The 144179-nt window shown below is 40.3% G+C and overlaps 5 protein-coding genes across 11 annotated transcripts; 2 read left to right on the forward strand and 3 right to left on the reverse strand.

Moving 5' to 3' along the window:
- Positions 1-1589: 1589 nt before the first annotated feature.
- Positions 1590-52782, forward strand: lef1 (lymphoid enhancer-binding factor 1). 6 transcript variants are annotated; one of them, XM_006787095.3, is made up of 11 exons: positions 1593-2915; positions 4868-4934; positions 6137-6264; positions 34015-34147; positions 37050-37140; positions 38286-38405; positions 39173-39335; positions 40203-40310; positions 42147-42189; positions 42777-42818; positions 51112-52782. In XM_006787095.3, exons 1-10 carry the CDS (start codon positions 2718-2720, stop codon positions 42809-42811), a joined length of 1086 nt encoding a protein of 361 aa, XP_006787158.1. In that variant the 5' UTR covers positions 1593-2717; the 3' UTR covers positions 42812-42818; positions 51112-52782. The 6 variants fall into 6 exon arrangements, with proteins under 6 accessions (XP_006787156.1, XP_035762264.1, XP_006787155.1 ...); XM_035906372.2 differs by having other exon boundaries at positions 42150-42189; XM_006787094.3 differs by having other exon boundaries at positions 1596-2915; positions 42141-42189.
- Positions 52783-59324: 6542 nt separating this feature from the next.
- Positions 59325-69694, reverse strand: hadh (hydroxyacyl-CoA dehydrogenase). 2 transcript variants are annotated; one of them, XM_006787097.3, is made up of 8 exons: positions 69523-69690; positions 67343-67471; positions 67088-67245; positions 65535-65661; positions 65038-65127; positions 59934-60006; positions 59718-59834; positions 59325-59617 (listed from the first exon to the last, which is right to left on the reverse strand). In XM_006787097.3, exons 1-8 carry the CDS (start codon positions 69637-69639, stop codon positions 59499-59501), a joined length of 930 nt encoding a protein of 309 aa, XP_006787160.2. In that variant the 5' UTR covers positions 69640-69690; the 3' UTR covers positions 59325-59498. The 2 variants fall into 2 exon arrangements, with proteins under 2 accessions (XP_006787160.2, XP_006787159.2); XM_006787096.3 differs by having other exon boundaries at positions 59718-60006; positions 69523-69694.
- Positions 69695-71024: 1330 nt separating this feature from the next.
- Positions 71025-75969, reverse strand: cyp2u1 (cytochrome P450, family 2, subfamily U, polypeptide 1). Its single transcript, XM_006787098.2, has 5 exons — positions 75484-75969; positions 74150-74800; positions 72765-72926; positions 72443-72610; positions 71025-72361 (listed from the first exon to the last, which is right to left on the reverse strand). Exons 1-5 carry the CDS (start codon positions 75878-75880, stop codon positions 72126-72128), a joined length of 1614 nt encoding a protein of 537 aa, XP_006787161.2. The 5' UTR covers positions 75881-75969; the 3' UTR covers positions 71025-72125.
- Positions 75970-76675: 706 nt separating this feature from the next.
- sgms2a (sphingomyelin synthase 2a) lies at positions 76676-89329 on the reverse strand. Its single transcript, XM_006787100.2, has 6 exons — positions 89087-89329; positions 82972-83475; positions 82208-82325; positions 79869-80022; positions 78698-78864; positions 76676-77390 (listed from the first exon to the last, which is right to left on the reverse strand). Exons 2-6 carry the CDS (start codon positions 83418-83420, stop codon positions 77205-77207), a joined length of 1074 nt encoding a protein of 357 aa, XP_006787163.1. The 5' UTR covers positions 83421-83475; positions 89087-89329; the 3' UTR covers positions 76676-77204.
- Positions 89330-89689: 360 nt separating this feature from the next.
- Positions 89690-118093, forward strand: papss1 (3'-phosphoadenosine 5'-phosphosulfate synthase 1). The gene is made up of 12 exons (XM_006787099.3): positions 89690-89974; positions 100630-100744; positions 100844-101079; positions 101280-101418; positions 101849-101967; positions 102473-102586; positions 102709-102820; positions 104684-104889; positions 108690-108825; positions 109247-109515; positions 112707-112936; positions 117081-118093. The coding sequence occupies exons 1-12, from the start codon at positions 89915-89917 to the stop codon at positions 117217-117219; spliced, it is 1875 nt and encodes a 624-aa protein (XP_006787162.1). The 5' UTR covers positions 89690-89914; the 3' UTR covers positions 117220-118093.
- Positions 118094-144179: the final 26086 nt, after the last annotated feature.

The following is a 144179-nucleotide window of genomic DNA, read 5'->3' on the forward strand; positions in this document are numbered from 1 at the left end:
TTCTTTTTTTCTACCTTGTAGGCTATCACAGTTTTTGGCTGGAAACAAGAAAAAATACTGTTAAAGGGTCTTTTAAATGAAAGCTTTGCTTGTTCTTGTCTGCCTGTGTGAAATCTTTCTAATTAACTCTCTTTTTCACTGCTGTGTTTTTGTGCGCGTGTTAGTGTGCGTCTGCTGCGATCGTGCGTAGCCGACTTGTGCGTGAATGTGTGTGCGTACGCGCGGCGCGCGTGCGGCGACAGCAGCAGCAGCGCGCTTTCCGCTATACTCTGGAATGCAGCCAGTCTCGGCTCTTTTGAATCCACACTCGGCTTCCAAAACCCAAAAGCCTTTGATCTTTTTTTCCCCCTCGCTGTCTCCTTACCCGGAAGAGAACCCCTTCGCTCTCTCTCTCTCTCTCACTCTCAGCTGGGTTGAACGCACACGTGGAAATGTTGGCCCGACTCCACACTCAGACCAAATTTAGTCATACAAAGGCAAGGGAGAGCAGGAGGGGGAGGAGGGGAGGGGGTGGAAGAGGGAGGAAGGGAGAGAGGGAGGGAGGTGGCGGTGGAAGCGTGGTGTGGGGGGGAGTCGGGGATGAAAGAGCCAGCCGCCGCAAGATCAAAGGCAGCCGCGGCTCCGCCCCGCTAACCCCACCTCCGCGCTTTATAAAGATCTGCCTCCCCATCCCAACTTTGATTCTCACGCAATCTCTTAGTGCTCAGACAGATGCAGAAACTCAGCCACTTCCACTGCCTGTTTTGTTTACTTTCTTTTTTCTGAAAACAACAAAGCAACAATTGTATTTTCTCATTAAATACATCGGCATTAAAGTACTCTTTTTTTCTTATAAATATTTATCCGCTCGTCTGCGGCTTGATATTCACGGGTTTTTTCAGTGGTAAAAGTAGCAAACAGACAATGGCTGGTCTTTAAACTGTTTTCTATATTTTTGTTAATTTCATTGCGCATGTGCTAATAATGAATTAATATGAAAAAGGGACATTAAATATAGGCAGGTAACCTGTGAGTACAATATGACATTTTCTTTTAATCTGTCCATTTTGGGGGGCGACGACACTTTCTGAATACGTTCTTATTTGTTTGATGTAAGTAGAAAACACGGAAAGCACCATGTAGCCACAAATATGCCCACGATATACCGCAAGGTAGTTTAAAGGGAGCTGAATAAATAACAGGCCTATGTCCCCTTATAGACATACACCTGATACACACATACACACACACACACATATAGTGTGTATATGTGTATATATATATATGTGTGTGTGTGTGTGTGTGTGTGTGAGAGAGAGATATTTTTTCCAACACTTGGAGCATACGTTGTGTTTTTCTTCCTCTAAACTTCCCTCAGCTTATAATTTTTTTTTGTTTCTGTTTCCAAAACAGGCCATTGCCACTTCTTGCAGAATGATTAAATCACATCTCCAGCACCAACAAAACGGGCTTAAGCTTGTCCAATATTTTCCCCTCTATATTTCAATTATCATTTTTTATTTCTCCTCATTATTTTAACCCATCACATCCACAGCAAGTTCCAGCCTCTCCGCTCATTCTCCTTTTCCTCCCCTCCTGTCTGCCCATTTGTTGTGAGCTGTGTATAAATCTCTCTCTCAGGAGGAGTGTCAATCGGTGCGGTGTCAATCAGAGCCTCGGCTTCCCTTTCATCTCTCTTTCCTCCCAGTGACTGAAGAGAGAGAAAAAGGAGGAGGAGGGAGCACGGCTACATTACCAACACACACATACACACACTGGTTACATTACGCTGTGGAAGCGGTGCAGGAGCAGTGGGAAGTCGGGTCCACGGCGTTTTTCCACTCTTGCCTTCTTTTTTTGATTGTTTTCTGTGATTTTCTTCTTCTTTTTGTTTTTGCTTTTATCCCTCCTCCTCCGAGCAGCTTCGAGGATGTATTTTTAAGCATCACGGCGTCTCGCTGCGTTGCTTGTCGCCCAAGTATTTGCTTGTTTTAAAAACCCCCAACAACAACTGCGTTTTCTTCCATTTACACATCCATCACTTAATTTCTTTTCCCTTTTCCTCGTCTTACTTTCCCCCTCCCTCCAACCTCTCCACACGCACACTGAAGGACGCTCGCAGCTCCGTCCCCGGGACCACCGAGGAAATATCTTCTCTCACTTTTCTAAATGTACTTTTTCACGTTGAGTCGTTTTTACAGGAACGCGGCGGTCGTCGCGTGCTGACTTCAAACAGAAAAAAAAGAAAGAAAGCGAGAGGGGAGAAAAAAGATGGTGATGAGATTTTAACTCGTGGTTTGTTCCCCCTTTTTATGTTTTCCTCATGACATTGAGGCGTGCACTGGACTTCTCATTCCGACCGCTTTGCATCTCACTTTTTTTAGTGTGTGAGTTTCAAGCTTAGTTAAACTCTCGCGACGGAAAAAGAACAGAAAAGAGGGGGGAAAAAACAACAACAAAAGGACGCCGGCAGCAGCCTCGCGCCTCCTGTTGCTTCAGTAAAAACACACCGGCAGTGTGCTCGCACGCCGCTTCCTCTCCGGGTGACTCTCCGGTGTGACACAGGGGAGGAGGTGGAGGGGGGGAAGGCAACGGTTCCCACTCCGTTTCGGTGGGAGTTTTTTTTTATTTTTCCTTTTTCATCTTTCCCACTCTCTATTTCTGTGTAGTTTCGGGACAGTGGTGGCACGCGTTGTTGTCTTCGGTTTTCTCGGGGAAGCGAAACACTTTGTGAAAAAATGCCCCAGTTATCAGGCGGCGGAGACCCGGAGCTTTGCGCCACAGATGAAATGATCCCGTTCAAAGACGAGGGGGACCCGCAGAAGGAGCAGATCTTCGCCGAGCTGAGCCATTCGGAAGAGGAAGGGGACCTGGCAGACATCAAGTCATCTCTGGTCAACGAGTCGGAAAGCAGCCCCAACAGCAACAGCCACGACGTGAGTAACTGCTGTGGGTTCACTGATGTGGTGGTGGGCATCCTCTGAGAGCTCCCCAGCAGAGAGAGAAGGTTAATAAAAATACAACTAAAAAGCCCGCAGGAGCCTTTAAAACAAAAGTTGATCCCCTCTAATTAATAATCTAGTTTTTTACTCAGCTTTGGTTTACCTGAATGTCTTGTGAGCAAAAACGCCTCCTCCCCCTTTGCTTAGTTTTATAGACAAATCATTATTCGAGCTTTATTATTTATTGTCATTATTAATTCACAATTTCCATTTTATTTTCCTTTTAATTGAAAATGTAACTTGAGCTGTGCCACTGATATGGCTCTGATTCCTTAAACTAGAAAAAAACAAAGATGTCACAGGCAAACACTCAGCAGTCTATTAACTGTAATCAATGCAGGCCTAAATTGTAATGTTCTGTTACAGTTATATTTTTCTTTAAATAAATGAAATTGCAGATAGAACTAAATGCAAAAGATCTTGTATGAGATGTGAGAACTAGGGCCTTGCGAAGCTGCCTGTGACAAGCAGGGCTCGGTGGCTGTGCTGGCAGTGGTACACCCACAGCAGCTTAAACACCAGCACATGAATCCATTTATCACACATGGCTTAAAACCTGTTTGCCAGCAATATTGTGAACTTCCTTAACATTCACAATTTTTTAAATTCTGCCTGGATGAAAGGATGCGGTCTTTTATTTCGTTTTCAAGATGTGATCTTCACACACTCCGGCTCATTCTGCTCATTAATTTTATTGCCCCTTTTAAAACTGTGCCTATAAATTATTCTTTTCAGTTTTTAAGGTTGGAATTGGAGGGGGGGGCTGAGTTGTATAATAAACATTTTTCTGCATTTGCTTTGTTCCATTTGATTAAACTGAAAGGATGCTGAGAGGCCAGATGGGTGCATGAGAAGAATGTGTGGATGTGCTGAATTTGTGGTGAATGTTAAATGGATTGAAAATCTCAGTGGAAAAATTATTCTAGATTAATTTTTAATGATGAAAAATTATTGCAGTCGTGCTTTATATATCACACTTGCAAGATGGCATTTTTTTTCTAGGCAGGGGAGAAGTGACAGAGCGTGAACCATCAGTGATTTCTTCTTTTCCCCTGCATCCATCAAGCCTACCTTAGGATGCAGGCTGTAGCATCCCCATCATTTAAGTTGGCTGTTTTGCTATTAACCGTGGTGTTAATCCATTTTCTTTCTTTCTTTTCTGATTTAAAAAAAAAAAAAATTCTACATGGCTACATCCTGAACGAAACTGTACGCATTCCCCGCCGAATGTCCTAGGGACACACGAGACAGAGGCTGAATGTTAATTAGGAATCCAGTGAAGTTCCCTCGCTCAGCTTGAAGCCATCCTGAGGGGTCTGAACTCTAAAAAAGAGGTCCCCTTCCCAATTCGGATTCGAAAAGAGAAAGGAAATGGGTGTTCAAAGTGCAGAGGATTTTTTTCTTTTTTTTTTCATAAGCAGAAAATAGTCGGCACTGTTTCCCTTTTTTTTTTTTTTTATGGAGCGATTTTATTTCCCTTTGCACACAGCTATTTCATTTATGACACAAACACACTATTTGAATTGAGAAGGAGGCTCAGACTGGAAGATGAAAATGAGAGTGGACCTATGGTACTGAAAACAAGCTAATTTGTAAGCTCCTTAAAGACATGAAGCTTAATTAAGTGGTTCTTCTGAAGCTTTGATGCAGGCTGCTCCATCACTCTTCTATAGATAGTGGTGTGTGTGTGTGTCTGTCTGTAAGCTTTCTCTCCTTTGGTGACAGGCAAAGGGACGATGTTTGTCCCAGCAATGTTTGTGGCTGTCTGACCACATCAGCATGTGTGTAACTGTGTTTGAATGCCTTTCTAATTGATTCTTCCTCTCCCCCCCCCCCCCTCCCTCCCTCTCTCTGTATTTTAATTTTATTTATTTCTTTTTTTACAGGCAGCTAGACAGTCCCAAATACCACAAGATTCATATCATGAAAAACACAGAGACCATCCGGAAGATGGTAAGAGACACAATCTGGAGCTTGTTAAATCAGCATGTGTTATAGGACAATCAGCACTACATTTATTTGCAATAAAAGTCCATTTTTTTTCTTTTTCCTTTTTAAATGTGGTTTGCTTTTGCTTTAGAAGATAAGGTGGAAGTAGTGGCCCCTCGTTTTCACCACGCGGAAGTGATGAAACTGTTGGTACTTCTCTTATCAGAGCCCCTGTTCCTGCTCATCCTAAGTCTAGTCAGGGCATGCTGTACCTTCATAAACACAGCTACCTGTTACCTCCCTGGTAGATGAGGGTACCTGCACAAATGGACATAAAAGAAGAAGGAGCAAAAATATGCACTTATGCACATATGGCAGCAGCCTCAAGTTGAGCACAACCCAAAAGCAAAACTTTTGTCTGGCTGTTTCGTGTCGTGTTTCCTCAAATATTCCTGTCGTATCCCTCAGCTCTCCGGTTGCATTGTCGCATGCAACATGTTGCGTCCTCTTGGGGCTTGTTGCTCTCTGGCTATTGTAGTCTGACCCCGCTGCTGCAGGTCATTATTAGGGCTTTGAAGAGGAGTATGCCTCCTCTTTGTTCCCCTTTCACTCCTGAATGGGATCCCCTTCAAATCAAACACTGGCTTTCTTCACAACAAGATCTATGTTGCCGTCACATTGTATACCAGAAACAGCCCCAGCCCCTCCAGGCCTTATTACGCCGCGCACATTCGAGTGGCGAGCGATGCTGTATTGAAGCCTCTTGTGCAAAGCTTTCCCCCCCCCCCCCCCCCCCCCATCTCAGGTCAAAGGCATAGAGGAACAGTTGGGGCGTCTCCTGTTTTGACACAGTCTGTATGTTCTTCTAATTGGTGCTAATTGGCACAGAGGGGCTCCATTGTTCCGCTGCATAATATGACCCGCCTCTGTGAGGCGGAAAGAAAAGGCACAAACAAAAGGCCGTGGCAAAATAGGGCAGGGGTTAAATCAATCGACAGCGATATCATTACTACATCAAAACAGCCAAGCCAACTTTGTGCTCGGCTTTGTTGTTGCTGCTTATCGAGTTTGTTGATTAAAATCAGCCATTTCGAAGATATGACTGTAATTAAAGCTATTGAATCTTTGGCTAATTAATCTTTTACTGGTGTTTGTGCTCTCTGTGCAAAAACACAGCGACCGACACGCGTTTACTTTGTTTGTTTTTTAAAAAATGTTTTTATTAGGAAAGCATCAAGACATGTACAGTAAAGGCCATCCGTACCCGGGCTACCCAGGTTACATCATGATGAGCAACATGAACACTGATTCCTACATGAACAATGGCTCCCTCTCGCCGCCCATGCCCAGAACGGTCAGTACCAGCTTTTTTTCCTCTACACAAGTCAGTATTGCAGTTTAACTTGTATTATTTCATGATGTGAAATGCAAACTTAAGCTTGACGCGTGTTAGTCAGCATATCATTTGCCTGTGAGACAAAGACGAAATTTTCTAATTTTACGTCGTAAGAATATAAAAAATTATGTAGTTATGAGAAAAGTAAATAATTGACAGTCCTGAGTGATGAAATGAATACAAACGCAGGGCATTTTTAGAGAGAAATTCGTTTATTTTGGATGAGTTAAAGCTTTTTTTATTTAGTTTTTTTAATACTGTTAAATGATAGTAGATGTTAGTAATAGTTTGGAACTTCTGTTTAATTAATTAGTGCTAGTGGGAAGGAAGGCAAAAACAAAAATTATGGGTAACTTTAAAACACCAGCAGAGATTTAACTGCCAACTTTGCACCTGCTCAGATTTAGTCCAGGCTCGGGACAAAATTTCTCCTGACAAAAGAAACTAAAAAGCAAAACTGATCCTAAATTAAGTTACAGTAATGTCACATATCCTGCTAATGTCCTGTAAATGAGTGTGGTCAGACTGAAGGAGCTATTGCTTTACCTACCCGCAGACTGTCAAAAGGTTACCAAGAGGCAGCAGGACATGCTGGTATTTTGTTGTTGCTGTAGTTGGTTTGTTTTTTTTTTTTACTTATGACATTTTCACAGTGATCCCAGAAATAAATTAAATGTATGTATGTATCAGACGCTTGTAGATGAGTGCAAGACTTAATCAAAAGTGTCACCTTAGAACAAGATTAGAGTTTTCAGGACCTTTTTTTCTTTTTTTTAGTATTTACCATTTATGATGTATCAGCTAAAAATAACCTCATTGATGTTTTTGTAGCTGTGACTGCTGGTTTCTGTTTTTAACCACTGCAAATTGAGAACTTCATATTGTCGATTAAGTGAAATCTGTGGTTTTTGAGTTTTCGCTTTCAACACCAATAGCTAGCATTTGGCATTTGTGTGTGTGTTTTAAATTTAGGAGATGTATCAACACAACTAAAAAGATATTTACTGCTCTTTGTGAGATAAATAAAAAGTCCTTTGCCAATGTGGGACGCTTTTTGTGGTGTCTCTCATGGAGCGTTGAAAGATTTATTACAGAGATTTCCATCTTTAAGCTTTTGGGTAAAATTGACTCAGAGTTGGATATCAGCAGGTAAATCATTTTACAGAGTGATCTAATTGGTGGCTTTAAAATAAAATTCAAACCATTTAGTTGCGAGAAAATAATTCCTGCTAAAAAATTCAGCTCAGCCCAGAATACTTCCAAGAGTCGATTAAGAGGATTTAAGGAAAAAAATCAGATTTCTCGGCTTTCTCGTTAGAGGCATAAACCTTATTTCATCATCAGGATAACACCACAAAAATATTCTCTTTCAGTGTTTGTGATGTTTGATATTTGTCTCGCCGTTGTGTTGTGCTGATATCTGGCCCCTTGACAGCTATACGTGACCACTGAAAACCAAACGCCAGCCATACTTTGCGAACGGTCTCTGTGAGATGTACACTATTTCTGATCTTGTTAAAATATGAAGTGATGCATGCCTACATGACTCAAGTAAACCCTCTAATTAGCCCAGCAGAACTGAGGGAGCCAACATCACGTCTCTGGGGCTACCCTGCAGAAGAGCTTATAGTACCGTGTTAGGGGTGGCGTGTGTTGCAGATATCGCCCCTGTGACGGTATTAATTTCAGGCCAGCTGCAGGTCTCTGACTGGCGGCTTCCTGTGTCTGTCCCGTTTGCAAATTTCTCCTCAAGACAGACATAAAACACAGGGCGCACGAGCAGCTGTCCGGTCTGGCCCTGCTCTCCTCACGTCTCTGCAGCCAGCTTCAGTCTTGTCTACGGTGTGGCGTCTCTATACGGGAAACGCTCGGTTGTTGTGCTTTTGCAGTGCGTGCGAGTCGGTTTCATCAGGGTAAAGTTGTGAAATGTGAGCTCTGTGTTGTTGTAAGAATTGGTTTTTGGAAGCAGATGTGATTGTCGGGGGCAGATGCCACATGCTGTGTGTAAAGGATCTTCATTCACACGCAACTCTATCATAGAATGATGTTAAAATTGCAATGCTTCCTGGCTGCCAAAGTTGCAGAAGGTGAAAGTATATGACATTGTGGATCGGGGGGGATTTTTTCAGTTTACAAGCAGGATAGAGCACAAGCGGAGTATGTTACCTTCCAAATTCTATTTTTTGGCTTGTTTTCTGGTAGATTTTAGCTATTATTTTACTGTATAGCACAAAGCTAAAAGAAAAACTCATAGAAGTCTGTATGGAGACCAGCTGACTGTGTGAGAGGAAATTACCCCTCACTGCAGATGAATTAGGCCAGGCAGTTAGGCAGTATACTTGCTGCCAAAACTTCTAAAGCCACGCTTTCATTTCATTTACCATGGCTGCTTTTTTTTTTTTTTTTTTTTCCAATTTTCCTCCTTCCCTGTCTTCAATAAAACGGTAGTCATTTTATATACGTTTCTCTCACTTATCCAATAAAAAGAGCCAAGGCTTGGTGGAGGGATCACGGAACATGAGTCCTCTGGCTTTCTCACTGATGTCAGCTTGCTGCCTCTGCTGCTGGCCACCGCAGCCACAGTATCTGCAGGCCTGGGATCGGTTTTCACTGAGATCAAAGGCACATTCTCTCTTTCATTCTCTTCCATCCCCAGCCCCATCACCGCCCCCAATCCCAGTAGTTTAGATTGATTTCCATTGACCATGACATTCCTGCACATGCCGTCCAGTCACGACGGAGCTGTTGGGAGTTGCTGATTGTCAGCAGATTTTAGGACTTCCAGCTTGATAAGCTGACTCCGGCACAAGAGCTTAGAATTTGATGTGTGATGATGCCAGTTCCCCATACGTGTGGGTTTAAAACAAAGCTAGCCAACTTAAGGAGTCATTTATTTGTTAAGTGAACTTGCAGCTTTTGAAGATTTACAGTTTACAGTTCAATACGTAAAAGTGTAAGGACTGTAATCTACACCTTGGTGATCATAAAGCAACAGAAACTTGAGTTTCTGGTAAATACTAGTGGGAACTGCTGTCTAATTTGAAGTGTGTATTTTAAAGCGATTATCACATTTGTCCATATTGGACTGTTGCTCATTACCTTGGCTGTGATTATAGGCATACAGAAAACCAGGTTAGTAGGGTGGTGGCAAGCTTTTTTGTCGACAAATTTGGCTGATTTACAGCTTTTCATTTTGAAGCTCAGTGCACTTTTTGATATGAACAAGTGGACATGTTTTAAAGGAATATACTGCATGTGAGGTCTTTTTCAAAGAGGCTCATCATTCTAACGCTTGACTTGTGACATGTCGCAAGTCTAGAGGATACAATCTTATCAGTTTCTGCTGACCCAAGGATGACGTAGATGGGAGTAAATCACACAGTAGGCTTGTTTTATACCCCTGATCTGAATGTATTTAATTTTTTAATTTACAGTACAACTGTTTAACTTGTAGCACAATATTTTTTTGTATCCTTTTGCCTTGGGATAACCAGCTCACTAGTTACCCAATGTCTCCACTCTGAGAAGCCCTGACTTAAGGAGACAGAAGCTCACACACATTTTTATTTGCTGTTGCCCACATCAGGATTCTTTATTTTTCTCCCGTGAACAGCCTTCCTGAGCACTTACAGAATCATCTGATAAGGCGAAAAGTGTTTTTCTGCCTGGAATAATTTGTATTTGTGCTATTTTAAACCTTTGCTGTGTAAAAACTAGAAGGACTGTCAAGAGCAGTTTTGGTCAGAATGATCATAATATAAAGTCTGATCTTCAAAGCAGCACGGATGTCATCGCGCCAGGTTTGATGTGTGAAAGACGACGCACTTGGCGCTTGCTTATCATTGAATCTGTTCTTCTTTAGTCTCACAAACCAAAGCTGAGATTTAGAAATGACAGCTTCTAAAAAAAGATCGCAGTGCATGTGATGGGCAGCGCATATTTTTAAATGACCTGAAATCATTTCTCAAAGCATGCTGCTGTTGTCACATAAACGCCCTCCCATTTGCAAAAACTCCCGTTCTACACGCTCTTTTTTTTTTTTTTTTTAAAGTTTAAACAAATCCCTAGAACCAGTGAGCCCACGGCATTCTGCCATATTCCCTTTTTAATAAACGTATTAATGCGTGCTTGACAAGATAAAAACGCTGCTGCATGCTCTTAGTTTTAACATGTTGATAGTGCAGACGTAGAGTACCAGGTTTTTCCACCTTTTAGTTTGAAGATGTGTTTGCAATCTCCAACTGTGAGAGCAGTCTCATGAGTCTTGGGCATCAGTTTGAAGAGAGAACTGGATAGAATCACTGGGTTTTGTTGCTGCGGTTGAGGGGAGGGGAGGGGAGGAGGGGGGGTTTAGAGATCTCCCTCTCTATTGCCGTTCACTTCTTTTTCCCTTTGGACCCTCAACTGCAAGATCCTCGTGGCGAGAAAAGAGGGGGCGAAGGGAGTGCAGCGCTGCACTTTCCTTTGATGTAGTGGGAACGTGACGGATCTGCTAGCCAGTGTCTCGCAGCGTGGAATCACTAACCCAGGCTTACCTAACGGGATTTGGTAGGACCGCTCTGGTATCCCTCAGTGCCATGTGTGTCCTAAGCTCATGCCCTCAGCACTACCGTGGAAGATCCCTGTTAAAGAGAACACTACATTTACCAGCAGCCTTCCATGTCCACAAATAATGTTCTAGTTGGCAGCTTATGGCACCTTGAGTAGTTTTCTTTAAGTCTCACAACAGACTGGTCATGCTTTGTGAAATTTACTAGAGCTCAATGTAGCATTTTTGCCTTTTAAGCAGCTGACCTCCATATGATTATCTCACTGTCAGCTCATCTAATTTTCAGTACACTGGCTTTAGTGTGATGCTGTGCATGGTTGCATATTTAGTGGGAAAGTATAGAAAACACAACAACTGTCAGAAGACAGATTTTTAGCACCAATCTGGCAGCGTATGCATCAGAGCCACGCTGACATTGATGTCACATCTGCTGTGCAGATCCATCACGCAGTGAAATATGTGTGAACACATCAAGAACCACAGCAGGGACCTCACACAGAAAAAGCGCTTTTTCCCCCGTAGTGTCATAGTGTTTTTATAAACTGTGCCATTTAATTGCCAAGGTTTCTTCCTGTTCTCAGCTCGTATGGCGATGGTGGTTGACACATTCGTTCCATATGCACGGCGCTAATGATGCCATGTGGTTGCAATCACCTTATCTGTGTTTTCATCTCGTTAAATGAAGCGCAGCAGCGCAATCGTCTGTTGGACCAAGAGATATGGCCTTCTTTTTTTCAAGATGAAAACCAAAAAGAAGACAATCAAGGTTGAAGTTTCTGGATGATTTATATTTCTTGGTAACGCAGCAGCCTGCTGGTTGATTTGTTAAGTCTCCTGGTTCTGTTTGTTTAAATTCTCAAATAAAGCTGTGGGTTGCTTTTTTTTTAAGGACTTGTATGACAATCAAAATAAACATGTTTTATGCTGCCTGACTAGCACGCAGGAGGCAGGGTATAGGATCACCACTACACAGTGTTTACCTGCACTACTCTCACACTGGCACAATCAATCGCACAATCACACACATCACACAGACTTAGTGCTGACGGGTTACGAAAGCGTACAATGACCCATGTGGCTGTGCTGGGCATTTGCCTTCTCACATTAACCCCCATTTGTTAATGTCTTGAAAGGATCAGCACTGCACTGCATCTGTTTAATTTGAAAAAAAAAAAAAAAGAGTGGGCTGAGCGATCAGTAGATATAATAGCAAACTTGTGACTTTGTTCTGTTTCCATTTGGAAAAAGCCCACCAATGACAAAGGTGAAATTGTTAACTCTTCAGAACCCTGAAAAGGCGTCTGTGTCAAGAGAGGCAATCTGGGAGCGTCAAGGTCGTGAGCGTCACATGCAGGCACGCTCTTGACACACCCTGTTTATGTTTATTTTGGGCACGTGTTCTTGCTCAAAGCAAAGCACTCATAGATAATGACACTTGCTTCGCTCCCGTTCGTCCCGCTGAATCGGATGAAGCTTAACCTATCAGGCAGTTCCGTCTGGAGCCAACCAGCCAGGCTTCCATAGCCCGACTGCAGCTCAAGCCCTCAGCACCTGCTCAGAGGGCTTCACTCTTCACTAGCAGTCTGCCTCTGATCTCCTGGGGTCAATGGAGGGCCTCGCCAAGGTTGTCCCTCATGCCCAGTTCTGTTTGAATGGTCTGGGTGTGGATTTCCTGTAAGGGTGGATCAGAAATGTAGACTAGAGGGCAGTGTGTGTGCGTGTGTGCAAGAGTTTGTTTTTTTTTCTTCTTCTTTTTCTCGTCAAGTTGTTTTGCAACTGTTGTCACTTTTGGTTATGACTGCATAGTTAAAAGGGGTTAGTGGGAGAAGTCTCTGGGAACGGTTTTTGGAACTCAGTGTCGGCCTGAATGAGCTCGAAATGAAATAACATTTCCGAATCAGTCACCAAAACCAACTTTAGAGCTGCTTGTGTGTTACATAAAAAAGTGCGATTTATAAAACCCTACGGCACAAGTTGAGTCTTTAAAGCACTGATTGAAGCTTGGCAGAAGTTCCTTTAAAAAAAACTGATCACAGTACCTCACTGTTGCCTGATATAGCCATAAAAAATGAGTTAAAAAACACACACACATGAATAGCTTTATTGACTTCATCCCGACAGCTTGTAGGGTCCAGTTGGTGTAGGCGAACAGTGTTCCAACTAGTAAACTGCAGGAAGGGGAACAATAGGATCACAGGAGTGAAACATGGCTACAAATCCTGCCGGCTGCGTCCAGACTTCAGAGAAGCTCAAACAGCCCTCACTTTGTCCAGCTAAGAAACAGAGCTATGATCAATAGCTGCTCTGTTGTATGAAGTTGGTCAGTCCCGGGCGTGCTCTCGCCCTCCTCTCCCCTCCCTTTTTTTTTTTTTTTTTTTTTTTTGCTGTTTCATATTTTTCAGAAGCTCATTATTTCTTTCTGCTGTGGGTGTGAGTGCTAAAGAGGCTCACACATGCAATGTGTATCTGACAGCGCTGAAATATTAATGGTCCCCAGTGTAGGAGGTTGGTATAGGGCCGACATAGTTACAGTACAAAGGGTGCCTTCTTGCCACCAGGCTTTATTAGCCGAGCTATTAAATGAATAGATGGATATAGCTTGCGCTCTTTTTCTTCGTGCCTCCTTTTGTGTTTTCCGAGCTAGACATCAAACCACTTTCATTTCGTCTTAACTGTTTCTGACGCACACTAAAGTGCTGTCAGACGACACAGACGCGCACACACACACACGTGAACTATTGAGTTTTCTGTGGGAGGACAAAGAGGAGGGCTTTGCTATCAGTTCATTTTGTGTGGTCTTGGTCATAAAAAACACCCTGCTCTTTGACTGTGAAAGGGAGGAGGGGGGAAAAAAAGAGCCTGTCTTTAATTTTTGGGAAACCCATAAAAGTTTGTCGCTCCTTTCATATCAGCAGTGGAATTGAAAACAAATGCTACAGTCTCCCCCCATCTCCTTTGAACTAGCCAATTATGGAGTTGTGAAAATAAAAATCAGTCTGTAGATCTCTTTACCCCCCTTTCTTTCCTCTTTGTCCCCCCCCCCCTCTCTTGTTCAGGTTCTTTTTTTTTTTTCTTTCCCTCTCTCCTCCCCCCCCCTTGTTTTTGAAGAAACCGAGGGGGGATCACTGATGTCAAAGTCAAAACCAAGAGCATTAAGAAAACTGGCGAAATGCAATACAGCTGCAATCCAACATGACGCTAGAAAATAGGGCTGAGGAGCAGAAAGCCTCTCTCCCGTATTCCCAGGGCGCGCAACTGCTCCCGGCCTTGGCTTTGATCTCTTCAAAGCCTCCTGCCTCCTACTAGATGGAGAGTCTTGGCTGCCGCTCGTGAGCACTGGAGAGAGGCAGGCAGGCAGGCAGGGAGGTGGTGGTGGTGGGGGGTGTTTGGCTGGGAATGGGGGATGTGGGGGGGTGGGGGGGGGTTGTCTTTTCCTTTCCAGGGCTGAAATCAATCACGGTGCCGAGGCAATTATGTGTAATTCAACCCCAGCCAGATTAGTGACTCTTGTTACCTGAGCGACCAGAGCTCTGTAATCTGTGAGACACACCGGCCTCACCGGCAAAGGAGTAGCCAGGAACAGGCGAGGGCACTTGAGGGGAGAGAGGAGGGGACCGAGTAGGGGGGGTGGGTGCTGAAAATCAGGCTGCCATGCTGCTGCCCAGCAGAGCAGAAAATCAGAGCACAATGGAGTGATTACACTTGCAGATGTAGCTGTATTTATGACGACGTAGACAGAGGGGAACGGAGAGAATGAGAAGCGCTGATTGCCATGGAGCTCGCTAGTTAGTGTGCTAACGAGCCAGGTCCCTTTTTGTGTTAAAACATGTGCGTGATGTCACCTCTGCTATGCTTCGGAGTCCTCCCCCGCCCTACACCACCCCCCGCTTCAGTGCCATATCTCTATCCCTCATGCCCTCCACAGTGAGCTCCGCCGAAATGCAAGCTCGGCCAAGGCTCCTGCCCCAGGCGCCCAATTTACTATGGCTGGAGAAAAACTCAGTGGCCCCAAGTCACAGAGGAAAACAGCGAAGCAATGAATGCTGTTCTTTTCCTGCTGCTGCAGTTCGTCTGATCTCTGCAACAGTTTCAGTGTCTTAACACAGCGGTGTAACAATTTACGCCCTTCTGCTTTTTCATTTGGCTCAACGAGGAGATTTCTACCAATTATGTTTGCTCCTAGTTTAGTCAAATCTAGGGCGGGCTCCGAGTTTCAACCTTGCGACTAGTACTGCCTAACCTGCATTAAGATGTTATGTATTCCTATTTCCCTTAATAATCTGTGAGGTTTTAGAAACCATTAATTAGATGGTTAGACATTAAAATTGCAGATTCACTTTTTTTGGAGGCGGGGGCGGTTAATTGGAAATATATGATTGCCCTTGCTTTGAATCCTCCTTTGCACTCAGTCTGTAAGCGCTGATGTCACAGGGATGAGAACAAGGCTTTGTTTTTTTTCCCCAGCAGTCACTTGATGCAGGATGATGAAACCCACAAAGATATCTAGCAAGAATGTGTTTGTTCATCTGATGAGCTCGCCTTGTGCTCCATGTTTCTTTTGATCATCGGACAGCTCGGCAGTGATGGAAAGCTCTTATTTTCCTCATGGGATGCGCGCATTAAATAAATTACATGTACAGTTACACAATGTAGTTGATCAGGACCCTAATGGCTGAGATCGTTTCAACCAGGCCGGCTGACGGGGAAGTGGTACTGACTCTAAAAATATAAAAGGTCACGCTGAGTGGATTATGTGGCAAGAACGGAGCCACCGTCCAGCTCGGCAGGAGCCCTTAAATCCACTATCAGCCATAACCCTCAGCTCAGGGGCCAGGTGACGCTTTTCATGTCCTCCAATGGACAGACATCACAGAGGCATCCTCCACTTTGAGCTGCCCGTCATCAAACAATGCATCAAAACATCAAATCAATCCACCCCCACTGTACCCCTGTCTCAAGATGAAAGATGGGGATGTGGGATTTGGGGGGGGGGGGTACACAAGCACACCCCACCCCTGCACGTCAATTCTGCACCTCCACTCCTTTCGTAAGCCGTGGCACTTCCACGCAGAGGCAACAGTGCAGTGGAAAAGTGGCATTTGACTTTTATTTGGGTTAGTTTAACAGCAGTTATCCAAATTTGTCCTTGTATTGCTTTGTTTGTTAACAGTGAGTGAGAACAGCTTATTTAAATTGCATCAATTCACTTTTACCTGTGTTTGAAACCTTTTAGCACTTGCTACACTTTGGTTAGTTTCATTCATTTATTTACTTGTCAGTCTAAAACAAATAGTTAATTCTAGTGATTTTTGCAAAGCAAAATACTCTTCTTTAAACCCATTATAGTGCAAAAGTTGTCTGTTAAGTAAATGAAAACATGAAGTCACTCTTGCTAGTCATTCATATTTTATAGTTTGTTGATCAAATAAAAACAAAGTTGCAGCTTATTCTAATGAGACGAATGAGATTATATTAAGCATGTGAGAAGCCCAGTATTAATAAATCCAGCTAAGAGCTGAATTACAACCTTGTTGTGCTCATTATATGACTAATCATCCAGATTTGAGGCATCAGGTGCACGAGCATGCTCTATGTCGCTGTAACCATATGCCCTGAGCCTAAGAAGTCCCTTTTGTGCCCCAGAAATTCCCCATTACCATTTCTTTAGGCATATCAAGGGATAAGCAGACGTTGTCCATTGCCATGTTGTACATGGTCATTGTTTTGTTTGTATTAAAGCCCACTAAAGCCTGCCACAAAGCTAATTGATGGGGTGGAGTTTTCTTGTGACCGTTCAGATCCTTGGAGAGGTTCTTTAAGTGTTCCCGGCTTCTGTGGGGATGGAGAAAAGCCATTTGTTCGGAGGGGATCAGATCTGAATAGCTTTGTGCTTGCCATTCAGATCTTAGCAGGGGCGTGTGCACCCAGCTAGGAGGAAAAAAAACCCTAAAATGTGTGGTTTTGATTAATGACTAATTCCACCCTGAAAGGCAGTTTTTGGTAGTCTTTACCAGTTAATCCCTTAAAACGTGGAATCACACCCAAACAGTGGGCTGCTGGTATTGTTGCACGACCCATAATGCGAATGAGAGGAAAGGTTTGCAATGGGATCCACAGCCGTGAATGCTCCCCCTAGCTCTACGGCACGAACCCTTATACCCTGTTCTACAAGAGTCGCACAGGTTGTGACATAATGAAAAACAGGATGGGAAATAGATGGATCGCGCACGTCTTCAAGAGCAAAGGTGCACTAAGGTGAAAACGGTAGTGATGATGATGTGGTGGCGGGGTCAGAAGTTCAAATTGATGCCTGATCACAGGTGTCGTGGCACCTGAGGCAAAAAGGGTTTCTTGTGGTCTGCTCTTTAAAGATTACATAACCACACTGAACCCTCTTACTCGAAACTGAATCCATACCTCTTTTTTCCTATTAATTTTCCTTCTTTGTTCCATTAAGTCATCAGTGTTACTCACTAAGCCATCAATATTTTTATTCTTTCTTTTCTTACGCACCATGTGGGTGGGTGTGCATCAGTCTGAGTGAAATACAGAAGGAAAACTAGGTCAGTACTCTGTTCAGCTCAGGCAGAAGCGGCTCACATTCAAATCGCCTCCCCATCCACATTTTTCCTGGTGTGTGTGCCACTGAAAACCTTCCCAGCAAAAACACAGCAGCGCCTCTACGCCCGGCCACCGCCTGACTTCGCCCATCTCTCTTTGGCTAGTTCGCAAGGCTAATGTTAACCTCCTCCTGTCTGCAGTGTGAAATCCTGCATCGCCGCTCCTTTCTGTGCTCTTCTCTGCTAGCTGGGGCTTAGCGAGAAGAGCACTGTCTCTCGCGCCCGTCTCCACAAGTAGAGACACACAAAGACCCCCACCAGACTCTATTTTCCCCCCTCAACGCTGAGCTCCCAAATCCAAACTGACAGCCATTCATGCCCAGAATACCTGGGCGAAAGCTGAGGGGGGGAAACACTATCTAGGTGTAGCAGGCAAATCCGCTCTTGTTCAACGGATCTATGAAGCCTCCTGCATAAGGCAACTCATCAGCACTTTTCCTCCCATTCTGCACCTCGTTTTCTCTCCTCCCTTTCTCGCCTACTGTCGTATTGTACGGAGGTTTTAGCCCACTAGCCGCACAGAGTTAGCTTGTGCTGCGATTTTATTTGTGTACATGTCTTGGGGCCTTCGAGTGTTGTTGTTGAATGTGGATGTTGGCACCAACGCGTTGCCTGGCATGAATGTAGCTACTCAGCAGACCAGAGCCGGTTTCTAATGATAAATCATGCAGGGTGTTAATGCAGCAGTGGGGTTTCTATAAATAGTTGCAGAGGGAGGGATGCTGATTGATTCAGAGGGGTGTGGGGGGAGGACTCCAAACATTTTTGTTGTATTCAAACACAGGGCTCCAAGATCTTCGTTCACCATGTGTGGTTTTTAAGTGCACAGCTGATCAGGTAGATGCATCATCAACACTTTTTTTTCCACATTCATTACACAAATCCATTGCTATACTAGCTGATTGGATTTTAAGGTAGCGAATCTCTAGAGTTTCGAAGCTAGTGATGGTTTTAGAAAAGCTGCCATGTTCTTTGTGAGGGGATAGATGCCTAGTGTGTGCTCGAGTGTGTGTGCGGTCTGTCTTTTTGTGTATGTGTTTGCAAGTGCGCTTGCAGGCCTGCTGACAGTGGCACTTCAGCAGAATGTTTGCCCTTTCCTTAGTCCTTTGATGTGACCAGGTCCCGCTGTGATAATGAGCCCTGTGCCCCGCCGCAAGGTGAACATCCTGCAGTTCGCCCGGGGCTCTGCCAGAGCAGCAGCCCAACCCCCCACCACCACCACCACACCGCACCACCACCACACACACAGAGGCACAGAAGAATGGAGAAGCCGATCTCTGCTCAGCTTCCACACAGTGCATCATATGAACACACTGACAGCATTGGCTTGACACAGGAGCATCTTATGTAAAAATTCAAATGACTACTTAAATTATCTATAGGATGAATGTGGTGACTTATATATAGTTTTTCCTCTGTATCAGTAAATGTATTGAAAAAGCTACAGCCTGCTACTACTATCTAGAGATGCAATGATTGCAAATTTCTCAGCGAATACAGATTTATTTTTTAAGTGACGCCTTGCGTACTAGCTTTCTTTCTAAGAACTATAATTAACAGCATAGCCAAACAAAAATCTACTTTTCTTCTTTATAGTCAAATAAATGATTAAACTTTACTCAAAGCTGCAGTAAATTGCAGGATCTTTTCTCATTTAAACAACTAAAAATAAGGTGCTCTGTTGCAGAAAGGAGTTACAGATAAAGAAAATGTGTTGCTGTATGCTCACCTTTACCTATCATATTTTACCTTAAACAAAAGCAAGTGCAAGAGATTTGTATAACAAAAGAAATGTTACTGAAATTGTTTTCCAGGATCACCAAACAGGATAGTTGATATTCTGTGTGAGTTTAGTGTTTAGGTTTGTTGTTACATTTGTTTTTGTTTCTTTTTTCTTTTCTTTTTTTTTTACTTTATACTGTCTGCAGTTTTTTTTCTCCTTTATTTGCTTTGATCTGTTGCTCATACCGAGGCTCTGAGCTCTGGATAGCTTTAGCTTTAGCCGCTTTCCCTCTGTTAGCTTCTTGAAAATGTCTGTCTTAAGTGAGTGAGGGTGAGTTAAATGTTTAGGTTTGCTGTTACATACGTTTTCACGGTCCTTTTCACTCACACTGGAAAAACTCTCAAATGACCATATCCACTCGCTTACGACATGTGACTGCACATGGCACGTGCCTGTGAGTGAGCTGTGCCGATACCACTGTGTTTGTGTTCTGCATACATGGTGAGAGCCGGTTCGTAATCAGACATATATGACATTGGCTGATTGTGGTCCCTGGACAGTCGATGTCTGCTGCTAACAATGGTCTATATAAGCTGTTCCTCTGCGCTTCATTTTTCCATTGTTGTCCAATATTTGTTAAAAACACAAACCAGTTGGTAATCAAGCGAATATGGACGTTATACTTTATCGAGTACACCCAATGCTATCTTGTTGCATTAAATGGGTTCCAAGAGGTAGAGGTGCAACTGAGGCCTTCATAGTTCAAATTTGTTCCCAGTAGGAATTCGGGCCGATAATCTTAAACAGAGTTGCCATCTTTACCTCTCATCTCAAGCATGACATGTCTCAGTGTGCTTTTTTTATTCTTCTTTCACCACAGCAATTTGACCAGATCAGATCTACACACACCTGATGTATCGCTTTCAACATGACAGAAGTCACAGTAGTGGGTAGTGGCTTTGTGCCTTTGTGAGCTTCTTTAAATAAAAGATTGCTCTACACAGCATAAATAAGAGAACACTTTCGTCATTTGCCTGCCATTGTTGTAGCAATACAGCTCTGACCTCATCGACTACAAGCTGCGTGATGTACTTACCCAAGGCTTGATACCTATTCTGGAATATCTTGCATCGCAGTCACGTCTGAATGAACCTGTGAAGATCATGATTGATTATTGATTGATTGATGTCATGTCTAAAAAGGTTTTAGCACATTGTATTGCATTTTTTCTCTGAACAACAACAAGCAAAGAGTCTCATTCTTTATTTATCTGATAAAACCCTATAAAATAAAACCCTGATTTTGCTTCAGTTACAGGAATGAATTTGGACTACAGGTACCGTCACACTTATTTAGTAAAACATAGTTTCACAACATGGAATAGATTACATGGCCCTATTCAAACCCTCTTCACCTCCTGTGTGCACCTTTTTAGAGCCAGAGCTCTTTAAAAACAGACTCCCTGTCGTCACATCACTTCCCTCCTTCTACTTTTTGTGGCTTAACGTGTAAGGAGGAAAATGGGACCTGGATCATTCCTAATGTTCTGTTCCTTTTCCACTCTGTTTTTTTTTTTTTCTTTTTAAATAGTACCGCGACATATAGAAATTAAGAGTTGAACACTTTAAAAAGCGGATAAAGTCTTTTCATGTGAGGCAGGCACATTTCACACAAATTATCATCTTTGCTCGTTGAGAATGTCAGCACGAGAGCCAGCCGCGATTGGTTTGCTCGGAGCGCACGCTCTTCATGCCAGCTGAGGGATGATGGGTAATCCATCTCGTCCTATTCTGACGCGGTGAGGAAAGAGACACTTGGCTGTTAACAGCTCTTTTGTGTTCACGTGCAGCGTTTATGTATTTAAGTTATTAAACGTGTGGTTTACACAACCTTCATGTAGCTTGAAATATTTTAAAGCACGTCATGTGTGTGTGTGCGCGTGTGCGTGTGTAGGTGGGGTTACTTAAAGTGTTTGACATCAGCTATAGCTGTCATGTCTGTGGGTGCAGTGTCGGTATTTAGAGGGCAGCATGACAAGTTTCCTTGCCTGATACATTTACGCTGAAGCTTGGCCACTAAAGCCATGAAATTGAACATATGGAGCGTGGCTATTTTTGCACTAAACTCCACTCAGCTGCAAGTTTGGGTTGCTCTATATATACCACCTCTTTATTTTTAGTAACTGGCTACTGCCTTCAGTCTCACTGCATGTCTTCAACTACAGGCACCCTCAGGAGCGCTAAGAGAGAATACCTGAATTTTTTGATTGGAATAATGAGGAGAGGGCAAGGAGACATTTGGGAGGGCATCGCAGATGTATACTTCTCTCTGGGGTATGCTTTTCTTATTATTCGTAGCCTCCTCTGCTGCTGTCCCTGTGGTTAGCTTCGCTTGTTCGTCTCATTACCCTCGGCACGTGGCGCTCCTTCACTTGCCGCCGGCCCGGCTTTCTTCTCCATTAATTGGGTTTCGTTACATTAAGCCCCCTGGCCAAGGGGCCATCCTGCCAATAAAACATCCCATTTTTAGCACTCCTCTCAAAGCTGGTGGGGTTCAACCTGCTCTGCGAATGGTAATTGGTTATTTACTTAAGCTTCCTCAGGTTGGTCTCCGCTGATTTTTTTCCTTTTTTTGGTACAAGGGGGAGGTACAGTGCCTTTTCATTCCCATGCTGTAAAGCTACTACAGGAGAATGTTTGCTCACTTTTGTTGGGTAAAGGTTGCACAGCTTGCGCACAAACACACCTGAGAGTGAACACCTGGTTATGAGGGCGACTCTGTAGGATTTCAGTAGTGGACACACCCTCGCTTCATACTCCCAACTACTGACATTTACAGAGCCTTTGTGTCTGTAATCTCGTCTTCTTCTTTGAGCCCATTATCAATGGAAACAGTAGCTAAAGATGTACTTAAACAGTCAAAGGAGGGTGTGGAGGACCTGTGATTCACTTATGCTGAGAATCATATGTTCTTCTTTTAAAAACTTTAAGTGAAGATTTTCCTGCAAATCTTTGTTGATGGGTCTTATAATTACAGGCCAGTCCCATGTTGCATTTTCTCTTTGTTACATTCACATCCTCGGCCCTCACCTGCAAACCCTTTCCCTCCAGAGTGCAGAAAATCCTGCGAGGTGAGGTTGGGTTTTGTGGTGAGGAGGGCTTCTCAGCGAATAGACTTAGCAGCATGAGACTCCATAGCCGCCGTTTGAGCTGACATCTCCCCAGCTGTTTGTGAAACACCTCACACGGTTTCTACACACTTGATTGTAGCTGCGGGCGCAGAGAGTCCTCATTGTGTGGATGCTTTAAGGCATCCACACTATTGTTTTCCTGTTTCTCTTTATTCTTTATACTTTATTATTATTGTGTGGATGCTTTAAGGCATCCACACTATTGAGATCCTGTTTCTCTTTATTCTTTATTATTATTATTATTATTATTATTCTAGTTGCCACTTTTTTTCCCGTTTTTTGGCACTTAACTACTTCCACAATTTTCAGCCGATTTTCACCATTCAAATTTTAAACTATTCTGCTATTTCTGCTAATGATCGCTATGACTTTTGCTATTTTTTGCTATTATACTTTTTAAAATATTAAGCTTTTTTCCTTTAATTTGTCCCATTGAAATGAATGGAAAACTTCCAAAATTCTGCCAAAACTTGCTTCTTTTTGAAACTTAACTACTTCCTCATACTTTCACCTAGAACAACCATTCAAACTTTAAAATGTTCACAATTTATTGCGCTATTCATGTATGATTCAACTTTTTCATATCTGTTACCATTTTCATCTTATCCCTCTTCAAGTTTATAGTTTCATCTTTGTGATTTTTCACAAAATACATGGGTTGTTATGGTTGCTATGCTGTTGGTTCTAAGTGAGCCACTTTAAGTTTCGCAGTCTTCTCTTCATGTCCGAACAACTTCTTGCTACTTGCTCAATTTTCACTCAACTTCCACAAATTATACATCAAAACGTAGGTATTTTTGCTGGCTTTCAGAAAATGTCACTATCATTGTTGTGGGATTTATAGAATTTTGGCAAATCTCCTCAGACCAACAGAAAGTCTCAAAACTCTCCATAGAAAGTCAATGGAGAGTTTGTTCAAAATCACCGCTTGATTTCTGTAATGAGAGGCATATTCGAATCGTCATATCTCCTTAACGGAGCGAAGTTAAGACATGAGGCTTGTCCCGATATATCTTCAGACACTCCTGACGCTCACAATTCAAGAATTATTTTCTCACCTATTACCATTTGGCCATGAATTACGTTTGTTTGAGGGTAGGAAATTCGTGCTTCTCTCAGATTTCTTCAGCTTTCAAACTCTGGAAATGAACCACTTTTTTCTCTTGTCATATCTTTTTAATGGATTTCCACAAAGATCTGAAAATTTCCATGACTGTTCACTAAAGCCTGCTGTCTCTTACAGTGAAAGAATTTCATCGATACTCCAAATAGATTTAGAGTTACAAAGCGTTGTTTGAGGGCAAGTCAAGGCAGTTTTTGGTTCACCTCTACTCAGTTATGGTGCATTACAAGTCAAATATCTTTAATAATTCATATTTTAATGATCAATTGTCAACACTTGAAGATTCCCCCATCTCTTGTGAACAAAACGGTGTAAGAATGACCGTTCTAGCCCCTACGGTTAGGAAATTATGGCCATTTGTTTGGAGGGTAGTCCTCACTATGAGAAATAGACTGCAAAAATCCTGTCTCTGTGCTGCCTGTGTAAAACCGGGTGCACCTGTTTTGGCGGGAAAAAGTACACAGCCTCTCTGATTGGTGGATTCAAATTCAGCAGCTCCCAGGCTGCATGAATGACCTACAAAGTTGCTTCTCTCTCCCTCTGTGTGTGTGTGTGTGTATTTCTGCTTTTTATATTATTTCTGCTTAATATAGTACTTCTGCTGAATCATAGTATTTCTGCTTTTTATAATATTTCTGCTAAATTATAGTATTTCTGCTTAATATAGTATTTCTGCTAAATTATAGTATTTCTGCGAAATTATAGTATTTCTGCTTTTTATAGTATTTGTGCTTAATATAGTATGTCTGCTTAATATAGGATTTCTGCTAAATTATAGTATTTCTGCTTAATATAGTATTTCTGCTTAATTATAGTATTTCTGCTTTTTATAGTATTTCTGCTTAATATAGTATTTCTGCTTAATTATAGTATTTCTGCTAAATTATAGTATTTCTGCTAAATTATAGTATTTGTGCTTAATATAGTATTTCTGCTAAATTATAGTATTTCTGCTTTTTATACTATTTCTGCTTATTATAGTATTTCTGCTAAATCATAGTATTTCTGCTAAATTATAGTATTTCTGCTAAATTATAGTATTTCTGCTTTTTATAGTATTTCTGCTTAATATAGTATTTCTGCTAAATTATAGTATTTCTGCTTTTTATAGGATTTGTGCTTAATATAGTATTTGTGCTTAATATACTATTTCTGCTTTTTATAGTATTTCTGCTAAATTATAGTATTTCTACTTTTTATAGTATTTCTGCTTAATATAGTATTTCTGCTAAATTATAGTATTTCTGCTTTTTATAGTATTTCTGCTAAAACATAGTATTTCTACTAAATGTAGTATTTATGCTTAATCATACTATTTCTACATATTACTGCCAGGTCCCCAGGCAGCCAATCCTCTGTGAGGACTGACTCATTCTAATTTACAAATCAGAGCCTGCATGGCTTCCCAGCCAGCCAATCATATCTGAGGTCTTCCGTTTCTTCTCTCGTCATATCTCAGCCACGGTTGTACAAAGAGCAATGAAAATCGCAGTCAAAGTACACCAAAGTCCGCTGATTCAACCAGTACAAGATTTATGCTTCTAGTCCACCTAGTTTTTGAGTTAAACGACGTTTTGTAACTCAAAAAACTGCGTTTTTTGCCTCTCACCGCGATCTAATTCTGACTGCTCATCACCCTGTTTTCCAGGCGCCCGCTCTCTTTCCCAGTGGCGCAGTTGGTAGTGACATGGGTCTTCAAGCCAAAGATCGTTGGTTCGATTCCACCTTGGTCAACATGTTTTTTTCCCCTACAAATTAATACACTATCACAGACCAGTAATTCATATTCATCATTTATTACAATTCTGCAAACTTTTATCATTTTACCAGCTTTTCTAATATGGACCTCAGATTCTTGTTAACACTCCATGGCACAAATGCTGTTCCCTTTAGTCTCTGTGTATGTGTGTGTGTATCAATATTTCTCCCATTTTAAAGTATTACTCCTCCATAATTGTATTTCTGTTAAATCAAAGTACTTTTACTACATCTTAGTACTTCTGCTCAATCATAGTATTTCTGCTAAATTATAGTATTTCTGCTAAATTATAGTATTTCTGCTTTTTTATAGTATTTCTGCTTTTTATAGTATTTGAGCTTAATATAGTATTTCTGCTTTTAATAGGATTTGTGCTTAATATAGTATTTCTGCTTTTTATAGGATTTGTGCTTAATATAGTATTTCTGCTTTTGATATGATTTGTGCTTCATATAGTATTTCTGCTTTTTATAATATTTCTGTTTTTTATAATATTTCTGCTTTTTATAGTATTTCTGCTTTTTTATAATATTTCTGCTTTTTATAGTATTTCTCCTTTTTATAGTATTTGTGCTTAATATAGTATTTGTGCTTAATATAGTACTTCTGCTAAGTTATAATATTTCTGCTTTTTATGGTATTTGTGCTAAAACATAGTATTTCTATATATTACTGCCAGGTCCCCAGGTAGCCAATCCTCTGTGAGGACTGAGACATTCAAATTTACAAATCAGAGCCTGCACGACTTCCCAGCCAGCCAATCATATCTGAGGGCTCAGGCATTCAAATTTCCATAATGGGGCCTGCACGGCTTCCCAGCCAGCCAATCATATCTGAGGTCTGCCGTTTCTTCTCTCGTCATATCTCAGCGACGGTTGTACAAAGAGCAATGAAAATCGCAGTCAAAGTACACCAAAGTCCACTGATTCACCCAGTATAAGAATTATGCTTCTAGTCCAACTAGTTTTTGAGTTACACGACGTTTTGTAACTCCAAATGACGGCGTTTTTCGACTCGCACCGCAATCTTATTCTGACTGCTCATCACCCTGTTTTCCAGGCTCCCATGCTCTTTCCCAGTAGTGCAGTTGGTAATGACATGGTTCTGGAACCCAAAAGTCGTGGGTTCAATCCCACCTTGGTCAACATGTTTTTTTCCCTACAAATTAATACACTATCACAGGCCAGTAATTCATATTCATCATTTATTACAATTCTGCAAACTTTTATCATTTTACCAGCTTTTCTAATATGGACCTCACATTCTTGTTAACACTCCATGGCACAAATACTGTTCCCTTTAGGCTCTGTGTATGTGCGTGTGTATATCAATATTTCTCCCATTTTAAAGTATTACTACTCCATAATTGTATTTCTGTTGAATCAAAGTACTTTTACTACATCTTAGTACTTCTGCTCAATCATAGTATTTCTACTAAATCATAGTATTTTTGCAAAATCATGTTTTTTGTGCCAAATCATAACATTTGTGTTATGTTATAGTATTACTACTAAGTGGAGGAATTCCTATCATGTTATAGTATATGTGCAGATTACAGTATTTCTGCTAAATCATACTATTTCTACTATATTATATTTTTCTTTCTAAATATAGCATTTCTGCTATATAATTGTTTTTCTGCTATGTTATAATATTTGTGCTAAACCAGAGTATTTGTGCTGAAACATAGTATTTCTGCCAAATGATAGTATTTCTGTCAAATTATAGTATTTGTGCTAAAACATAGTATTAATTTAAAATTACAATATTCATAGTTCATCACAGTGTCTCTGGTAAATCACAGTATTTCTGCTATGTTGTACTATTTTTCTAAATCATAGTATTTCTGTAATGTTTAAGTATTTTTGGCTAAATATATTCTTTCTCTTATCTTATACTATTTCTCCTAAATTCTTGTATATTTGAGAAGTTATCATGTTTCTGGTAAGTTACAATATTTCTGCCAAGTTCTGCTATGCTATTGTATTTCTGCCAAGTATTATGTTTCCTCTAAGATATTGCAGTTCTGCTAAGTTATTACTTTTTAGCAAAGTTCCTTTGCTTCTGCAAAGTTTTTACAATTTCTGCAACTTTTCAGCTTTTTCAGCTAGTTTTTGCAGACAGCTTCAGCTTTAAAGCATCCACACTGCATTTTCGCAGGAAATGCAAATTTTTCTAGTTATTATTATTATTATTATTATTCTAGTTGCCACTTTTTGTACTTTTTTTGGCACTTAACTACTTCCACAATTTTCAGCCGATTTTCACCGTTCAAATTTTAAACTATTCTGCTATTTCTGCTAATTCCAGCTATGACTTTTGCTATTTTTTGCTATTATACTTTTTAAAATATTAAGCTTTTTTCCTTTAATTTGTCCCATTGAAATGAATGGAAAACTTCCAAAATTCTGCTAAAACTTGCTTGTTTTTGAAACTTAACTACTTCCTCATACTTTCACCTAGAACAACCATTCAAACTTTAAAATGTTCACAAATTATTGGGCTATTCATGTATGATTCAGCTTTTTCATATCTGTTACCATTTTCATCTTATCCCTCTTCAAGTTTTGAGTTTCATCTTTGTGATTTTTCACAAAATACATGGGTTGTTATGGTTGCTATGCAGTTGGTTCTAAGTGAGCTGCTGTACCTTTGGCAATTTTCTCTTCATGTCCGAACAACTTCTTGCTACTTGCTCAATTTTCTCTCAACTTCCACAAATTATACATCAAAATGTAGGTATTTTTGCTGGCTTTCAGAAAATGTCACTATCATTGTTGTGGAATTTATAGAATTTTGGCAAATCTCCTCAGACCAACACAAACTCTGAAAACTCTCTATAGAAAGTCAATGGAGAGTTTGTTCAAATTCACCGCTTGATTTCTGTAATGAGAGGCATATTCGAATTGCCATATCTCCTTAACGAAGCGAAGTCGAGACATGAGGCTTGTGCCAATATATCTTCAGACACTCCTGATGCTCACAATTCAAGAATTTTTTTCTCACCTATTACCATTTGGCCACGAATTACGTTTGTTTGAGGGTAGGAAATTCGTCCCTCGCTCAGATTTCTTCAGCTTTCAAACTCTGGAAATGAGCCACTTTTTCTCTCGTCATATCTTTTTTTTGGATTTCCACAAAGACCTGAAAATTGCCATGGTTGTTCACCAAAGCCTGCTGTCTCTTACGGTGAAAGAATGATATCGATGCTCCAAACAGATTTAGAGTTAGAAAGTATTGTTTGAGGGCAAGTCAAGGCAGTTTTCGCTTCGCCTCTACTCAGTTATGGTGCATTAGAAGTCAAATATCTTTAATAATTCATATTTTAATGATAAATTGTGAACACTTGAAGATTCCCCCATCTCTTCTGAACAAAACGGTGTAAGAATGATCGTTCTAGCCCCTACGGTTAGGAAATTATAGCCATTTGTTTGGAGGGTAGTCGTCACAATGAGAAATAGACTGCAAAAATCCTGTCTCTCTGCTGCGTGTGTAAAAACGGCTGCACCTGTTTTGGCGGGAAAATGAACACAGCCTCTCTGATTGGTGGATTCAAATCCAGCAGCTCCCAGGCTGCTTGACTGATCTACAAAGTTGCTTCTCTCTCTTTCTGTGTGTGTTATAGTATTTCTAAATTATAGTATTTCTGCTTTTTATAGTATTTCTGCTTTTTATAGTATTACTGCTTTTTGTACTATTTCTGCTTAATATAGTATTTCTGCTAAATCATAGCATTTCTGCTTTTTATAATATTTCTGCTTTTTATAGTATTTGTGCTAAATTATAGTATTTCTGCTTTTTATACTATTACTGCTTTTTGTACTATTTCTGCTTAATATAGTATTTCTGCTAAATTATAGTATTTCTGCTTTTTATAGTATTTCTGCTAAATTGTAGTATTTCTGCTTTTTATAGTATTTCTGCTAAATTATAGTATTTCTGCTTTTTATACTATTTGTGCTAAAACATAATATTTCTACTAAATGTAGTATTTATGCTTAATCATACTATTTCTATATATTACTGCCAGGTCCCCAGGCGGCCAATCCTCTGTGAGGACTGAGACATTTAGCCCTGAAATTTACATATCAGGGCCTGCATGGCTTCCCAGCCAGCCAATCATATCTGAGTTCTGCCGTTTCTTCTCTCGTCATATCTCCGCGACGGTTGTACAAAGAGCAATGAAAATCGCAGTCAAAGTACACCAAAGTACGCTGATTCACCCAGTACAAGAATTATGCTTCTAGTCCACCTATTTTTGAGTTACACGACGTTTTGTAACTCCAAAAATCGGCATTTTTCGCCTCTCACCGCGATCTAATTCTGACTGCTCATGACCCTGTTTTCCAAGTACCCGGTCTCTTTCCCAGTGGCGCAGTTGGTAGTGACATGGGTCTACAAGCCAAAGGGCGTAGGTTCGATTCCACCTAGGTCAACATGTTTTTTCCCTACAAATTAATACACTATCACAGACCAGTAATTCATATTCATCATTTATTACAATTCTGCAAACTTTTATGATTTTACCAGCTTTTCTAATATGGCCCTCACATTCTTGTTAACACTCAATGGCACAAATACTGTTCCCTTTAGGCTCTGTGTATGTGTGTGTGTGTATCAATATTTCTCCCATTTTAAAGTATTACTCCTCCATAATTGTATTTCTGTTAAATCAAAGTACTTTTACTACATCTTAGTACTTCTGCTCAATCATAGTATTTCTGCTAAATCATAGTATTTTTGCCAAATCCTGGTTTTTGTGCCAAATCATAACATTTGTGTTATGTTATAGTATTACTACTAAGTGGAGGAATTTCTGTCATGTTACAGTATATGTGCTGATTACAGTATTTCTGCTAAATCATAGTATTTCTACTATATTATATTTTTCTTTCTAAATATAGCATTTCTGCTATATAATTGTATTTCTGCTATGTTATAATATTTGTGTTAAACCAGAGTATTTGTGCTGAAACATAGTATTTCTGCCAAATGATAATATTTCTGTCAAATTATAGTATTTGTGCTAAAACATACTATTAATTCAAAATTACAATATTCATAGTTCATCACAGTGTCTCTGGTAAATCACAGTATTTCTGCTATGTTGTACTATTTTTCTAAATCATAGTGTTTCTGTAATGTTTAAGTATTTTTGGCTAAATATATTCTTTCTGTTATCTTATACTATTTCTCCTAAATTCTTGTATATTTGAGAAGTTATCATGTTTCTGCTAAGTTACAATATTTCTGCCAAGTTCTGCTACGCTATTGTATTTCTGCCAAGTATTATGTTTCCTCTAAGTTATTACTTTTTAGCAAAGTTCCTTTGCTTCTGCAAATTTTTTACAATTTCTGCAACTTTTCAGCTTTTTCAGCTAGTTTTTGCAGACAGCTTCAGCTTTAAAGCATCCACACTGCATTTTCGCAGGAAATGCAAATTTTTCTAGTTGCATATAAATTACAGAAGTGGGAAGTGATTATTATAAAATTCCCGCTTTCCCTTTTTTCCACTCCACTCTGCAGAAGTGGTATAATTGAGTGGAGTACAAAAGCTGTGCTGTGAGGGGAGAGAGATGCTTTAAAAAGGCAATGCAGGGATGGCTGTTCCGTACACCACGTAGACACATGTATAAACGTGCAAATTCTTGTTTTACCGACCGTGACACGATGTTGGTGGAATATGACAGAATACAAGATCACAGACGTCGGCGTGTCGTCAGAAAAATCAAGGCAGGAGGGTGGGGGACAAAAAAACAACCCCAACAAAAACAAAAAAGTGAAACGTCCCATTTTTCTTCCCCACCCCCAATTTCAGACGGCACGCCAAGTCACTGGCTCCCCTTGCTGAAACACACTGGAGTGTCTCCTCCATGGAGGGCTTCCTGCCAGCTCCAGTTCCGCACAATGAATTTCTCTTAAAACCACATCTGAAGGGTTTTTTTTTTTTTTTTTTTTAAAGGGCCGGCCAAGCCTGGATATGAAATTCCAAATGGAACGTTTTTCTTTTCAATCCTCGCCGCCTCTCTTCTTTCACTCTGCCTGAAAAATATGAATAGAAAGATCTTAAGCCTATTATTTCTCCTGTACAATAAAAGGGACCTCCAATATGGATGCCCTCCATTGCAACAGTGTCGCTACTGCTGCAGCCAGTAGGGCTTCATGAAGGGTATGAGAAGGAATCAGATTAGGACATGGCATGACCCTCATGGCTGTTGTCAGGAATTGGGTGTCTCCAGCTCCTTTTTTCAGGAAATTATTAATGGTGTCAGTTTTTAATGTTTTTTTTTTTTTTTTTTTTTTTTTTAATTATGGTGGTAAAATGTTGCCCCAGCAATACCTCTTTGCATGTAATCAAATAAAAAACCATCTAAACCAGGATTTGGCTTGACCCTGATACGGTTTGCACAATCAAATTTTATGTATATCTAGAGTATAATGAAGCTGTTGAAAGCCTGACGGACAATTTATTTCCTTTCCTTTTCGAAAGTAAATTACAGTTAGGCCATGCAATTTGCGTAAAGTGTGCACCCTAAACGGGCATAAATTTGCTATTGGTCACATAGGCCTGCAGGTTTTTCCCTGGTGGATCTTTTTTTTTCCCCCACAATGGAAGCAGTTTATTAAGAAGTTGAGAAAAATGGGATTTGACAGCTGTAACTGGGAAGAGCACAAAAGAGGGCTTCTCCACTGTGGCAGTAAAACTCAAGCTTTCTTAGGTGCTAAGAAGTTAGTCGCCCTGCTTTAAAATATTGTTTCAAATGGGTTTTTTTTTTTTATTGTAGTTCTATGTGTACACACAAACATGAGAACTTTTTTTTTTGTTTCCAGCTGGCTTTTCTTTCGATATTGGGGAGCATAGCAGGTTTTAACGATAGCATTCCAGGTTCTTATCTCATTCCCACACCGTAACAAATGGGAGTGGAGAGGCGTAAAATAATATGTGTGAGAATGCTGTCATTTAGCCCCTGGTGGAGGCATGTCTCAGCCACTGTAGGCCTAGTTAGTCCCCTCTTTTTAGGCTTAGCAGCCTTGCTAATAGGCCTAACCTTCTTAAGGATGAGGCTGGACACTAACCTTTGACTCTTTGTTGACCAGGGAATGCAACACACCTGGGCTGGTGTGAGAAAATTACACCTCTACATCCTTGGCTTAGTTTTCAGGCAGGGCTTCTTTTGTGTGAGAACAAACTTTACCACATGTGCAGTGTAACCTGTGCTTTATGGTGCCGTAACAGCCCCATCTCCAAACCGGGAACTGAATTGGCCTGAGGAGATGAGATTCCCGGCATGATTTGGGACCCTGATGAGAATGATGGTTCATGCAGCTGGACACGTGCACACACATACCACACGTACTGCTCTTTGAGGACATTCCCAGAAGGTGGTGAGATCGAGGGAGGACGGAGGGGGTTCTTAAGTTGAAGCTGGTGCCAGTCTGCGAGAGGTTCAGAAAAACTCAGACATTCCAGCCACCCCTGTGTCCGAGGAGTTTTTCTGTGTGTGTGTAAGTGGGTGAGGCGGGGCACCAGTCACCACTTAGCACTGCAGGAATGTCACCTTGGCACACATGTCACTAGACAACAAAGCGAGGGCTAATAAAGAACAGTCCATTTATTATTATCATCCTGTCATAATTCGATTCTTATCCTAAATTTAGATGGGTATCTTTAACAATGCTGCTAATCCTGTGACTGTTTCTGGGAATAAAATCGATTAGAGTTTCCTAAAAACTCGGGAGAGCTCATTGGGAGCCGCTCGGTGTAAGTGGCGTCTCACCCATCGGTGCACCGCCGTCTCTCCCGATTAGCCATATATCCTGTGGAGGTGATATTTTGACTTCAGCTCAGCTCTGGGCTCAGACTGTAAATAGTAGATTTAGCATGGCTAAGCATTACCATGTGTTCAGTGCAGCTGAAGCATGTAAGCACTGTTGGCTGGGGGTTGGGGGTTTTTCGGGCCTGTCGATCTATTTTAGTTTTCCAGAGGAAGCTCTCTCTCTTTCTCTTGCTCTCCGTCTTTCTGACTCAGCCTGGGATGAGGGGTCTGTGGCCAGGCCACTGTTGACGTGATTACCCCTGCATTAAGTACCGCTGCAGACATCTGTCTCACTCACGCTCTCTCCCCATAGCCAGAACCCCCACCCGCACCCCACCCACCTTTCTCCTCCTCCTCCATCCCTCATCTCTTCTTCCCCCGGCTCTTGGTCTGTAATGAACTCCCCTTATTCACCAGCTAATGACTGCCTTTGATCTCCCGCCTAAGACCTCTGCTCTGACTCTACCCTGCAAGTCTCTCTTTTCTCTCCCTTCCCTTTGCTCTATCGCTTGCTCGCTTCTATTCGCTCCACCTCTGTTTGCATCTTTCTCCCCTTTTCTGTCTCAGACATGCTCGCGCACCTCTTTTGACTTGTTTCTTTTTCTTTTTTTTTCTCCTTCGGGGGATGTGGGGATTTTCAAACCTGCTGACCTAGGCTAAACAAAGTTTTGAGCTGCTGTGCCCAGCCTAGTAATGAGAGAAGACATTCAAGAAATGTTTTTTAAAAATATATGTTTATAGTAACTTCTTGACCATACAATGAAAGTCAAGAAGGCACTGTGCTGCTGCAGAGCAGACCACCTGTACTCTATGAATCATGTGTGAGGGATCAGGGCCCCTTTTTCAGATGGAATAACACAAAAGGCATCGGCTTTTCACAGCATTTAAAAAATAAAAAAGTAAATCTTCTTGCATTTTTCTCCACAGTCCAACAAAGTCCCCGTGGTGCAGCCGTCTCATGCAGTCCACCCGCTCACCCCCCTGATCACGTACAGTGACGAACACTTCGCTCCAGTGTCCCATTCTGGCCATCACCCCCAGGATGCCAACAACAAACAAGGTAAGACACCAAAGAAATGCCACAGCAGTATCTGCTGTTCTTATCCCACATTTGAAATCCTTTTATCACACTGTGTGGAACTAAAACGGGTTATTTCTTTATATATATCTATGTAAAAGTGAACACAAAAAACGGGGTTTGCTGTGGCACTGAACACTTTGTTGTCAGCAAGCTTTTACTGACTGAAAGAGTGAAAACTGTAGAAGGATACAATAAAGAAAGTCGTCACAGACACATTATAGGTCACCAGTACTTCTTAATGCAATAAAATGTGACATTGAAATGGATTTTTGCACCGTATTCGCTTCCAGATGATCACATGGCAGCTTGATATGGAGGCATCGATGAACCCTGACTGCATTTAGTTTTTGTTTGTTTTTTTTTTTGCATAAATGTCTGGATAGACGGGAATCAGGAGAGAGAGGGGGGGAAAAGTGTCGCAGTACAGTCATCCTTCCTATCATCTCAAAGTGTGAGCTCATTTGAAGCAGCCTGTGGGATGGCACGCTGAGCTCTGCTGCCCTCTCCCTCTGCACTCTTTTCCTCTCAGTTATAACATCAAGCTGCAGCTCTGACAGCTGCGGAGGAGCTCCTGAGCCGTTTGGGAGCGAGCTCCTCAGCCCTGCACAGCTGGAGACTTTGGCAGCTTCTCGCTAATTCAAGGAAGAAAGGAAACAAAAAAAGACGTGGCCCATCCGCAGTTTTGTCCCGCACCTTGTCTCTTTTCTCTGCTTTCTTCTCCTGCGGCTGGCAGTTGAAAAAAAAGAGGAGGAGGGATCAGACAAGATGTGGGCGATGATGATGATGACGATGATGATGTTGAGGCTCGGAGGTTCTGAGGGACCAGCTATAAATAACAATGTGGAAATGAGCACAGGAGTACACAGAGTAGCAGAGATGAAGGGAGCGGGGACATTTAACGAAACAGTGCTCCACATATGTCAGAAAAATCACATGTCTGACATGTTTTGTCGAGGCAGGAGAGGATAAACAGGTAGCAGAAGGAAATAACGAAGGCACGGAAGATTTAACAGTTGTGTTGTCACGTTGTACAGTCTGAGGAAAAACGCTTCACACCCGTTTCACTGTTCACGTTGGGTCTCTGACAATCAAGAGCTGAAAAGAGCCCTGGAGGTCCTTCTTCTCCTCCTTTTTTTTTTTCCGTACTATTTGATCTTTTTGCACCCGCAGCCCAACAGAAATCCATGTCCAAGCGATCCGGTTGCAGAATTAGCAGCAAATGATTTCCCTAGGCATATTCATGTGTGTGGATATCAGAAGAGCTAAGCCAAAATGCTTAAAACGAAATCTCTCTTATTCTCTTTTTTTCTTCCTCTCTCTCTCTCTCTCTCTGTCTCTCTCTCTCTCTCTCTGTCTCTCTCGCTCTCTCTCTCTGTCTCTCTCTCTCTCACACATATCGACCATTTGCCGCTCTGCACTCCTTAGTGGGCTCAGACTTTGATCTGCTCGTTAATTATGAAAAACAATCATGGATTTTCTCATTATGAGCCCTAATATGCACAAGGCCTGCAATGAGGGATGGAAGGTCGAGCGGAGGGGAGGGTAGTGGGAGGTGTTTCTGGGGTGGGGGTGGGGGGGGGGGGGGGTAAAGACATATAACATGAATTTGATTAGTGAATACTTTTTTAATCCTCTTTTTTGTTTGTTTGTTTTGTTTTTTATGGTGACAGTCACATCGGTGTCACATGTTCAGAGTGGAAACGGGAGCGTGAAGCTTTGTCGGGATGTCAACGGGAACTGAAAAGGGGGGAGTGAGTAATTAGGCACCTTAGGGGTGTGAGTGACAAGGTTAACACGCCGGGGCGCTCTCTTCTTCCCCTGCTGCTTCAGCCATCGCCTGCTTCTCTTCTGCCCTCAGGAGAGCCCTAAAGGAGTGTTAGGTGGTGGATTAGTAGGCAGGGGAGTAGCGCTATCCGTGCTATGAATCCAGCGTTGCTACACTGGCTTTGGAGATATAAGCCTCCCACTCGGCCAGCCTCTCTGAGGAGGGAGGCCCCCTTCAGACCCCAGCCTGGAGAGAGAGAGAAGGAGGAAGAGAAAAGATAGAGGCAGGGAGAAAAGGCTGGCTCCAGCAGGGATTAGAAGATGGTGTTAATCTGGAGGCATTTGCCCTCTTTTCTTTGTGTGTGTGTGCGTGAGCACACATGTAGGCACATTCCAGTTGCCTGTGTATAAACAGTATTTGCTGATATCTTCAGACTTTTATTGTTACTTGCACAACTGTGAAATAAGAAGGGGGAAAAAATGTGTGTTAAGACAAAAAAACATGAGACCTTACAGATGTTAAACGTTCGTCGCCCCGTAGCCCATTTCTCACTAAGTCTTCTCACAGAAAGATACCCCTTGACCTTGAAGCCCAGCAAGAGCAGGCGAGCTGGAGATAGAGGAGCTTAGTCCTGGAGATCCACAGACAGCTAGTTGGTGTCAATCCTGTGTCTACAGGGAGAGCCACAGCCTCTGTCATAAAGATGAAGCCTCAATTATCCAGCTTAAAGATGCTGAAACACACTGGAAGGAGTCGAGCTTAAGCGGGGAAAATATTATCCCCCCCTTTTCACGGGTTGATAATGTGAGGTCAAGAAGCCATGCTGATGCCCCGGTGTGCGCCCTGTTCCGAAACTGACAGTTCATGACTTTAACCAGAATGTATGACTGAGGAATATGCAAACCCGATGATAATCCTAACTTTAGGTTCCTTGAAAAATATCCCTTACGGACATATTTTAGCGATTTTATATATATAATCGCTAAAATATGTCCGTAAGGGATATTTTTATTTATTTTTGCTAACCTGCTGCTTGCGCTGTTTCCTCCTTATCTGCATTCTGCCTATCTAATAGTTGTGTGTTGTTTTTTTTTTCTTTCTCTTTTGTTTGTCCAGGAATGCCCAGGCATCACCCCGGACCAGACATGCCCAACTTCTACTCCTTGTCTCCTGGAGGAGTGGGGCAGCTCACATCACAGCTGGGATGGTGAGTCACAGGCAGATTAAAGCAAAAGCCTGCACGACTGATTCATGCAAAAAGGGACCAGAAACTATGCAGCGTTTTTACATCTTATGGACAGTGACACTGTACCAGCTTTGTGTACTGAATAGAGAAGTACTGGCCTGGAACAGCAGCTTCCTCTGGGAGGTCCGCCTCCGGTGGTTTGTGCTGCGCTGCTGTGGCCACAGCCACACCACTCGACTGTGTGCCCAGCACATGTCAAACACATCGCCGCATTCGTGCCCCTGCATAGCCATATGGCTGCTTAACCATTATCAAAGCTTTCTGGAAGCGCTTCTCTCTCTTTCTTTCTTTCTGAGACTTACTTCAAGTGCTTTTCTTTAGCCCTGTTCCACTGCATCCTTGTTACTTCCTGTGCTTTTTTTTTTTTCTATCCCCCAAACATATCTCTCTCACTTTCCCCACTATCTCTTACTCTGCTGGCTTTAGGGCAAACACTGAGTGAAGACAGATGTAACGTCCACAAGCAGGACACTTGATCACACATGACCAGAAGTCTCCACCACCTTTCCTCCTCATGCCCTTGTAAATCTGACTAACCCAGTTTTGATTTAAGGAGTTAGGCTAAGGACAGGCGGCTGTTTTATTTAAAAACAAATTCCTGTTTTTCTACACCCACTGATTTTTGGTTTCCTAGGCAGAGTCTATACCTAGCAACAAGTCTGTTAGACTGAGGGAGTGGTGCATTTGCACTTTAGAACCATGTTGTTTGACACTTCACTTTAATTTTTTTATTCATTCATTAAAGAGAAGCTATAACCATGTTGTTAAAATCTAACAATATTATAAACTATTGATAGAAAAGTTAAAAAGTGAGATCTAATCACAAATTCTGAAATATGACAAGCGTAAAAACACGGTGAAAGAGACTCCGACTGCTTGTTCTTGAGGCGCAACCAATCATTGGCTATAGTCATGCAATTGTCACACACGCCATATTCAGTCATGCATATGCAGTCATGCGTATGGTGTGTGTGTGACAATTTCTAAAGTCATATAAAACAGTTCCCAGTCTTTTTTTTTCTCACTTTAATGCCATTTGGAAGATATTTTCCACTCCTCTGATCCTCTTCTTAGTCTTTAATAATCAAAATGTCCTGTTATTGCAGGTTCCCGCACCACATGGTGCCAGGTCCCCCAGGTCCTCACGCCACAGGAATCCCTCACCCGGCCATTGTCAATCCACAGGTCAAACAGGAGCCACCTCATGACGGTGACATCATGCACATGTGAGTCCTGCAAACACAAAAAATATTGCATTAAAGCTCGTACTGTCACTCCTCTATCAGCATTTTTTGACACAACAAACTTCCAGGTATTTGTGTTCTCCTCCACTCACTACAAGAGGGCGATGCTCAGCAAACCCTCTCCCAGCGCCTTGTTCTCTTTCTCTTGATGTGAGCAGATAAATGGCGAGGGCCCACGCTCTGCTGATAACAGGCCTATGCTTCATTTGGCCTCTGGGATCACAACACTCTTAGCTGACAACAGATACAGGTCCTAGATTAGTGCTAAGAATTCACATCCCCAGCGTGTGCAGTGGGAAGTGCTGTGAGAGCCCTGAAGTGGTTATCACTGATATTTCCATTATTCATGGACATCTTTCTACCAAGACTGTACTGGTATCAAAAAGGTTGTTAGAAAGTAAGTCGAGCAGTGTTTTCTTTTAGCACGAGAGCATTTGGTTTTAAGTATTCACCAGTGTGCTACGGACAAGAAAGTTTGGTTGCCATTACTGGTGAAGTAATCTCTCTGCATGAAGGGCTGCAACTGTACAACTGCACATGATTAAAGAGGCCGGGGCCCATGGCGTGGCAGCCCCTCTCACGCTGCCTCGCCATTGGTTGAGTGCAGCCAGACCCTCGCTGCTTTTGTCGCCACGGCGTCCTTCTCCCGTTGCTTTGGACTTGTATTTATTTTGCTTATTTTCTAACTTTTTTAGTGTTTTCTCTTTCTCACCTCCTCCACTTTGTTGTTGTATTCTGTTTCTCTACAGGAAGCCGCAGCACGAACAGAGAAAGGAGCAGGAGCCCAAAAGACCGCACATCAAAAAGCCGCTAAACGCCTTCATGCTCTACATGAAAGAGATGCGTGCGAACGTGGTTGCCGAGTGCACGCTGAAGGAGAGCGCCGCCATCAATCAGATCCTGGGACGAAGGGTGGGTCGCGCAGTATACCTATACGCCAATCTCTAGCTTTCTTTCTTTCTTTTTTTTCCCCCCGAGTTTATCTTTGCTGATTGAGTCGAATCGCGGTGAGATCATAGTTTATGTCATGTTCTCTGAGGAGGCTTCTCGATTAGCTGAAAAAAATGCAACGATTTCTCCCCTTTATTAGCAGTCTTTATAAACTGGTTGTGATTATTGTCCTGATGATGCTCAAGCCAATTACTTCCCCTTTCCCCCTAAAGCCCCACACCCACCTCTCTCTGTCTTTCAACAGCACAGACACAGGCTGCCTGTCTAACTGACATTTAATCAGATTGGCTTTAATAAAATATGCCTGTATAATGGCACGGTTGGAAATGACAAAATTTGTTCCTTTTGAGGATTGGGAAAAGAATGGAACCACAGAGCCATGTTAAAAGCCTTAACGAATAGGCCTGGCGGTTGAGGCAGCCAGCCACAGCAAAGCCTAGTTTGTGGTCTGCGTAGGGTAATTGCTTGCTGACATAGTTTGAATAAAAAGCACTGCTAAATTGGAAGCAGTGTTTTCATAAGAAATCAAAGTCCCCCCCCCCTTCCCTTTCTTGTCTCCACCCCCTTCTCCCCTACTTTTTTCTCTCTTTCTCTCACTCTTGCGCATGTTAATCTCTTCATCATGTCCCCCCCCCTTCTTCTTTGTGTCTTTCATCCCCCCTGCTTTTTTTTTCTTTTATACACATGTGGAAGTTGGAAAAGTTTTTTCCCCCTTCTATACCAAAACACCAGCGCACGCCTCTACGCAGAAAACATGCAAGTGCATGCCAGTAATTGACTGTATGCTATTTTTTTTCCTCCCCCTTAATCTCCTTTGTACTGAAACAGTGGCATGCTTTATCTCGAGAAGAGCAAGCTAAGTATTACGAGTTAGCCCGCAAGGAACGGCAGCTCCACATGCAGCTCTACCCAGGCTGGTCCGCTCGAGACAACTATGTGAGTATCAACAGAACAGACTGACAGAGGTGCGCGTGCGTGCGTGTGTGAATGTGTTTGTGTTGATTCATGTTTGTTTATGTCAGCGTTGCATGACTTGTTCTTAAAATGCCACACAGGAATGACACACACACACACCAACACACTAATTTGCACCAGTCCTCCTCCATGCTAATGGGGTCCATTTGTAGACCCTTTGTTTCAGCCTAATGTGTAATTCATAACACTGTGATTCACTGTTATAGTGCCATCCACACTAAAATGGATTGTAGTATCACGGACACTATTATTGCCATTGTGAGTGAAAATTGCCTGGTAATGGTTACGGCGCTCTTTGATGTTCCATATCGGCTTCGGATGTAGAAAGCAACTGTTAGACTGAGTCGAGGAGGCTGGATTATACATGCGGCGTTCAGCAGTAGCAACCTCTGCTTCCCCAGCTGCCCGTTTTTTTTGTTTGTTTTGTTTTTTGTTTGTTTGTGAATCTGGGCGGTTCAGCTGGATTTTTAGGATGAAGCCTGTGTTTATTGTTACAGCATTTATGTGTACTTACGTGCTGCTGGATGAGAGTCCAAATGTGTTATTGAGTGACGTGTGACGTGTATGAATCTTTGTGAGTGTGTGTGTGTTTGGGAGAGAGAGAGAGAGAGAGAGAGAGAGAGCGAGCACCAGCCTTTATTTAAAAGTGTGGCTCCAGCACTCACATTCACTCCACCACCAAAGTGCTTTGTGGTGTTTATCTGCCTCCCCTCGGACACCGACAGCATCCCTCCTCCTTCTGCCTCCACGGCTCCACTGCCAAAATGCCTCGCTGAGGTGGGGTGTGTGTGTGTGGGGCGGGGGATTGTTCATAGCTCTGCTCCCAGTGAAGCACAGCAGAGTTAAAGATGCGCATCATCGCTGCATTGGTGACATTTGGGCCGGATCCTGTTGAATTTCCTGTTTTCTCAGTAGTTTTGATGTTTAGAAGGGGGTTAGAGGAATGGCTTTCTATGTGGCACACGACGAAGGTAACGATAATGGGTAGTGCAAAGTAGATGGTGTATCCTTGAGGAATTAGTTATTCTGTGACCGCTGTGATCACAGTATTACAGACAGAGCATCGTGCCTGGAAACACCCAAAATAGGTAACACACTGGAGTGGAAAAATCGCGTATCATTCATAGTTTTGCCGTGCACCCCCTCCTATCTCTCCCCACCCTTTCTCTCACCCACACTCACTCAGCTTCTCTTCTTCCCTGTCTGCCGCGGCAGTAGAAGGCAGATTAGCTCATGAATAAGTGGATTAGCAGACTTTGCAGCAGGAAACCAAAGTGCTGCTCATATTTGACTAGAACGACTCTACACTGCTATCTATACCTATAGTCTCCCCCCTGGGGATTTAGCATAAGCTAAAAAATCCTTACGCACTCCCACCACCTCACTGGAAAAACGAGTGCCACTCTTCACAGCCTAATTGCAGTGAGCGTTTTTAATTGCACTTCATGTTAATGTTTGTCATTTAAAAAATATGAAGGGGGGGGGGGACTTCAAAGCTAGACACGGAGCTGTCAAAACAGCAGAACTTTCACTCGGCCGGGAATGGCCACACTTCAACAGGCCTGAAAACTATGGAAAAGCGGTCGAGAGGAGGTAGAGCACACTCAGGCTCTCCATCGGCCCGTCCCTCAGTGTCGCAGTTTGTGGTGGAGTCCAGAGTCTGGGTTGATGCTGGTTGGATGCCCAGCAGGGGATGAGTGAACATGGCAGTCAGCAGCAGGATATCAAGAGTGGTCTAGTGAGCGTGAGTGCTGGAGCCACACTTTATGCGTTCCTCTGTATATTTTTTAGGGAAAGAAGAAGAAGCGGAAGAGGGAGAAGATGCAGGAATCGGCCACAGGTAAGAGACGCTTCCAACTCCTGCCTCCTCGCTCATTTGGGAAACGCCGTTGTTTGTTGGTTTCATTGTGCAGTTGGGAATCACTTCCACCATCTTTCTGTGGGGTCATGTTTTACAGCAAATTGCCGCATTTGCAGTAATGTTCGCCCTGTGAAACAAACCACTAACCTCTCATTGACTGACAGCTAGTAGAATCAGACTAACCAAACTAACCCACTCACTATGCTCAGTCTAGCCTCAGACTTGACTTGTGTACACCCCTTCATTTATATGTCTCTATCCCTGTCTTCTCATATTACACCTACTTTGGGATTAGTCTGTCCATTCTATACGACTGCTTACGGATTTCTGGGCTTTGCATTATTTGTTTGCCTGCTGCTCTACAGTGTGTCTTTCTGCTGACCTTGTTTAGCTGCGCTTCTGAGCCTCTTCCTTAGCACTGCAACTGTAATCCACTGAGCATTACTTCTTAAGTAAAATGTCAGTACTTCCTTTTGGTCTGTACAACTGTATAGGCCAGATGGACGGTTATGATCTTTTGCCGTCCAGATACCCTCTTTTTTTAAAAAAGATGCAATTTTCTGCAGGTACAGGCCAGAGAATGAAAACGGCGTACATCTGAGAATATGGTAAGACAACCCCCCCACCTCTATGCCCTCCCTGTCTGGTCCAGTTTGATATATGTCAAGCTTTTTCTTTATCCTTCATTTTGTTCTTTAAAAAAACTGCTAAACACTGACTTGCACACTGAGTATGTGCTCACAGACTAATCCTAAAAAGGTCCACCCTAACCTTGCCATAGTCATTGTGTCAGCTGTGTTAAGGCCTGAAGAGGGATTGTGGTGTGTGTGTGTGTGTGTGTGTGTGTGTGTGTGTGTGTGTGTGTGGTTTGCTCAATGGCCTCAACACAATATACATTGAATCTTCTGCATGCAAGCGTATGTATGTACTGGTCAGTTCAGTGTCTTTGTGTTGGAGCTGGTTGGATGAGAACTCGTATGCTATTCGGGGGTAAAAGTGTCCAAATAAAGTAAAAATATTGCTTAATAAATCATGCAGCTCATGAACTCAGTGTTTTCTAAACATGGCATAAATAATACATCTGAAACTTTTTTTTTTTTTTTTGCTCTGGTGGAGGCTAAGATATCAGCTCAGCCCCATATGGGCTACATGTGTTGTCTTTCTCTGCGTCTTTGTAAAGCAGGGCAGGATCCAGCAGCTTGTCTGGCAGGAACTTAATGAGATGCTATACCTTTAATAAGATTTCATGGTATCTGGGCTTTCAGGGTGTCTATAATGCTCTCATAACAAAGGCACAATGTAGTCTCTCGCTCCTTTGCTTTTTCAACACGTTACCAATACGTAGAGAGATATCGATCCACACCAAATGTCAAGAAAGGCCTCACTGAATTGTCACCTGTCCTTTTTTCTTCTTTTTTTCTTTTTCTTAAGAGGAGGATTACTAGTCCCAGTATGTGGTAAAGGCAACTCTATTCCCCCCTCTCGATCTTCCTGACTCTCCTTGAGTCGCTCCTCTCCTTCCCTGTCTCTCCCTCCCTGAGAGTCTGGTAGCATCCTGTTATTCCGCTTCCTTTTGGCAGCAAAAAAAGCCGGGCAGATGTGACAAATCTGGTCTTACGTCAAAATCACCCCTAACCACACAAAGGTTTTCCACTTGATCGATTCCTGACCCAGTGGCTCTGCGAACCCAAAATTGGGCTTTTCTTTTCTTTCTCTGTCTCTCTCCTTTTTTGGTGACCACAGCCAGTTTTCAAAGAACAGAGAGCGCAAGCGCTAAAAAGCACTTTATCTCTGATCCAATAATTAGCAGTGCCTAGCCGCAGCGGGATGGACACCCTTGCTGATTCTCAGTGACAGCCTTAAACTAATATGCATAATACCAAGGATACTGCCACAACTCCCCAAGCCCTCAATTTATGCAGATCCCAAAGAGCAGGATTGAGGTTAGCTTGCTGTAGACGCCAAAAAGCATCTTTAAATGAACTCGTTTGTCTATTCCTTTTCATCTGTCCACGCCTCTAACCCATCTGTCTCTCCCCCGTCATGCAGAATCTGCAAAGAAATCTGTTAACGAGTTAATTTTGGGGACTCTGTTGTGAACACCTCTATTGTACGGAGGTTCAACATTTGGACGGTTGTGATGAAAAATATTGTGGTGACGTGCTGCACTGACTTTGTGCATTTTCATATTAAATGGCCTTTTTTAAAGGCCTGGCAAGCCAGGAGTTGAGCCTCAGAGCAGCATTTTATGGCGTGATGTCTGTTCCCTTTGTTATCTTTAGCATGTCAAACAGTGGGTCCACCACACAGCTGGCTCTCACCACAGTACAGCAGCTCTTAGAGAAGTCATTACTCTGACATTGTGAAATTAGAGTTTCCGCCTGTCTCTCTCGCCGCTCCTTCCCTCACACCCCTTTCTTTACACTAAGTGGAAATTACTCTTTTTGCACTTTTTTTTTAAACTCCCCTTTGCTATTTCTGCACCTCTTTATTTTGGTTCTGTCCATCTTGCTTCCTCTCGTGCTGTTAGCCTTTTGTCTGACTAAGCCCTCTGATTCACAGCCTTTGAGATAGTTATCTGGCTGAGACCCCTACATGCCCCCAAGGCTTTCTCCCGTTTCAGCCACTGCACATTTTTTTCACATGGGGGAGACACTCCTAACAAAGGTGGCTTTTTAATCTGGCTAACAAGGGCCCCCAGAGTCGCTGTAAAGCTGCATACAAGTTCACAGTTTTTGTTTGTTTGGGAGTTGCCACAAACTAGGCACGAGGTGGTATATTTTTATTTTGTAAATCAGGTGGTCCTGGATATGCATTATGAACATCTGCAGAGTGTATCAAAGGTCATTTGGAACCACACGCCCTGCTCCAGAAGCATAAAAGAAAGTGTTGTTCAAGCAGGAGCTTTGGTGGCCACTCTCGCTCATCTCCTCTTGTCTGTCTCGGTCGTGCCCCAGCTCTGCTCCCTCTGATGTCTGCAGCCAGAAGTCAGCTGTCAAAAGACTTTGATGAGCGAGGAGGGAGCGAGCGCGTTAGGGGAGAGCGAGGGCTAGAAAAGGCCCAGAAGAAAATCCCCCAGCAGACCCCGTTCTCCAGAGTTCAGAGTTTACCCAATCTCAGCCAACCGCCACTCATCCTTCAGTTTCCATTCCTCATTTTCTGCCCCCCCTCCCCTCTGTCTTTATTTGTCGCCTCTCATCTTCTCCCTCTCTCAGACCCTCATCACTCTCTACAAAATGTACAAAATCTGAGCAGCCAGCCACACACTCAGGCTGCAATTAGGCAAGATTCAGCGTCTGCCTCCATTTCCAGAGTCATTTCAATTTGGCAGCGAGCCTCTAGGCCACTGCGGCACAGCCCAGTGCCTCCACACCCAGCCTTATTAGTGACCTGGGATAATTGGGGAAGGAATCCGGATTGCGAAACTGACTGTGGGTCTCGCTCTGAGCAGCACGCGGGAGATCAGAGGATGTTTTTAAAACTGTACCAAAAAAAAAAAAAAAACTGGTGGGGGGATAGTTATGGGTAGGAGGCGGAGGAGAGATTTTAAATCAGAGTGACGCCCCAGCTAATGTTACTTTAGGTAGGAAATGGAATCGGAAATGTCTCCCCCCCTCTACCCCCCACCTCCACAAAGCATACACTGTGAAGTAAAACTACTCTCTCAGCACTTAGCATGTGAAGCCTCAGTTGAGTGTGTGGTTTTCGCTCAGAAGTAAAAAATCTTTCACACTGACATAGTTGTCTTATCCTGGCTTGGCAGCCTTATTTCACACCTTTTTCTTTTCTCTTGGGGGGTTCAGGTGGGGTGGGATAGGGGACGGAGTAGAAGGCTCCACATGGGAATAAATGAAGCTGTAGTTCTCCTGTTGTTTAGACTGGGGCCTGGAATTTGTTTTGATTGAGTCACGGGCCTATTGTGTCGTGGTTTGGCCAGCTGCGGTAACAGCATGAGGGTCCAGTCTCATGGCTTTTTTGTGATGACTTCTCTACTTCCTCTCTTCCTCTCCTCCATCATCCCCCCTCCGGGGGCTCCTCGAGGCATTGCAGCCTCTCGGAAGAGGCAAAAAATATGTGACCTCCATAAAACCCACCCCTTGTGAGATGCTTATCTGTGAGTTATCAGAATGAAAGAGCCCCAGGTAAGACGGCGCAGGCAGGCTAAGGATGGAGCGTCAAAAGGAAGTCGTGTTTATTATTAAAGGAGGCTAAACGACTATCCCAGCTCTTCTTCCACTCGTTTTCGCTGCCTCGTTTCGCACTACTCCACCTCTTCCTGCTCCACTCCTCTGTCCTGATGCTGAATATAAGTGGCGGTGGAGGCCCTTTGAAGCGAGACCACAGCAGAGGGAACAGTCATTGTGCAGGCCCTTTGAATGTGCCGCACCACCACCACCCTCCTCCCTGACATCCCCTGGTCTGCAGTGGCTCAGACTGAGCTGTGCGGGGGCACACGGCCAGACTTCACCCCCAGCAATGCCTCCTCAGATGTGGGCAACACCTCACCACTCCTCCCCACACCCTCCTGTGCTCACCCCTAGTCTCACCCACACATGCCTGAGATTTGGGCTTTTGGGTGACTCCCCCTCTTCCTATTCCCCCATTTGACCACAGCCAGACCCCACCCTTCCTCACGCTCCAATATTTTATGCAGGCATGTTTTTCGCTTCTCATATTTCTTTTTAAACTGTTAGTTTCTGATAATGCTTGTGGAACCAATACAAACCAATGTTTTCACTCCCCCCCCCCCCCCCCCCCCTTTTTTTTTTTAAATGGATATTTTCTTTCATTGCCATCTCTTCCAGGTGTTTCTTCTAATGGGCCATCTATTACTGTTTTTCCCCTTTCTTCCAACATTTTTTTTTTGGAGTTAAGGGCATCGCTGTAACACTTTTTATAGAGCTGTGGCTCCTTTGAAAAGCTGCCACCAAAGCTGGTTGTGCGATACAAGGCCAAGGTCATAGCCGAGACACTCCAGCACACCAGGCTCAAGTCTGGGCCTGAGAAACAAAGCAGCTTAGGTAATCTGCCTGCACTGCTGGCTTGTTTACAGCCTAAAATCATCCAACTGTACTTTCTTGCCTTGTCAGAGAGCAATACAAGGAAAGTCTAAAAAGGTGATTCCTGCTCAGTAGCATCAGTGGACACATCTCCCAACCACAGGGTCTTTCTTCTCATGGTAGAGTCTGCACTCTCCACTTGACTTATTTTTAGAGTAATTTAGCAATTCAGCAATGTTTTCCTCCTTAATGGTACTGAAAAGAAACCCCAGCGCTTTTGTGCTGGGATTGAGGGGAGCTGAAGGGAATAGGGGTGGGTGGGGTGACGGGATGGAGGTCAGGGGGCTATAAGGCGTGTGGGTCCCAGCTGCGGGTGCTTTGATTCGGCCCGAGAGGTGAAAGCGGCGATTGAGGCGCGAGGCCGTGCCAGTTATCTTAACCTCCCACACTTCAAAAGCCGGGCAAGGGCTCGTCCCACTCCTTCCTCCCTCCCTCCCTCACATAGAGGCAAAGGAATTGGGGGAGAGTGAGAGAGAGAGAAAGGGGGGAGACTAAACCTTCACTCACCCTCTGAACAGAGGAGCGTTTCATTTCCTGCAAAAAAGACCGGCCAACATTCCTGAGCACTAATGTGGACGGAGGCGGAGGAGGAGACGGAGGGAGGCGAGAAGAGAGGAGGGGTCAAGTTGCTCCTGAATCCAAGTGTTTGTGTCGGCTGGACCTTGTGAAACACTGGCCTGGTGCCCCCTATAACCAACCACCACCACGCAAGCACACACCCCTGCTGTTAGCACTAGCTCTTTTTGAAAGACTCACACACACACACAGACACACACACTCTTCTCGCCCGCCGCCCCTCAGGACTCTTCCCCAGGCAGGAAGGCCAGCGCTTTTCATGTCTGCGGTGGGGGGAAGGAAAAATGCTCCCCAGGAAACTGGGTGCAGGGCCGGGCGTGCGGGTCCGCTTTGAGATCCTAGGATGAAAAGAGGGAGAGCGGCGGAGGTAAATAAAAGCGACAGGAGCTCTCTCTTTTTCTCTGAGCCATGTGTTCCTTTCAGTTTCTGTCCTGTGCCGCTCGCGGGTCAGCTCTCTTTGGGAAAGGTGGCCTCTGTCCCGTTCTCTTTTATCCACATGTGGTGAAGCAGTCAGCGTGGTGACGCGTGTTTGTGTGTGCTTAAGACAGTTTTAAGTGTTAAGATGCAGCGAACAGCAGTAGCACTCGCCTGACTTCACACTTGGCTTTGCCACAAGGGAGAAGCAAACTAATACCGTTTCTCTTCCGTTTCTCTACCGTCTTCACAAAACATCCATCTTTTTAGTCGCAGGAGACATCCATCCACCTCTGTCTATGCCTCTCCACTTTGATCACTGATTCTATTTGATGCTGCTTGGGTCTAAAATAACTCTCCTTGGCTTGTCAATAACTGAAGCTAACTTTGTTATGTTAGCCCAAGCTTGGATCACGAGAGGGGAAAAGAACACTTTTGCAGCTTGACAAACAATTTTCCCTTGTCAGGGAACCGGGGCCCATTTCATGAAGGTCTTGTGAAGTGGAGTCGCGCAACATTTTTACACCCTCGTGTCGACCTCTGCCTGAACCACGCAGGTTTGGGTAATTAACAACATAGCTACATGAACTATGGAAGTCTCCTGTGCAGGATAGTGCGTCTGTGAGTCAGGTGCCTGTTGTGCGACATAGTTTACATGATAGACACAGTTCTCACATGCCTCTTAAGACTGCAGGCCCTGCGGAGGTTTATCCGAGCTCATAGGGACACAGCTGGGGTGATGAGTACATCCTGTCGCTTTTGAAATTATAAATATTGTACATGACTGGTTTTTACTAGTACTAGTAAATAACACAACACACTGGAGATGTGAGGGGGATATTATGTTTTGGCAAAGCTTTATCTCTAACACTCCAGTTAAAGATGGAATACATTTTCCCCAAAGTCACATGTTCAAGATTATTCACATTGAGAAGAAAAGACTACTGTTATTATGTGATGAAGTTCTGCTATAACTTTGATTGGACACAAATATAAATATTCAAGCTGTCATCAGCTTCACTGTCATCTGGTCGGTTGATTAATATCAGCTTTAGCAATACACGGGCACTAAATATGTATAGTCTTTAAAAGTACACAAGTGCTCTTAATAGGTTGTCCTAACAGAGGGGTATACTGAAAGGAAATTCAACACAGTCAGGCTTTCTTTGCATTAGCTAGCTTGACAAAGCCTAAATCCACAGTAAGAGGTGATGGGCTTTATGGCAGTGGTTTTCAGCTTTCTTTGTTAAGCCCAGTTCTCTGCTTCGGGCTCTATACTCGCTCACATAAAAAAGGGGGCATTCCACATGCCATGCAATGCTTTTTTTTTTTTCCACCACAAAATGATCCCTATGAGTGTCCCCTACTCAGATTGGAGATGTTATCAGATGATTATGATGATAGCACACAGAGCAACCAAAATAACCAAATTTACTCGAGTTAATGTATTTTATCACAGCTGTTCGTTTCTGGAGCTCTGCAACTTTATGCACTGGCACCAGATTAAAAACCAAATCTGAAACTAACTAACATTTATGCGGGCAAATTCCAGTAACTTTACAGCTGGGACATCATTTGGTGTTTTCTAAGTAAGTTATGGCTAAACAAATTGCACGCACAATGAAACACATTCTCTCAGCAGAGAATCTACATCATACCTAAAACATGCTGTTAATAAAAGAACCAGTAATAACGTGATGCAACTGATTTTCAGACCTGCTCATGACCAGGTAATGTGTTTAGCATAAGTTAGCTTGGTGATTTATCCAGGTTTAAAGAGAGCCACTTCTGTCTTTAGGCTCAGTGTATCTGGCTAACTTGGTAATCTTGCTTCACAGTACACTCTTTAAGCTGAGCTACTAGAGGTACTACTTTCTGAGTCTGTTAACTGTCTGTAAAGTAGAAGAAACACACTGTAGCAAAAGGACTTGCAGGGGTGGAAGCTAATTAGATGAAGCAACACATTAAAAGTTAATAATGATCCATATAATACACTAATCCTTCTTCAGTCACAGATATCTAGTAATGTATTAGGTACTGTATTCTGCATAAACCTGTGATTCCTCGCCTATTGTCAAAAACAGATTGATGTGGCACAGTAGACCGGGGTCAGTCATAGGCTACACTTGCTTATAAATGCCACTTTGAAGCTATTAGAAATATGCTGCAAGCGTGGGATCAAATAATAGTACCTGCTGGCATTTTTCTAATGTGGGATACGCTTGTCTACCACCTATAGAACCATGAATTCGCTCTTATGTTGTCCCAAGACCAGAAGCGTGGGTGTTCAGACAGACCCAGAATTTCCTTTTTCTTGTTTTCCCGTCGCCCACCTGCAATGGCAGCATAAATGTCAACCAGAAGAAACACAATTGGGCGCTCAACCTCAGCGTGAGAGAGAGAGAAAGAGAGGGAGCATGAGGGGAGGAATGAGCAAAGAAGAGCACAGCACTGCCAGCTGGGTCAAGGCAACCCCCACGTTACAGGAGATCAAAGCTAGACCAGCCCACATCCTGCCACTGACCTATAAGGCCTCTGTAGCTCAGAGGCTCCACACTGCTGCAAAGAGTTTCATTCAACCAGCTTTGACACCACGAACTGAAAGCAAATGATTGATTATGTAGATGCTGATGACAGATAATTTGTTCCCACCCCCTTGAACTAAGGGGAGCATGCTTGCATGGTGAGACACATGGGAGTCACCCTGAGTCATCTCGATTTGTCTTGTCTGGTTTTTGATGAATAGTGTGAATATAACTCATGTTTTGGCATGTGGTGTTCACAATGCAGCAGTTTTGGGGTTTTTTTCGTGTACAGATGCAGTCATTTCTTTTATTCCCTTTTCTTCTAGGAGGAAAACGCAACAGTTTCTCCACATGCAAAGCAAAGGCAGCAGCTTCAGGCCCTCTGCTAGAGATGGAGGCCTGTTAGATCCCATGAAGACCCTTAAATCTCCAAAACCGAAGCCTCCAGTTCTCAGAGAAACCCCCACAGCACCCCACAACCCCCCCTGTTGATACCCTGCCTAACCCTACCCGCTTTCCTTTGCCACCATCACATGCCACCGCCGTCACCAGAATCACTGTTTGACTCTACTTCCTCCCTAAAGGCGCCTGCTGTAGAGACACTGAACCGAACTGACCGAGACAATCATGATTATAGTAGGAGCACCCTCACGTAACCGTGCCGTCTCACTCTGAAAGCATCGAGTTAACATCTGTGTGGTTATTTTCATTTTAATATATATATTTTTTATTTTTGTTTAGTCAGTTTTCCTTTTCAATGTTGGCTTTACTGCAAATCTGTGGCACTGCACTGAAAAATAGCAGCAATTGTGATGTGTGCACAAACGCCCCCCTCCCCCACCCTGCACTGCCCGTAACAGTCAAAACACTTGCTACTAAGTTATTCTAAGTTATTTTGCCACCTCTTTTTCCCCTTTGTGTAGTTCATTAGGCTGTAATTTACTTCCCCACCCCTTGTGTTTCTCTCACTGGGTTTTTTTTTTTTTGTTGTTGTTGTTGTTGTTTTGAGACCATTTTGGGGGTTTGCCACCACCCCCCACCCCTCCATCCCTGACTGACCAAACACCTCTTTCTAGACTGCACTAAGGAAGATGGAGGGATCTCATCTTGTCCAAGAAACGCCCTCAAGATTTCTAGTTCGTTGCTGACGACCAGTTGGTGCAAAAAAAGGATCAACATTTTGGATTTGCTTTTCATTTTAGACTGAATATTATTTTTGAATGCCTTTTATTTGTATCCTGAACCCTTGTTCAGCTTCTTGGTGTATATTTCTGTGATTATTTTTCCCCTTTGTTTAATATGGTTTTTGTTTTTGTTTTTTTTTATATATATAGTGGTATATATGAAAATAAGCTTTGGACACAGGAAAGCCATTTTTCTTGTTGAAGCGTCTTGCAGAAAATTGAAACTTAAGGCTTCTTTTGATAACTATTTGTAACAAATAGTGACCTCGAGTCTTGCTCAGATGTAAAATAATGCTCAGTATGTGTACTTTTTAAACTGTCAGGATTATGTCAATTTTCTTGGTATTTTTGCAGGCAACATTAGGACAAAGGCGAGAGTGACAGCTCAGAGGCCTATATTTTATTGTTCTAAAACATGACATATGAAGCAGAAATATATATTTACCCCAGCACTTGACAGTCTGTCTTTTATTGCAATGGACCTTTTTGTCTTTTCTCTCTGGTAGCTAATAGTGTGGTCTTTAGCCATGTTGTTTATTCCATGCAAACATCTCTGTAACATCTTGATTTTAATGCTCTATTTTTAGTATTACTTGATTAATTCCTTTTTTTTCTAAAGTCTCATGTTTTAGGTCACTGTCATCTTGGTATAGCATTTTTTTTTTCTTCTTTGCTTCCCAAGTGGTCATATTTGAACCGTTTCAACATGTTTTGTTTTTTTGTTTTTTTTAAAGAAAAACAATAAAAAGGCACCATTGGCTCATTTGATCACTTGTGTGGTGGAAAGACCAGAGCTAGATGTGCCAGATGTAACATTCTGTGTGTCGTCATTGGAGCGTGCAGTTTTAGCACTCGCAGGCAGCAGTGACACTCGGTGGTGTGACACGGATAAAACATGACATCGCTTTGCTTTTGCGTTGGAGGAAACTTATTAAAAAGCTTAGGGAAGCTGACAAGCAACAATATTGGGACTAAATTTATGCAGAATTGCAGTGCTGTGTAAAAGTCTTGAACAACTCCTTAATTTCTTTGTATTGTGATATGAAAATGGGGAGAGAGGTCTAGAGACTTACTGAAAGTTGTGCAAAGAAACATGGAAATGTAGTATATAAATTAAACACAGTTTGTACAGTTCTAACAAGCTTGAAAGTCAATATGTGGCATGGCCATCTTTATACTTCAATACTGGCTGAACTGTTCCTTTTTCCTGACCTTATAATGTGGCATACCTCAGCCTTTTATTCCCATTTCCCCTAATAGCTGCTCTTCCACTGAGACCATTTCTAAAGAGGGTTCAGCAAACAGTAACTGTTTCTTAAGGAAGTGGACGTTCACCTGCTCTAGTTTTTTATTTATGTATGTATGTATTTTTTTTTTTTTTCCCACTGCCACTTCTTCTGTTCTTCCTCAAATCCTTGAAGGACACACTGCACACCATGCTGTGATATGCCAGGTTTTTGGCTAACAGCTCTCTGGCTAAGAAATCACCTTGTTAGTGCAAAAATTCAATTTCTTGTTTGTCAAACTTTGTCATCTTTGTCCTTTTTTTTTGTAGATCTGACTAAAAATAATGGTAACAAATTATGTGTTTTTCCAGCAAGCTGCTGATAACAGCATAAAAAGATGCTTTAAGTCCCTAAAAATAGTATTTTAAATTAGTAATTTGCCAACTATAACACGGACCTCTGTTGACTTAAGATGCCATTTATGGTTGAATGACTCAATAGTCAGTGTTAAGTCACTTAACAAACAAACAAAAACATTGCTTCGAAAATGATCAAGTACAAAGATTGGATCAAAAATGACTGAAAACGCAACCAATGTTCAAAGAAAAACTTTGAAAAACCTTCAGAAAGCCTGAACTATTGTTCAAGACCACTTAAAAAAAATCAAACAAACAAGCTAGAAGATTCTTGGAAGCTAAATATAAAGAAATGAGACACAAGACTTTTGAACAGTACTGTATATTAAAGTAGTAGTGCTAGCAGTGCTGCTGTGAGAATATAATCTTGGAGTATCTGAGCCTTTAAGGAAGAAAAAAAACTACAATTGAGTAACAAGTTTCCAGATGTAAAAATTGCACAGTTATCGAATTTAACAGTCTTCCGTTAAAACTCTTATGGTGATAAAATGTAATTTTAAAGCAAATTGATCCCTTTGATTAATTTGAAATGTCTTAAATCCAAAGAACCGAATTGTGACCCTGCTGTCTCATCAAGGACCATTTCAAGTGAAACAGCACCACCTTGTGTTTGTGTTGGGTTAACAAGACATGGAAAAGATTGAGAATGTGTCAAGTGTTTTATGACAGCATCTGCAAAGTATTCATTTTGTGCTCACAATTAATTTGAGTTTAAAAGGGGGGGAAACGTCCACAGGTTTATGTGAAAATAGTCTTTTATTTGTACAGCACTTTTCAAAACTTAGCTACAAGATTAAAACAAAAGATGTGAATAACAGAATACATGAATACAATAAAAATACATATGTGAATAATAAAAATAAGGGAATGACAGCAAACCCACGTAATCACTAAAAGCCTAAAAACAGTTAACTGTGTAAGATATAGCCAGTGTAGTCTGGCAGCTGAACCATAACAAAGTCACTGGCCACTTTGTTAGGTACACCTATTCAACTGCTTATTAACACAAATGTGCACATTTATAATCAGCCAATCACATGGCAGCAACCATGTAGACACACCATGTAGTTGCCCTACCGTCGCTCATACCGAGCATCAAAATACAGAAGTAAAGTGATTCGATTCTAGAGTCTCCCTGAGTGTTGCTGCTGACACTGTTAGTATAGCCATCTTTGGATGGCCATTTCCAACATGATGATAGGCCAGATCATCTCAAGCTAGTTCCTTCAACATGACAATGAAGTCACCAGATCTCAATCCAGTAGAGCACCTTTGGGTTGTGGTGGAGCAGTAATACAGCCCCCAAGTTTTGGTCGAATTTACCAACATTTACTTTGTATTCTGATAGCATAATTTGTGCCTCGATTCTTTTAAAATACACTGTAGATAACCATTTCTTGCAAAAACACTGTCATTTATTTCTCCTTTGAAAACAGTTATCACTCTGTTCCACTGTACTTACATTTATAGGTATGAATGGGAATTGCTGTATTATAAAACACTAATAAATTTCTTAGCAAAGCAATTAAATGATGAGTGAATTATTTACCAAGTGAATTATTTAAATTCACTAGAAGAACCATACCCCCCACCCCTTTTTAATTTTTTAAAAATCTAATGTTTGTTTGCATATGTGATGTTTTCCAAGTGTAAAAAAATAACAACAAACAAACAGGCAAACAAACATCCAGATACAAATTGGATAGCGTAATGTTGCAGTGGATTTAATCTAAACTATCAATATTTGCTCCTTCACTTTTTTCTTCACCTAAAGCCTGTACCATAAATGAGAATTAAGTGCTTAGCAAGGTAACTTCAGGATTAACTGGGTTTTCAGGGTTGTGAAGGTGGTTAGTGGGATAAATTTCCATGGTAACTTATGCCGCAAACCTAGCCTTAAGTTTAAGAGATCAGCACTACAAACCCACAAATCATTTCGCCATCCTGGAATATCTGTCAGATCCCCTGCACTGGCAGAAAGCTGCTTTTTAGAGAAACCCCCAAGCATCTTTCCCAAGGACTCTGCAACAAACTAAGGAGGTGGGGATCGAATCACCGACCTTCGGAATCATAAACAACCTGCTTTAAATCCTGAACCACATAAACAACAAGATTTTCGAGAGCCATAGCTGTGAGCTGGGTAACCAGCGAGGAGAATGGTATCAAATGGTTAATGGGTTTAAATTTAAAAAAGAAAGATACAAGAATTCATTTTGCTACTGTGAATGAGTTCCCTGTGATGTTATCTGCAGCACTAATATTCTCGCCTGGATTCTTTCCAATATCACACAGACTTTCCAATATAGCACTGGCAGGGTCAAAACCATTGATGGCCAACTGGGTCAAGTTCTCACATAAATGAGGTGTTATTGTAATATCCTTCAGCTTCATCCATAAAAATCTAAAACTGTGCCCACTTTATATTTATCACTCTGTAAGAGCCTCATTTCAATAACTTGTCTTCTGGATCTTACCACATGGTCCAAACTGTCAACCCATCAAACCAGATTTCATTTTGGTGAGGAAGGATAAAGAAACCAAAACTGGTGTGGGTTGTGAATGAAGTGTCTTTTCAGTGTGGAGAAAACCAAAACCCTCACCCCCCCCCTTACAAAATATCTGCATTTTCCAGGTGTTTTGAGGACATGGAGAAGATCTTCAATGATCAGACCCTATCACACCTTAAAGACCTCACAGTATCAAACTATCCAGATAGAGTGCTTCACTCTCAGACTGCAGGCTTACATTGTGGTTCCTGGAGTTTCCAAAAACAGAATGAGAGCCTTCAGTAGCTTACTCATATTACCACTACTACACATCTCTAACTTTTGTCTTTTCTCTCTTATGCTCTTCTTCATTTCCCCCTCATGCACTAAATTATACTAGATATGGATTTCTTCCTTTGACGTGACATAGTGCTAGCTCATAGGGGATTGTCTAAGTCTTAGGGCTCTTTTTCTAATATTCTAGAGTCCGTACCCTACAGTGTAAAGAGCCTTGAACTTTTTTTGAGTGTCCTTTTATGTCCTCAACATAAAGGCCATGCAAGTTGATGATTGCGGTCTGTAAAACTTTTAAGACAGTGGGGGAAAAAAAGAATCACAGAAGTGCACTTGCAAGTAGCCAAGACTAAAATGGTAACGGTCCAAAGTTACACTTTATAGTTCTTTTTATTTTTTTGCTTTGAATAGAATTTGTGCTGTTTGGAATTTCACTAGATCAGCAATTTTCAATATTTCAGACTGCAAAAATAGTGAGTTTGTATGTTCCCTAAAACCTGCATTGTGGATGATTCGAACTGCTTTTTTTTGCAGAGTAAAAAGTGAATTTAATGTTGTTTTATAGTTGTTGCCCCAGACCTCTGCACTATAGCTTAAGTCTGGTGAAACCAGTGAACAGTAGAGAATATGAAGTGGTGACGTTGCCTGTTAACTGCACCTCTGCCTTATCTGCAAACTTCTTCTTGCCGCTCTTGAGGCTGCCTTCAGTTGTTTTAATGGACTTTTTGAGGATGCTGTCACCCGCGTCAACCAGTGTGACAGAGTGGCCTGTTGATGTGGCAACCTTTAAAGAAAACGGTTCAAGGTCATTTCAAAGCCATCGCTGTTTGTTATTTTTGGAAGGAGACGTGATCAACATAAATATTAATATAACATTAACCATAAAACTTTGAAGAAAAGTGACCTTGATGATAAGTTCATGGCTCCTTTACATTAAATCTGTCTTTGTTGTTTTTACATAACCTTGTTGACAGATGGCACTGAGCAGATATACAAACGCCATGTAAGCAGATTGCTGTGTATTTTGAGCAAACATAGCATGCAAAGAACTCAACTGAAGCACCGTGTGGAGTGTTTACTTTAGGCAAAGCATAAGAACACAAGAGTAAACACTGAAAAATGATGTAGATTAAATTCTGTAGAATGCAGAGGACACACAGAAGAGGAAAAAATAGCTTCCTTTTTCTTAAAAAAGAAAGCAACAGGAACTGCAAAGACATGATAAGTTGTACACTGCCAGTTCCTTCTTGTGTACATATTTTCCAGTGTTGCTTACTGTTTAAACAACAATAGAAAGAGCCTACCTGGAAACAAAAAACCCTGCAAGTGAACCATTATCTTGGACGAAGAAATGTGGTCTGAAAAACAAATCCTGATCATGATTGGGGATCAATGAAACATTTGGTGAAATCAAATAATTAAATGAATCTATAGTACAACTCAAAGCTGTTTAGTGGTGAAAACACATGTACAACAGGAAGAAAACGCTAGTGATTGGGACTAGCTGTAAGAAGAAAGTTACTACTGAAGTGCTGTGTTCACAACTTTCTTCTTTTCTTAACACCTTTCTCACCAGAGTATGGCTTTGAACTTATCAGTGACTCACGCTCCCAGAATATTTTTTGTTGTAGGAATAGCCTATACAGTACTGTGCAAAAGTCTTGAGCAACCCAATGCTGACTTACTACTTGGTATGATCACCTCTATTCTTCGAGCAGTATTCAGGAATAGTTCTCCAGCCTGAAGCTGTCTTTCAGGCACGTTTTATGAAATTATTCAAAAATAATTTAGTTCTTTCACACAAAATGTCCCCTCTGTGAATAGTATATTTTATTCATCCAACTTCCAAAACAAAAGTAGAATTAAAAAGTCCTATGTCTTTCTTTCATCAGTGTGCATAATGAATTTCCTGTGTGCGCAGAGCAAAGTTGCACATTATCAGCATTTATTTCTAATGAGAGTTGGCTGCTGTCATAACAGCAAATGTCTGAAAGCATCTCAGATACCTGTTTCTGTTCCCAAAGTTGCTGTGAAAAACGTAAATCAGTCCATAAAAGAGAACTGAGAATCCAAAAGTATGAATTCATTTGAATTCTGCACCAGTCAGGGCAGACAGAGTCAGACTCTGCTCAAAGGTTGAGTGGCTTTATGTCCGTTACTAAAACAAACCCCAAAACCTAAAAAAAACAAAAAAACATTAAAAGCAGTGTTACTGTAATTATTATAATAATCATTCTATAATTTATTTTATTGTTCTGTGCACACAGCAATCACTAGTAATAGTGTCAAAAACTGTGAAAACAACACTTTTATGCTATCAACTTTTAAAATGATATTATGAACTTTTTAGCAAACAAAGCTTTATTTAAACCTTTTGTCTTTTGGATACATCATGAAAGTTCTGACGGAGAAACCTGAGTCAGTTGGGATCGGTAACAGCATCACGAACACCACCACACTGAGCACTGGAGCCCCTCAGGGCTGTGTGCTCAGCCCACTGCTGTTCACTTTGCTGACTCACGACTGTGTTGCACGGTTTTCTTTATTTTGCAGTTTGCAATTTTTGCACACTTGCACTTTATGTAGTCCTGTGTTGATTGTCTGTTATATGTAACACCGTGGTCTTGGAGGAACGCTGTCTCGCTTCACTGCGTACTGTACCACTCCACGTGGCTGAAATGACAATAAAGCCACTTGAGTTGACTTGAAAGTCCAGTATGAAAGTATCCATCACAGCAACTTCAAAAGTTTAGTTTGAGCGCTGCCTTGTATGGCACAACCACTTACATTTTAGTCTTTGTCTTAACAATATCATCATTCTTCTATTACCATTAAAATGTTTTCCTTTTTTAACTGATGCTCATAAATATGATACATGCACATCCAATAAGTCATCGATATCTCTCACTCTAAAAATGACAACAGACAACAAGTATTTAAAAATCTATTTATTCAGCTTTAAAATTCGCTGGACACTGAAATGAAACTGACAGGTTGACTTAGCAAACAGTTGTTCTTTAATGCACACGGCAAAGGCACTTATCTATTCCAGTGTCTGATCAGTTGTTGAGCTAGTTTCAGTGATGAATGCACACATTCACAGGAGATCACTTGTGCTTGTAGAATCCCTCTCCTGTCTTTATGCCAAGTTTGCCCTCTGCAACCAGCTTGTTCAGCAGGTCACTCGAATCAAAGAGAGGGTTCTTAGGATCCTTCGTCTTGAAGGCTAAAGACATACAGACAGACGGTCCCATCTCATCACAGGCTGTCACATGTTTAAATCAAAATCACATAAACAACTACAGCGTCTATGGATTTTTACTCACCTTCAATAACAGCCTTTACTATGTCTAGTCCTACATAATCAGCAAGTTCAAATGGCCCCATGGGATAACCAGCGCCGAGTTTCATACCAATGTCAATGTCTTCTTTGGATGCATCGCCTGAGAGGTTAGAAAAACAGAATGTCAACAAAGTTAGAGGAATCAGTGAAAAGCTTGAAGGATGCTTGAAGGAGCTGTAGAAACAGCAGGTACACACACCTCTCTCATACAACCGGATGGCCTCCATCATGCATGGAACAAGTAGACGGTTTACAATGAATCCAGAGGTATCCTGAATGAAGAGAGGTTCAACATGACAAGTTTTAGTTCCACACTAAAGACAGAAAGCAGAGTTGTTCACGTGTGTACTCTGTTAAATCATTGCCAAAACAATGTGGGACTCTGTAGTTTTCTCTGGTCCCCTCCCGAATCAGACCAGGAGTGACATGTTTAGCCGCATGTTCTCCTTAAATTGCTGGCTGTCTGAGTGGTGTCCAAGAAAAGATGTGGGCTTCATAGATAATTGGCAAAACTTCTGGAGGAAACCTGGTCTTGTTAGGAGAGACGGCATCCATCCCACTTTGGATGGAGCAGCTCTCATTTCTAGAAATATGGACAAATTTATTAAACCCCCCAAAATATGACTATCCAGAGTTGGGACCAGGAAGCAGAGTTGCAGTCTTACACGGCTCTCTGCGGCTTCTCTCCTCCTGCTAACCCCCCCCCCAAAAAAACCCATCTCCACTGAGACTGTGTCAGCTCCCAAACAGACAAAAAACAAACTAAAAGCCAGCAACAAACAACTTAAACATAAAAAAAGAAAAAAAAAAATCACAAAGAAGGAACAAGACAGTATCCACATCTGAACCAAAGAGTAAAACAGTGAAATGTGGATTATTAAATATTAGGTCTCTCTCCTCCAAGTCTCTGTTAGTACATGACTTAATAATTGATCAACAAATTGATTTACTCTGCCTTAAAGAAACCTGGTTGCAGCAGGATGATTATGTTAGTTTAAATGAATCAACACCCCCGAGTCATTCTAACTACCAGAAATCTTGAAGCACAGGCCGAGGGGGCGGTGTGGCAGCAATTTTTCACACCAGCCTATTAATTAACAAAAGACCAAGACAGACTTTTAATTCATTCGAAAGCCTGATGCTTAACATTGTCCACCCCAGCTGTAAAACTCAGAAACCAGTCTTACTTGTTATCATCTATTGTCCACCTGGGCCTTACACAGAGCTTCTCTCTGATTTCTCAGACTTTATATCTAATTTAGTTCTGAGCTCAGATAAAATAATTATTGTGGGTGATTTTAACATCCATGTAGATGCTAAAAATGACAGCCTCAACATGGCATTTAATCTGTTGTTAGACTCAATTGGTTTCTCTCAAAATGTAAAAGAACCCACCCACTACTTTAATCACACTCTAGATCTTGTTTTAACATATGGCATAGAAACTGAACATTTAACAGTGTTTCCTGAAAACCCTCTCCTGTCTGATCATTTCTTGATAACATTTACATTTACAATAATTGAGAACACAGCAGTGGAGAGTGGACTTTATCAAAGTAGATGTCTTTCTGAAAGCGCTGTAACTATGTTTAAGAATGTAATCCACACACTGTTATCATCTTCAGTGCTCATAGAGCAGAGCAGCTATCTGAACGCTAGCCCATCAGAGGTCGATTATCTTGTTAATAATTTTACCTCCTCACTACGTACGACTCTGGATACTGTAGCTCCAGTGAAAACTAAGGTCTCTAATCAGAAGTACCTGACCCTGTGGTATAATTCTCAAACACATAGCCTAAAGCAGATGACTCGTAAGCTGGAGAGGAAATGGCGTGTCACAAATTTAGAGGATCATCATTTAGCCTGGAGAAATAGTGTGTTGCTTTATAAGAAAGCCCTCAGCAAAGCCAGAACATCTTACTATTCGTCACTGAAGAAAATAAGAACAACCCCAGGTTTCTCTTCAGCACTGTAGCCAGGCTGACAAAAAGTCAGAGCTCTTTTGAGCCAACCATCCCTTTAACGTTAACTAGTGATGACTTCATGAACTTCTTCACAAATAAAATTTTAATCATTAGAGAAAAAATTACCAATAATCATCCCACAGATGTAATATTATCTACAGCTACTCTTAGTACCATTGATGTTAAGTTAGACTCTTTTTCTCCAATTGATCTTTCTGAGTTAACTTCAATAATTACTTCCTCCAAACCATAAACTGTCTTTTAGACCCCATTCCTACAAAACTGCTCAAAGAAGTCCTGCCATTAATTAATTCTTCAATCTCTAATAATCGGCTATGTACCACAGGCCTTCAAGCTGGCTGTAGTTAAACCTTTACTTAAAAAGCCATCTCTAGACCCAGCAGTCTTAGCTAATTATAGGCCAATCTCCAACCTTCCTTTCATATCAAAAATCCTTGAAAGAGTAGTTGTCAAACAAATCTCTAAAATTAGAAATATCCTGTCTGAGAGTGACGCTGAAAAACTAGTTCATGCATTTATTACTTCCAGGCTGAACTACTGCAATTCATTATTATCAGGATGTTCAAAAAACTCGCTGAAAAGCCTTCAGCTAATCCAAAATGCTGCAGCAAGAGTCCTGACAGGGACTAGAAAGAGAGAGCATATTTCTCCTGTTTTGGCTTCCCTTCATTGGCTTCCTGTTAAATCCAGAATTGAATTCAAAATCCTGCTCCTCAGAGTATTTAAAAGTAGAATGGGAGGGAGAGCCTTCAGTTTTCAGGCCCCTCTTCTGTGGAACCAGCTTCCAGTTTGGATTCGGGAGACAGACACTATCTCTACTTTTAAGATTAGGCTTAAAACTTTCCTTTTTGTTAAAGCATATAGTTAGTGCTGGACCAGGTGACCCTGAATCCTCCCTTAGTTATGCTGCAATAGACGTAGGCTGCCGGGGATTCCCATGATGCATTGAGTTTTTCCTTTCCAGTCACCTTTCTCACTCCCTATGTGTTAATAGACCTCTCTGCATTGAATCATATGTGTTATTAATCTCTGTCTCTCTTCCACAGCATGTCTTTATCCTGTTTTCCTATGGGCTCAAAATGTGGTCATAAATATTTTGTACTTTTAAATCAGTTTTGTATGTGTAATCAGAGAACAGATGGGTTTGGCTGTCGGAGGGGCGCTTTTTTTTTTTAACTGCAGGTCTTTGAAGGGAATAAATGCCCTTTTACATGCCAACCCAGCGTTTTCCTTCATCACCACGAAGGAAAACAGTCTGTGGTCGTCCGAGTTTGGTGATTTTTGTGTCACAGGGACTTCCACAGTGGAAAATGACAGTCTTCATTACAAAGCTTTCTTCGTTATGAATTAGCATAGATGCTTTTATTGAACATTTGAAGAACTAGCAAAAAAAACAAACTCTTGTAGAGGACATAAAGTCAGAGATAGAAAAGACAAGGAGCAGGTGCATCTAGCACAGGTAGAGCTGCTGCAAAAACCCACAGAGCCCAGCAGCCAGCGCAACAAATTCTGGATCCTTTGCTTTTAGTTAGCAGTTAGCATTAGCAGCACATCCTGCGTCCGATGTGAAAGGACTTGTATGCTGCGCACTGTGACTCACAGCAATGGTCCCGGGTCAGCCCCGACTTTGTGTTAAACTAATCCTAAAGTAATAATGGTATTTCTAACCACTGATATACCACAACTTTATCTTTTCAACAGCTGCTGAAAGTTAGGGGACCTAGCTGCTATCGGATATAGAGACCCTTCAAGGACCTGCAGTTCAAAAAAGCACCCCTCCGATTGTTACATTTGTGATTGACATGACATTGACCAATCAGATGAAAGGAAGAAAAATAAGGTCAAAATTTGTACTTGTAACTTGCAGGGGTTTTTTTGGTCCACACACAAATCTTTTTTTACGCACATACAAATCTTTTTTTTTTTTTTAAAACACACACACAAATTCTTTTTACACATACGAAACTGATTTACAAGTACAAAATATTTGACCACATTATGAGCCCATAGTTTTCCTTCTCTCACCCCAACCGGTCGCAGCAGATGGCCGCCCCTCCATGAGCCTGGTTCTGTCGAAGGTTTCTTCCTGTTAAAAGGGAGCCAAAGTGCTTGCTCATAGGGGGTCATATAATTGTTGGACTTTTCTCTGTATCTACTGTACAATATAAAGCGCCTTGAGGCGATTTTTGTTGTGATTCGGCGCTATATAAATAAAACTGAATTGAATTGAACTAATATGTGCAGAAAAAGGAAGACTAAAAGTCTCTATTAAGACTTTTGTGATCTGCGGCTCAGGGAGTAGAGCGGGTCATCTACCAATCGGTGGATCAATACCTGGCTCAATGCATCCTTTTATTTTTTTTTATTTATGCCCCAAGCGTGAGTGTGTGTGTGTGTGAGAATGTTGGACAAAGCACTTAGGTATAGATGAAACTATGAATGAACATGCTTGGTGTTTGGTGAATAAGACTTGTAGTAACAAAAAGAAAACCCTTTTGAGTTTTCTTGAGTAGACAAGCACCACAAAAGTCCATTTAAATACACACAAAATAAGTGTGCATGTGAAATTCAGCCTTGGATTCATGAAGCATGCACATTACTACAGTGTGCATGTTAGCAAATAGCTTGACATGATTGAATCCCTTATTGTTATTTACTGAATTTTAACCACATTTTGCTTTACAGTATTTTGGGAAACCATAAATTCTGCACCACTTCCAGCTGCTGCTGTCGGCCTCATCGTAACCACTTGCACTTGTGCGTCTGCTATGCATGCTGGATTTGGTTCAACTTGAATTTCACCGTGGTGATGAGGCTGAAGTAACAGGAAGCCAAAGCTGTGTGAGCAGGGAGGGTGGTGAGCGAAGCTTTGCTTCTGGAGTGGCGAAAACACAGTGGCACACACCACAGCTCAGGTTGTGTGGGCCAAATGTTCTCCGTCAGCAGCTGCATGAAGTTACACTAGTGCTGACAGTCTGACTGTCTTTTTTTTTTTTTTAAATGGGTGGAGTTGAAGAATTTTATGATCAAACCTTCTAGTTCTGTGGGTAATATTGGGTAAGGTTTAGTGCAGTGTAGTGAAAACAGGTTATGTTTCTTGTGTCAACACAGCAGCTGAGAACCGACCTTTAAAGCAGACCTGCAGTATCTGGTACCAAGACTTTAAGATTTAACACAGACGGCCACAGCAATCCAATACACTGAGCATGTGCAAGCCATTTGCTTACCATCTAATACAACACATCCCAGACCTTAATGTGAGCCACTGATACAAAATGAGCAACTTTATTGCTTAAGCTATAGGCAAAAACTCCTCACTTTGCAGGACACTGGTGTTTTTCCAAGCACTTTGCTGAAGTCCACGAGGGAATCCAAAGTGTCTTGGCTTGTTGCTGGAGTTCCAATCACCTGTGGAAGATGGAGACTTTAGCAGCTTTTGTTGCAATAGTGCAATTCTAATAATACAGGGTTTGCCCAAGTTATAGTAATTCTATAACTATAGTAAAGTTAAACAAAGATCACTATACTATCGTAACTACAACATAGGCTACTTATAGTAATCCTATAAATACTTGTGTGCCTGCATGCCACTATGTGCATTATGATGTACAATACACAAAAAACTCAGACAGATCCTGTTAGTAAGTCTTATTGTTCTTGCAAACAGGTTTCAGCTATATGATCCAGTTATACATGATATATATGTATAAATGTGTTATATTACTTCCTGGTATTTGAAGATGTTTATTTGTGTTGTATCTTCTTAAATAAAGAAAATGAGCATGCTAATAATTATTCTTTTCTTAAGACCCTACCTCTACCAGCTTCATCATAGCAACTGGGTTGAAGAAGTGAAGGCCACCGAATCTGTCTTGCCTGTTGGTGGAACTGGCGATGTCACAGATAGACAGCGAGGACGTGTTACTGGCAAAGATGGTGTGCCTAAAGAAAGAAATTAACACATATCACAGACATCAGTTAATAAAGCAGAAAAGTGCCTTTTTATTGCCTTTAACAAGGCCATCATCCACTTACTTAACTTACTTGATCTGTAACATGGTCACTACAAGAAAGGCAAGCAGCGTCTGGGCGTGTTGCCTGTTGGTGTCCATTATGTAAATTACTGCCATCTTGTGGCTACAGCTGGGTACTGTCTCTGGACACTGGCTTGACTACAAGCCATTGGAGTCTACAGTTTGTCATTTTTTGAGCATTTTCAAGTCCTCTTAACAAAAGTAGACCCTGGCAAGGTGGGAGACAAGTAATTTTTGACTGATTAAACAGTGTGGATAAACAATCAGCTGTCTGTGAAGTTACTCCTGCTTCTTACACTAATGGAGAATATTTTTCTCTTTTAATTTTTATACTTTATTTAAAACCTGCTAATAATATTTACAACATTTTATTTATAGCGGGGTGTATCTTTATAAGGTGGTACTGCTGCTTTTCCTAAAGCATACATCTGAATAATTCCCCCTTACTGGCCGTGGTAAGTTAATGGTAAACACTTTAATGATCACTGTCCTACAAGTCTTTCTGACTGTGCCAAAAGGTGTTCACATTCAGGCAGAGTGTGCAAGCTGATGCGGCACTCTGAGAGATAAGTCAGCATAGAAAAGACAGGCAGCACACAATCATGAAAAAGTCTGGGAACACAATCTTAAATCAGTCTGGTCCAATTTGTTTTGCTGGATCTGGGTGGGAGGTGTCATCAGGTTTGCTTGCGTAATTGCCTTTGGGACTTGAAAATAGATCCAAACTGGCTATATATTTAATTTAAAAAATAAATGCCATGAAAGTACATTTGTGCCACGAAAAGTCTTCATACGTGCATACACTACTTGTCATTTCTTTAAGATGTCTTCAGGAATAGCTCTCTGGGCTTCTTGAAGGAAACTCAAAACTCATCTTTGGAGGTTTGCTGCCTTTTGTTCTGTACTCTGTAAAGAAGATTCCCACACTGCTTCAGTAATGTTGAAGTTCTGGCTCCAGGGAGGCCAATTCATGACTGATAGTTGCTTTTTTATCTAAGTACACTTTTACCTTGTTGACAGTGTGCTGAGATTTTTGACAATATCTCCAACACCACTGGCTAAAATGCAAATCATGACCTCTCCGATCTTGAGGTCAAAGACCTTATAGTATGAATCTGAAAACCCTACGTCTCCTTGATCGTGGGTTCACAGGGTTAGTTGAACACCAGACAGAGTTCAATAAATGACAGGAAAGTCTGGCTCCTTGGAAGCAACATATAAAGAAATGAGAGGTGGCTCAAGACTTTTGCACATTATTGTATGTTAGGTGATCTAAGCCAAGAGCTAAAAGCTTTACACTTTACACAAATAAACAGAACTGAAGTAGATCTTACGATGGTGCCAACTTGTCGAGCCTACTGAAAAGATCCTGCTTGATCTTTAGATTTTCAACAATGGCCTCCACCACAAGATCCGAGCCCTGAATGGTAGATTCAGCGTCTGTCGAGGTCGACACCTTCTGCACAATTTTCTTGATGAACTCTTCACCTGCCTGAAACAAACCAAACAACATTTTTAAGAAACTGCTCAAATTTCATGGTGTAGCTGATATTGCTGCTCATTTTTTCAGTAAATTTACAGCCTCTCACTTCTGGCTTATCGGAAAACTTCTTCTTCGCCACTCGTTTAAGGCTCCCTTCAATTAATTTGATGGACTTTTTGAGGATTTCGTCAGACGTGTCCACCAGTGTCACAGAGTGGCCCGTTGATGCTGCAACCTTAAAGAAAGAAAACATTTCAAGATTGTTCCAAACGCAGCCACCTATGGGGGATCGGTTTTGGTTGAATCCGACACATTCAAACTCTTTGTGTGTTACACCTGCCAACTAGACCCAAATATAAAGTTCACTTAATGGCCACCAGGATCCTTTATATGGTAACTTTAGTGACCTTGATGTGTAACATAAAAAGGAAAAATCCTGGAAAACTAGCACCAAATTACATATACAGAATCTAAAAGAAAAGTGATCAAACAAAAACGTAACAGGGTCTTTGCATGCTCTCCACCAAGTTGCATCTGTCTAAACCAGGGGTCGGCAACATGCGGCTCTTTAGTCTTTATTTTGCGGCTCCGGGTGGTTTGGGAAAATAAATTAGAAGTATTTAGCTGAAGTGTATTTTATTTGTGTTTAGTTCTTTTTTTAACTTGTAGTTCTAAATTTGTTGACATAAGAAGAGAAAATGCTCTCAATTAGGGAGACAGTCAAATGGTTCATTTATGTTTGATGTGTGGTTTACATTTGTGTGCCTGTTAATAAAGTTAGCGCGCTCTAGGGGGCGTATGCGTTCATCAACATGGCCGAAGGCTGATGTGTGTTTATTCCTCCCTAAATATCGTCGACGAAGTTTGCCATGCACGTCAGATTTTCCTGCGCATTTTCATACCTCTGCCAACAAAATTGGAAGATTATTGTGATTTTGAAATATAAAAATAAAATTATATCTTATTATTTTCTTCATCGCTCAAAATAAGCGTCACACTCGCGGAAGCCGGTGTACCCGCCGAAACGCTGTGCATTTATCGAGACTTTCCACCTCATGTAGGCCAATTATGGATCTTCGGATCCACATTATGTCAGCAGCTCCACCGTGAACTTTGTTCAAAACAAACACGGCTCACGCCCCACAGATGACAGCTTACAGTCCTGCGTGAAGATGAATGCCCAATGTAAACGCTGTGCCCAGAGGTTCGGGACCATAAGTCTTATTGTAAACATATCGCGGCAGACCCGACGATGTTTGCATGAACATGCTTTTCAGCATCTCTTTATTGACCGCTTTTCACACACGGTTGCTGTACGCATACAGCCGGGTGTTGTGCCAAAAAGTGATTGTCTGCCAAAAAGTGATTTCCGGTATTTGCCAAAAAGTGATTGCTCGTATTTAAACTGCTATAAGTAACTTGTTGGGCTATAATATGTGAAACATATGTTAAATGCATCCCTCATGGATGGCATAAAGTCATATTGAGCCACAAACACCATTCGTGTAACAAGGTAGAAGCCGCAATCAGTTTTTGGCAGTGACTTTTATATAACCTTTATTTATGCAGTTAAAAAAATCTCATTAACATTAAAAATGTATTTTGTCAGAGTAAGCTGGCCAAGAGGACAGCAGAAATGGCAGCAAATATGACAATAGTCCTGTAAAAATATTTTAAACGAGGATAAAGGACCGGATTGGTTATAATGTAAGTACAATAACACAGAGCTGTAAAGATACTTGAAAAAACAGATAATTTTTTAATTCTATATATAACCCCTTTGTAAACGCTGTTCACCGAAGTCTATTTACCAACTTACATAAAGATATTACACATAAAAAATACACGGAAACATTGGAAATCAGTTTTTGGCAGGCAATCACTTTTTGGCACAACACCGGCTGTCGCTTTTCAGCTCACAGCCCGACAACACAACAGCAGAGAGAGCAGACTTTAAGGTGGCGAGGCGTGATTGCGGGTGCCGCTCAGGTGCGTCCGACTCCCCTGCAGCGGTGCTGCAGACCAGGCCCCGCCACACACATTAACCAGGTAAAATACATATTTAGGCAGAATTTTGCAAATATCTATTTTTTAGCAGCATAGTGCTTTTTTTCAAATTATTTTTTAAAAGTCAGGTCAAGGCTCCAAAAGCCCAAAGGCGATATAAGGCTGGCGGCTCACAACAGTTTTTGTTTGCTACATGGATCATTTTATGATTGGCCTTAACCCATTGAACCAGCAGCTTAGCTAAACACGGACCAGACTCCTCCTTTTTCGCTTACTCACTTGTGCAATCCCCGCACCCATCTGTCCACCTCCGATGATCGTTACATTTTTAATAACAACATTTCGGACAGCTGAAGACGAGAAGCCTCTGACGATCTGAGGAGCTGCGAAAGCCATGTTGACCGGTGTCCGCTCGGGTCCAAAGTGAAGGACACACTAATATCAGTGCACAGGAGCCCCCTAGCTGGACTAATGAGATCCGTCTGCACCGCCGCCATCTTGCTCCGGGGTCAGACTGTGGATTTCAGAAGTTTGATGTCAAACTTTTGTGCGTTTGCTGGTGGTTTTTTTTAAATAAAAAAAGAAATGCGAAACCTAAGCAACAGTTAATACATTTCACAAGTCTATAGAGTATCTAAGCACATTTTAGTCTTCAATTAGATTTATTAGGGTGAGTAACCCATTACAGTAAGTAACGATCATTTCTGTTAAGTGACACACACACGCACGCACACAAAACTGCCAGTCCGCCATTCATTTTTATTTATTTTTTCTATTTATTTTTTTTTGTTAATTATTTTCCAAATTAATTCGGAAATTGTGAGTTAATGACTCAAAATTTCGAATTAGGTATCCTATTCAACTAGCTAGAGACACTGTAATTCCAAGGAACTTTGTAAATCGAAATTTTGACATAAAATTTAAAACTTTTGACTTAAATTTCAACCATATTAATTCAAGATTAAAAAAAATAAAAATTAGGGGTGTTTTCTTGTTGGAAACGTGCCTCCGTTTAAAGCTGCATTATGCCATAAAATTAACTGTGTATTTTAATTAAAGTTATGTCAGAAAAAAATATTGAAAATTATATTGTGTTAATCAATAATAGCAATTGTCCCTGACTAATATGGCGACTGTGTTAACGCATCCTTCCAAAGAGATGTGCGGTAAGCGGAAGTGCTGGCGGTCACGTGATCACAGCCGGTTCCGCTTGCAATTGTGGAGTTGTACTACTGCCATCTTCTGGGTTTGATTACATTAGAAACGATCTCGGTCTGTATCATTCATTCTTAATTTCTACATGTTGTTTTATCAGTTTATGGGTTAAATTTCTCAATTTATGCAAACGAAAAACACAAAAGAAGGCACCAGCTAGCAATTTAATATGTAATGAACTCTCACATTGTGTTTTCCTGAGTCCAGAGTTTGTGGTTTTCGAACAAACAGTCCTTATACCCGACCTTTTTCAGTAGAATGTGTGTATGTGTGTGTGTTTTTCTATTTTTGTTAAGCCAGCTAACACTCACCTATGTATCATTAAATGATAAAAAAAAAAACAGCATCTAACTTATTCAACGAACCAGTGTTATAGCTACATGTAATAGACGACTTATTAAAAATACATTTTAAATTGGTTGTCTCCTAAGTTTAGGCACTGTTACTAACAATACATTTTTTTTTCCATTTCTTTAGCTGAATCTATAAAAAATGGAAAAGGTAAAAGAGTTTGACAAACATTAGAAATAGTATTTTCCATCAATAAGGTGATTCCCAAAGAGCCATTAGCTTAAAACTTGATATATTGTAGCATGGTGTGCAGTGTATTCTTTAAAAAAAATAAATAAGGAAAATGAACACGCTGAGGACAAACTGACAAACAAATAAAGCAGCAGGTCTAAAAAACATCTGATGAACAGTATCTGAAAGTCATGTTTTTAAGAAACAGCAAACAAATCCAGCTAAGACCTGACACAGGAGAGATGGATGCAGCACATCATATTTCATCCACTGTTTGCCATAGTCTCATCAGAAATGTTGTCAGTGGAAAGCTGGTTGTTGAGAAGCCATTCTTATGAAATATAAACAAAGGAAATAGGCTCGCGTATGCCAAATCACACCAGAACTGGACTGAAAATCAGTGGTAACAAATTTGAAATAATTAGTTCAAACCGTCACCGTACATCTCTTTTGTCAAAAGAGATGTACAAGTTTACAGAGAATGGAACAAAAGGCAAAAACATCCAAAGAAGAGCTCTGAATGTCGTTCAAGGAGCCTGGAGAAGACTGGTGAAGACTACTTAAAGAAATAACAAGAAAGCTGCCTAAGAGAGTTCAGACTGTGTTGAAGAATAAATGTGGTCCTGTTAATTATTGACTTTCAAGAATGCTAGAATTGTACATATTACATTATCACATATAAACAGCTGTTCCATGTACATTCTTTTTACACCTTTCATTAAATCTTTGCATCCATTTCCCTGCCAAAATATAATGAAATGGGGGGTGGCTCAAGACTTTTGCACATTGCTTTATGCTTGCTAATTTCTATGATGCAAATCAAATCATACAATAAAAGGATAAATATTAATACAGTTATTATCTTATGGCGTTTAAAATTAGAGTCATCTCGCAACACTGACCTTATTTAAATATTTTTTTAAATGAGATAAGCCATCACTTAGCACTGCAGTCTCAATATCAGTTATTTTCAAATTTCTGTTCACTCAGCAACAGCTTAAATCATCCACATAATCCAGATGGTAATGAAAAAATAAATTATCTGGGATTTCAGTCAAACAGGAGCACCCTTCTCTAATAAAAAATATGTCTATAAACTTCCTAAATATTTAGGTCTCTCCAGGAGAATAAGATCAAAATATTTTCTACTTTTTGTGAAGTCCTTCATCAGAGTTTCCTTGTTGCAGGACGTCAGTTTCACTGTTGCGAGCAGTCACGCACACAGTGAATGGGCAAGGTGCTAGTGTCAGTCCGAAGCGTCCGTGCAGGGGAGGTGGACGCTTTCCCTCTGGGAGCCTGAATTTGAAGGCCTGCAGTAAGCTGGTCACCATCAGAAACAGCTCCATCTTTGCCAGCTGTTCACCCATGCATACCCTGCGACCTGACACAAAACAGTGAAATCAAATTTATGGATCAGTGTTTATGTTTCAGTCACATGGATCATATAAGTAAGAAGGCATACCAATCCCAAATGGTATGAAGCACTCTTTCCTGAGCAGCTTTCCCTCATTGTCCAAGAAGCGTTCTGGGTTAAAACTGTCTGCATCATCCCACACAGTGGGATCTCTATGGACAGACCACAGGTTGGGCAAAATGACAGTCCCTTTAGGAATAGTGTAGCCTCTAAACTCTGAAAAAGAAAAGAAGAACACTTTGTTTAGAGCTTGGGAATTAGACAAATTTGGCAACAGGCATCTGCCAGGGTGGATCCAGGGTGCTTGAACAGTTATGTGCAGATCTGTATGAAGGTTATGTGGAGGTTAAGGGTCACAGTTACTGTTTACCTGTTGTTTGTGAGGCCATGTGAGGAATAGCCAGGGGAACTGCCACAGTCATTCTCTGCACTTCCATGATGGTGGCTTCAGTAAAAGGCAAACTTCCCTTATCAGTCAGAGACGGCACCCGATCTTTGCCCACTACGTCATCAATCTCTGCATGGACCTTGTCTTGAATCAACACAGCAGGAGAAAGGGAGGATTAAGGATGAAGTCCACATCACATCAAACCAGGAAAAAAAACGGTCTGATTCCGGAGAACTTGAACTAAAATGCAGCAGCGAATGCATATTTTTATGTGCCAATCTATGTGCACGTGCAACAATTGGAGAAGTGGTTAAATACACAAGGAGGCCAGACATGTTCATGTATTGAAACCAAGAAGCGTCCCAGACGTGGGTTCCCACAGAAGATTCCCAATTCCCCCCACATAAAAGTTTGTTTGGCAACCTAAAATTTAGTCACAATACTTACATATGTTGCCAATGTGTCAATATCTCAACAGTACACCTAAAAGATCTAAAAGGTTTTACCTCTGCAATTATGTTCCTGACAAATTGCAGTGTGTCCATACTAGGGGTGGGGGAAAAAATCGATACTGTGTAGTATCGTGATATTTTGTTTGCTAATAATGTATCGATACAGGGACAGCAGAAATCGATATTTTGTTACAAAAAAGGTTTTTGTGCTCTGACTTCAGAGCATGTTGATCCTTTTTCTGATCAAGAATCCTGACATTCCTTCACTGTCCAAATGTGTTTAACTTTTTTTTGGCAGCAATAAATATGACAGTTTACTTATTTTAATTTAAGACATGTTTTATTTTAATTAAGTTTAAAACTTTTTTATTTAATGTAAAATTATATTTTGTTTTAATTTACTTTCAAATTCTTCAGTTGCTGAATGGGCTGCATAGTTTTCATAAATTGCATAGTTCAGAATAGCTATAATTGTACCAGATGGTTGCATTCAGTTAAGTTGGACTAGACTGTAATACAAACCGTTCAGTTTGTCAACAATAAAACTGAAATGAGAGAAAGACTGAGTGTGAGACTTTGATATTAGATCAAATGAATATTGATAAAGTTTACCTTTATGTACAGAATCTGAATATCGCAAAATATTTTTAAAAAATTGCAATAATATCGTATCGTGCGTTAAGTATCGTGATAATATCGTATCGTGGGATGTATGGTGATTCCCACCTCTAGTCCATACTGTCATTTATCAAAATTTTCAACTGTTTCAAATCAGTGAAATCACACTTAAAGTGGTATTTCTGACACTAAATGTGATTTTCCCAAAACTGCCGTGGAGTCCAAATGAAATGATTTGATTTCACAAACACATGCACTTTGCAAAGGATGGACTTGACTGATTGCTGCCATTTTTACCTTGGATATCAGGGTATATGACCATATAAAGCAGAGTCCACAAAACCGAATTGGTGGTGGTGTCAGTGCCAGCAATGAAGAGGTCTCCTATGATATAAAAGAGATAATCCTCTGTGAAGCTGCTGTCCTCCTCTCTAGCATCTTGCTGGGCCAGCATCTCCATCAAGTACATGTCTGTGAGATCCCTTGGATTGTCGGCATCTAGTGTTGCACGGTGCTTTGTAATAATCCTCTTAAGAAACACGGTGATGTCTCTTTCCACCTGACGCAACTCTCTGAAAACTCCAAAAGGCAACCAGTAGAGCAGCGGGAAAACGTTGATGAGGACTGCCGGGCTGTTCATGCAGATCTCCAGTCCTCGCGCCATCAGGTCCAGCATGGTGCGGAACTCGCGATCCTCGTGATGGAAGCGCTGACCCAGGATCAGTGTGCAGATGACGTTTGACACAGCGTTGCCAATTAGTGGACTCGGGTCCACACCAGCGCCACCACACTCCTCATTCAGCCGCAGCAGCTCTGTTTTGATTGTAGCAAGGCCTTCCTTAATGCAAGGCTCCAGACTTAGCTTCCCCAGACCAAAGCTGCGGAGTGTGGTGTGGCAGAACTTGCGCTGCTTTCGCCATACTGACCCGTAAGGTGCAAAGACGATCCCTGAAGTTCAGTTATACCAGGACAAAAAAGGACAGCTTATGTCAGCGTGTATGTCATTGTTTTTTTTAGCTACTTAACTAGACTCTTAAAATTGTAGAATACCTAAAAACTTACATCTCATAAGTTATGGAGGAGACTATCAAATCTACTGTTTAGACTGACTGACTTTAGAATGTGGTAAATAGAGCCTGTTTAAGTTACAGGCTTATTAAGTTCAAATGTACATTCATGCATATTAATTGTAGATTTGCAGTAAATGCAATCTACTTCCAGTGAATCCTAAAGGTTAAAGAGAAACTTCAATTTGAAGACAACTGTTCAGCTATATTCTATCATTCTATGAATAAAGCAACTAGCACCCAACCTCACAGGGTGTAATTACTTTTTGTTAGGCATAATGTAATAACACTGAGGAGGAGACATTACAGTTGTGCTCAGAAGTTTACGTACACATATGAATGTGACAGTGAGGCTTTCCAACACTGTACCAGCTGTCAAGAAAAACAAACAAAAAACAACTTTTATTACACTAACCAAAGGCAGTGAAACCTCTCTATTCTAACGCTTATCCGATTACTAGATTTTACAAGATTTTTTAATGGGTTATTATTACACGGTTATAGCCTTATTTAACCGATAACCTACAATAACAGATGCTTTATTTAATACAAGAACTTGCTTACCTTTGCGTTTAGTCAGGATAGTGACGGTAGGGATGTCTGGCCTGTCGGAGAACACCTCCGGATGGTTTGAGAGGGCATCCCTGACCGCTTCATAGCCATTGAGCACCACGATAAGTTGACTCCCTACAAAAAGGCTGAATATGTTACCATAAACTTTAGCCAATTCTGCCAGACCGTCAGTGGGGTTTATGATCCGTTTCCTGAGGATACAAGAGGGTACGAGAAAGCTGCCGAGGTTTCCGACCACTGGCCATGGCTTCGGACCTGGCGGAATGTTTTTATATCTTAAATTCCGCTGTTTTTGATAAAGAGCAACCAGCGCCAACGCGATTATTATTAAAGCCGCAACGTTTGCGTTTAACAGCACGAAGTCGTTCAAGCCTGAGAGCGAAACCATGACGTCAGCATTCAAATAAACTCAAAACTGTTAGTTGATAATACATGTCCAGGACTGAGCACACTGACACCACGAAGCTGCTATTTATTTGTTTTACAGACAGACGCTCTTCCTGTGTTGTTGTGGCAGGCCAAGAACAACGTGGTACCGCTACTGGCTTCCTATTGGCTGACAGTGTTTCCTCCTATTTTGATTGGCGGCCAGCGGTCATTGGCCTTTAGAGCCATTAATTCTGTCTTCCAGGTTTGGCAGTGGCACAATTCTGGGTTTTATCCATTTTGAGGCTTTATTTTTATTTTATTTTACTTAAAATACAAAAAAAAACTTTTTCACTTTTTTGGCCAGTAAATCAAATGTATACAAAGAGCTGCGCTGTCAACACTTATATACAAGGCATCTAGAAAGTAGCTCCAGATAGTCTCATATTTCAGCCATATGCCATAGTGAGTTCAATTCATTTTCCACCTCAAGATTCTACACACACTACCTCATCATGAAAAGTAAAAAAAAGTAATTCTTGTAATTCAAATTTATTTAAAAAAATAACAATTTAAAAAATAAAAACACAACAAAAAGTATTCGCAGCCTTTGTCTGACAGTAAAATTTTTATTATTTCTTTTTAATTTTTCATCAATTTTTCATGTTTGCAAAAACAAGAGAGTTTTTGTTTTTAATGCGGATTTGATTTAATTTTCATGTGCCCAGAGGAAGTATTTTCTGTTAACCTGGAGTTTTTAAACAATCTCCTCTGATGAAGTGTTCAGTGAAATAAAAGCAACACTCTTATGCTTTGGGTACATTTTAATACAAAGTTACAATGATAGGACTACAGCTGGGATACACAGTCAATGCTACTTAAATTAATACAAAATTAATAATAATAGAGAAACCCCCCCCCCCCCCCAAATATATCTAGACTGATAATGGCAGCTTTGGTACACCTATAGACGTTTAACAAACTAAGGCACCTTGTGACTTGAGCACATTAATATCACAATGAGAGAAACCCTGACAAAATGTACATATACCAAATGAAATACTGCAACAAAACTGCAAGTAGGCATCATAAAACTGTCCATTTATCAAAAGAAATTGACCAGAAGCAAAATCAACTTTATCATTTACGGGAAAAAAACAACTTACAGGACTTGATCTTATAAATAAATCACAGTGACAACAAACAGAGATCGTATGATTATCTTCTTAGACATACTCGTATCTACACATTTGGTATCAATGTTTCTGCCCAGTAGGCAAGACTTTGATGAATGAATACCACCTCGGTGGATTATCGAGCAACACTGCTGCCATATCCGGGTCATATTACTCCTCTCGTGTGCTCTGTACCATGGAGTACTTCTTACAGGGATTCTTCAGGCAGGAAGGAGGCCAGGCGATGGGCCAACTGTATGAACACGGCACGGCGGTCTGGACGTTCCTCTCCAAGAAGTTAAAGAGTGGGTTCCACCAGGTGTTGGTGAGGTAGTTATTGGGTGAGCACTTCAGGGTCTGAAAAGAAGACCGAAAAAAAGTTCACATTAGAGTAATATCATTATGTCACCCAAATGTCTGTAACAGAAGATTGTCTGTCTATGGAAGCCCGTTTCCGCCACAAAAAAAAAAGATCCATAACTCGAAATTTTGAGTTACTTTCTCGAAATGTTGAGTTATTTTCTCAAAATTTCAATTTATTTTCTCAAAATTTCGACTTATTAACTCGAAATTTCAAGTTATTAACTCAAAATTTTGAGAAAAGTAACTTGAAATTTCCAGTTAGCGCTGCCAATCAGTAATCTACGTGGATGACGTCATTTGTTACCCGGAAGCTGAAGCCCTCAGGTACAAATGCTACAGCTAAGCTAGGTATTACATCCAGTCATGAATGAACAGATTGCTGAGTATTTTCAGCGTGGCTTCAAAATGATGAAATCCCTGTGTTATTAGCTGAATCACATGGCGTTACTATCAGCAAACGTACTCGCAAAAGCGCCAATTTGTTGCGATCTGGTTTTGAGTCCGTGTTACTCTGCGCCATATGCTTCCGGGTAACAAGAAAGTGACCTCATTCACGTAGATTACTGATTGGCAGAGCTTACTCGAAATTTCGAGTTATTAACTCGAAATTTCAAGAAAATAACTCGAAATTTTGAGTTATGGATACTTGTTTTTGTTTTTTTTTAGTGGCGGAAACGGGCTTCCATAGATGTCTTTAAGATTGTTGGGGGTTGAGTGTGAGTTCGAACGAGAAATATTAGAATAAACTTCGAAACAAGAAATCAGCAGATAGATTTTTTTTCCAAGTCTCTACTATTGTTGAAGAATTATAAAATAACAAGGGATTTTTTAAATGCTGCCCTTCAGAATAAAAATGTTTGATTTGTGTAACTCAGATTGCTCCATATTCACTGCAAATATATGTGTATATATATATATAAATATATATATATATTTATTTTAAATGAATGAAGGACCTGAAGGGAGAAAGCATAATGCTTAAGCCAAACAACAACAATAAATTGTGGTCAGTGTGCCAAGCATATTAATCAATTCCATCAACAGTGCTTAAAATTTGTCCATTAGAGGGTGTAATGTATCATTGTAATGGTGCAATGACATTGAATTACACCCAGATGCTTTTGACACAGTTTAAAAATACTTGAGGAATTGTAAGCATATATAATAATATAGATCATTTCCTATAAACAAAAGCAGTAATAACTAATGGCTCCCCACTGCCCCCCACAACAAAGTGGACCCAGTGCCATTAGGAAAACAGTCCTCTATGCTTGAGGAGTCCTGTGTCTTTTTGATCAAACCTGTAAATTAGCCATGGTGTGGTACCACCAGAACAGACGGGAGGTGATAAAATATGCCACAACCACATCCACACTGTAGTGCTCATGAGCCACCAAGATGCACACCACGCCCACAGCACTCAGGAGCCAGCAAACGAGATGGTACCACCAAAAGGACCGCGGCGAGTCTTCAGGGGAAGCAGGAAAGACAAGATTTCTGTCAGTATTTATTTGTAAAATGTTGTTTTTTTCAATTTAATGAAGTCTTATTAAAGATAATGTAGGAAAACATTAGAGAGCCAAGCGTGATGGATAGTATTCGGTTAAAAAGATCTCTCATATTCTGTGAATTTAAAGCAATTAACTTGGGAGAAGCTTTTGTTTTCCTCCCACCAAAGAACATTTTTGCTTCATTTTGCAAGGCTGAATTAACATCATCACACCACAAAGATACAGCATGTTGCATATTTTGCTTACAGTAGAATGAAATAAAGGTCCTTTATACCGGAATCACCATATTATCATACACATCCAGAGCCTGAAGAGAGATTACTATTCAGAATAATATACTGAGATGGATGACATGGTAGCTTTTTGTTCATTAGGAAGCAAATTGCAATGGACAAATGCCAAGATACCACTGTTTACATCTAGTATACTGTTGCACCTCCTCACTAATGTCTTTGAATGTAATGATGTTGATCTGCTCTTGCAAAGTGCTGAAAAGTATGGTTGTAGTTTTTTCTTGTGACTTTAATCTCAGAACAGCTTCTTTATTTTCCTGCTAAAATTATGACTTTATTTATTTTTCTTCCATAAGTAAAATCTTAGTAACAGTAAAAACTAAGACACATGCTATTTTGAAACATTTGACTCCCCCCCTTTTTTTTCTTTTTTGGCCATACACATTTTTATATAACCTTTAGTTACCAATACAGTACATATCCAGAAATACACGGTTTTAAAATAAAACATATACTGATTGTTTTTGTGGTCAAACTTTTTAATAAAACACTAAAGCAAGCAACAAATCAGCACTTGTCAGTTATATGTAGCCTGTTAGCTCCAGCTAAGCGAGCGCTCTATTTCATAAAAACTGAATGAGTCCAATGTAGTTCATGTATTATTCATAGAGAAATCCCATAAATTCTCCCACACACGGAAGCAAACAAGCATTACTTTGAGTACTTACACTCCTTAATGAACAAATAGGTGAGCGTGAGCATCACAGTGTGCCCACTGTAAAGAAAGTCTCCACACAGGAGATGGGAGTTTGTAATGGAAAGCCCTCCACCTGAAATCAGCCGCAGGACTCGTTGAATTTTCGCATGGGCGTCTCCGTGAAGCTGATGATGTAATGAGAGGGATAAACACGGGATCAGAGGTAATATTGAGACAGAGGAATTGTTTCCACTACAGAATAAATGTGAAATGGATTTTAAAAATAAGCTAATCTTCACATTTGAGAATCTAGAAAAAGAGAGTTATTATTAGTATTAATATATGTTCACCATTCACTATGTTAGGTACACATGTTCAATTCCTCATTAACACCCATGTATAAACTTCTAATCAAATAGAGGCAACCCAGTGCATTTAGACATGTAGACATGATTAAGACAACCTGCTGAAGTTCAAACTGAGCATCAGAATGGGGAAGAAAGGTGATTAAATGATATGGTTGATAGGACCGAATGGCATGGTCTGAGTATTTTAGAAATTGCTGACCCACTGGAACTTTTCCACACAACTATCTATAGGATTTTTTTGAAAATGCCTTGTTGATGCCAGGGCTCAGAGGAGAATGACCAGACTGCTTCTAGCTAATAGTAACTTAAATAACCGCCTTCTACAACCAAAGACTGCAAATGAGCATCTCCGAATGCGCTACAACTTCATTGGCTACTGCACTAAAGACCATTGTTCTCGTAGTGCTGTAGATCATCCTGTTCGTAACAACAGGAAACTGAGACTACGGAAGATTGGAAAAATCTTGCCTGGTCAGTAAGTCTAAATTTCTCAGACAGTTCGTTCAGAATTTGGCGTTTAAATTGATCTCTTGAACGTGATAGTGAGTTCACTACACTCAACCATGCTCCACAGTCACCAGATCTCAATCCAGCAGAGTACCTTTGGGATGTGGTGGGACACAAGATTCACAAATCTGCAGCATCTGTGTGAGGTTATCTAGTCCATGTGGATAAAAAATTGTGAAAAATGTTTCCAGTTGAATATGTGCCTTGAAGAGCTAAGCCCGTTCTAAAGGCAAAACAGGGTCCAACCTGATCCTAGCTAGCTGTACCCAACAAAGTTAACAATGAGTGTATATTTTCTGATAGATAAAATATTGGATAAATTCTCCAAAACCAACTCAAGCAAATATGTGTTGGTCTTGAACGAAATGGCTCTTAGAGCTGACTCTTTGAAGTGAACGACACGAGCCATGGGTTTTTTTTTCTTTCTCTCACCCTCTCTCTCGCACTTTTTTTCCCCACTTCACTCCGCACGCGAGCCTTGTGCTTTGCGCTGGGAAGAGGGTCGGAGGGACGGTAGTTACACTCGCAGTAGCTCGGAAACAGAGCCGGAGGGAAAGTGAGCCAGGGACAACAACGTCACATTAGAAAGGTATAGTAATCATCCACAACTATTTTCAGTTGCAGATGATAAAGGATTCAGAAAGTTTATTCATGCAGGCCCATATGACAGAGAATGTGCATCTTCTTTTTGTTTTCATATTATAATTTATATTTAATTGTGTTGTGGTTTGCAGTGTTTTGTGTTGTTTCACTTTAAATTTGTTTAAAAGGAAAAACCTGAAAATGTAAATAGTTAAAAGTTGAAATGTAAAAAGTTGGTTTTTATATTATATGATATATTTATTACATTTTATGTGGAGTGAATAAATAGAAGTATATTTACGGTGGCCCCTAGAGACAAAGCATGTACAAACTCCAAAACACGTAAAAACTCCAAAACATGTAAAAACTCCAAAACACGTAAAAACTCCAAAAAACATAAAAACTCCTAAGCACGTACAAACTCCAAAACACGTACAAAACACAACAGAAGTGCTCCAGGATGCTAGGCGTAGTGTTGAGCTTTTGTTACCTAGAGGCTACACAAGCCAGGAAGTACCAACAACCACACCTAAATAAATGTAAATTAGATTTTTCTGTTAGACCTGCTGCTCAAGTTATGCAGGATGTTTCCCTTCCTAAAGACAGCTGACAGCTTTGACCCTCAATCCACAACATTCCCAATTCTTAGGAAAAGAACAACTACTAAATTGTCTAACCTGCAAACCTTTTTGCAGTATCCAACCAAAACGACTGCCAGGAGCAGATGTTTTTGTTCAGACACTAATGCACCTCAGTATTGTTGATGTCCCAAGGCAATAAAAACCTAAAAGGACTTCTTTTTTTTTATAGCTGCTTTTCCAGAGTGGCTGTGCAAGACAACTAGTCCCAGAGCGCATCAGAGTGCACAGGCGAGAAATGACGAGTAACACTCTGATGCTTGCATGCTTCTTACCTTCGGAGCGCAGGTCATGTGCATGCCAGGTACAGGCAAGGTGGTAATATACATAGTGACACAGCGGTACAAATACAGGGTGCCAATGAGGAAGAAGAACCGTCTACACGCTATTGACCTACAAGAAGAGAGTGTAACACAGAGGTATAAATGATGGCGTCTGCCTGATACATACAGTTTTTAAGTGACTGGTATTAATTGTGAAATTGTGTAAACTTCTTTGATAAAAAATGAAAAATCTATCAAAGTATACAAAATGCTAATGACTGGAGGCAATTTAACTCCGTATGATCAGTCAACGCATCAAATATGATAGCTCCTGTTCAGCCAATTGAACTGAGGTTAAGCCGTGACGGTAAAACTTGTGATTTACTTGCACTGTCAATTTAATTATGTCTTAGTTCCCACAAGTAATTTCATGTAGAAGACTACATGATGTAAATTCATCATTTTTCAGCTGCATTAAAATGATTATAGCCTGGTACTTAGCCTGTACTCAGTTTTAAATAACAAAGACTGCTTTCTAAATGAGCAGCCATACAAGAGGAAACTCCAGTGTTGAAACGGCCGGAAAATGATTTTGATTTGATCAGAAGGCTCAGTAATCTGATGAACTTCCTGAATTCATCACACATGCAGACGTGCAGATCACTGACAAGTTTCAAGGGTTGGTTATCACATACAGTATACACAGCAATCGTGAACAAATTGAAAAGAGGAAACAAAAGAAAAAACAACATACAGGTAATGCTGTTGGTTCTTACTTGTATCTAAAGAAGAACAGCTGTATCAACCAAATGGTCAGCAGCACCATCCCATTGATCTCTGTTACTGTAAATGCCCACTTGACTCTGTCAACATAGTCAAAGAACTTATCAGGGAGGGGCGGGCTGCTTTCTTTGGGTGGAACCCTCTCGTGGACCACTGTGATTACAACTGTTGTCAGGACCAAATTAAAACCAGCATAAAAGAAAGCGATTATTGTCTTCCACCACTCCATAGGCAGACGATTGACCTTGGACTCCGGCAGGGAGATCTTGACGTAATCATTATGCCTGCCTATGCCTTTCCGAAAGCCCCTCTTTGTATCCTCTCCACCCGCTGCATGGACGGGGCAAGTTTTACCGCCGTTGGGCACCGCGGCACCCTCCATTCCTGGGTTCGTATTATCAGCGGCTGAGTCTCTCGCATCCACGAGCTCCTGTGATGCCATGGGTGCCTGCACTGTCCATGCACAGACAATGTGGCTCTGGGCTGAGGCTTTATAGCTGTGATGAGAGAAAACAAAAGGATTACACTGACAAGCGGTTAGGTTTGGAAAGCGTGTGCAACTGTCGTTTGTACAAGACAGAAAAGTACAAACAAGCAACGAGAGCTGGAAAACACTCGGGTTTATGTTTATTTTTGCTCTTCCTTATTTTAGGAGTAATTAATGAAGACATAAAGGTTTTATTGACACAAAGTCTTGGATTCCACTGCATAAAACGTCCATTTTAATCTTGAAAAGCTATTTTGGAGTTTGTGACACAAAGCCAAATGTGGTTGTATGAGTTAATGCTGCGAGTTATACTTTCCATTTATTGGACATTCACCAGAAGCACTCAGGCAGTTTTCTGTTTGGACATTCAATCATCCTCTTTTTTTTAGTACTTCCAAAGTCTTTCCATTACACTGCTGTAGTTTTTTTTTTTTCTCAGCGAGCAACTGCTATGGTCATTCCAGTCAGTGTATGGTCAAACATTATCTTGTTGTTTGCAAAACTGGAGAAGAGTTAGTGACGTGTTTGTTGTTGGGCTATTTTCACTTAATGACTGTGAGAGTACACTACAGCACTGATCATTTTCATCTTTTGACATCCAAAAGGTAACAGCTCCTTTAATGGACGTGGAGGTTATTGCAATCAGCCCTGAAATGCATCACAATAAAAGTCATCTGGGATACATACATGATGGTATGTTTACTTAGAAACCTATCAGTAGGATAAAACATGGGATAGAAATAGAGCGTGGCTGGATACAGGAGGCCTACCCAAAGTATCAGTTTACTCAGATCAATTTTTAGGAAAACATTACTGCTGGAGAGAAAGCATTAGAGCAGAATGCCCTCTGACTAACCCACACAGGATTCAGTCTGTGTTATGTAACTGATGGAGGTCTGGAGAACACAAAGTCTAACAGGCTTTAATGGTTTATAATAAAGGGTTATAGTGGGATTTAACAGTTGGAGGTTGGGGGGGGACCCTAAATTCTGGTGTTGCTGTGCAGCACAAATAAGTCACATAAAAATCTGTATTATGAGCTCCAGTAGATTTGTGATCTTCATGGACAGGCTTTGGTCAGCTCACCTGCTACAGTTGGCTGGATGCTGGTGAGCAGCATCCAGCCAACTGGATGCTGCTCTGTAAAAGCAGATGTTACCTGACCTATCACAGCTGCTTTCCAGCCCTTAGCTGGTGTAAAGCTAGCATAAATGTGGAATTTGGCAAGTCTCAGTAAAGAACATCATCTGCTTACATTCAAAGGATTAAAGTCCTGCTAGAAGTAAGCTCTATTAAAACAAAGCATCCAAATTGAAAGTTTAAACACAGTTATTCACTTACAGCTAAATTTACTGTCATTTCAGTGGTTAACTGGAACATAAAACAGCATGTCTTGAAAAAACTTTACCCTCTGGAAGTCATATTTTTCCACCATCTTTGGTTCTTAAAAAATGATCCCATATATTTCAGCTTGGAATTCTTTCAGTTCCGCCTCTTTCTCCCTCACAATATTTCGGCTGCTACCCAGGACCTAAGCTAGCAGTGTCCACAAATACAAGAGTCCAGAGTCCATCACAGTTATGCAAACTACCGAGTTTAGTCTGTGATCATTGTCCTGGATTAACATTAAATGTGTTTTTAATCATTTAATGGCATTTTTCACTTTTAAATAACCAAGTCACATTAGCGACACACGATGTATGAATTCACCGCCTGATTGAAGCCAGAATGTCAAAGACACTGACTCATCTGGCTCACGATCTGTCACACTACACATGATATTGTAATATGTGAAGTACAGAAAGGAAGTTATAAGTTTCATTGTCTTTGGCTGGTTGTACTGCACAAACTAATGACGATTAAAAGTTGCTGAGAGGTCAAGGAGACTCGATCATCGCTCCTGCGGATGGGTAAACTAAATTGAACTTTACATGTAAAGTTAATTATCCACAGTAGTACTATAATTTCCCCCAATCAGTCATTACCTCCCTTGTCCTTTCTTTCTTGCATTTATTTTCTAAGTAAAGTGAGCTCTACCTTTAGCCTTTAGCCTGTCTGGTAATATTCACTAAACACTGCACTAAAAATAACCTGCAACTTAAAATGTAGACTCTGGACAAGGTCAACACGAGAAAGCAAACATTATAAGACCATCGTAATGTTAGTGACAAGGCTTTATGTATCTTTTGGTTTGGTATAATGCAAGATGTGATTCACTGTATCATTTAGAGGCAGTGTGGTTGGAACCATCCATTCATTCTAGTTTAAAGCAGTCTCAGGTGTCAATAAACAACAATATAAACACATATTAAATGCTGTTGTTATTGTTATTTGTTTGTTTGTTATGAGAATGAAAGGACTCATAACACGTGTTTTTCTGTGTTTTTCTGTTTCCTAGATGACTGCACTATATACACTGCACACGGGTCTCAGCGGACCCGTTTTCCTGTCCCCTTCCCTCCCCAGTGTGCCAAGGACAGTATTTTCCCACTGGCCAGAGCACCAGAACACTCATGGGATGGGTGGTGATGGAAACCTGGCATCAAAAAACTATTCCACATGGTCACAAGCCATGATGGATAACTTGGCCGCCAGTACTCACCCAAGCTATTTCAAGACAAGTCACTCAGTTGCCTCAAAGGCTGTATTTTACTCCAGGGGAACCAGGCTTTCAACTCCCTTTTGGGCCCGTCATAATGATATGCTTGCCTTGCTGTCCAATCATTTCTGTCTGTGCATCATGTAGCTAGCCTTCATTAAAGGAAAGCGGCGGCCCTGCCTTGTAGGAAGGGACGAGACCAGGGAGTTAACTTTATGTTATGATGTTACTAAAACCAGCTAGGCTTCTCTGTGTTCAGAAGTAAAGCATTTCTGGAGTTTTAGCTTTACTGTTTCGGGACATAAACACAAAACACAAAAATGTGTTAAAGAAGTATCTCATATAGTTGAGATTTTGTAATAATCTGTGTGTGGTAGTAATCTATGATAAAAAAGAAATGTCCAGATAGGCTTGCAATGATGGGAAAAAAGCTAATCATTCACACAGGGGTACCTACAGCAAACTCTACATATTTTATTTGTTTTTATTTTTATACCAGTTTCCCTTATTGATGAAGCTCCCAAGGTATTTGCTGATGTATAATGGCAACAAAAACAACAATAATAACACCGCAACAATAATTAATATTAACATAAGTTACTACTGGTAGCTGGAATAGCAATAATTCATTGCTCTTTAAAAAGTAAAGATTCAATACTGGAAGTAAAAGAAATACTGCCTTCAACATCATGCCTAGATAAAAACAGATAAATAATATGAGCAAACTGTATTAATGTTTAAATGCTAGCTCCTTAAGTATTTACTCACTCTCATATCTCAAGTCTTTGCTGTTCCAGATAAATGGTCCCAAATTGTTAATTATTAATATTAATATTTATCTGATTGTAAGTACTGATGCATTAATTGGTAACTGGGCTTCTTCAGCCTCAGAAGTACCTGTGCCCCTAAACAAACTCGCTTTGCAACGGTCAATATACAAATTCATAATGTGTGAAGTAACAAAATGTGTAACATAAACTCTTATTAGCTAAATTAATTTAACTAAAAATAATAAAGTAAAAACAACTCAGTTCTCTGTTGCTGAAATGTGTAACATCAAGTAAGAGGGAATAAGTAAAGTAAATATCAAATGGGTTCAGATAGGGTAGATAGACACCCTCTCTACTTCTTAAACTAGCCTTAAAAAAGTCTTGACAAAGCTTATAGTTTAGTCTGGATCAGGTGACCCTGAACCATCCCTTAGTTATGGTCTTACAGGGTAAGACTGCTGGGGGACTTCCAATGATGTGCTGAACATTTCTTCTCCTCTTTTTTCTCTCTTCCCCCTCAGCTTGTCACAGCAGATTGCTGCACCTCTCTGAGTTTGCTTCTGCTAAAAAGGAGTTCTTCCTCCCCACCATTGCTGACTGCTTACTCACAGGGGAATGTAGGAATTTTACTTTATAGTACAAAATACTTTAAGATGACTGTTGTTGGGAAGTAAGAGAAATACAATCAAAATGAAGGGAAAATGAAAATTTGTAAAAACGTAAGAAAGCTTCTTTAGAATAAACTATGTTATTTTAAACTATTAGTTATTAACAACATGTATCTATATATCAATCTATCGATCAATCTATCTATCTATCTATAGATATAGATATATATCTACAGATATAGATATGTGTGTGTGTGTGTGTGTGTGTGTGTGTGTGTGTGTGTGTGTGTGTATGAAATGAGCTGGAGATAATGCACTTTGATCATATACTGGCAGTAGTTTAATTAACTTTGCTATTCTTGTGTCTTCCTTTGTAACCAGTAAACATTAGATGTGGGAATCACCAGAGACCCGACGCTACAGTATTTAATATTTACAATACTTCACTCGTGATATCTTATTACTGCCATTTGTTTTTAAATTTTGCAATATGCGGAGCATTGCAATAACCTATATTGCAATTTATCACCTTTTGTCAACTGCAAATAACGTCCTTAAAGCTAAGCTTTGACAGTATTTACTTTATCCAATAAGATAAATATATTGTGATACTATGCTGTATCTCTTTCCCTGACTCCTAGTAAACATGGCATCCCAATAATGTTAATCACAGAGCATTTCTGCTCTGTAATAGATCTCACGACTACTAAACAGCACTAGTTTAACATCTCAGTTTGCTCACCGAGACACGTAAGTATTAATTTCTTACTAACAGAACAAGCCATTGTTGTTTTACTTCTGGTATAACACATCCTATTCCACAGAGCACATGTAAAAATAGCCTCAGAGTACTTTTCTGGCTTGCCTGACCACATTTGGGGTGGATACTGGCAGTAATGTCAGGTTTGGGACTGGGTGTCACCCACGCTTCCCATATATATAAGAGGGTGGCAGTCTGTCACATGTGATGTGTGCGGCACAGCTGGTTTTTGAAGTTTACTTTTGGGGTGTAGCACAGTGGCCCCACACACAGTTTGAAACACTAGGTTAAAACACAAGGCTACTGGGTGGGGCAACAGGTCATTACACATCCTGTAATTAAGCCTTGTCGTTTCAAGTCAAAGCTAATGTAACTTGGAACAGAGAAGTGAATTATTAAAAATAGAATTAAAGCAAGGCCAAGGGTGCAAGGAGGCCAAAACTACTTTGTATACTTCAAAAATAGGCCGCCTAATTTGCATTGTGTGGACTTGGTTTTTTCACTGCAGCCTATGTCACCTGATGTTTCATCGTCATATAAAAACGGAGCCTTCCAGCTCATGCAAAACGATCTACGGAAGATAACTTTTTGCATTAATATATGCAAATAAATGAAATCTATACTATATACAACATCAGAGACAGTCCACGTACGTTTACTAGGAGTCATACCTACAGTACATTTCTAAATCTGTAAACAAGAAAAAGGGGAAAAGTTAAATGTCATCACTAAAGCAATATTCATTTATTCCAACACCACATAGCTTATTAACATCACAATTACTGTAGCCTTTTAAACACATCTAAGCCAGCATATAGGCTAACGATGAGAATGCGATCTCTCTATATTTAGATTCACATGTTGCACAGTTCATAGCATCATACCTGCCTTGCTCGGGCCTCTTCCCGGAGTTGCAGTTCCTTAAATCCCCGTTGCTGTCTGCTCGCCGCTCCTCTCGGTCTGGTCTGTTACATTACGCCACAGAGCCGCTCGTTTTTGAGGGAGCGCTCCTCCCTGATGCTGCGCGTATTTCTCACACTGATTCAGCCTCAGTAAGCAGCTTCCTGCCCAGCATCCCCTTCAAATCACACCAGCAGTCCTGTAATCAGCGTACGCACCACCCTGTAGCTGATTGCAACTGCAAATAGCCGTTCTATTTTTTATTAAGTTTACCTTTTTAATTACAAACCCCTCTTTTTTTATCCAGTTGCCAGCGCTGTTATTTGTATAATTACACACATAACCAGGTTGATAATAATAACCTACAGATTTTTTTTAAACATAAATATTTGAAATGACTCCTCGAAAACATCTATTTACTTTTATTTATTTATTTTTACAGTGTTTTTTAAAAAAATGTATTTTCACACTTGCAGGTTGCGGATCAGTTACGTCTCCGAGTCAGCTATTGCGCGAGAGGAGACGACGATGAAGCAGAACTGACACCAGGTCAGTTTTTCTGGAACCAACCAAAGACGGAGGAAACGCGTCACTTCTTCGATGGTGACGTAGCAGCTTGGAAAAACACCTCTTCCCGGTTGTTGTGCTAGATAGGCTGCTCAGCTCCGGTCTCCTCCATCCGCTAGACGCACCTGGCCCACGAACAGATACCTCTACAAGTAAATAAACCGGGTTGGGTGTTGTATTTGCTTTTTTTTTGGTTGTTTTTCTAAAGAGGTACCGTTTGAATTAGCTGCTGACTGCTGCCAGGCATGGAGACTCTCGGCAACTCGAACAAGAAACAGAAGCTAACCAACACTGCTGAAAGCTGGGTGAGTTTTTTTTTTCTCTCTCCCAAGATGTGTTAATTCAACGCACCGTTTCATTATATCCGTCCACATCCACAAACAAGTTGCTTTTTCTGAGCTAACTGCCTAACCAGGCTCAGTAAGCTAGTTAGCGATACTTTTGTTACACGTTAGTTGCAAGCTAAAGCTAGTCTTACGGGTAAAGCTTTGGTTAATAAAAGTAATCACGAATCAGCTGCTACCACCCCCGGTAATGATGGCAGAGGCTTTGACTGATTTGAGTTACAGCATTTCTAGGTGTGATAACATTACCTTGGTGGTACAGGCAGACTGTGCTGTGCTTCTTTGTGTAATTTCTCTGCTACATAACGCTGCAGCACAGTATTGTCATTCACCACCGTCTTCCACATTTGAACACACAATGTAATTTCAGAAAAACACAACAACCCGAAATTTTCTATTAAAGCTTCTGAATTGTTAAATAATTGCCTAAATAATCTGTCATCTGTAATCTGCAAATAATTTATAATCTGTCAAACATGTCTCAAACATGAATACTATAAAGTTATTTTGAGCCAGAAAGAACAATCTTAACACGTTTCTTTCTAGCCAAAAGGGCAGCAGAAATTGCAACAAGTATGAAATGTCACAGTCGTGTAGAGATATTTGAAGTGGCTGAAAAAGACTGGATTGATTGACAACCCGGGAAATGAATTGCAGCATGAATATTTCATCTTTAAAAATGTCTGATGTATTGACGATGAAATAAGAAGTTTTGAGAGGAAATGTGGACAAAATGAAGCGAGGTGCAGGTGTGTTGCAGGTTTATCTGGTTAGAATGTCACACACTGTTGCAGCTCTGTCACAGCATGGTACTAGCAGTGTGTATCCTGTAGCTGCAGCTTAACATGTGGCAACAATAATAATGGATAAACAAGAACAGTCACCCGATGAAGCCAACAGAACCACATCATCCACGAAAAGCAGAGATGAGATTCTGAGACCACACCGTTTTTAGTAAATTAGGAAAGTTTTTGCATTGATTAATGATGTAAATCATCCTTACCTCCTGCTCTGCAGACAATTCAATTCATTTCAATTCAATTTTATTTATTTAGCGTCAAATCACAACAAAAGTCACCTCAAGGCGCTTCATAGATACAGAGAAAAACCCAACAATCATATGACCCCTGTTACTGTTTCAAATATTGGGGATGGATACAAGAGGAAAAACCAAAATAACAACACTGGTCCGGCCGGGTCAAGTCAAACGAAGATTTAATGAACACACGCGTGGGAGATGGACACCATACAGCAGACAGCATCAGATCTCAAAATGGTGGAGCCTTGATCAAACTCTTATAGCCTCTAGTGGCCTCCACCTAATCATAAAAGCCTAAACATTCACATTCTTTCTCTCACACAGCGCCTAAGCTACGACCTTGGCTCCCTGTTCATCTGCTCCTGCTGAGATGGGACAGTATGCTCTGTTCTCTTCTAATCAGACAGATAAGGCGATGACTTTCTGGAACAGTATTTCTTATAACTCAGCAGTATAATGCATCATAAAACAATATCATTCATTCACAATAAATCAACAGTCTAATGTAATGCAAATCAGTTTACCAAATGTAATAGTTATCACCTTCTTCTAATTCAGGAGAATAATGCAAACTAAAACTACATAATAATTCACAATCTTTAATTAGGGGTCTGTCAAGAGATTTATTCTTAAGACACTTCTTCAGCTAAGAATCTAAAGGTAGAAACACACAGACGCTGCAGTTTTTACTTGCAAGGGCATGATCACAGAACGCTCACACCAGAGTGGGGGCCCTGTGATGTGCGCTTTGTTCCTGCACTTGCCTTTATTTATATACAAAAGTAATACAACAGTGAATACATCTATTCATTAACAGAGGAATGTTAGTATGTAGGGAGTGAAGATAAAAGTGGTTCAGGTGTGTGTGTGTGTGTTATTCTGAAGGACGTGGCCCCTCTTCTTGAAGATAAGAGCATCCAGCTCCCCTCTTCCTGGCAGGAGTGAAATGATAACAGCTTGCTCAGCTATTATCACTGTGAGAAAGAATTTATAAAGCAAGTCTTGATTCCAACGACAGTCTAAGTCATAAAAGGGTCATCATGCTGTATTCTATAATATGCAAACTTATATATCACAAAAAGATTATACTGACTACTAAGTACAATTTTATATTGACAGGGTCTAACATGGCATAAAATAATATTATAATCCAACAATTCCCCCTCTTTAAACTTAAAGAGCTCACTTACACCCTGCAATCCAGTGTTGCCGGGTTCATTTCTTCTTACCCCTGAGGCCCTTTGTCCCCCTGTTGGGTGAACCATATGTGAGATGACCTCTGTGTTAACGCAGTTCAGATGCAAGAAAAACTATTATCACAACAACAATAGTAGGTACAGATGACACTCCCATCACTCCCCAGTTCTCCCACAGCTTTATTTTGGTGCTACCTTATACCCTTCAAACGTACTCAGACTAGAACCTCTGTCCGAGGAGCTTTTAGCCTTTATTTTATTGCTGTAGGCACCAGTGTCTTCCAGTCGGGTGATCCTCTGCTCTTCTTTCTTCAACCTCAGGGGTTAGACAACCCTTCAGTCATTGCACAGATCAGGGGATTATTCTGCCCCGATTTCAAACAATGATCTGTGTATTCTGGGATCACAGCTGTGTTCCCCAGAAAAAAGGAACAGGAACGTGTCCCCCTTTTGACCGAACCTCGTTGGTCTGGTGTTCCTGGATTTCCGCCAACCCCTTCATGGTTATTGCTGTGTTTATGGGATCCATCCTTTTGAGGTGACTAGCTGGAGCCCAAAATGCCATGACACTTGAACCCAGTTGGTGTTTCAGCAGTCACTGTGTCTGTCTCTGCTGCGAAGGATCCTCGTATATCTGTGACCTCGTCTGGTGTCTGTTCCTTTCTCTGTAAGAGACAGAAAACCAAAACACCTCTCTTCCTAGCTCTAACAATCTAATGTTGATATCTACTGATCTTTTGGTGGTTCAGAATTGGTTTAGAATGTTCAGAATGTCCCAAGGACTTATCCTAATTTAGTGTATGTGTGTGTAAGCGTGTTTGCATTTAGCCCGCTGCACTCAGATGACCTTCAAAAGACCGAGTGCCAACTCATTATAAGCACATTGCAAGGTGTGTATGAAAATGATTAAAACCACTCATTCTAATAAAAGACATCAAAAACAAATTAGCCATTTCTAATTCTAACACGTGTCCCCCCCTTTTCACAAAAATCATGTGTTTCCTTCCGCCTACCGTCCGACGGTTTCCTCTCCAGTGTGGTACTCAGCTTCTCGTGAACACAGGCATTTTATCTTCTAACTGCTATTCAGTTCATTTCAATAATTAATGCTTAAACATGGAAATAATGATTCATGCTTTTCACGGGTTCTCTAAAAAATCTGGAAACCTTTTGGGTCATTATTAGCTTAAGTTTTACCATACCTAAGTTATTAAAACACAAATGAAGTCATAAAAATGTTCATATAACCCTTGTTTGATGTTAAAACTCAACTCCCCCCCCCCCCTACTATCTTAGAAAGTATCAGACTTTCTCCTATCCAGTGTCGTTGCTCCGGTTTTGTTATCCTGTGCCAAGGAATGAAATCAATTTAATTGTCATGTTAGATCTGTTCAACTCCTGGCTCCGCCCAGAGCCTGCGTCTTCACAATTGTCTACAAACAAAACCTGTATTAATATGAACTTCACTTCAATATGAACTTGTTGGCTACTTTTGACACAGCAAAGGAACATTCTCTCCTTCTCGAGGACAGGCACTGACTCCCACTCATCTCCTCGAGTCAACTGTCCCTTATCCCTTATTAACTTGAGCACAACTCTATAATGAGCAACAAACTGCAATATGTATAAAGATAATCATGGTTACACCTGCAATGAAAGATCCTATGATTATTCTGACACCTGTAAATAGAAGATTAACATGAGGTTATAACAATCACTGTAATACAAATGTTAATGTAATGTCAATAGCTTCAATAAATGTTCAATGCAATGCTTGTTATATGATTCTGATGTAACAATAATGCTGATGCTAAAATAACAGTAAAACACCCCCTTTTTATCCCGTTTATAAACTTCACACATAAATGTTTATAAAGGCCTCTTTTCAATTTTATTTCCCCCTGTTTTTCCCTCACTGACCACAGCAGGGGCATCTATGTTTTGATTCAGCCATGAATCCAGCTCACCTGATTCATCACTGAGCCCCACCGTCACTGGCATCTGACAGGGTGGTGCTGCATATTCTTCCTTTAATGTCACTATTTTCAATCTGTTAATTAGAATGCTTAAACATGAAGTAGACTACGTCCACAACAAGTCAATACAGCTGTACATATGGCCAATTATCAATCTATTACCAATCAATAACAAAAGATAGCTTTTATTTTATGCATGCTTTTAGTCAACCACTCACCCAGAGGATCTCCAACCCCAGAAAATTCCTTCTCCTCATTTAATGAGTCTGTCCTCCTTCCATTACCTGGTAACTGGTCCATCCAGAGCCATATCATCTTGAAATATACATACAACAAGCCAAACCACACCTTGGTCACACCAACCCTTTTCTGCCCTGAAGATGTCCAACACCATCTTAGTCTGGACAGTCAAAGGTGACTTTAACGCTGACTGTTCCGACAATCCATTTTATAACATTTCCTGGTCAGATTAGCCAATCCCTGCACACTGGAATAAACATAATCAACATGATCAACATTTTCCTGTGTGTTATTTCACCATCTTATTAATTCCAACGCTCCATCCTTATGTGGTTTGCTGCATTATGTTTATCTAGAACTCCACTCTGTCTCTAAATGTTTGAAGAGTTTTTCATGTTTGGGGTCAAGTTTTAAGAATTTGACCATACGTGAAGTTAATGGTGTTATCACCCCCATCGGGGCTTACCTTTCCCACTTCTGATGATATTCCTCCCTATTCTTTGCAAGTACCCCCTTTTGGTGGCGAGAAACTGTTGGTGTGGTCAAGTGGGTGCTGTAAAAACAAAAGCTCAGGACAGAACAGTTATCAGTCATGTACTTCATACAAAATTAGCATATATTGAATTCCATATTGATCCTCTGAGTGTAATGGTACATTTTAATTTTAATTTATCAAAGCTAAACACAATAATTTTTCTTTATTTTGCTCTTGTTCTTGTGCAGCACCACATCTCAGCACATGCCCCTTTCGAGGCATGTGCTGAGACCACTCCAATGATTTTTCTGCAGTTTGAAATCTTATGCGGTCTTATGAATTCCGTTAGTTCAGCAACTAACCACTCTTACTAGATTGTATCGTGTCATCTCAATGAGAACAAATTAAGTTGTTGAATTTTGTACAGATCTTTAAAGCCTGAGGTAATTGTGTTAAATACACGTGAGATGCTTACATAAATCCAAGGGCTGGCCCCCTTTTCTTTTTTTTCTTTTTCTTTTTCTTTTCAGTGTGTTCCTCCTTCAATTAAATCTCAATCACAAAAATGTGGCGCTCCGAAATAAGGCTCTTGTGTTAATTCATCATTTTCACTCTGTACCACTGCTCCTTATCAGGCTGTGTGAAGCACAGTAAACAATTCAGTCGAGGCCTTGAGCCATAAACAGACATCACTCACAGACATTGTTTTCATAACCAAACTGCTCTAGACCCTGTCCCCTAAATCTACACAAATTGCTAGAGTCTTTTCCGTACACGTCAGATTGAAATTTATTGATGTTTTCCTTGCTTTTCTTCCACGGCCTTCTGCAGCTCTGCTGTCCGGCTCTTCTCAGAGGTCAGCTCCTGGCCGAGCCCCGACACCTGTGCCTTCAGCTTATGTTCTTCTGCTGCTTTTGTCCATTCTGAGGTGCCTCCTGACCTCAGTTACTCCTCCTGTCTCTGGCACGCCCTTTTTGCTGCCCGATCATCTGTGTTTTTCTGTCACTGTCCTGCACAGTTTTAATGCAGAGTTGTTAAGGTGAGCATTCTTTTGCTCGGCCTCACTTTTCATCCGGGCTTAATAGGCGTCTCGTCAAAGCTCTGTCAGCTGAAGCTGTCTGGAAATCTCCCCCGTGTAGTGAAACGGGCCTTGGATTTAATGTTCTCCGTCTCCGCTGCATGAGATCGTTTTCCTGCAGCACTGTTGACATTCTCAGGTTGTAGTTGTGGGTCCAGCTGCTGTAGCATTTGGTCAGGGTCGCATCAAAGATGGTAGAGAGGAGAGCAAAGATGGTAGAGGGGAGAACAGGAGTCCAGGTCAGCCTCGGCTTTCCGGGCCGACAAAGCAGCCTGTAATTAAGCATAAAGAGAAAAAACAAAAACAAAACAAAAACAGACGAACAGGAAAAAGATGTTGTTTTGGCTGTGTTATTCAGAGAGGGGCCAGGCCCTGTATCAGCCTTCTCCCCCCCCTTTTTTTTGTTTTTTCTCACTATATAATCAACTCATAACCCACCAAGTTGACAGGACAACACAGGTACTTGTTAAAATTCTTAAGATCATGTCTAATAACTCAAAAAGGAATTTTCTTTCATTCAGTAATCACTTGTATTAATTAATCAGCAGAAAACATGTCACAATTTGACTCTTTTAACCACTAAATTTGTTGTTTCATCACTGGTTGGTCATACCAGTGTCTTTCTTTTTGAAGTCAAGTTGTTGTCCTGCAACCCAGAGAGTTTATTTGTTAGTAGTGGATAAACTTTATCATTTAACAACAGGTGTATGTTAAGTTTCGCTGCTTTAACCTTGCTGGAAAATCTTCACGTGTTCATGAATGTAAGCTGTTTCTTCATTGCGTGTGTGTGCGTTTGTGGGTGGGTTATATTAACTTGTTCTCAAACAAGGCATTTCTCTAGTTGTGTGTGTTTTTAATTTGTTTCCCAAATTTTGATTTCCCACCTTAAATAACAGCATTCCATGTCTTCAGCCAGGAATTAGAGCTTGCTTGTGAGATTCAGGGACACATGGTGCCAAAAACAATTCAACGAAAAACTTGCCTGTAAATTTCCAGTGATGGTAACTGATAACTGGAGGAGAAGATGTCCTTTAAGCCTCTTTTCAGGGTGAGAACAAAGTGAGAGGTCAAGTTGTAAAATTTTAAGCCAGAGCTTGGCCTGTCTGTCGTCCCAATTCTGTTAATCTATCCTTTTGCTGCTGTACTCAGGTTTCCAGGTTGAGAGAAATCCATCTGTATTAAGAGACTAAAACATTCATTTACTATTTTTCATAAAACATCCATTTGGTTCATCTGCCTAGATTTTACTCTCTCTCTCTCTTGGTGCATAGTTCACACAGTCAGGCAGTTGCCTTTTATGGGCATGCAGATTTCCGGTCACTCACCCCCAGCAGCTGCAAAGCCGTCTCTCCCATATCAAAACCCAGCCAAACATTAAACATTCACCGTAATCATTCAAAACTTTATTTGTAATATTATAATCAGCAAAATCAGCGTTTTAATTACAGGCATGTATCATTGTTTGCAAATCATACTTATAAAACTCAATAACACGCTAAACAGGAAGTCCTCTGTGGGCTTCACAGCAGCCACCTCATTTGCATGTTCACACACCGTCTAAAAATAGCTTGCAGCGCGCTGTCGTCACACACAGCCTCGTTTCACACTCAACTCTATTATTTTAGTTTACAGACGTCTTATATTTACAATCACTCTCAGGCCTGAAAGTTTTAGCGCCTAACAATTTTGACAAATTTAAGTTAACGGTCCAACCGAAAAAGTCCAACTTTTTTGTGATCAATTAACCAGTATCTGTCCAACAGCTTCTGGCCTCATCTCTAAAGTCCCTAACTCAATTTAAAAGTGTCCAACACCCAAGGTCCAACCTTTGCTGCCCAAAAAAGCGCAGATACCGTTCCAAACGGTAAGGAGACTCTAACTCCTAGCTTATTCCAGGATGCCCTGTACCCCACAGTCAAGCCAAACTGAACTAACCCTGTTCGCCGACAGGTCAAGGTCGCGCGTCCACGGCCAGGAGGGAGCGTAACCTCCGGGCTATGCACCTCTTAGCAATTGCCGTTCTCAAAAAATTTATAATAATTTGAAACAACAGTCAACACCGCAGAGCAAGAGTATAACTGAGGCAGGTCCAACCATGACCAATGGGGACTTTAACCCACTAAATGACCAATTCCCTATCAAACTCAATTCTCTCAGCAGTCCAACTGCTATTTATTATCACTCAGCAGTCCAACTGCTTTTCATTATCATTACTTCAGCTTCAATTCTCATGAGATGTTTTCATCAAAATCAAAACAGACACTCACCGGCAACTTTTACTGAATAGACATTTAATTTTATTGTCCAATTCAGCACACTTCGGATAAAATCAACAGGCCTGTGCCTACCTCTTTTATAAAGGCGCGTGTCCACTCAGTTCGATTGCCGAATAATGTCTGCCCATCTGACCACCTCGGACCGTCCAAGCCTCCAAAACTTCCACCCCAATACCACAGGACGAGCCCCCAAAACTGTTACGGATTCAAATATTGGGGATGGATACAAGAGGAAAACCAAAATAACAACACTGGTCCGGCCGGGTCAAGTCAAACGATGATTTAATGAACACACGTGTGGGAGATGGACGCCATACAGCAGACAGCATCAGATCTCAAAATGGTGGAGCCTTGATCAAACTCTTATAGCCTCTAGTGGCCTCCACCTAATCATAAAAGCCTAAACATTCACATTCTTTCTCTCACACAGCGCCTAAGCTACGACCTTGGCTCCCTGTTTATCTGCTCCTGCTGAGATGGGACAGTATGCTCTGTTCTCTTCTAACCAGACAAATAAGGCGATGACTTTCTGCGAACAGTATTTTCTTATAACTCAGCAGTATAATGCATCATAAAACAATATCATTCATTCACAATAAATCAGCAGTCTAATGTAATGCAGATCAGTTTAACAAATGTAATAGTCATCACCTTCTTCTAATTCAGGAGAATAATGCAAACTAAAACTACATAATAATTCACAATCTTTAATTAGGGGTCTAACATGGCATAAAATAATATTATAATCCAACAAATGTCACACACTGTTGCAGCTCTGTTACAGCATGGTACTAGCAGTGTGTATCCTGTAGCTGCAGCTTAACATGTGGCAACAATAATAATGGATAAACAAGAACAGTCACCCGATGAAGCCAACAGAACCACATCATCCACGAAAAGCAGAGATGAGATTCTGAGACCACACCGTTTTTAGTAAATTAGGAAAGTTTTTGCATTGATTAATGATGTAAATCATCCTTACCTCCTGCTCTGCAGACAATTCATTTCAATTCAATTTTATTTATATAGCGTCAAATCACAACAAAAGTCACCTCAAGGCGCTTCATAGATACAGAGAAAAACCCAACAATCATATGACCCCCTATGAGCAAGCACTTTGGCAACAGTGGGAAGGAAAAAACTCCTTTTTAACAGGAAGAAACCTTCAGCAGAACCAGGTTCAGGGAGGGGCGGCCATCTGCTGCGACCGGTTGGGGTGAGAGAAGGAAGACAGGATAAAAGACATGCTGTGGAAGAGAGACAGAGGTTAATAACAGATATGATTCAATGCAGAGAGGTCTATTAACACATAGTGAGTGAGAAAGGTGACTGGAAAGGAAAAACTCAGTGGATCATGGGAATCCCCGGCAGCCTACGTCTATTGCAGCATAACTAAGGCCTAACTATATGCTTTAGCAAAAAGGAAAGTTTTAAGCCTAATCTTAAAAGTAGAGATAGTGTCTGTCTCCCGAATCCAAACTGGAAGCTGGTTCCACAGAAGAGGGGCCTGAAAACTGAAGGCTCTCCCTCCCATTCTACTTTTAAATACTCAAAAACAACAAGTAGGCCTGCAGTGCGAGAGCGAAGTGCTCTAATAGGGTGATATGGTACTACAAGGTCATTAAGATAAGATGGGGCCTGATTATCTAAGACCTTGTATGTGAGGATGAAGGGAAGCCAAAACAGGAGAAATATGCTCTCTCTTTCTAGTCCCTGTCAGGACTCTTGCTGCAGCATTTTGGATTAGCTGAAGGCTTTTCAGCGCGTGTTTTTAGGACATCCTGATAATAATGAATTGCAGTAGTCCAGCCTGAACTGAAATGCATGAACTAGTTTTTCAGCGTCACTCTGAGACAGCATATTTCTAACTTTAGAGATGTTGCGCAAATGGAAGAAAGCAGTCTTACATATTTGTTTAATATGTGCGTTGAAGGACATGTCCTGGTCAAAAATGACTCCAAGGTTCCTCACAGTGTTACTGGAGGCCAAGGTAATGTCATCCAGAGTAAGAATCTGGTTAGACACCATATTTCTAAGATTTTCAGAGCCGAGTACAATAACCTCAGTTTTATCTGAATTAAGAAGCAGAAAGTTAGCGGCCATCCAGGCCTTTATGTCTTTAAGACATTCCTGCAGTTTAACTAATTGGTGTGTGTTATCTGGCTTCATGGACAGATAGAGCTGGGTGTCATCTGCACAGCAGTGAAAATTTATGCTGTCTTCTAATGATGCTGCCTAAGACATAATCTAAGGTGTTGAAAATTATTCAAATAAAAGTTTTTCTTTAAAATTTGTATTCACCCCACTGACTTTACATTAAATCTGTATTATTTCAGGGAATGCAACGGGCAACTAATGTCACCTATCAAGCTCATCATGTAAGCCGAAACAAGCGTGGGCAGGTTGTCGGTACAAGAGGAGGCTTTAGAGGATGCACTGTTTGGCTGACTGGTAGGCTGAAAGATGTTATTTGTAGAGATTTTACGTTGGACTTAATGAAGATGTCATTTTTTTTCTTAGTTTAACCCTTTGTTTTTCTTCTGTGAAAAGGTTTGTCTGGTGCAGGGAAGACCACAGTGAGTATGGCTCTGGAGGAGTACCTTGTGTGTCATGGTATCCCTTGCTACACACTTGATGGGGACAACATCCGTCAGGGGCTTAACAAAAACCTGGGGTTCAGCCCAGAGGACCGTGAAGAGAACATTAGACGTATTGCTGAAGTGGCCCGGCTTTTTGCTGATGCAGGGCTTGTCTGCATCGCCAGTTTCATCTCTCCCTACAGCAGGGTGAGTGGCTCCTCAAAGAAGGCGTCAGCTGAATGAGACAAAGAGATGATGACAATGAGAAGTGTGCCTAGATCTCAGTGGTATTTCAGTAAATTAGGCTCTTAATTTGTCACCATCAACAGTGCACCAAGCTAAGTTTTGCTCTCACTTTTTGTCTTTCATATTTATACATAGTTTTGTATGTTATTATCATCCATCAGGATCGCCTCAATGCCAGAAAGATCCATGAGGCTGCTGGGCTACCTTTCTTTGAGGTGTTTGTGGATGCCCCACTGGACGTATGTGAGCAGAGGGATGTGAAGGGGCTTTACAAGAGAGCCAGAGCAGGGGAGATAACAGGTACAGTATGATTACTTCCAAGGAAGTTTTTTTTTTTTGGTTGCGTTTGCATACGTGTATTTCTGTCTGTAAACATGGGCACTGAAATATTTTGGATGAATTCAGAAAAAACTTTGTACAGATGTAGAGCTGCGTCATGTCAAGAGTCCAATAAATTTTGGTTAGTTAAATTCAAATTAATTCAAGTTAAGGTCCACTTAATGATTAATTGGTAGAAAACTTTTTGTTTGACAGCTAAACTATCACACAGATGTGTTTAATAGTATGAATTTTAAATTGGAGCTCTGTATTTCATATTGTGTTCATCTCAAACATATAAAAATACAAAAATAGGAAAAAATAACCTGTTGCTTAGGTGTAAATATATTTTATTTAAAAACAAAACAGAGTTCAGACTGTGCTTTTTTTTTTTTTTCTTTTTGGTAATCAGGTTTTACTGGCATTGACTCGGAGTATGAGAAGCCAGAGGCACCAGAGCTGGTGCTGAAGACCGACTCCTGCAACGTGAACGAGTGCATACAGCAGCTTGTTGACCTTCTTCAGGAGAGGGTGAGGAGAGGAAATATCGGGTGTTGATGCTATTTTTCTTCTACCAATTAGCTCCCCCATCTTTTACACCACCATCACAGGTTAAGCTGGAGCCTGTAAGTTCAGACGTAATGCATTACAGTGCAGTTGTTTTTCTGTGAGCCACTAGATGGCAGGAAAGTATCACATTTGTATGGATGTTGATGCTAATGCATCTTCACTTTTTATATATCTATATCTATCTATCTATATATCTATATATATATATATATATATCTATATATATATATCTATATATATATAGATATCTATATATCTATATATCTATATATATATATATATATATATATATATATATATATATATATATATATATATATATATATATATATATACATACACACACACACACACACACACACACACACACACACAAATTCCTTTACCAGCATCTTCATTATGTGTGATGTTTTGGAATAATTTCTTTATACCTATTAATTTGACATCCTGATTTTAAACTTTGCAGGATATAGTTCCTGTCGATGCTTCGTATGAAGTGAAAGAGCTGTACGTTCAAGAGAACAAACTGGATCTGGCCAAAGCTGATGCAGAGACACTTCCTGCTGTACAGATTGGGAAGGTGAATATCTCAATATCACAAAGCGTTTTAATAAGTAAAGCTAAATGATAATCGTTTTGTTATCCGAGTATCCTCTGATAGATTTACCTTTTCTCTGCTGTATGTGACTGTTTAATCCTCAGGTGGACATGCAGTGGGTGCAGGTGCTGGCTGAAGGCTGGGCCACTCCTCTCAATGGTTTCATGAGAGAGAGAGAGTTTTTGCAATGTCTTCATTTTGACTGCCTGTTGGATGGTAAGATTATTATATATTCACAGGAAACTCATTAAACATGTGGCTGGGCATTAGGTGGAGTTTAATGCTGACACAATAATTACCCAAAGCAGCAAATGGCTTTCTGTTTGAACTGAAATAGAGAAAATATCCAGTGAGTGGCAGTTCTCTGGATCAGAAGCTGATAGGAGGGAACTAGTAATTTAAATAATTGCTCATTACAACCAAAGTGTGCAGAAGAGCATCTCTGAATGCACAACATGTGGAAACCTGAAGCAGATGTGCTCAGAATTTTGTATAAACAACATGAAAGTGTCTACTCATCAGTTCATAATGGTGGTGGTGTTGTAATGGTCTGAGGGATGTTTTCTTGGCACACTTTAGGTCCCTTTGTAACAACTGAGCATCATTTAAACACCATCATTTAAACACCACAGCCTGAATGTTGTTGCTGACCATCCTGTTATGACCAGTCAAACTGGTTTCTTGAACATGGCAGTGAGATCACTACTCAAATGTCCTCTGCAGTTACCAGATCTCAATCCAAATCTTTGGGATGAGGTGGAACAGGAAGTTTGCATCATGGATGTGCAGCCGACAAATCTGCAGCAACGGCGTGATGTTATCATGTCAACAAAATCTTTGAGGAATGTTTCCAGCAACTTGTTAAATCTGTGCCACGAAGAATTAGGGCAGTTCTGAAGGCAAAAGGGGATCCAAAACAGTACTAGCAAGACGTATGTAATGAAGTGGATAGTAAATGTATTTATGCATGCTCACAATATTCCTATTTTACACATATTTTAAGCATGCTGTATAAGTTTGTGTATAGATTAGAAGTTATGAGTCACTTTGCTGTTAGTCCTGAGGACTGGAATGTGAAGGACAAAGCTTGTGCATTGATCAACACTACACACAGCCATTTCCCATTGTCACCATGTTCCAGAGGTTTGACAGTTGGAGGATTGATAACACACAATGTATGCTAAAACTGGTCAGGAAGCATAGAACTGCAAGTTCTGCTAATCAAGTAGTTGACAAAACAGAAACCCCAATATATTCATTTTGTGTCTCCCTCGTTTGGACATTTGGCAGGCTTGTGTGTGCATTTTATTGGAACCAGCTGTAAGCTCTACTTTGTGACAGAGGGGACCAAAGGAGGGTCCAGGGAGAGTTGGGGCTAGCAGCAGTCGCAGTTCCACATTTTTTTTTATTTTTATCTATTTATATTTTTATTTTATTTTATATTTTTTAGCTGATCTGTGAAAAACGTGCTGGTCTCTATATTTTCATCAATGTGCATGGTGAAATAAATGCCGCAAAAGACTGCGGATTAACTCATGAGTGAGAGAGGGTCTGGCTCCAGTGTAGAGTGTAGAGTAAGGATATTTATTCTCCAGCTTCTTAAATTGCAGCCTTGAAGACTCACTGTATTCAGTGGTGAAACATATATTCCACATTTAGCCTGAAGCCGTACAACGTTATACTTTACAAGAATGGTCGGGATATTTTGTTGCACATTCCCAGTCTCTGGGCATTTTAACCTGCCTTTTGTGTGTTGCCTAATCTTGGTGTCTTTGGACTTTTCAATTTTTTTTTTAAAGCAGATACAATTTACATTTCTGGCAATTTAAAACTATTTTTAGAATTTTTGTTCCAAATTTATCAAAAACCCAAAGTAAAATCAGTCATTTACAAGGTTTCTATAACACCTGTAATTACTGAAAAACTGCCTCGGGAAACTATTAACACTGATAATTTCATCAATAATTCAGTTGACCACACTTGAACTCCTTGACGAGAAAAATGATCTGAAATGTTTTCAGGCTATTTCAGATTCTGGATTCTTTCTTTTTCCGTGAATCAGCATTTTTCACCCCATAGGTGGCGTGATCAACCTCTCTGTGCCTATTGTGCTGCCAGTGTCAACTGCAGATAAAGAGCGTTTGGATGGCGCGACAGCTATGGCCCTGGTCTACGAGGGTAGGCGAGTGGCCATCCTTCGTAATCCCGAGTTTTACGAACATCGAAAAGAAGAGCGCTGTGCTCGGCAGTGGGGAACCACCTGCAAGGACCACCCTTACATCAAGGTCAGTGCCTGTGAGGAGTGGTGCATTCAACCTTCCAGTTTTTGCTCAGTGAAGCAGGGTGGGATATTGGCAATGATCTCCTGTCTAGAATTCATTTGAATTGTGTTGTAGTGGCTGTTTATTTGGCTAACTCTGTGTTCACATGTGAAATTATGGGGCAGTTAAGAGGGTTAAACAGAGTGAATACGTATGTATATGTTGGCCCCCTCCTTTGATTTATCCACATTGACATCATGTTTTCCATTCACTTTTGTTAGGAAAATCAATACGGACTTTCCTATGCTGTTGATCTCTCCAGAGAATAAGGCTGTTAAGCATCATTTGTGACTCTTATCGGGTCAGCAGTGAACAGGTTGGAGTAATTAGAGTGTGGAAAACAAATCACAACATGATCCTGAAAACATCTTATAACAGAGCCAAGTGGTTATTGATCGCCTCACGTAGACACCCGTGCTGCTGACAACATTCAGATTTGTATGTATGGTTTGCCAGACCAAATTGAAATCAGGGTGTTTGCAAAGTATGGATATCAAAGCATATTCACATGATAAATTACATATCAACAAAATAAGCAACATGGATTTCTCTTTGTCATCTTCAGCTTTTCATTTGTGGCCTTTCTGTTTGGTTCTTTCTGTCTCGACACGGGAGCTTTGCTGTGTTTGCTGCTTAGTCTGTAGAAAATTGTCTCTTTGTATCACATCAGCATTGCACAGCCCTGTCAGTAAGTCCAGGGGCTGTCTCATAAATGCCAGTGGAGACAGGTGAAACGCACCTCCAATCGCAGCCAGGATTAATTCGATTTACTTGATGTTTATAGCAGTTCTCAAAATTTATTGTGGAACTTCAGTTTCTTCCATCATCAGGCACTCACACTGTTTCCTTGGAAGTGAAATAGTGTAATATGCACACGGTAAATGCATTCACTATTTGTAAAACTGTTGATATTTTCCAGGGCCTGTGCCAATAGACTGCACCTGTACTATTCGTGCAGGTATCCTCATGTTGCACACAGTCAAAAGAAAAAAGGCTACCCCATGAAGCTTGGGTTGTCACTACCAGGTGCTTTAGCTAAGGGATGGCATCACTTTCAAGAAAAAGCAAGGGTGACCTCGGTTTGTTTTAAGAAGACGTAAGCCAAATATCCATAGACAGCTAGCACTTGCTCTCCAGCAGGGGTAGCCTGAACAATGTGGGATACACACCCTGTTCACTTGACTTCCACAGTTTCTTATCTCACAGCCAAAAGTAATATCCCATCAACAAACAAAAACAGAGCTCAGATTAGCGTGCAGTCTTTTTTTAGCCTGTCCGTCTGGATTGAATGATAGGCTGCAAAATCTAGGCATTCTGACTGAGAGCTCTACAGTAGGCTAACCATCCTGTAAGCTTTAGTGTGTAACTATTCATATTAGAGATGAAGAGACTTTTGTAATTCAATCCAGAACTATTTCACACCCCATGAACCACTCAACTATTAAATGCATACACGTAACATTTAGTACATGTTTTATGAAAAAAAAAAAGGCACAAATGCAAAGATCATTCCTTGGCTGTTCAGGCTTTTTAAACATTTTTTTTAAATGAATTCTCTTCTGCTGGGAAGATTGAATTTACAATATGGGCTAGTATGTTAGAAATGGTATGGAAGCTGAGCCTTGGCGAAACTACTGAAGACCATCTGCAGAGCTCCAGACTGTCTGTCTCAGAGTACTGTGTGATAAACATGCTGCATGTGAAAGCAAACTGCCTCCCTGGATTCGACACTGATAGAACACAGATCCCAGCTGGCCTTTGCGCATTGCTTATGGAAAGACTGAATAGGCGGAGGAGTGGAGTTTTTCTCAGTCTGTCAGGACGCCCAGTGTAATCACTTGATCTTTTTGGTACACCCTCGTATTGCAGGTGTTATAGTTGGATCCAGAGTCTCTTGCTCAGCCTCCAACTAAATGTGTTTGAGATTGTACTGCTCATTTGCCAGCTTCCACCTTTTTGCTCACCCAGCCCATCTCCAAGTAGATCGAGGAATTGTTTCCATGTGTCTCTTATCAAGCGCTGTAAGGCTCAGGTAGACGCTCTGGTGTGCTTATGTCCTGAAATGATCTGGCTTAAAGTGTCAATGGGTTGATGGAAAGCAGCAGCTTTTTGGTGTTGGTGACACAGTTTGTTTTTAATTTCACCTTAGTAAAGTTTTAAAAGTGTCTGTTTTGTGGATTAGTGCAGTCTGCTTATTGGAAAAGGTTTAAGTCAAAATTAATAGTCTTTGTGGTATCTAGTGATTTTGCACTCTTGGGTCAGACTTACTTTTAACCTCTGGCTTAACAGCTCTCTTAATATCGCACCACTATTGGCAGGTTTTTTTTTTGTAATTTTCAAAGATTTCCTTCTTTCACCTTATTCATAATGGAGTCTGGCATGGTAATGTGTTTTGAGATGTATTAGAAGCTGCAGGCTTCATGAATTGATACCGTGACTCCTTAGTGTCAACACCTGATGTCTCATTTCTGGATTTAGACACATGCCACATGCTCTGTGTTTCCCGAACCGTCGTTCTTTGTCCACTTTAACTTATCATGTGTTCAGCCTGCTCTAATTAAGCTCTCACTCATTAGAATGTATGTATGTATACACAAGTGAATGTTTAACTCCCAACACCAGAACCAATCTGTCAGCACACCCCTTCATTCATGACTACAACGTTCTGATCCAGGCTCTTTTCTGCTCCACAGAACATGTTGTTAATCCACACGCTTCCTGTTTGCCTGTCTGTCACTCAGACATGAAATCCACGGCACTGGAAGCTATGGTGTGGTTTATTTGGCTAGGGCCCCCTTTTACAAGTGAAGTCATAGAGAAATTATAATGGGTAAACATCGCAGATTTAGACCTCCTGCTTTCATACAGCCTTGTAGATGTTTTGTTTTCTGTTGACTTATGTTGGCAAAATCTGTGGTGATTTGCCTATCCTATTGTTCAGCGCTATCAGTGCTGTAAAGCGTCTGTCGTGACTTTTATCGGGTGAGCAGCAGACAAGCTGGAGCACTTGAGGGCAGGTGGTTATTGATCGCATCACGTAGACACCTCCTCTGCTGACAAGATTCAGATTTCTATATATAGCTTGCCAGCTCAAACTGGAATCAGTGTGTTTGTAAAGTATGGATATCAAAGAGTATTCAGATGATAAATTACATATCAACAAAATAATGACATAGACAGTTTTCTTTTTTAATCCACTTATTGTTTTCATTTTTATTTTTGGCCTTATTTGAATTCACAGTCTAACTGCTGGAGCTGTTTGCTGCTTGGTCTGAAATTTGTCACTTTGTATCACATTAATAATGTGCAGGCCAGTGCTTTCAGTAACTCTAGCTACAGTCTCAAAAGTGCCACAGGAAGCAGGCGGAAGATATTGCCTGAAACAATAGCAGCCTTTGCCTGGATCCTTCCTGAGCACTTTGGTGACATTGTTGGATGAATCTCACGAGGGGAAAATTTCTCTGCGCTGTGGTCATGAGCTCATCCCCAGGTTTTGTTGCGGAATGCAATCTGATTTTGTCTGTTATTGAAATTAACAAATGCTGAGGGGAAAGCACAGCAGAGTTTTGTTGGCTGTTTAACAACTCACCAAGACTTTGATATATTTCATTTTGTCCTTTTGCAACTGGGTAATAACTCAGGGGTTTATTTGAATTCACCCTGGAGTGGTTCCAACAGAGTGAGACTTTTAAAGAGCGGTGTCTTAAATCTGGTTTATGTTTGTGTTGCGTTCACCGTCACGATCACTGTGGCTCCTATTTCAGATGGTGATGGAAAGCGGGGACTGGCTGGTCGGTGGTGACCTGCAGGTTCTGGACAAGATCTGTTGGAATGACGGTCTCGACCAATACCGACTGACACCCACTGAGCTCAAACAGAAGTTCAAAGAAATGAATGCAGGTATTGGAACAATATCTGTTTGTTTATTTTCTGTCAGAGCTAAATTAACCCAGTGATGACATTCTGAACCAGGGAGAGTGATGGTAATGTCCTAGTATTTATAAACAGCTACCTTCCTTTTCTTTTAAAACGAGAGGAAAACTTTAAGCAGTCTGGTGCCGTCAGTCCACTCACTTGTTTGTTTATTTGGTAAATAAATAAGAGCATCACAGTAGGAAGGTCCCAAGAGAAAAGACTACAGTGTTATTCAACACTTCATCAATAATACACAGACTGTATGTGGTTCATGTGCATGAAGCAGCTAGATGATTTCTGTGTGTAGATGATTTTCTTTTGTTTGCTTTGCTTTTGCTTTGCAGATGTGCGCAGATGTGTTTGGTTGCCGTTTAACAAACTTCTTTTCTCCTTTTTCTCTGTTTAGATGCTGTATTTGCCTTTCAGCTGCGTAACCCTGTCCACAACGGGCATGCTCTCCTGATGCAGGACACCCACAAGCGTCTGATCGAGCGAGGCTACCGTCGGCCTGTTCTGCTGCTCCACCCACTAGGAGGTTGGACCAAAGATGATGACGTGCCACTGCCTTGGAGAATGAAGCAGCATGCTGCTGTGCTGGAGGAGGGCGTTCTGAATCCAGAATCTACCATTGTTGCCATTTTTCCCTCACCCATGATGTATGCAGGGCCAACTGAGGTAATGATTATCAAGAATGTTTGATGTTTCTTCAAACAAGGCATCAGGTTCGCTTCAAAAGTGATAGAGAACAAAAGTGTGGCTGCAGCTCTGAATAATAACAGGCAGAAAAGGAAGTGGGCAGTCGCATGATTTCTTTGCAAATTTCTGAGAGTGAAAAATGGCAGGAAAGGCAGTTGCCTTGAGGCGCTCTGTTTAACGTTTTCATGCCATACACAAACCTCTGTGTGTGACTGATCGTAGCTGAGAATCTTTTAATCACTCACTTATGATAATCAGAAAGATATGTTACAAATTATTGAGAGCAGATTGCAGGATGGTGGATCTCAGCCTGCGAATTTAATCAGTTCCTAATTCTGAAAGGGAGATTTTTGAAAACTATGCACGGTCGCAACCTGAGTATAGTTTTTCTGACTTGGTTTTCCACAGAGATGTAGAACCTCCTCTTCATTATTACAATTTTCAAAGTATTCTTTAGCCCATTAAAGGCTTGCTGTTACCTCAGTCTTATCTAAAAATCATGGGCAACATGTAGAAACCTAATGGCAGTAGTAATGGTAATTTTCAAGGCAAAAAGTCCAGTTTCTGATGTTATTGATAATGAAAAACAGCAACAGCATAGGAGAAAAGCAAGTCCTAAGGGGAGCAATTATTGCAGGCTGGCTGACCTTGTGTGGAGTTGATGTCTGCCTAAAGGTGAAAATGGTAAAAGTAGCTTTTTTTTTTCTCTTTTTTTTTTTTTTACTTTCCCAGATATATCAGACATATTTGGTAAAGGAATTATTGCTAATTGGTAGACACTGAAGATGTACACATGTGCACATTATATCCTGTTATGCTACAGTCACACTCTAGGGAAAAACAATGGAACAACCAAAGTTAATGTGACCGTGTGCAATAAACGTGCAGTTTCATCACCTTTGAAATGGTTGCTTTGAAGACAAGGACCAGGTTTGTGATCACTTACAGTCAGTTGCCGCCTTCAAAGTAACTGTGGTGCATCAAGGCAGCAATAAAATGTGTTGCACTCAGTCTGTTTTCAGTGCAGTGAGTTAGTGAATGGGGTCAAGTTGGCAATTACATGCAATCTGTTTGTGATAATATACCAGTTAAGCATGATAAATCAGTGAAAGCAACCAATTGTTGCTGTCTACGTACACAGACATTTGTTACATTCAGAGTCAATCCAGAACCTCACAGTTCTGAAATGATAATTTAGAAATTCTTCCAAATGGTGCTCTGCAGCATTGCTTTTGTATGAGAATATATATATATATATATATATATATATATATATATATATATATATATATATATATATATATATATATATATATATATATATATATATATATATATATATATATATATATATATATATATATATATATATATATATATATATATATATATTCTCATACAAAAGCATATATATATATATATATATATATATATATATATATATATATATATATATATATATATATATATATATATATATTCTCATACAAAAGCATATATATATATATATATATATATATATATATATATATATATATATATATATATATATATATATATATATATATATATATATATATATATATATATATATATATATATATATATATATATATATATATATATATATATATATATATATATTCTCATACAAAAGCAATGCTGCAGAGCACCATTTGGAAGAATTTCTAAATTATCATTTCAGAACTGTGAGGTTCTGGATTGACTCTGAATGTAACAAATGTCTGTGTACGTAGACAGCAACAATTGGTTGCTTTCACTGATTTATCATGCTTAACTGGTATATTATCACAAATATATAAGATATATAAAGATATATATATATATATATATATATATATATATATATATATATATATATATATATATATATATATATATATATATATATATATATATATATATATATATATATATATATATATATATATATATATATATATATATATATATATATATCTTTTTATAAAATATCTATTTTTCTTTTTTTAGCAGCATAGTGCTTTTTTTTCCAATTATTTTTTTAAAAGTCAGGTCAAGGCTCCAAAAGCCCAAAGGCGATATAAGGGTGATGGCTCACAACAGTTTTTGTTTGCTACATGGATCATTTTAGTTCAGCTGGGTGTCTTTCCTTTTGTTATATTTCTTTAAGAGTTCAAAATGTGTTAATTACATAAATAAAATGTAATTTTCTCTGTAGCACTTCATGGATTTCATAAGCAACACACCTTAGTTGTTCACACAAAGCATAAAAGTAAAAAACAGTATATACAGTGTTATATACTTCATTTTAGATGTCAGAAAGTATTTGCGGCTCCCAGTGTTTTCTTTTGCGTGGAAACTGGGTTTTTGGGTGTTAAAGGTTGCTGACCCCTGGTGTAGACTGACTCAGATTGAAATGTGTTGGCAGTCTGTCTGCATTTATAAATGCAGATATTTGCAAACCTTCATCAGCCTGCATGAGAGTGAATGCAGTCATGTCTCTGTCAGATTGAGACCATTTGGAGACATGTGGGCCATCGAGGGCGGTCGTGGCTCAAAGAGTTGGCAGTTTGTCTTGTAACCGGAAGGCTGCCGGTTCGAGCCCCGGCTCGGACACTCTCGGTCGTTGTGTCCTTGGGCAAGACACTTCACCTACTGGTGATGGCCAGAGGGGCCGATCGTGCGATATGGCAGCCTCGCTTCTGTCAGTCTGCCCCAGGGCAGCTGTGGCTAAAACTGTAGCTTGCCTCCACCAGTGTGTGAATGTGAGAGTGAATGAATAGTGGAATTGTACAACGCTTTGAGGGCCACGAAAAGCGCTATATAAATGCAATCCATTATTATTATTATTATTATTATTATTATTATTATGTTGCAGTCCTCCAACCAGTCGTACCGCACCTTGTGATGGAGGATTGTGGTTGCCAGAATCACCTGGCAACCACCAGTTTTTCCTAGTTGCAGAAAGGTTGCCGTGCTATTTTGACTTTAGTGTGATTGAGCTATTAGCAGTGTCATTGTTGCTGCTTTCATTATCCAGATTGCTGTGTTTTAGTACAGTCTTGCACACGTCATAAAGACTTATTGTGTGTCTTTATAAATCCCACACAAGTGGAGCAGTGTTAGTTTCACAGCTATAGCATTTTCTTTGTTCTCTCTGTCCACAGGTTCAGTGGCATTGCAGAGCACGAATGGTGGCCGGTGCCAATTTCTACATTGTTGGTCGTGACCCTGCAGGCATGTCTCACCCTGCCACAGGAAAGGACCTGTACGAGCCCACTCACGGAGCCAAGGTGCTCACCATGGCTCCGGGCCTCATCACCCTTGAAATTGTTCCATTTAAGGTTGCTGCTTACAACAAGGTCAAAAGGGCAATGGATTTTTATGATCCAAAAAAGTGAGTACTTTTGTCGAAGGTTTTTCATTTAAGAAAAAACTTTTCCATTTTGTTTTCCTTTGTTTTAAATCAATTTATTACAGAGATGGTTCACAGGCAGCGCTCACTCACATTAAATTACATTTGTAGATTTTGTCCAGAGTAATACTTCACATTTAGGCCAATTAGAGTGAGCAGCCTAAACAGAAATTATATTCCTTAAATTAATTACTCATTAGGCCTGTCTTGTATGCAAAAAAAAAAATTCTCAGTTTTCTTTCTTGCTTTCTTCTTCTCTCTGTGCCCTAAAAAGCTGAGCCAAGAATAACAGCAATTGTTTTTCATTCGTATACAGTTAAAAGCTTTTGTGCAACACTACGGGCTTTGATGTTGCTCAAAATTACAGAGACCTGCCATTAATTACAGTCTGTATATGGACACTGCACGTTGTGATTAACAACAATCATGCAATTTATTTGGATTTCCTGCAGTCTGATGCAGCCTGTTCCATCAGGTTGTGCAACTTGGGTTGTGTTCAGCCAGCAGCGTTAAAACGAAATATTGCAGCACTAATCAAATGATTTGCTTTGTTTTCCATGATGCATGTTTATGATGTAAAGTCCAAAGTGAAGTGCCGATCAGGCACATCTAGTTCTTCTGTGAATCGAAGTACGCTGCCTCCTTGAAATAGTTTGTTTTAAAATGTTATCAGCAGATTTCGTTAAGCAATCGTTGGTTTTGAAGTGACACCGCTGGCTTGGTGCTCTGCATGTGAAACATTTACTTGACAGAAAATTTCTGTTGTCTGATTATCTAAATAAGATGTGAGGTTTTGTGTTAAAATGGAATGTGTTCTTGAATTATTTTAAGCAACTGACAGTTTAGATTATAACCTAAACAGAAAAAAACCAAAGGGAAAAAAATAACTTGCCACATACTATTAAATGAACATGTATGGAAACAATTCCGTACGCATCATAGCGTGTCGAAGTTTGCTGCAGACTTTGACGCTGTCTGCAGAAAAATTGCACTTTCTGAAATGTGGAACTTTTACTTTGAAGGAACTGTTTGTATTGCACTTTCTGCTCAGTGAGTAGCTGGCGGGTGTTTGCAGAAATGTGTGCATCTTCCATGCAAACTATGTGGGACTGCAGCAAACTGTTAGCGAGCAGTGCAAGGACAAGGAGGTTTTTGGAGTAGCAATGTGTATTTGTTTACACAGTGCATTTTTACCTGATGACTGTCAGGAACCTCCACCAACCATACTGCTGACTGTTCTCTGAAGCCTCGAGCAAATGGGCTTTATTTTATTTATTTTTTCAAAATATTATCTCATATTTTATATTTTGTCCATTTTTATATTAATGCTAATGCCAGACATTCAATACAACTCAGCTTCTAAAATCTGCAGTCGTCACTCGTTAGATTTATGATCTTCTACTCTTTCAAGCACGGTGCCCTTGCCACATTTTAGGTTTAATATGGGCGCTCATTTTAATCACAGCACCCCTCAGTCTTTCTCTGAAGCATAATGGCTCAGACCACGGAAGGCTGTTTCTAATTTGACACTGTATAACTTGTTCTCTGAAGAATTTGCCTGGAGCTCCTTTACCTTACTTTCACTGTTTCTTAATGTTTCAGAGCCACAAGATGTGCGCTTTCATGTGATAACAATTTAGCATTTTAAATAGCACGACTTTGACCCTCTCTGAATGTGAGCCCAGTTCAGATAAGTGTGAATGTCTGCTAACAAGATGTTTAAAGTCTTGATTAGCCCTCAGAGTAATTTATAAATGAGGATAGCCTGGGCTACACTTAGCACTGGTCTAAGATGAAGACTGTCCTTGGCTGACTGCTTCACACAGCGCTGTTCAGAACTTTTCATGTGACCTCAAATGTGCAGCGAGAAACCATCAATCATAAAAATATAAAGGAGAGGATCTCAGAACGTGTGAAAGATACTTAAAAAAACGTTTGGAGAGGAGAATTCAGTCTCAATATTAGAAAGCATTTCTGTCGTGCAGACAGTGAGTCTGACAGTTTGATTGTATTGATTGTTACCCAAAAGTGGTGATGCTTATTTTATATTATCCATCCATTTTCTTTCCAATTCAGGGTCCTGAGGGGACTCGAGCTTATCCCAACTGTGATCGGGCAAAAGAAGGGCAAAAGAGTGTTTATACCTACAGCCAATTTAGAGTCACCCTAACATGCATAACAGTCTTTGGACTGAAATACGGGAATGCTTAAGCAGGCTCTGGATTCCAGGACCAAAGACTATTTTGCTATGAGGTGATAGTGCTAACCACTGAACCACTGTGCCGCCCTCCTGTTTATTTAATTGTAATAATTTAAATCTGTATTAGAATCAGTCAAGGTTGCATTAAACTGCAAACCGTAAAAGTTTAATAACTGTCATTTTAAGATGCCACAAATCGTGGTTATTGTAGTTAACTGAAACTAAAACTAGGAGAGAAAAAAATAATTTTAGCTAACTTAAATAAAAATAAAAACTTGACTACTGAAAAAGATTAAAAATGATTTTGTAAACTTGGAAGACTCAAATAAAATTATTGAGGTAAAACGGTTAGTTTTTATGTACATCTTGCCTCTGACATATAACCTGCAACAATAACTATTAAAAAAAAAAACTAAAACTAGTGCTGAAACTAATAAAAACAACACTAAAACCAAACTTTTTCTAAACAATAAAAACTGAACTGCAAAAGGAAAATGCACTCTGGAAACTCGACTGAATTAAAAAGATAGAAGTCAAAACGAAATAATTTTTTTTTAAACTAATAACAAAATCATAATATAAACCATAAATCAGACGTTTTCTTGACAGTGTTGTTTTAAAAAAACTAAACCTTTTGCTCTTGAATGGAAAGAACAAACCAACAAAAGGGTTTCTGAATTAAGTCCACCAGCCGACTGGGATCTTTCTGTGTGGGTTCTCTCAGGATACTCCATTTTCTTCTAAAAGTCCAAAAACATGCATGTTAGGTTAACACCCAGACTTCCTTATATATTCAGCTTACTGACATACCTGTTTATTTAGGCTTTTTGCAGGTTTTATGCAGTGCTTCCCTTCATGGCGGTCTCAGGGGAAACACTGTTAATACTGTTCATGTAGCATCTAGCTCTAGAACCTCAGTAATCACAGTTTGCCCTGCAACAGAGGGAAATGCATTTGAGGTCTGTGAGTTCACTCAGAAGATGCTTCAATTAAAATCAAATCACTGAAGAATGTTGCATGATCACAAATACAGGGTCTATCAAATCTGATTATAAAATACATAATGTTTCCCCCGCCGGACGCACGGCGTTTGTCCATACACTAGTCAAGAGAGTTCCCACCAGCTCCTCCTGGTTTCAGCTGTTTTTATTCATTCTCTCTGCTCTCATATGGAGCTTTTTCACTGTAGAAAACAACTGTTTTCACTGTAACTGGCTTAACTGCAAATATCAGATCGTCTAGCCGATGAACACAATGGGCCAGGCGGACACAAATATGGCTCCAAATAAAAGCCAGCATTTCTCAGTTACTGCTGTTATCAAGCAGCTGCGATTATATGTTGGTATTTTCTGCAAAGCTTCCCCAGCATAGCTGCCTTTTTCCAGTTTAAACCCAGGATTAAAGAAATGCAGATTCTCTCACTTCGTCATGGTTTGCAGCAACAGCTATCGTGAGGCAGACAGCAGCACAACACAGGCGCATAAATCACAGCGCAACATGTTGACAGTCAGCTGCACTGGCCTCCTTTTCCAGCCACCACTGCTATGGCATGCTGGTGCTTGCCGGATTGTGTGACATTATCTCTCCTGCCACAGAGTGATTTTGCAGGAATGTCATGCTGTGAGAAATGGTCAGTATTTGAAATGTCATTCATAAATATATTCTCATATGCAAACAATCATCATGTCAAATTTCACAGGGTGGGATGTGTCACAAGAGAGTGTCATAAAAGCTTCATTTTTGGTTTGCAGAAATGTTAACTGGCCTGCTCCTTGATCCAACTGATTGTAAAAGAGCAGCTGGCTCTGTTGGGTGTGCCGTTGATCGGCATCTTTTCACTGATTGAAGTAGATCTGTTATTCAAAGCTCCCCTGATTTTTGTGTGTGTCTCTCTCACACTCTCTGTCATTTTGTTTTTAATTACAGCCATCAAGATTACGATTTCATCTCAGGCACACGCATGCGTAAAATGGCTCGCGAGGGAGAGAACCCCCCCGACGGCTTCATGGCGCCCAAAGCCTGGGCCGTGTTGAAAGAGTACTACAAGTCACTGGAGAAGGCCTAAAGGTCAGGTCTCAGCTGAGGGGAGGAAAAACATGACAAAAAACATGGGAACACAGTGGTGGTTTCTACTGAGGTTTGGGACCACTCACTCATTTCTAACACAAACTTCACTCACTCTGGCTTCTGTCATGGTTTTAGTCTTATCTGTGTTTTAGCTGTATGTGCTTCATTTAACTAAACCTCTTCTCTGACTATGAAATGTAGAAGCACAGGTCAATATACTAAGAAGTTCAAGAGAACAAAATAGATTTTCTTTACTAACATGATAACTGTAAGTTCTAATCAGTGGTTAAGAGTGTTGTTTTTAAACATCCAAATGATGATTAAGAGTCACTGTTGACCAGTACTCAAATATTCGGGAGAAGTTGTTATAATTTGTCCTAGTATTTAAAATGTTACTCAACTCACTAGAGTCGACTTAACCCTGTACTTTTGTTACTGTATGCGTACACGCAGGTGTGGTAGTGGCTCAAATGTTACTGTACACAAGTGTTTAAAGTAAAAATTGAGTGCCTTGGTCCTCAAAGTCAGTTCACATGTTCACATTGAAGATGGACACCTGCCTCTTCTATCACTGGTTGTATTTTTACATTGAAATGGTCCAGTAGGTCAAGAAAATTGTGAAAAACAGATCAGCGGTTATGTTTTTTTTGGGTTTTTTTACCGTATAGTGCAGTCTTTCTTAAACTTCACTCCATTTTAATTTTGCTTTTTTGTGTGTTGTGTTTGTAGTTTTGCTGCTTTGAGATCTATTTACTTTTTTTCTCCCATGTCATGTATTGCTAATATTTTCCATGTGGTTTATTGTGCTTTACCATGGGATCAGATTTTTAATCTTTCCTTGTCCAATAAATCATTTTTAGCCAAAAGAACAATTTGTCTACATTTTTCTTTCTCTAAACTTAAGATACATTAAGGAACACGTCTTAAGGCACACCAGAGATTTATATACATAAAATATTCTCAAAGATTTATTTTTTATTTTTTATTTTAATTGACAGCTAGGAATTTGGTTTATTCTAGAAATTAACTGTTATCTCACTGTGGTTGTTTATATTTTGGCAGCTAAATGCGTCCACTTGCTTTCAATCGACTCGGTCATCTGAATGAACAATGAGATTTACATTTCTCCACTTTGAGCATTGTCTGCTGGAACGTCAGTTCACCCCCCAGTTGGTCATTTTGTATATTGAGCTGTATATTGAATAAGACAGACCTTCTAGTGACCCCAATCAAACTTAAACACACTTCCACGCTGTATACAATGATCTGCAGCTGGCTCCCAGATGCAGTGAAAGTGGAACCTGCAGGGTTAAGTCCAGACCCGGGAAGAGTAGATCTGTCAGAGAGACCCTGGGTATTTCATCTAACCCAGCTCCAAGATGTAATGAAGAGACCTGTCAGCAGCAAATTTTTCCACCTTTCACCAGATCTTGTTTAATTTCAAATGGTAATCAAGCTGGGACTTTGGGGCAACTTCAAAAGCAGAGCTATTTTTCACACGGAAAATGATCAAATGATTTTTTCCCCCTCTCTTAAGGAGATTGCCTTATGATTTCTGTTGTCCTTTTAACTGTCTGGAGAGGATCAGTGCTCTCTGGGTGATGCAGGTGTCTGTTACTGTGTGTATCTATAACCTCTTGATGTTATCTCAGTTGTAGCATGCTCAGTGTATTTTACTTCTGGGTCCATTTTCACCTTGCTTGCACCATAATCAGATCTTGCTTTGAAATTTTTCACCCTTTTGAAGGTGTGTTACTACATGGCAAACTGCCAGAGTGACTTGCTGTTCGTATGACTTGAAGGACTATTGTACAACTTTTTTTTAAACCACACATTTAGTGTCATCTTCAAAGGAGGTGTAGATTTTACAATATGTACACTTACGTTTAATGTGCTAAAGCATACTTTAATATATTCTTTTGAATCGAGGTAAGCATTTTAACTGCTGTATAAATATGAAATGTTTGCAGTGTAGTGATCATGTATGGTTGTATCATTTCAGCAGTTTTTAATATGCCAAAACTATTTTACATGTATAAAGGTTCACAACACTAAATGTTCTTAAATTACTGCTGAAAAGACTCGGAGAACAACACATACAAAACATTAAAAACTCAAATGAGGAAGCACTATCAATGACCAAAAACCACCAATAAAAAATGTTAAACAAATACATGAAATATGGAAGCACAATGTATAAATTAAACAGTGTTTAAAAAAAAAAAAAAAAAAAAAAGCAGAATAAAGGATAAAAAATCTGAAACCAACATAAAAGGTGTGAGCAGAAGTAAAAGGGGGGAATCATTTAAAATAAAAGCTGTTTCAAAGAGGTGGGTCTTTGGTTTGGCTTTAGTCTGCTGTCCTTAGGTGCACAGACGTGGGCCATAATCATGGAAAGTTGTCTCACCGTAAGTTTTAGTTCTGACTTTTGGGACCTGTGGGTTCTAATAAGCTCATAATTTAAAAAGCAGTTCCGATAAATAGTCAGGATTAAAACCATTAAGAGCCTTAAAAACCGGTATAAGAATCTTAAAATCTATTCTGACAGGAAACCAGTGCAGAGACTCTAAAGCTGGTATTACATGTGCTCTCTTTATGGCCTTGGTCAGAACCCATGCAGCTGACTACTGGGGTAGCTGGGGTCGAATCAATCCTAAGGAAATAAAAATGTGTAACAATGTCTCTGCATTGGCTCAAGAGAGAAACTGTTGTACTCTGGCAATATTCTCACAGTGATTAAAATTCAGACTTAGCTGCATGTTTGATGTATTGCTTAGAACTAAGATCTGGGACAAAGATGACAACTGAATTGTTTTTACTGTTTTGGAGGGAATCAGTACTAGTAAGTGCAAATGTGCTGATAGTTTCTCTCATGATGTGAATCTCCAGTTTCACCACATCCCAAAGATGCTCTGCTGCATTAAGATCTGGTGGAGGCCATTAGAGTACAGTGAAGTCTTTATGATGTTCAAGAAAGCAGTTTGAGATTTGAGCTTTGTGACATGGTGTGTTATCCTGGTAGAAGCATCCATTAGAACAGACGTTCCCAAAGTGTGGGGCCCGCCCCCTAGGGGGGGCGCAGAGCCATTGCAGGGGGGGCGCGGCATGAAAAGGGAAAAAAACAAAAAAACAACGCTTGGACACTGCTAGCACGGGCGCCCACACAAAGGCAAAGCAGGAGATGAAGCATAGCTGAATATGTTTCCAAACCAACTTCATTCTAAGCCAAAGACTAGAAAATATGGTGAAGCATATCTTCCCTTTGGTTTCACCTGCACAAGTGCTGAGGTAGGTCTCCTTGCAGGATTGGTTTCCCTTTGTTGGGAGCAGCGCTGGGCTGTTTAAATCATGGACAAACAGTATCCCACATTCTTGATTTGTAGTTCACAAACACTTGTTGTAATGACTAACTACTCTTGACATTTTGGAGATGTTAGCTCTTTATACAGTAAAGTTACAGTGGGATACAAATAACATCAGGCTGATCCTGCCACAATTTGTTCCCCGGTTCAAATCACGGACAAACAGCGTCCAACAGTTGTTTATGTTTTTGAACCCATTTTGCAGAGGGATTTTTTGAAAAATGTATTGATAGCAATGTTGAATATTATTACACAGAAAAAAACAACTACATGTAAAATAATTACACCGTGACGCCTCTGCCTTTGTAAATGGAGGGACAGTAACTGCATGTATATGTAAGTGTGTAAAACCTGCAGATAGTCAGATTAACAGTATTTCGTCGCTACCTGCCATTCTGCAATTCATCTCATGTAAACAATAACGTGCACACAGCGTGACGTGAAAAAAGGCACATACCTTTGACATTGCATGACGAACTCTGTATTCCTCGTCCAGTAAACGCAAAAAAGGAGTTTTAAAAAATCTCCATTCTCGGTGATTCGAAACGCCGTTTACGTGTGGACGAAACAGCTGCGTTTTCAAAAATACCCGTGTAGGTGTGGACATAGCGTAAAAGAGTTAGTAGTTTATTTTCTTACTACCTGTAATTTATTGCAGATTACTTGTAATTATTTGCTTAATTGTTTACTAAATGTTTGAGGTGTGAAATAAACCGCAATGGAGCAAAATATGGGTGTGTGTGGTTGGAGGATGTGTTCGTGCGTGCGCGTGTGCGCGCGTGAGGGGGGGGCGCGAACATTTTTCTTGTAAAACAAGGGGGGCCCAGCAAAAAAAGTTTGGGAACCACTGCATTAGAAGATGGGTTCACTGTAATGATGAAGGATTGGACACGCTCAGCAGTAACACTCAGATAGGCTATAGCGTTGATGCTCAATTGGTACTAGGGGGCCCAAAGTGTCCCAAGAAAATATCTCTTCAGATATTTCTACTGTCATCTTTTGGTTTGTGTGAATTGTAGCATCAGTTCCATGTTCCTGGGCGATACCTTGTGCGGTGTTCTGCTTCAAGGTCTGACGTGTAGTGCATTCAAAGATGCTCTTCTGCATACCTTGGATGCAGCAGCTTGAAGCAGTCTGGGCATTCTCCTCTAACCTCTGGCAATAGCAAGGTATTGTCTCCCGGAGAACTGCCGCTCACTGGATGTTTTCTCTTTTTCAGACCATTCTCTGGAAACACTCCACATGGTTATTGTGGGAAAATGCCAGTATAGATCAACAGGTTCTGAAATCCTCCGACCATCTGGCACCAACAACCATACCACATTCAAAGTCACTTTCACCTTTTATCACCTTCTTCTGATTGAGCTTGACCAGTTCCTGCCACATGACTGGCTGGTGAGATATTTGCGTTAACAAGCAGCTGAACAAGTGTATCTAATAAAGTGGGTGTATTTCAGATGGAACTAATAAAAATGACTAAATAAAACTGTAATTCATTCATTTTATGTTAGTGTCAGTTTCCAAATCTCGTTTTCCTACACAGAAAACACATAAAACACAACAAACAAACTCATCACTTTTCGTATCTTTAAGACTTTCGATATACGTCAACAACTGCCTAAAAACTGAACACTGACACCATAGAAATTCTTGGTTCTGCCTTAAGAGACTGTACCAGTGTAGTCTTTCTCCTGTGCATACATACATGCAGTAATATCATCACCATGTCATCCTATACCACCAAAAGGTTCTGTTTTTTTTATATAGAATCAAGCTGCATTCATCTCCAGTTTACATCCATCTGGTTCGAGTTTCATTCAAAGGCAGCTTTGACAAAAACAAGCTTTACTTTGAAAAGTGTCACACAGCAATACAGCGCTATTAAAATTGAAGAAGAGTCGTGTTCCTTAGTGATGGCTCTGAGTGTGTGCTGTCGGTCATCATCGGCAGAAATCACTTTTTTTATGACCATCTGGACGGTGATGATGACAGTGGAGAGAGCCGTCTCACATATTGTTTTACGAAGTGGGTTTTTAGGAAGTTCTCACATGTGGTTAGCATCCTGCATTGTTCTCGTATTTAGGAGCAATATGTTCCTGGACTATGATGCTCCTAGAAAGGTTTTGTTTATTAAATTAAGCCACTGTATGAATATGGTAGGGTAGATTAAAATTTGATCAATGAACAGGAACAGTAAAGCCACAGTTGATTGAGTCAAATCAGGGAAATCAAGGTAAAGATTCTTTAAATCATTATTTATGTCCAGTTCACTTACTCTTTTTATGCTATATGTGCAATAACGTAGGCTGCACAGCAGGTTATATAACTATTAATGGGGATTACTATAGTGGTGGTCTCCTTCCTCCTCCACTTGGGATTACTGACCTGTTTAATCTGTATGGTGGGAACGTACCATGGGCCCCACTGTTCAAGGATGCCATAATGAATACACAGTGTTGGGAAGGTTACTTTTAAAATGTATTCCACTACAGATTACAGAATACATGCCCCAAAATTTATTTTGTAACATATTCCGTTACGTTACTCAATGAGAGTAATGTAGTCTGAATACTTTGGATTGCTTAATATACTGTCATGCTTTTTACAACTACATGTACTATTGCTGTGTGATTTATTACTATTACTGAAAGTTACTCGCCATACCAATACCAACTAGATTTTTAAATCTTAATATAAAATGAGTAACAGTAGGGTGGACATTAGGTAAGACTGCTTTGAGCAGCGATCTCGTATAGAAAACTATTCGGCGCGTATATAAAACAGGTCCGCGGCTCCGAGCCGTAGTAAAGGGACTTCTGGCTAATACATCGGGTTCCGGTGTCGTGCCAAATTATGTGTCCCCCACAGAATTTGTTTCCCCTGCGTTGGGACCTTGGCACAACATCGGACGGGATTATTTAAATAAACCAATGACATTTTGACTGATCATTATTTGTATCCTTCTGTAACTGTACAGAACTGTACTGAGCTAAAACCTTCAAAATTTCAGGAGCAATAAGTCTTTGGACAGGGGAAACAAAGTGTGGCAGGATCAGCTTGATATTATTTGTATCCCACTGTAACTTTACTGTATAAAGAGTTAACATCTCCAAAATTTCTGGAGTAGTCAGTAATTATGAGAAGTGTGTATGAACTAAAAATCACAAATGTGGGATACCGTTTGTCCATGATTTTGAAAGGCCAGTTCATGTTCCCGACGCAGGGGAAACCTAGTTTGGCATGACACCAGTACATGTATTCCGTTACTCCCCAACACTGTGAATACACACAGTACACTCTATCATTTCTGAGGTATTAAATAAATAAAAGTCACCTGACGTTTAACTGCTTATAAAGTAATTGAGATCTAACCAGGTGTAAAACAACACATAACAATTTTCAGCATTTTATTGTTTGTTTAACAAATAATGAAATGTGCTGTAAGAATTTATCAGTCTCTCACATGGTTGTCGAGGAATTTTGGCCCACTCTGTACTGCTTTTCTTCAGTTCATTGAGGTTTGTGGGTATTTGTTTATGCACATCTGACTTAATGTCCCACCATTTCAGTCAGGTTGAGGTCTGGACTTTAACTGGGACATTTTAGCAGCTTGATTATTTTTCGTTTAGCTAGTTTATGTTAGATTAGCTCCTGTGCCTGGGGTCATTGTCCTGTTGCATGACCCAGTTTCACCCAAACCCACCCAAAGACAGATGGCCTAACATTTTAGTCTAGAATAATTTATATACAGAGCTGTTTATTGGAGCTCAGTTACAAGTGGCTGCAAAACAGGCCCAGATTATCACCCCTCCACCACCGTGCTTGACAGCTGGCACGAGGCTGTTATGTGCTGATATGCTATGTTATGGTTCCACCAGAAACCAAAAATCTCCACTATGGTCTTGCCTGTGTAGTGTCTTGTTCAGATGCAGGTTTGCAAACTGTGCTGTCATGTTCTTTTTAGAGGGAAGAACCCTTCCAAACAAGCCATACTTGCTCAGTCTTTTTGTCATTGATCTGTTACGAACTTTAACATTTAGCATGCAAACTGAAGCCTGTAGAGTCTGAGATGCAGCTCTTGGGTTTTTGCAGTTTCTCTGAGCATTGCACAGTCTGACCTTGGGGTGAATTTGCTGGGAAGTTCACTCCTGGGAAGATTGGTTCTGAATTTTTTCCACATGGTGTGAATATTCTTTCTCACAGAGTGATGGACTTCGAATTTATTTGGAAATAGTCTTATAACACTTCCCAGATTGTTTCTCTAAGATCATCACTGATGTCTTTCCTCCTTTGCGTTGTGTTAAAGGGATGCCTGTATGCTCGAGACCAGCAAACTGCCAAAACCTCTGCTTTTTACAAGAGCTCACACTTGCTGATGACCAACTGACTGCATTTGATTATAGACTATGGAGGCAGTAAGAGTCTATTTGGTTTTTCACACACTTCTTCTGCATTTTTGCTCAGTTTCTGGTAAATAAATAACTACGTGCTGTAATATGTCATGTGTTGCTGTTGTACTTACCCAATTTTAAGATCTGGTAAGGACCAAAGTATTTTTTATTATTGCAACATCTGAAACACATAAAAGTAGCCACAAATAATTCTATTCAACTAAATTAATTAAACCTTTTCTTGCGAAACTGGATTGGACATGACTTGGTTCACATTAGAACACATGGTTATGCTGCTGTTTGGAAAAACCAAACCATTTAACACTGAAGAATCCCATTTCTATATTTCTGTATCCAGATATGTCATTTTGTGGCCTGTGATGTAGTTCTAAGGTTTGTCTCTTGTCTGTGTCAGACTGTCACCTCAACCACTCTGGTTTCTGTCTTTCAGTGTTAAGTGTTTAAATTTTTAACAAACATTGGCTCAGACGTGATTGGAATCGGTAGTGGGAAACGCTCTGTTTTTAAGTTGGTTTTTGGATATGTTTTAAAATGACTAAACCTGTCACTTGCTTCAGCATGAGTCCGTTTTATTTACTTATTCATGCCAATTCCTATTTGGAAGTAGATGGTTTATTGAACCTGGACAGTTTTTGACAGTCGGCTGGTTTTTCTGTATACAGACCATTTTCCCACTGACATGCTGCAATAAGTACAATAAGATGGAAGCGCTGCGGTGTTGGCAATAAAGAGCCTGCTCTGCAGAGCACTGGGATTGATTGCGGCAGAGAATCACTCGGTTTGGGATTGCACATGTTGGAAAACCTGTAACACTGACTGCTGGGTTTTAAGGTGTCCGAGCCAAGCAAGAGGTTAATGTATGAAAAGACAGAAGATACAGGACTCATAAGTCTTATAATATCCAGTATATTGACCTAAAAGCCAACAAAATAACATGGTGAATGCTGGGTGCATACATTTTCAGTATGTGTTAACATTTGAAGAATATTGATGAATTAAATTGTTCTGTGTTTTCCATATCTGCATTTTATAGTTTAATTCACTTCAATTCACTTCAGTTCAATTTTATTTATATAGCACCCAATCACAACAATAGTTTAATTTGTAAAGCAACCTTTACAATATAAAGCCCCCCAATCTCACTCAGCACCAGATCCCCACAGCCCCCCTGCTGCATGCCTGCATGACTGTACACCAATCCAATCCATCCAACCAATGTGACTGTCAAGTATGCCAATGACACCTCCGTTGCACTACTTCCAAGCACTTTGCAACCTGTTCTTCTAATGTGTGTCTTCCTCTTGTCTTCCTCTTCCTCTTACATATGCCTTCTGTTTGTCTAGAGCGTTCATGCTTGTATATATTTCTCATGATTGTTATTTATTCTTGCTGTTTTACTCATTTTATATTGTACCCGCGAAGTTTGTGTGGAGCATCCACAGTTTTGTTCGTGTACAATGTGTGTACATGTACAACGACACGAAAGGTAAAGACCTTACAATGATAGAAAGAAAACCCCAATAATCAGATGGCCCGCTATTATTAAACAGTGGCAACAGTGGAAAGGAAAACCTCCCTTTTAACAGGAAGAAAATTCCAGCAGAACCAGGTTCAGAGAAGAGCCATACAATGAAGATATGGGAAAGAGCTACTGAAGCTAGTGTCTTTAGACCCTTTGTTACTTGTAGCGTGTCATAAAAACACAAATTGCTCCTACTTCTTTAACCGAATCTGTAAAAAATGCCAAAGCTAACACAGTTTCTTCTTATACACTCTTGTAACAGTATCTAAAATGACACATCAACTTACTTTTTAACTCTCGGGGGTTCATCTAGGTGCCCCCATATCGCTATACCATAATGTCTTTATTTCTGGCTTCCTATTACATGCAGAAAATTCCCTTTAAAAGTCCTCACAAAATACTCTTCAGGGATTTCTAGGCCATTCTGTGAGACAGCACCAAAAGTAAAACACTGCAAGCTAGTAATGGAAAAACTATGTGATGACGAGATATGAGATTTGTAGTTCTTGATGTTAGGAAAACAAATTCTACTCCTAATTACCATTCTCGTACGCTACAAATCAGCAGGTTTCTGCAGTGTGGCCCATCTGCTGCTGACCCTTATTATTATTCTCGGAATCACACATCATGCGCCTCAGTTCATTTTGAGTTCATGACGTTGACTCATAAAGACATAACAAGTACCAGTGATTGACTTCCACACGCTTTTGCTCTTAAGTGCAGTGATGTGGGTTCACCCTCTCCTTGCCACCGCTCATTCAGGAAATCTCAAGTTGCTCCATATAACCACACGCACCACTACCCGATGCCACCATTGTGTTTCTCTTGGACGTTGTTCTAGCTTTGATCATAAATTGCAGTAATTACTCTAGGCCTTATCCTTCCCACTGGAAACAATGCTGGATCAGGAGAATCCAGAGTGTGTACAAAGGCACTGACACGGGCCGAGTGTATGTGGGACAGAGTAAATGGACCTGATTAAGTACAGCCTTCATGCTTGTCATCCACAACAGGCTTTGCTGCATAGCTACCAGCATGTAGCCACTTAGCAGTCCATCACTTAAGTACAGATGTGGTAATGAATCGGTGTTCCGAAACTGAAAAAGATATCTTTCCTTTCACCTTCCTTTAGCTTTTATTCCAAGGGTCAAGTCACAAATAAATGAGCAATACCTGACTACAGGAAATGGTTCATGATAAACTCTGGAAAATTGCAGTAATCAAAACTAAAAACAAGCTGTGACTCATTTTTATCTGGGGGGTGGGGGTACAATTAACCCCCCACTTGCCACAAGGCTGAGCCAAAAAGTCCATCGTAGCCTCCCTTTGACAGGAAACAAACATGTTTGAATTCCAAACGCTGCGTGCATACCGTGATAATATTTGGTAATTAGGATTCCTGTGAAACGCCACTGTAACTTCCTGGAAGATCTTGAACCTCTGTGAATTAAACATCTGGCCACAGTAGAACCTCACTGTGGTTATCCAAAAATATGATGACAGAAATTCCGGAAATTCTCCATTTATAACCATAAAACCTTTAATTATGTGAGCTCTAACCCTTCCAGTGGTGATTGGCCATGTTGTTTAAGGAAAGAAGAGGTTTCAGGAGACTTTTAATTTACTGATCATCAAAAACAAGTCAGTATGTGCCACCAAAAAGACGAACCTGTAAAAATGGAATACTTTTTCTGATCATTTGAATATCTTTGTTTTAATAGGGAATTGAAACAATCTGTGCATATACTGTAAACTTTTGTCCAGACTGAACAAGTTTGCAGCTGGCACTGAGAACTGAATGTCGTATTTTTTTTTTAAACCCAAACAGAGAAGCATCACAGCAGAAGGAGCAGAACAACAACAACAAACAGGAAAAATAAGTACTGGCACCAGCTAACAGAAGAAGCGGTTATACTAAACATCAGGATCAGGACAAAAGTTTATAATCAGCACACAACTTCCAAATAAATTACTGCAAAGATAAGAATTAAAAGGGTACTTTAATGCTACAAATACAGCAAGATGAACATAAAGATGTTGGTATAAGTCAAATACAAAATGTGTAAAAGTTATTAAGTGATTTTGAAGATGAAGTCGTTAGACATGGTAATAATTTGTTTAGCACCATTGCATTTTTCAGTGCAAGCTTATTCTGTGACACAAACTGATAAAAGACAGAAACCTGCTAAATACTATCTTCTTGAAATCACAACCACCGTTTACAGTAAATGGAGAAAACTACTGGGCCACATCTCTTAATCTGTAAATTCAGGTGCTTTCACTCCCATTACCACATGCATATGAAATCAAGCACCTCGGCATGCAGTCTGTCTTTACAAACGTTTAAAGAATGCATCACTCAAAAGAGCTTACTGAATTTGAGTGGGGCACTGTAACACAAGGAAATAAATCAATGAAATTTCTCCCCTGCTAGATATTCCACAATCAGCTTTATTGGTATTATTAGCATTTAGTAACCACAACAATTCTCCAGGATAAACATCAGCATAGCATCTGGTTACCAGGAGCTTCATGGCCTGGGTTTCCATGGCCAAGAAGCCGCATGCTAGCCTTACATAACCAAGCCCAAGCTTTTGATGGCTTGGTTTAGAAAACCCCAGCTGGACGTTAGAGTGGTGGAAATGAGTTCTGTGAAATGATGAATTATTCATTTCTCTCTGGCAGTCTGATGGAAGAGTCTGGGCTTGAATGCCAGAGGAACATTACCTGCCTGACTGTATTGCTCCATCCGTAAAGTTTGGTAAGGAAGTTGTGATGCTGTTGGGTTGTTTTTCTGGGGTTGACCTTGGCACCTTTCAGTGAAGGTAAATCTCAATGCTTTAGCTTACCAAGACATTTTGGACTGTTCTATGCTTCCAACGTCACAGTAACAGGATGGGGAAGGCCCTTTTCTGTTCCAGCAGGACTTTGCCCCAGTACACAAAGCAAGATCTGTAAAGTGATTGTTGGATGAGTCTAGCATGGAAGAACTTCAGCACCGATCTGAACCACACTGAACATCTTTGAAATGAACCGCAAAGGAGATTGTGAGCCAGACCCTTTCGTCAATATCACTGTCTGACCTTAAAAAAATGGTTTTCTTGATGACTGGATGAAAATTCCCAGAGACCGTCCAAAATTTTGCAGAAGGTTTTCCCAGAAGAATGGAAGCTGTTATAGCTGGAAAGGGTGAGCCGACGCCATATTAATGAGAATGCATCCAGAATGTCCTAAAAGCTTCTGTATAAGAATGTATTGTTATGCCAAAGCATCAAGAGATCCTTTCATGGGAAGCTCAACTCCTGAAAAACAACCCCACACACCATAATTCACCCGTCCACTAAACTTTACACTTGGCACAATGTGGTCAGACAAGTACCGTTCTCCTGGCAACCGCCAAACCTGTCACCCGTCACACTGTGTCACTTTGGAGTCGCTAGAATGTGTTCATCAAATAGTGATGCTAATAGTGCCTGTATTTGATTACTTTGTCTAATACAATGAATATGTAGGTTTATTTATCTATTTTTCATTTTTTTGGTGTTTTTGAAAAGCCTATATTGCCATCTCACTCTATACAGTAATATATTGAGAATAAAAAGAGTAGGATGAACTTTCAGGTTGAGATAAAATGTTTAATATACAGTCACGGCTATGTAGCCACTTTTTGGACTGTTTGAGTAGCTACTAAAGTTTACTGGTTCTTGAAATGTCAAAAGCATGGTGAGTGCTGGCAGAGTATGCCTTTGCCAGCACCTCTAAAGAGCTTACTGTGACCCAAAACAAAGTTGATTTAGGAATGAGGCCCCAAACTTGCAGTGTGTTGTGCAACTTTTGAGTTGATTTCTTATTGGAAAACATCCTCAGAACACAGGGAGGGAACTATGCACCCACCAACAGTATCAGATGTGTATCCCGAGGGAGGTCATTATTTTATGATGTGGTGTGTTCAGATGCCAGCGTGTAATGATGCACCTCGAGATGGGTTGCTCACTGTCTTCTGCAAGCAAACACTGCAGTTCAAGATAAATACTCCTGACATTTCCATGGCCAGATTTTCACATTGCTCAAACAGATCAGTTTTGCCTTCGCCTGTTACCACACGAGTACTGAAAAGAAAGCCTTGTTGTCATTGCAACACCGAGCTCTGAGTCAACCTTTGTTTAAAACTTTGATTTTTAATACTCTGAAAATCACTGAAACTACATCACGAGATCATATTCTTCAATTCTACCACCACCCAAATTGACTCAACTTGTTTTTTGTTTCTGTATTTTAGTTATAAAATATTTGTTTTGGAAACTAATCAGACTCAGAATTACAGATGATACCATCACACTGGAACAGATGTTAAACTAGGAAGATGTTTCATAAGTTTCAGAAGATGTTTAAGTAAAATGAGCACTCAGACATCACAGACAGAGATTGTTTGTTTATTCAACCAACAAGTTCAGAACAACTCCAAACTGATGAATATAAACCCACTGCTTGATTTGGCTCTGATTTGCTCTCTGCCAAGTCCAAAGATAAATTTCTAGATTCTAGCCAATTAATGCTGCATTTTGTTCCCTAGCCAGTATAGCACAAATTGGATTTTTCAGAAGTTTTCCAAAAAAATCAATGCCAATAAGATCTAATTTTGTTGACAAAGTAAATTAAAGAGATAAAGACTTGAAAACAGCATTTGAGATGATGGGTACAGCAAATTTGGGCGAGGGTCCATTTCCAGTATCACCAAGACACATACAAAAATAAATACATTTAAGAAATAATAAATAAAAGAATTCACCACCATAAAAAAGCTATACAGCTGTACAAAAATCAATTCAATTTAATAATAATAAAAAAGTGTTCAACTGTTCTTTTTTGGTCCTGAACCAAAATCCCTCCAAAGAAATCTGCTCCTATTTTCCCCAGTATTCGCCATGGTTACTAAAAAACAAACATGCTGCTGTAATGCATCACATCCCAAATAAAATGTATTGAGCTTACATTAATATGTTAACCTGTAATTTGGTTTATGCTTCCACAGAAAGAGAGCATTTATCCTACTCTCTGTGGTTGCAGTTTTGTGCCTGAGGCTCAGTTTAATCTTTTGCGGCATCACAGGCTGAACCTCAGCATTATAATATTACCCTGCATTAGCCTCAGGATGAGGACCTCCAGTAGGTGTTCACTCTATCACCTGGTGTACATGTACCTTAGATACATATGCACGGTAACATCACACACTTTATAAACAAATAACAGATTTTGTGACTTTTTTCCCCTCAGAAGCTGAGTTTGGTGTTTTTGCCACAGCCATGCTAAGTCAGATATAATTTCAGAAACACAGGTGAAAACTTGTGATATTGTATTTAGAGGAAATGAGGGTTGACTAATTCATTGAGACCTGATGACATTATGAAGTTGCCTGGCAGATAGTGAGGACATTAAGAAGGTTACTGTGGCGTACAGTGACTTCATCCTGTATAAGCTTTCTTCACAATGCTATTTAATTTTTTTTGATTCGTCTGATTTTTTTTGTTTGTGAGGTTCAGCCATTGGCTGGGTACGTTAACTTATGTAGGGGACAATAGTGTGTCATGTTTTATTAGATCAATCTGCAAATTCTGAACACATTTTAGTGACCAGTGAATCACTTTGATTTTTACTTTCCACAACGAAACCCACCTTTCAGCCTTTCATGTATTTTTAAACTCGACTTTTTGGAGACCTGGAATGTAAATGTGCCTGTCTCTAAAGCACTTTGGGTCAACTTCTGTTGTTTAAATGTGCTTTAGGTTAAAAATATCCTCAGAACACAGATACAATCTTTGTTATACTTTTAATATATGAACACATTCTCTTGTGGGATCAATAACAAATTTATCTATGTAAAACATTTATTGCATTTCAATCTTTTGTGTTGTCTCCAGTAATGTCTTGATTGATAAATCTCTAAATCTCATGTTCATCTTTTATAAAATGCAATCTGTAACAGGAGTTTAATTCCAAACCAATTTTGGGAATTTTGGGAGGAGGGGAGCCTATCCCAGCTGTCATAAGAAGATCCTTATAATCAAACAAATTTCACAACAATAATCAACAAAGCATTGGGGGAAAACAGCAGCATGCAAATGTGGGCTGTTTGATGAAGTAAAAAAAAAAAATGAGTGGAGACTTTAACAAAAGGTTGAGGTTTCTTTTTCTTCTATGACCACATTTGACAAGTTAATGATGAATTCTGATGATGAAATATGTCTGTTCACTTGCATGAGGAAAAAAGAAAATCCCCATGAAGTAATTTAATTTACTTCAGGATTTTCTATGAAGACTGAACATTTTTAAATGTAACTTTGCGGCCCACTTTCATTGCTTTAAATCTCAACAAAAACAGCTGTAAACATTGCTTCTTTACTTTTGTTCAGATCAATTTTATTTATATTGCGACAAATCACAAAAGCTGTCTCAAATTGTTTTACATTGTGAGATAAAGACCCTACAGTAATAGAAAGAAAATCCCATTAATTGCACAACCCCATATGAGCAAGCACTTGGAGACAGTGGGAAGGAAAAACTCCCTTTTAGGGAAAGGAAACAAGAAAAAAGACACTCTGTGGAAGACAGCCAGAGATTGATAATAACTTTTTGATTAAATACACATCGATGTATCACACTTGATCCAGCCTTAACTATATGCTTTATCAAAAAGGAACGTTTTAAGCCTAATCTTAAAAGTGGAGGCTGCCTGTCTCCTGAATCCAAACTGGGAGCTGGTAGAATGGGAGAAAGCTGAAGGGTCTGCCTCCCATTCTACTTTTCAATACATTGGAAATACAAGTAAGCCAACAGTATGAGTGTGAAGTGCTCTCTGATAAGATGAGGCCTGACAGCAGCATTTTCCTATATGTGTTACTATGTTACACTCATTATAGTAGAAGAGAAGATAAAGGTATGAACACTATTTAAGTGATTGTGTAATCTGAATATAGTTTAGTTGCTACTCTGAGTGAGTAAAAAATAACTTTGCAGGGGAGCTGTGCGTGAGTCTTCTGAACCAAACACATTACAAATGTTTCTTCAAAAAGAAAAAAAGAAAGGAAAATCAAGTCCCCCATGTTGTTATTGACCTCTCTGTAGCACTACCACCACGGCACAAACACATCATCTCCTCTGGTAATTACTGGCCTGGTTTTAGATATCAGGCCTGTAATCTGCTTTGTCTGTGTTCAGCTTTCCTGAAAATATTTTATGCTTAATCTTATTTCAAATAAAAACACTTCCACTCATCTGCTAAAAGTAATGCAACATATATTATAATGGTCTCAAAGTAGCTTCGAATTTCGTCTACACTCAGAGTCCACAGACATTTTTTCTGACGGGTTTAATGTAGCGCAGTCATCAATATGTAATGTAGGTGAAGTGTTCCAGTTTCACATGGCCCAGAGGTCTTATATTACAAAAACAAAATTCTGGGAAATGTTTTGAGTGTCATTTACATTCAAGGAAGGGGACATCATCTTCCTCTGATGGGGGGAATGGATCTTCTCTTTGAGCCTGACCACAGACACTTTGTTCACTTTCTCGAGGCAGAATTCCAGCCACAGCATGTGCACGGTGACTGAGAAACAAAACATGCCCAATATGCATCACATCTGCATCTAACAACTCCCCGGAGAGGCAATGGGTCAGCATGCCTCTCAGAAATTCCCAATACCCCTCGAGTATTCGAGTGTTGTCAAAACCACCATGACAAATGTGGTTCTTCGCCACAATTAGGGCCAACTGAAATTTGACCAAATATCACAAATGACTAAAGTGTGTCCATGACATGTTCTCTAAAAATGAGAACTTTCTTTGACTGGACTATGCAGAGCTCACTGCCAGCTCAACCATAACTATTTCATTTGGTTTGATTCAGTGCTCTGTAGACCTGTTTTAATGTTTTTGAGACAGTCAGTGTAAATCAACGGTCTTTTCAAGTAGCAGACCTCCATGAAGTCTAACATCTGCTATGTAAATATGCTTGCCCCACATGACTATGCTTCACATCATTCATTATGTTGTGGTGTCATCCCATGCAGTCACAGAAGCTGCATATATTTTTAACCAAGCTTGTATTACTGCAGAGCAGTGTTGGGTAAGTTACTTTAAAATTGTAACTTAGTTACATTACTAGTTACTTCTATCAAAAGTAACTCAGTTACTTCAAGTTACTCGTTACTTTCAAAGTAACTAGTTACTAGGGAAAGTAACTTTGGTTTTACTCAGAATTCTCTTGTTAATGTGTTGCTTCCATAACAGTCTTCTAGCTTGCTTACTTGCCACAAGTGCACTGGGCCACCTACCAATAGAAAGGAAAAGATAATGTGCATATTTCCACGAGAGAAATCCCACGCCTGGACCGTCATTGACCGCTGCCATGATTCTAGCCTACGTCACAGCGTTTTGTGTTGCATCCAACACAAAAACTGCAGTCGTGGTGCTTTCGATTGTACTCAGAACTCAGAAATTCTGCCTTCTGAATAGGACTATGTAGGTAACACCAGACTGCAGATGAGCTGCATACAGGGCTGGACTGGGACAAAAAATTGGCCCGGGCATTTTGACTAGAGACCGGCCCACCATTATAGGAAAAATCATAAAGCCTTTGAATGAAAACAAACGCTGTTGTGACAGTGATGTACACTGTTTTGATGGTATATATGTATCAATCTATCAATCGTTAGTTGTAAGATTCAGATAATTATTTTTTAAAAGCTAGACATTTTAAATGAGAATAAGAAAGAAAAGTATTTCTTTGTGTCCACCTCTCCCTGTTAATGCCCTACCTGGCCCCCCTGGCAAAACTTTGCTAGATCCGCACCTGCACAGTTACCAGCTGTCAGCTACACAGAAAAGGATCCTGGTGTTATCTGTCTCTTGGAAACAGTTCATAACTTCCCTTCAACTCATTCATGTCACCTAAAAGGTAAACCTGTTTCTCCATCACCTGCTCAGCTCTGATGACTCAGTAAGGACATCTCCTGGTTTCATCCTCATGTTTCCCTCTCACCAGATAACCAAACCGACATCATGACCAGCAGCTTTTACAGCTGTGGCTCCAGCAAACATCAGCTGATACTAGAAATTAATATTAAATAAATTCTAACAACAGCTGATCAAGCTTAAATGTGCTGCTGTTGTTTAACGCGACATCGGCTGGTTTCCTCTTTCTGGTGCAAAGTGGGCGATAAACAAACAAGAGAGCCGATCAGCTGATCATTGATCAGTTTTCATGATTGAAGTAGAAACGGGAGAGGGAGGGGGAGAGAATGAGAGAAGAAGAGGCAGCTGTGCAGCAAAGACACAGAATAACTCCAGCTTTGTGTCTTTTTCATTGTAGCTGACGTCCGGGACAAACTGTTCCTTTTCACCTCATTAAGAAACGCGTAATATTTTCTCTGAATACCAGACGGGACGGTTGGCAACTCTAATAACTTATGAACAAAATAAAGTTCAACATCATTAACTTCATAGCACCCACCCAGCTGTATAGAAACTCCGTCATGCTAGCTAGTACGCAGTACGAAAAAAGTCAGAATAACGAAAATAAACTCCACCTAAACTTGGTTTATATCTGACCCAGATAGACTGCAGGTCATAACTTCTTACCAGAAGTTCAGTTCACACTCGGACCGGCGGCCGCCTCGGGTCTCTCTTCCTCCTGCGTCCCCTTTCCCTCCTCCACCTGCTGGCCTCCACCACTTGCTAATGTTACTGAATCTGTGGAAGCTCCGCGATAGCCACCACACGAAGTAACGAGTAACGACCCTATCTAAATCCCAGTAACGACTAACGCGTTCCTGATATTGGCATAATAACTAGTTACCGTGCTCGTTACCACAATAATAACGTAGTTACTGTAACGCGTTACTTAATAACGCGTTAGTCCCAACACTGCTGCAGAGTCACCGGTCAATGTTTATCACGTTTTGCAGCGGATTCCTCTGCTACGTGAGAGTGGCCGTACACCTGGCATCTATTACAGCACGTACTGAATCCACACATGTACAGATACACAGAGATAAACACATCGACTCACAGATTCATTGCTGTCATAGTTTTCCGGCTTGAACCTGGATCTTATTAGCAAAGCCAGTATCAACAATTCTTTTAATCTTTTATCTCAGCGCTTAATTTTTTTTTATTAGGCCTTTTTGTTAGTGACACATTGTTTGAAACCAGTGGCTTGCTGGAAGCAACAAGTTCCCTGGCTTTGACTTTCTCACTACCTCAGTTTTAGAGGAAACATTAAATATCCAGGTCCAGGCTGTCAAACAATGCATATTGCAAGGGCAAGCAGCAAGCGTGCAACACAAGGGCATGGGCTTCATAAATCTTTCAAAATAAATACAATTTAAAACGCTTGACTTTGAGTCTAACCAAACGCAGGACATTTGTAAGTTCTGGCTAATTGGTTATACATGGTTGTTACTGACATCCTTTTACAAAGTAGCTATCAGAAAATTTTGAAATTGAAGGTAATAAAAGCTGCCAAAACTACCTGGTATGTATATGAAAAGTGCAGCCCTTTTTCACTCTTGAGACAATATGTTGAAATATTGCATAACCTTATGCAGTAGTAAAATTTGATGGTCATCCACTAGCACATACACTCACGAACCACTTCATTAGATACACCTGTTCAAACTCTTGTTAACACAAATCAACTATCTAATCAGCCAATCACATGGCAGCATTTAGGTATGTATGTTCCAGACGACCTCCAGAAGTTCAAACTGAGCATCAGAATGAGGAAGAAAGCTGATTTAAGTGACTTGGAATCCAGCATGGTTGTTGATGCAAATCCAGCTGAGGCTATATTTGGCACACACCAAAATTAGACAACAGAAGACTGGGCAAACATTTGCTGACCTGATGAGTCCTCGTTTCTGCTGCAGCGTTCAGGTGGTCGAGTCAGAATTTCTCATAAACAACATTAACGCATGGCTCTGGTGGTGTAATGGTGTGGGAGATATTTACTTTGGGCCCCTTATTACCCACTGATCATCATTTAAACGCCACGGCCTACTGAGACTTGTTGGGCATCATGGATGTGCAGCCAATACATCTACAGCTACTGAGTGATGCTATCATGTCAACTCAGACCAGAGTCTATGAGGAATGTTTCCAGCACCCTGGTGTCTAAGTAGGGTGTAACTAATAAAATGGCCAGTGACTGTATATGAAGATATCTTCTTATACTGTAATATATAAGATATGTTTGTTATTTGTGCCGATTTCATCAGAATGTAATTGCCATTGTCTCTATATAGCTATAGGAGTATATTTAATAATCAAATATATTAAATTATTTTAGAATGTATCCCAATTACATATATACAATGATAAATCACAATATTTAATATGATACATTTAACAGTAAAATGAGGGGTTAGTTAAATTATAAATAAAATTTCACATCTCTAAATGCTATAATAAAGTTTTACTTCTTGGTTTGATGCAGAACTAAGAATATATTTTAAGCTATAAAGTTGTTTGAGCATGTGCAAAGGAAAATGTGCAACAGCCATTCAGCAAAGACTGCATATTGTGATATTGTGAGTGGACAGGTTGCACATGGTTATGACACACCATCTCTTAATGATGTGCTTACTAATTTATAAGGAGGAACTTTCCTTTAATTGATTATTGGGTGAAGGCCTCCAGCTCGCACTGGAGCGGTTCGCAGCCGAGTGTGAAGCAGCGGGAATGAGGATCTGCACCTCCAAATCTGAGGCCATGGTTCTCAGTCGGAAAAGGGTGGAATGCCCACTCCGGGTCGGGGATGAGTTCCTGCCCCAAGTGGAGGAGTTCAAGTATCTCGGGTCTTGTTCGGGAGTGACGGGAGAAGGGAGCCGGAGATCGACAGATGGATTGGTGCTGCGGCTGCAGTGATGCGGACGCTGCACCGGTCCGTCGTGGTGAAGAGGGAGCTGAGTGTAAAAGCGAAGCTCTCAATTTACCGGTCGATCTACGTCCCTACCCTCACCTATGGCCACGAGCTGTGGGTAGTGACCGAAAGAATGAGATCGCGGATACAAGCGGTGGAAATGAGCTTCCTCCGAAGGGTGGCTGGCCTTTCCCTTAGAGATAGGGTGAGAAGTTCGGCCATCCAGGAGGGACTTAGAGTAGAGCCACTGCTCCTCCACATCGAAAGGAGCCAGCTGAGGTGGTTCGGGCATCTGACAAGGATGCCTCCTGGGCGCCTCCTGGGGTTTGTGTTCCGGGCATGTCCCACCGGCAGGAGGCCCCGGGGCAGACCCAGGACACGCTGGAGAGATTATGTCTCTCGGCTGGCCTGGGAATGCCTTGGTGTTCCCCCGGATAAGCTGGAGGAGGTGGCTGGGGAGAGGGAGGTCTGGGCTTCTCTGCTTATGCTGCTGCCCCCGTGACCCGGCCCCGGATGAAGCGGATGAAGATGGATGGATGATTATTGTCCATTTTGTATTATTACATCAATCTCCCAAAAGTTGTTAGATTTATAACTGCTTTCAAACACTGAAAGCTTTAGTTTAACTTTCTTGGAGATACAATGAAAACATATCACATAACTAACTTCAGTTTTGCTTTAAGTTTTTTTTTGTAGGACAAAGGAAAAACATAATATTTTACCAGGTCAAAGTTAACACCTAAACACATCTGGTCACATAAAATCAGTAAAAAGACCCAGGACCAATATGGCTAACCATAATCAAAAACACTCTATGATTTGTGGTTATTGGACACACCACTGTAGCTTAGAAAGCATCCAGAGGTTGTACAGAGGGATTCAGCCCTTTGCCTCCAGGATATAGCTGATGCTAGATGGATGAAAGGTTGTGACAATTTGGGAGGCCCACAGCTGGAGAAAAATTCCTGTAGGATTATTTTATTAAGAGAGGTGGGTGTTTAGCGAAATAATAGTCTTTCAGGGTGCTCGTAATTCACACCACTGCACATATCGGGGTGGCTGTAGCTCAGGTGGTAGAGCAGGTCATCTACTGATCGGAAGGTTGGTGGTTCGATCCCTGGCTTCCCCAGTCTGCATGCCAAATATCCTTGGGCAAGATACTAACCCCAAATTGCTCTCCGATGCATCCATCGGAGTATGAATGTGCATGTGAATGTTACTTAGAAAGCACTTAGAGAAATGTGCTTGTGCGAATGGGTGTGAATGGGTGAATGTACAAGTTGTGTACAGCGCTTTGAGTGCTCAGAAAGAGTAGAAAAGCGCTATATAAGAACCAGTCCATTTACCATTTACCATATGCAGCTACACTCACCAGACACATTAATCCAGACACCACAGATTTGTCTTTCTGTATCGCCTGTGCTGTTTTGACACTACAAGAATGGAAACAGAAAAGCTGAGTTTCCTTTAGCTTTCCCAAAATGCTTTTTGACACTTAGAGGGCAACAGCACTGAACTTTGTTATTATTACTTCTCTCAACATTTAACTTTTTGTTTGACAATTGCAGTATCGATTTGATTTATTAGGATGTCCGTTTTCCTTTATAGTTTGGACACTTTCATTGCTTCTAAAACAGTTACTTGATAAGATTTCAAAATACTGTGATATTGCTAAAACAAGTATATAACAAATGGCATGAGATTTTTAAAAAAATGAATTGAAAGAAATCTCTTGAACTTAAGTAAGGTTTAAACATAATTGAAATTTTTAAGTGCACAAAATAGCAGCACGGAGACTCACTTGTTTCACAAGAAGGGCTTTACTTTCCAAGAAAAGTCCTTGCATGTGGAGCTTGTTTATTCTCCACAAGCTCACATGCTTTGAGGTATCGATTGACCATTAGTACCCTTTTGGGCCTGCAGTTGAGTATCTGAGGTGAGGTAGTGTTTACCCACATTTTATTTTATAACAACATAAACAGTGGGTAACACTCATGAGATCATGAATGACAGACATTTTCACACACTGTCATCTCTAAATGGTGACCACTGTTTTAATTTTACCAAGAATCTTGCAAATGATAATTTTTCTTCAGGAACAGCCTTCACACCAGTGGATGAAGACCTTAAGATAAACTGTTGCCCCATTTACAAAGTTCTTTACCGTCTGGTCACATTTCTGCAGCCTTCAGTGACAACAACATGATTTTGGAAGATCCTAATACATCACTCAGGGTCATTCAGCAGGATGCTTCAGCCTTAATCAAGTGTGTGTTCAACTATGTCCGTCTTTCAGTTGTGACAAACAGTCAGCTTCTCAGCAGTGAGTTATCTTTTTGCAGCATTAAGGCCAGAGATTTAGGATCTGACTGAGCAATATCTTCACTTGTCCAAACCAGAAATATTTCAGCTGTGACCAACAAATCTGAGTAACTCATAACTGAACCGGAAAGAGGAGTCACAAATGTTTTTGGTATTGTGGTGAACGTGTTTCAGAGAATGTGGAAGAGTGTCTTTAGTTTGATAAATTCTCACACTTCAAGGATCCTCTGGAATGAATTTGTTCTCATTTACGCTGTCAACAATCAATTAAAGGACCATGGCACGCCACGCCGGACCTCGCTGTTGAGAAATGAAATGCATTCGCAGATGAACCACAAATTAACTTTGGTTGGTTCATCTGTTGGTTCAGTACAATGCATAAAAACGCTCAGTGCCCAAATACTGTGGCTACTGATCACACGCAGATGCTTTTTATTTTAACACTGTGTATTGCCAAACTTACACACTAATTACCTCTTAAATTATTCTTAACTGGAATGAATATCGTGTAATTTTAACAATACTTTCTGATGATATTTTAATTTAGGTACGACAGAACAAGGGAGCAACAACTAGCAAACTTAAAGCAAAGGAGAAATTAGTTGTACTTTAAGTGGATTTGTAAGTAAGGTGTTTTAAATGAAATGAGACACATAATATATAATATATATTATGTGTCTCATAATCAGTGCTTTATACATATAATATAAAGCTCTGATAAGTATTGTTAGGAGTCCCAATATTTTATTTTGATCACATATTATCATGGTGTGTGTGTGCTGTGTTAGAGATTACCCTAATCTGTCTTGCATTGGCATTAGAAAATACTATTATTGATTTTTTTAAAAGTATAACATCCCAAATAGTTAATTAATTATTATTCAGTTAAACATTGTTTTACAAGTTACGTCTACAATTGTCACGTTTACAGTGGGAGCTAGCCTTGGCCTAAAGGACAAAATAAATGCATGAAAAATGTTGATTAAATGGCCAATAAATTTGCTTAGTTATATGCCTGATTTTTTTTAATACTTTGTTTTGTTTTCCCTTACTAAATTTACTTTTAACATTTAGTTTTTTAGTGATTTAAATTTTTATATTTCAACAAGTTGTCCAAATTTTCAGTGTATGATTAATAATCTAAAATTAAAGAGGTAAAAATCCTTGTCTATTTTTTTTTTTTTACATTAAAGGTCTGGGTTTGTCATTATTAGACTCACAGGACTATATTGTAATGTTAGTTATATATTAATACAGAATAGCACACTACACCTACACCTGAGAGTAATGTGCATTACAATGTCTAAGGAGGCGGATATGACTCTCTAAAATACAAAAAAAAGCCAATAATACTGTTTAAATACAATGTAAAAAAGGGCAATTTTTCCTTTTCTCTACAACATGTGAAGATACGTTACACAAATACATAAGTGGAATCTAATTTATTTTAAAAACTCTAAAAGTAATCATTAACTAATAAAATGCCTAAAATGTGTGTGTGAATGTGCGTGAATGGGTGGATGACTGAATGTGTTAAGCGCTTTGGGGTCCTTAGGGACTAGTAAAGCGCTATACAAATACAGGCCATTTACCATTTTTTAAAATACACTATGGGTAACCAATACATACAAAAATACATATATTTGTATATTTATTTGTCTTCCTCTTTTCTGCTATATCAAAATTTTAAGGGTCATTGGGAAACACAAAATATTTTAGGTACTAAAAATTACTCTTTAGATTCAAAACAATTACATGGTAAATGGTGGGAAATTGCAATGTAAGCCACAAGCATTATAATAAACTGCTACTGCTCTTCTAGTAAAGAACTACCAGTGTGAGTAACTGACTTGTACCTAACTAAAACCTGTAATATATTTGAACTTGTAATGGTATTAAATCAACACAAGAGCGAATAAACAAAGATAATCTGGCTGAGCACTAAAATATTCAGTGAGATTTGGTAATTGAAACAAATAACTAACTAATAAAAGCAAGCGTGGTATGGATGACGGAGCGGATTGAGTGAACACAAATAAAGACCTCAGAGGTAATTGCAGTGGTGGAAGTCTATGCTCGGACTGTGCAAAGAAATCCACTTCCATATCTTTTCTTTGCATCAGCATCACAGTTTTTGGGACAAGACAGCAATGTGTGGCAGTCATTCAGTCTATTCGTACTCTGTAACAATGACAGCAAATGACCACAGAAAAGTGATGTCACCACAGCTGTCTGGTTCAAACAACAAAAAAGCACCTTTTAGGATGGGCAGGTCTGAAGTCAGATTAAACCCAAGAGGGAAGTCAGATTTTTAAGAGCCCCAAATAAAACACACTGATTGCGTTGCGGTGCTGGGTACATTTCTATAAAGACGTAACCGATAACATGAGTCAAGGTTCAAAAGATCTGAAACCTGCTACCTAACTACTACCTGCTAACTACCTAACAAACTCTTATTAAGCAAAACATAACAGAGATCTTGCAGAATATAACATATAAGACCTACATGTTTAAAACAGGTAATTAGCAAAAAAAACAAACAAAACAAAAACAAAGAAAAAGCAAAGCTCAAACTTGTATTCAATAACATGTATATATTTTTTGGAGATCATAGGCAGCATCATGGGCAGCATTCAGTGTTGTATTCATGCTGTTGGCCTACCAAATCCCCAAGTGTGAACAGCTCTCTTCCTTGTTTAATTCTGTTTAGTTGTCGTTGGCAAATAAAAAAACAACACTAGCTATAGCAGTGGTTCAGTAATAGTAAAGGCTCAAACTAAACATGCCTATTCTTTTAAAACAAGAAAAATAGTTCATCTTCTAGAAGTTACAAGGCAGACGGTCTAAAAAGATACTGCAGAGAATCCACAGGCTTCTCAGCAGCCTTGACACTCTGGCAGCGAGCTGATGGAGATGGATGGTATAAAAGCGACTGGGGAATGAGCAATAGATTATCATCATTATCATACAGTCTATGATAATGGCTTGTGGTAAAATAGGAAAGCATTTGGTAGTGGACTGTTGAGAGGTATGGTTTCAGAGAGGTAAGCACCTTGCTGAAAACCTTTTCATTTCTCAATGTGCGCATCCTCATTCTCCTCTTAGTCCATTCAACCTGAAATACAAGCAAAGGAGGCACTAGGAGAGAAGAGCTGAGTCATCAGATGTAGAATGAAATATCTCCAGAGGAGGGAAGTAACAAAGTACTGTATTTATGCAAAAATTTTGTATATACATTTTAATTTTCACTCCTCACGTTTGGAAAACAGTCTCATTGCTTCAGATTTAACACATCTGGGGGATTTTTCCCTCAGTAATCTAAAGTGAGTATTTGCTGCAGGTGTCGGTAAGTTGCGTTCGAGATATGGTTAGCATTTAGCTAGTGCTACAGAAGATAAGTGAACATAAAGGAAATAACATTTT

The sequence above is a fragment of the Neolamprologus brichardi genome, chromosome 6 (assembly GCF_056152115.1).
Source record: "Neolamprologus brichardi isolate AB-2024 chromosome 6, ASM5615211v1, whole genome shotgun sequence".
NCBI classification, from domain to species: Eukaryota; Metazoa; Chordata; class Actinopteri; order Cichliformes; family Cichlidae; genus Neolamprologus; species Neolamprologus brichardi.

Bases quoted from the DNA above. Each gene is read 5' to 3' on its own strand.
- lef1 (XM_006787092.3), top strand. From the start codon at position 2,718: ATGCCCCAGTTATCAGGCGGCGGAGACCCGGAGCTTTGCGCCACAGAT. The intron at 2,916-4,867 runs GTGAGTAACTGC...CTTTTTTTACAG, and splicing joins CCAACAGCAACAGCCACGAC to GCAGCTAGACAGTCCCAAAT. The intron at 40,311-42,140 runs GTGAGTATCAAC...TATATTTTTTAG, and splicing joins GGTCCGCTCGAGACAACTAT to GGAAAGAAGAAGAAGCGGAA.
- hadh (XM_006787096.3), bottom strand. From the start codon at position 69,639: ATGGCTTTCGCAGCTCCTCAGATCGTCAGAGGCTTCTCGTCTTCAGCT. The intron at 67,246-67,342 runs GTGAGAGGCTGT...GGTTTGTTTCAG, and splicing joins AGTTTTCCGATAAGCCAGAA to GCAGGTGAAGAGTTCATCAA. The intron at 60,007-65,037 runs GTGAGGAGTTTT...CTCTTCATTCAG, and splicing joins AAACACCAGTGTCCTGCAAA to GATACCTCTGGATTCATTGT.
- cyp2u1 (XM_006787098.2), bottom strand. From the start codon at position 75,880: ATGGTTTCGCTCTCAGGCTTGAACGACTTCGTGCTGTTAAACGCAAAC. The intron at 72,927-74,149 runs GTAAAAATGGCA...TGTTGATTCAAG, and splicing joins CATATACCCTGATATCCAAG to ACAAGGTCCATGCAGAGATT. The intron at 72,611-72,764 runs GTAAACAGTAAC...TTTCTTTTTCAG, and splicing joins CATGGCCTCACAAACAACAG to AGTTTAGAGGCTACACTATT.
- sgms2a (XM_006787100.2), bottom strand. From the start codon at position 83,420: ATGGCATCACAGGAGCTCGTGGATGCGAGAGACTCAGCCGCTGATAAT. The intron at 80,023-82,207 runs GTAAGAAGCATG...TTACATCATCAG, and splicing joins ACATGACCTGCGCTCCGAAG to CTTCACGGAGACGCCCATGC. The intron at 77,391-78,697 runs GTTTGATCAAAA...TCTTCTTTTCAG, and splicing joins ACACCATGGCTAATTTACAG to ACCCTGAAGTGCTCACCCAA.
- papss1 (XM_006787099.3), top strand. From the start codon at position 89,915: ATGGAGACTCTCGGCAACTCGAACAAGAAACAGAAGCTAACCAACACT. The intron at 101,968-102,472 runs GTGAGGAGAGGA...TAAACTTTGCAG, and splicing joins TTGACCTTCTTCAGGAGAGG to GATATAGTTCCTGTCGATGC. The intron at 108,826-109,246 runs GTATTGGAACAA...TTCTCTGTTTAG, and splicing joins GTTCAAAGAAATGAATGCAG to ATGCTGTATTTGCCTTTCAG.